The 144,179-nt window shown below is 40.3% G+C and overlaps 2 protein-coding genes across 12 annotated transcripts; both read left to right on the forward strand.

Moving 5' to 3' along the window:
• Positions 1–623: 623 nt before the first annotated feature.
• On the forward strand, positions 624–62,457 carry GAPVD1 (GTPase activating protein and VPS9 domains 1). Of its 11 annotated transcripts, none has more exons than XM_075184801.1 (27): positions 628–755; positions 15,761–15,972; positions 17,658–18,501; positions 19,651–19,737; positions 21,920–22,054; positions 24,249–24,435; positions 26,431–26,511; positions 29,731–29,882; positions 30,675–30,804; positions 31,573–31,725; positions 31,826–31,999; positions 37,569–37,709; positions 37,839–37,970; positions 38,073–38,192; positions 44,513–44,665; positions 48,167–48,528; positions 49,923–50,010; positions 51,334–51,411; positions 51,496–51,618; positions 52,121–52,250; positions 54,145–54,254; positions 55,207–55,366; positions 55,638–55,825; positions 56,548–56,761; positions 58,062–58,134; positions 59,027–59,224; positions 59,452–62,457. In XM_075184801.1, the coding sequence occupies exons 1-27, from the start codon at positions 651–653 to the stop codon at positions 59,590–59,592; spliced, it is 4,671 nt and encodes a 1,556-aa protein (XP_075040902.1). In that variant the 5' UTR covers positions 628–650; the 3' UTR covers positions 59,593–62,457. The 11 variants fall into 11 exon arrangements, with proteins under 11 accessions (XP_075040911.1, XP_075040902.1, XP_075040899.1 ...); XM_075184798.1 differs by having other exon boundaries at positions 630–755; positions 37,836–37,970; XM_075184802.1 differs by having other exon boundaries at positions 630–755; positions 31,600–31,725; positions 37,836–37,970.
• Positions 62,458–98,694: 36,237 nt separating this feature from the next.
• Positions 98,695–115,081, forward strand: LOC142101862 (carbonic anhydrase 2-like). Its single transcript, XM_075186295.1, has 9 exons — positions 98,695–98,735; positions 101,797–101,876; positions 102,821–102,850; positions 106,881–107,045; positions 107,817–107,968; positions 110,503–110,595; positions 111,256–111,319; positions 112,296–112,444; positions 114,922–115,081. The coding sequence occupies exons 1-9, from the start codon at positions 98,695–98,697 to the stop codon at positions 115,045–115,047; spliced, it is 900 nt and encodes a 299-aa protein (XP_075042396.1). The 3' UTR covers positions 115,048–115,081.
• The last annotated feature ends 29,098 nt before the right edge of the window (positions 115,082–144,179 follow it).

Below are 144,179 nucleotides of genomic sequence, written 5' to 3' on the forward strand. Positions count from 1 at the left end.
AGGTAGTGTGTGTGTAAATTGAGAGTGTGCTTTACGTAAATCATATTGGAGCTTGTTTTGTCCCGATTTTCCATATATAAATGTTAGGAGATCTGCATTGGTGAATTGAAAAGCCAAGCACAATGGAAGCTTACATGCACATTAATAAAGAGTGTGCGGTCACATGTAATACCTGGCTTTGATTGTTGTTATTTTAATGCCACTTTGTAACATAAAACCGTATGAAAGAATAAAATAAAAATAAGATGCTAAACATCTGCCACTAAGTCATAATATCATCGTGGTACATAACTGTAAACACATGAATACAGGATAGTACCCTTCTGGGTCAGCAAACTAGTATCATACCTCTTACTTGCTGCTATAAACGGTGATACAGTGCTTCTGAACACACATGTACTTACCATTTGCAATTTGCAAACCAACTGCTTCCGGGTCCTCACCAATCCTATCTAACAGGACTTCCTGCCATTCCTTTATTTCTACGCATGTGCATTTAACTAGCCCAGCGTTAGCACTGCGCATGCTCAGTGCCAGTCCCTGGGACAGTTCCCCGTATGTGTATCGGACGCTGCGCTCCTCCGTCGGCGAAGGGCGCGATGTGTTCTGCGGCGCCTAATCCCGCGCATGCGCGATTTCCCTTGCTGTTGATGCCTCCTAATCCCGCGCATGCGTGGAATTTTGTGTCTGAGAGGCTGAAGCCGAGAAGGAGCCCGGCAGCACCGGAGGGCGGAGAACGGGCCCGAGAGATCCGTGTGAGCAGCGCTGGGGGGCGGGTGGTGGGGCTGTTATAGACGTAGCGGTGCTTATTGCTAAGTGTTATTCTGCTGCGCGTCTGTAGGGTCGGAATGGATATGTTGCCGTGTCATATGTGGGCAGTAGTAAGTCCGGGTATAGTGCAGCTACACGTAAGACATGCAGGGCTGATGATCAGTGCGCTGACCTATGAGGGCAAGGGACAGTCCTTTTATCCCAATATTGTGATGGAGGACTCTGGAGATACATATACATATATATATATATATATATATATATATATATATATATATGTCCTGTCTCCACAGTTTCCTATGAGAGGATAGTGGTTATGCTTTACAAATCCTATATATATGAGGTGTATATGTCCTATCCCCACTGTGATGTATTCGGGCACTGGCTGTGTTTTCCTCAAGCTTTATTTATGAGCTATGGCTGGATGTGCTGTGAAAGGACGTTTGCAGTTCCTTAAGCTGGGTACACACTACACGGTTTCCATCCAATAATCGGCTCAATCATACGACCGCTCGTTCAAAAGTCTGGTCAGTGTGTGCAGTGTCACGATGGTTGAAAGTCTGCCCAAATGGACGATTGTCGCCTCATTTGGTTGGTCGTACCGTTTAATATTTTTGTTCCAATCTCGTTTCCGCTGTGTAGTGTGTATAAACTTCCAACCAATCCACAATAGTGAGTACGAAATTACAGTCATTGCTCACAACAACATGGCTGTAAAAAGTCGCTAAAGGGACTTCCGCTCTTCCCTTTATCTTCCTAAACAAGGCTAGTGTGTATGCAGTCCATGGACCGAGCGATCGGAACATCGATCGCTTGTAAAATCGCTCGGCATAAAAAGTTGGTGGTAAATTCTGTAGTGTGTACCCAGCTTTACTCATCCTGTATATATCAAGGCTAAATCTTTGTATGTAGTGTTTACATTATGTCCTGTGTGAAGACTTGGGCAGTTCTGTATTGTCAGTTCTGTATTATAGCACACTGACTATCCCTTTCCTGTCATGTCATGTATTTATCAGTATGATATATGGATATAGTATACGCTCTATATAAATGGACTTGCCATGGCACTGACAAAGCAGATAACTTGTCTAGTCAGATGTGTGGTCACTCACTATTTCTTCACTTCTTTATCACTTGACAGAGGACTCATTGTATGTACTAAAGTGTAACATAAATAAATGGGAAATTCTGAAATGAGCATACACTTGGTATTTCTTATTCTGTCTACGACTTGTGAATAAAACCACATTTTTTTAGAAGTATCTTATGAACATGCCAGTCGTGGGCCTTCAAAGTATAAGGTTCATTATGTCATGGAAGCTTCTAAATGAGACTACAGGGAGCAAGTCCTGTCATAGTATAGTGTTAGACTTCACATTTTTAACTTGTGTTTTATTATGTGTGGATGCTTGCTGATTCTACCATGTAGGTCAGCAATTGTTTGTACCAGCTATTGATGATGTACATAGTATTGAGCAGTTATGTGACCTTTTGAGTGAGCTTGATTAAGCTACTTTGTTAACTTATTGCATGCATTTGTAGTGTGTGAATTTATTGCTTCAAGTTATTGAAGTGGCATATATTTTGCAGAAATATGGCAGCGCTCAGTGAGCAAGATTAAGATAGTTTGTTAGAGTAAATAAAACTTTTCTACTGTTCAAGAAAAGCCAATCTGTTTGCATGTTACTCATTTGAATTGTCAACCTTTATCTGTGGATGCGTTATATAATGGGTTTAACTGTATCACATCATATGTTTTAATGGTTGATCAGCTGTAATTATTACTGGTGCAAAAAATTAAATCAATCTTTAGTGAAACAAAGTCGGGTATATAGCTCAGGTAAACGGTATTTGTTTTTGGTGCTTGGCTGCAAAATGTAGCGACAGGGGGGATAAATACTATTCAATGGTTTCTACCTTTTGTTCTGTGCTTTATTTAGTAATCAATTAAAGTAGCACAACTGTTTATACTGCTCCTGTACAATTAACATTAATACTGCTTTGTGTAAGGGACAAGAAGGTTGCATTTTACTTGTCAACTAAGGCACACCATTGTTCTCCTTGTTTATGATTGTGCAAAGATTTGCTGGCCCCATACAGTTGATCTTCATGCTTCCAGGATATACTGAGGCCTGTTAATGTGTTTGAGAGATGACCATACATAGACTGATTAATGCTAATCATCTGACCACATTTCCCAGCATGTCCTATCTATTTTTATTTCTCTTATCAGCATGTTGCTAGTTTTGGTGATACAAATTCTGCCAGATATCATTGAAAATACTGCATCAGTTGGCAACTTTATTCTGTATTTGATAACATATTTTAATCCTGTGTAAACCGCGTTGCAGAAAAATAATGTATACCTTTTAAACAAAAAACACACACTCTGAGATATAAGCCTCTGCAGTTTAGATGTTCTGGTTTAGACTTATGGAGAGCTTTTTCCCTAGCTAGGCTTCCAGCTCAGAATCTGGTAAGAATCCCCTAGATCGGTGATGGGCAACAAACAATTCTCCCAGCCTTCAACCCGACAATTCCTTACAGCTCTGTTTAAAAAGTAAAATATTTATTCCCCATCCCCTCCCACATCTGTAGGACAATATCTAATACAGGTCAGAATGCTCCGAATGAAGTCATTTAAACGTGATTGGCCCTGCCCCTGTGCATGAGTCGACCGATCACAGTGCATTGCTGCAAAGCAGGTCTGCCAAGCTGTCACTCTCTGCTGAGTTAGAATAGCACCTCCATCCTAACATGAAAATCTGCTGCAGAGGAGTAAGAACATACAGTGCATATATTTAATTGAATATAAATACACTGGTTATGAAATACATATTGTTCAATTATATGGAAGAACTTGTGCTGTTGGTTGTGTGGGAATGATGCAAATTTGCACTTGTAGATGATTGACATCTGTTTACCTTGAGTTACCTGGACATTTGGGATTAATGTAATATATGCACTGCTAGATAACTTTGGTTATTTATGTGGAGATGAATCCTTGTTTCTATAACTGTAATAAACGTATGGTTTTATCATACGGATTGCGCTATATTTGTGACATATTAACTCCTTTTAGTTTCAGTCCCCCGGCGCTCCCTCTGTTTTTGTTTTTATGCCTCCACGGCTCTAACTGGTTTTTACAACACATTCCAGCTTGATTGGATTAAAATCTGGGGAATTTGGAGGCCAAGTCAACACCTTGAACGCTTTGTCGTATCCAACAGGGAATATCATTGCCATGCAGGGGTGTACTTTATGTGCAACAATGTTTAAGTAGGTGGTACTTGTCAAAGTAACATTCACATGAATGTCAGGACCGACAATTTCCCAGCAAAACATTGCCCGGAGCATTTCACTGCCTCCACTGGCCTGCCTTTTTCCCATAGTGCATCCTGGTGCCATGTTTTCCCGGCTGACCACATGATGTAATAGAAAACGTGATTCATCAAACCAGGTCACCTTCTCCCATTGCTCCATGGTCCAGTTCTGGTGCTCACGTGCCCATTGTAGGCGCTTTCAGCGGTGAACAAGGGTCATCATGGGCACTCTGTGTGGTCTGCGTCTACCTGGCTCCATAGCAGCAAGCCGCGATGCCCTGTGTGTTCTGACACCTTTCTATCTTAGCCAGCATTTTTTTTCAGCAATTTGTGCTACAGTAGCTCTTCTGTGAGATTGGACCAGGCGGGCTCGACTTCCCTGCCCACGCACATCAATGAACCTTGGTCGTCCCTGACCCTGGTGCCGCTTCACTGGTTGGCCTTCATTGAACCACTTTTGGAAGGTACTAACCACTGCATACTGGGAACACCCCACAAGACCTGCCATTTTGTAGAGGATCTAGCTATCACAATTTGGCCCTTGTTGCTCAGAACCTTACCCTTGTCCATTTTTCCTGATCCCAACACATCAACTTCAAGAACTTGACTGTTCACTTGCTGCCTAATATATCCCACCCCTTGACAAGTGCCATTGTAACAAGGTAATCAATGTTATTCATTCCACCTGTCGGTGGTTTTATTATTGTGGCTGATCTGTCTGTATGTGTGTGTGTGTATATACTATATATTTTCTTTTATGAGGTTGCCATGTTAGGAGTTAGGTGTTTTTCCAACTAGTTGACTTGCTGTGAAAGTTGCTGTGTTGATTGTTGGATTCATACATAGAGACAGGGTCAGTGATGTTGCAGTGGTATAGTTGACTGTATAGTCAGCTTTTTAAGATGGGGAATTTCAGCTGTCTGTATTGGGGAGGTAACACTTTACTGTTTAACACAACTAGCAGTGGAACCTCAGGTTAACACAGAACAATGTGTTTTACCTCTCTGGTTGAAATCTGAAAACATCAACAGTCTGTAGTGGAGTAGGAAGCGAATGCTTTACTGTCAGAGGTGTGAATTGTCAGGTTATTCTATGGTTCATAACGGAAAACTTCATATTTGGGGTCTACTGGTCCTTTAAGCATTTACTTAACTGGTGCATTGTGTTAATCATAAGAAACCATGGTATTAAATTAGATGAATACAATCCAAGCAATTTGCTATTTATGACTTATTTGCTAGCGTCTTACATGGGCTAGGTTGCCTAATTATCTGCTTGGGATGCACTTTAGCTGTTGCTGTGTTTCATACACGTTTTGACTCTTGCTACTTAATTTGTTGTATGGATAAGGGAACAGCAGCAATTGTGAATCTCTTCATTTCAAGAATAAATCATTTTTTTATTTGACTACTAAAGCAACATAATGGTTGTACTCTCATGATAGGAGGTTTTTTATAGTGTTTTTTGATAGTATTACTGTTAAAAGACTTAGGGGTATATTTACTAAACTGCGAGTTTGAAAAAGTGGGGATGTTGCCTATAGCAGCCAATCAGATTCTAGCTGTCATTTTATAGAATGTACAAAATAAATGATGCCTAGAATCTGATTGGTTGCTATAGGCAACATCTCCACTTTTTCCAAACCCGCAGTTTAGTAAATATACCTCTTAGTGTTGCTTATGTCACCTGCTGCTGTGGATAAGCAGTGGTAACAATTATACATTAGCTTTCATGTTTTAAATAATGCTAAAAAACATCATATTTTTAATCCAAATAAAGTTGTTTTTAAATAAGAGAACCATATTTTGTAAAAAAAAATAAAATAATAATAAGATAGTACTTTTGTTTGTGCACTAAAAACCTCTGTTTTCTTTCTTGCTTTTTTTTTTTTTTTAAATGATTTAAACAGGTAAAAGTGGTAGCACCCTCCCCTGTAACTATTTACTAACATAGTAAATTGAAATAATAATAATAATCATTAAAAGGTAATATTATATTGAGCTCCGGGAGGTAAAAGAAACACTTTATTTTGTCTAATTAAATCTAGTGCAGTAGTATTCCCTTCTGTCTGTACAGCAGATATTATCACTAGTGACAGAGTAACTTTGATTGAAACAAGTATAGTTGTAGTTGGTATTTGCTCCTGATAACTTGCCAACACAAACATGCAAATTGCTTTTTTGACAAACTACCAATACCCTTGCTGTTTATATTTTGAAATTGCTTTTCATCTTCTGTTTTCACATGATTTACATCTTACACCGCCCCAGGCAAGATTCCCACACCACCAAAACCAAACATATCTAATAGTCGTATGTGGCTGTGAGGTCTTGCTGCTTTACCTCTACATCTACTGGGAATATCACGGCTCATTCCAAAAATGCACATTTGGTACATTGGAGTTCTGGGTATTAATATTTTATGGCTGATATCTGACTTTCTTCGCGTTTTGTGCATAATTAGGAGAACTTTGGATGAAAGAAAGGTTCTCTGTTGTTAAGCAGCAAGAAATTAGGAATCTTATGTGTTTTGTTACTGCTCTGGGGAATCTTATGTGTTTTGTTTGTTATGACCTAAATGTTTTAGCGAATATAGCAGCTTCCATCAAAGGCATACGTTTATTTTTATTAAAATTTAATAAGCTTTAAATTTAAAAAGAATCTTTCTCAAAATCAAATCAAAAAATGTTGATTGTGCAAATTCTTGATGAAAGCACAGTGCTATTGCAGAGTTCCTAGTATTTATACCAAATGACAGCTTTTCTCCAATTGATCAACAGTGCTAAGCAAAGCACACCCTTTCGTCCTATAACACGGTATAGTGTTGGTATGTGTGCGGGGTTTAGTGTGTCTGCACACAGTAGCACAGTTCCTGGAATTCCACTTCACGTCCTACACATTCTTATTACCTGAAATGATGTGTTCTACACATTCAGACTTATAACCAATCAAATGTTTTATTTTAGCATCATTTTACAATTGCATCCAGTCTCCCATACTTCATCATACCACATCATAGCTGTTCTAATGAGTCTTTGCGGGTCTAAAGTGCATAATTGTGTTAGAAAGGGGACTTTATGTGCTGAAGGGTACCGTGTTATATCAACGAGTTTCGTGCTGAATATTGTATTTAAAACACAAACCATTAAAATGGGCTACTCCATTTATTAACATATTATCCACTTTAATATGCACTACGATGGCTCATAACTGTTCACCATAAATACACTAAAACAGATACTGAAAGAGGAACAGTCACCAGGAAGGGGGCATGATGTTTTATGGTTGATAATGTTTACTAAAATAAGTCCTCATTCCCTGCCCCTCTAGTGGTTGGCACGGGACCACATTTGAGCAGCCCAGAATGCCATCTTGCTTCCTCCCCCTCTCATCCTGTCTTGACCACGAAGAGACAATGAAAGGGAAATAATCAGGTCTGATAGATTGTATCTTAGTATACAGTAATATGTTTTTGGTCGTGGCTAGTAGGTTAGGTATTGTAGTGTCTCAGTTAGTTATAAACCAAAACTAAGCTTGGATATTTGGGTGTGAGTGATGTGGGCGTGCCAAAATAATTTCCGGCTTTCTTTTTTATTTTCACCCTTGCAATTACGGTTATTGTATATCATGTTGTTCCTTATTGGATTTATGTAAGTCTCTGTACAGCACTGCATAATATGTTGGTGCTATATAAAGTTTAGTCGTTGCACTATATGCACATCAGACTTTACTAACATCATGTTGTGTAAAGAAAATAGAATAGTTGTCTTTACCATACATAATACAGCACGACAACAGTGGATTTAAAAACTCTTGCTACAGTAGATTTAGTTTATAGAATATTATTCTTGCATAGTGTTAGTAAGCATATTCATTTTCTGTGAGTTCCATATTTATCTAAAAAACAATGGGTGTCTCTTTAGATTGAAAATAAGAAAAGTCCTTCAAGTGACAAAGGATATATAGGTATACACAGTGGTTGAAATGGAAATATAGAAGTGACTATGGTAAATGTAAGTGAATGGAATTTGATGGTGTTAGAATGGTGGCAGTAGGAGAAGTAGTGGTATGGTATATCACTGTAGACGCCCCCACTTCCACCACTGGGTATATATTATAGAAGGTACAAGTATACCTTTTGTTAAAGACTTTTAAATGGAAAGGAGATTGTACAGGAACTATAATGATATGGAGAGACGTATTCAGAATCCTTTCAATTCCTTTTGTTGTATACAATATTGATGTTTATAATATAACAATCAAAATTGTATAACATTTATAAAAGCAACATTCAATTATTCACTCCCTCCTTAGACAAGACTGTGACCTTCTGTGTAACCTGTTGGTTCCCGGGTCCTGATCTGTATGTAAAAGTGAAACAGAGGGTCCAAATGGTGGTGTACTATTTCCACCAGTTTAAAAGTATTATCTGAGTTGCCAAAATCGCTTTTAAAAGCCATAAACGTTTTACGAACTGCATGTGTGTGTCCATCCTACATCTTTTAGAATGCCCATGAACTCTCGCATACAAACGAAAGATAAAAATACACTTCAAACTCTGCTTGCTAGAACATATTAGGATGATCAAGAAAAATGAGTATCTGCAGATTCTTCTGTGTAAAGACCGTATTGATGCTAAAGTTTTTAAAATGTCTTAAGTGGCTATGATGCATAGCAATTAAACTTGTCCAGCTGAGTTAGACTGAGGAAAAGCTCCAAATAAAACTATGTACTGGATCTGTTAACTTAAAAGCCTCCAAGGGAACTCTAATGGCTCATAGGAAAAGGCTACATCTGTATTAGCAGGTCCTTTATCGCATTACATTTTATGTTGTTGTTGTTCAGATTTTGGTCCACTTAATCCCTCTTGCTTTGTTCATGATTGTATAGCTTATTTGCTTATTTACTTTACAAGTAAAATATGATTTTATCATGGTTAATATTACTGGCTATAATGGTTATATGGACTTTAAGATATTGTTGTTTACACTTCACAGTGTGCAGTCTTTATTGAAGTAAATGGGATAGTGATTGTGGTGAGTCACCATACACCCTTCATGTTCCATAGACCTGAGACTTAAGACAGATCAAGGAAGCTATTTTTAAAGTTTATATTTGAAATGGTGGGAACAACATTTAAAGGTACTTCACCTTTTGTGTCTTTGTTTCACTTGTACCGTTGTGTTTGTTTAAAGGAAAATAAAGCTTTGAATAAAGGTTATTTTCTGCTGAATATTCAAGCCAATTGGTTTGTGTACAACTGCAGCATGTATTTTAACCTGTTTGGTGCCTGTTAGCTTAGAGTTTGGGTCGAATTGAATTCTGCAAGTGAAATAACAAAAGTGGTGTGTTTTGTTTTTTTTTTTATACCAGTAAACCAATTATTGCCCTGTTCTTACTGCTAGTGACCTGAAGGAAACTTGTGAACATAGGAATGTAAATAACAGTGTCGCCTAAAATAGCAGTGTATGAAAGCATAGTGCTTGGCAGAAGTCTTGTATAGGCGCTTTGCAGGGTGGGAGGTGTAAAGCATTTAACTTCTACTTCACTTGCCAGCATCCTAGTTAGTATCTTCCAGATCAGGGCTGTGTCTGTAAAACTGCTACACCTGTAACAACATGTTGCTGGGACACTCATTCTCTATATGCATAATTTTCTGGGACACTCGAAGGACTGAAATGATTAACACTTTGTTGTGTACTGTGCATTAGCAGCGTAACCTAGTAACAGATAGAGGAAGTTCTGTCCTTGGCTGTTCCATCTGCTATGAGAGAACACTGTGCATTTCATAGTGACGTAAGTATCGCTGGGACAACACTTCCTCTTGAAGCCTTGATTTTTATTTTTATTTTCTTAATTGAGCTTTAGATGTTTACTTTCATTATGATATTTAGTATGTATGTAAAGGAAGTCTACACAACTGTTTTGCAATATTGATTTGTCTTAACTTGATATGGTGTGCATATTATTTATTATAAAACAGTTCTGGAGTTTTCTGGCAGAAAAATTACTCAGTTTGTTTTTTTTTCTAGCCTATGTACATGTGATTGGAGATTTCAGGGGATTTGACACCTCGTTCCTTCTCTAGTCACTACAGTAGAAATTGGCAAGTAGCCAATAGTATAATCTTATTGTCAGGAACTCCAAAACTCTGCAGTCCCACACAGTATGTGTAACAAACAAAATACATAACGCCTATTATATATTAAAAAATAAATAAAAAAAAAAGTTTTCCATAAAACCAGAGCAAGTACATATGAAGATGTCTAAGAAGGTGCAGGCATGAAACAGGGTAGTGGGAGCCCTGCTAACAATCTAGACTATTGTTTGATTGTTGCAACAATATTATTGTTTTCTGCAAGACTGTTAACTCAGTGCTTCCGAGAAGCTGGTTGTTTTAAAGTGTAACTGTCATGCAGTATTGAAAAATCTAGTGTTAATAATGAAGTCAGGAAAAGGCTAATTTCAATGTACACTAATTAATGCACACACCAGAACTTTATTTAAATTTCAGTTATTGTTAAACTGTTTAGTCAATATTTAAATTTGCTGTTAAGTGTACAAGTTCCTGTGTCTCTGAGCTCATGTGATCATTCATACCCAATGTACTGAAAGCTGGAACCTTGATGTTGTTTCTTAAGACCGTGGTTATCATGTTCCAGCCAGTACCAGGGCAATTCGCAGTCTTATTATTTATAGCTGCCCAAGAAACGGGTAACTTCACACTGGCTTGTAAAAAGCTAAATCTAGAATTTCTACAGTTGTAAGACAGTAAATATAGAACTGTATGTTTTAGTTATGTGTTGTCTAATGTGCTATTGGTAAGTGACAACTACTCTTTAAATCTTGTTTTCGACCAGAAAGGAACAGAACAATGAATAAAAACAATAAATGTAAACAACCTGATCAACTGAATGATATAGATTTTAAGGAAGCAGGATGCCCGGGGACTCACAAGAGAGCAACCTTTTTGAGGCCTGGTTTATGAAAGATATATCATCCAAAACAGATTATTCAGTTTTTGGGTAGAGTTTAGTCATTAAACAAAACATTTGAATGAACCTAATTTTTTTTTTATTTTTTTTTAAAAAGGGGATAATGTGCCAGGGAATATATGTAACTTTGTTTTCTGTCACTGTTCACTAAAACCAGCTGGTACAAGCTGTTCTGAACATTGAACCTTTATTCTATGCATGTTTGCAGTTATACCATTATGGGAATTGTCATATTGTAACCTTGGCAGAGGCAAATTTATATATCCCCTCCCTAACGTTTCCAATGAGTAAATGTCTTACCTGACTGTGACATATACAAAACAGCCCTGCAAACATCGAAATGTCAACTACCAGTCAATAAATAGCGAGGTTTTAAGTCTTTCTGTGCAGCTGGTCACCCCCGACATGATCACGACACCTGAAAAGGATCCATGTAACTTTAAACTCAACTAAAACCACCTGTGAGTGGATGGGCTTACTCTTCCATCCTGCTGGGGAGGAAGGGGGACTGGATTACAGTTTTTATCTTAGGTTTTCTCTAACCATCAGTATTGACTCAGGATAGTAGATTCACCATAGGACAGCCAGGAGGTGGCTTTCAGTACTAGGTCTTAGCTGTATTAATATTCCCTTTTCTGTCCTGTGTACTTGCTTTGTACTAGAGTTTAATCCTGCTAATGCAACTCACAGGATTGACCACCACAAAAAAAAAATAAAAAAAATTCAACAAATCAAAACCCTTCTTTTAAAAAGCCATTTGACCTCTGTTTGTGTGCTGGTGGTATGTGGTGATGGTATGGAAAATAGATTGTAAGCTCTGGTGGAGCAGGTACTGCTGTGTCTAAATACAGTTATCTGATTGTTCAGAGTTGTTTACTCTTATAAAGAGAAAACATATAGTAGTCTCTCCATATATGTGAAAGTAGTATATGATATCCTTTTATATAACTAACACTGTATTTTATGCTGTGTATATATATCTCCACTTTGGTCGTGACACCTTAAAATGTACACTACATTATTACTGATATTTCCTTGTTACTTAAATGGAACTTAGAATGCAAAAGTCCTGCATTAGAAAGTAGCTAATGCAAGGCATTCTCATTGCCTCTGTAACAGTAAAAGGTCAATTGTAAATCTGCGGATGCATACATGTTTTGGCTGTACGTTGAAGGTTTGCTGACCGCACGCATCTTGCATCCATAACTCTTGGTGACCTTGATGGTTGTTAACCCAAGGCTGGACAAAGCATATTCTCACTCCTGTGATCACCCGCACTAGAAACTGAGCTGTTGGTAACAACCCCCTTTTTAGTGTATTTGCTGGGAACCATTAAACTGGTTACTGGTGTTTCGAGTTCCTTAGCACAATGTTATAATGTACTTTACTATTACAGCGGCCAAGCTTATTCCTGTGGGAAAGGCCATTCAGGACATCACCTGGTTAACACCAATAACCAATTTTAATGGTTTCTGACAAATGCAGTGGGAGAGCTTCAGTACTATAATGTTAGAGGCACAGGCTGCTATATAATGTATAATTAATACAATTATATTCTATTAAGTTTAATGCTATGTATGGAATTGCTGACTTTTAACTTCTGGCCTTGGAGTATATCATCCAGTCCTATGTTAATCTATGCAGTTGAAGCGGCTGCCGTTTTAATGTCTCAATGTTTGGTAGCGCAAAACGTCTTCATTTATGGAACCTTTTCCTGCCTTCACGTATGTGCTTGTATGTCACTGGCAAACTACATAGAAATGGATCAGGAGGAATGTTATATATTCAGGTAATGTGTCTGAAGGCTGCAGCATACAGGCTGGCAACCTCTGTTGGCTTTAAGCCTAAAGGCAATTTAAATGCTTTCTTCACAAAAATACATTAAATACATATACACCATTTTTTTCTCGCAGGATTTGAATACACATATTCAATAGTGTTAAAGGTCCTTGTGGACTCTGAATTTTACAGACCGGCTAAGGTTCATGAGAGGATGCGGTTGAGGTGGAAATGAGTAAAATAAAGTGTTAAGTTTCAGTTTCTGCATGGTAACCAGATTTAGGAACATGAAACAAGTCTATGTGCGTGTGAAGGTTGTCCTTTTACAGTTGTGTAACACAAATATTGGAATAACACATAAAGGAACATGTTAAAGGAAAGGAGGGGAGAGCATTAAACACACCAAAAAAATTTGACGGTATACTTCAGAGAGAACATTCTAACTGTTTATCTAAAGAAGATGTGACTGCAGTGGTGAGCAGTGCTATGAGGGAGGTAATATACAGAACTACAACTAATATTAGGCACCTATGTGAATTACATTGTGCTTTCTCAGAGGAGCTCCTAGAATAGTTTGTGTGCAAACCTAAGGATTATTGCATGCAACTTTTTGCTCCTTGGGCTAGTGTGCTCATATGATCACCTATGTGATCCCTATTCTCGCAGGAAATATGCACCATGAGTTAATTGGTAACAACGTGCAGATGTACATTAGCACACAGCGTTCAAACATTTCTGAACAGATTTGTGATTGGTTGCTATGGGTTACTGCAAATCTGAACTGTTATTATACAGCCCTCACTACGGACCTCATTTAGAGCAGCTCATAACAGAGGATATGTCATCATTCCCATCAATCACTTCCCTGTTAGAGCTTTATGGTCTAAGTTCTCTACCAGACAAATGCACGCACTCTTGCCAGAAGCCCAGTAACCTACCAGTGTATAAATCCAGCTAGATGATGCAATTTTCCACCTTTGTAAAACCAGGTTTTGCTACAGGGTGAGGGCAACTTTAAAATGTGCTGATAGATGTACTGCACAGAGCATGTCCCAGCGCAACTCAAACTCTAAATCAGTGTTGAAGCTGCACCGTATTTGTGTACTACATGCAAAATCGGGCAGCTTTTTTTTTTTTTCCCCTTATGCAAATATAAAATGTATTTCCACCCCTTGCATTGTCTCATGGTTTGCCAGGTGCAAATATGCACAATGGATTTGCTCCTAATTCTAAATGAGCCGCCAGAATAGTTAATAATAATGAATCGCCTTTATAGGGTGCCACATGAGGTCCGCAGTGCCGTACAGAGGGAAAACAACAAGACAGTACATGATATACAAATAACACTACAACTCTCAACACAGCTATTGGGGTGCAAGGGGTATAGTCAGTGCAGGCTGAAACCTCTGCCCATTAGCAAGGGTGCAACTAACAGGTTTAGAGCCACTGAAAGATGTGCAAAGACAATGGAGGAATGGAGTCAATGGGAGGAGGTCTACAGTGCAGCTGGTGATCCAAAGTTATAGGTAATGAGAACAGAAGGGAAGAGGGCCCTGCTCACTAGAGCTTACAATCTAAAGGGAAAGGGGCAGACAAATGGTTGACACATGGTGGTGAGAGTAGTTGTGAGGGTATAATGATTGTCTACCAATAGTATACTTTTATCTAGACTGAGAATAAGTAACAACATATAGGTCTATGCAAAATAACATTAAAAGGAAAAAATAAAGTTGGTCAAGGAGAGCCTGGGATAGAATTGATTAATAACGGAGCATTATCAATATATTTTTTAGAAATTTAGTTTTCAATGTAAATATTCTAAATACACTTTTTGAACACTAAATTACAGACAGGGTCCGTGTCCATAAACAACCACCCTCACTGCTCAACCCAAACACACACATGTAATATGTAGGCGTTTATTAGAACCAAAGATATTTAAGACCAGTGCTAGAGGTTTTCCAATCTTATAATCTCCTGCATGTTGATGCGCATTGCAGGAAACCTTATGTTGCCTGAAATCTAAGATATCTTTACTCCAGTCATGATTGGTGTAGGACCTTCTTCCTATTATGTTTGTGAATGTCACAAGATGCTTTTCCAAACTGGAGATATTTGTGACTTAGGGGTTGTGTTCCTTTAATTACACCCTTCCTGTGGAATTTGCAGAAATTGAACACAAATACAGTACTTATTTTGCTCTGCACAAAGTCGTCTTTGTCAGAGGATTGCACAATTTATGCTAAAACGCTTTATTTTCTTGGAAGATTTCTTCATGCTGTGAAGAAAGGGGGGGACTGCACATTGAAACTTTTGTGCTGGTCCGAAACTCCAGTGTTTGCCTTTTAATGTTAGTAAGCTGCAGGTTCTTTTATTTTTGTAGTTCTGTTAATGCAGCCTTTTGATCATGTGAAGACAGCCTTGCAATATTTACTGATATCTTCTTGCCATACACTGTTTAACATTTCAGCAATTTCTTTTTCTGTGACAAGCAAGCACCTGTTAAACTACATCGTTCACAATGCTTTACTTGCCAGCCTTAGTGATTATAGTTTCTAATGACATCTTTTCGCCGAATGCACAAGCTTGGAGCAGAAAGACAGTTCTTTCATTTATTGATATTCCATACAAGTGACATCAACAGAAACATCAAATGTCTATTTTTTTCTAGTTGGACAAATACAAGTACTTGTATACCTGGCACGTTGGGATATATTATTATATCAAAAGTTCCAAACTGATATTGCGAGCTTGCTCAGTCTTATATTATACCCCAAGTCTTTACCCACTGAGCCACATGTTTCCTTTGGAATTTATATCGGTACTTCGTTTCGTAGCTGGTAATGTTTATGCTGATGACTAATTGACTCTTGATCTTATAACTACATTATAGGTCCAGCGGTTCTCATCGTGTCCCAAAATGGTGAAGCCGGAAATCCACACCCTTGCCCGTCACCTCAAGCAGGAGCGTCTCTACGTTAACTCGGAAAAACAGCTCATCCAGAGGCTGAATGCTGATGTGTTAAAGACCGCAGAAAGGTTGTACCGTACGTCCTGGATTTCCAAACAGCAGAAAATAAATTTGGACAGACTAATTCTAACCAGGTACAACATCTCCAGTAAAAGATACTGTTATAAATTAGACTTTCTGATTCAAGAGGTCTGTCCGCCTGTGATAGTTAACTCGAAATATCAGTGTGGTGTGTTCTGTCTTTCCAATAATTTTCAATAACTGATGTTTCTTACGGGAATCATCATTTCAATCAGCAAATAACATTCAAGCAGTTCAAATCATGGGGGGAAAATAAATGTAAAATGCTCCCCAGGTGTTTGATTGCAAACAGTATCTTTTCTAACTCATGAGTGTAATCTTCCACGTGTCTCGTTCTGTCAATCATTTTTTTACCTAAAGTTGGATCACTAATTGTTTTGTACTCAGATGACATAGGCAGCTTACACAAAGTTTTGGAGTGTTATCTTTCTTTTACAAGTATTAGAGACAGAGGCACCAGGGTCATTACACAGTAATATATTCTTAGCTACTACATAAACCGTTGCTCAGTTATTTTATTAATGAAAGGCACTAAGGAAGTGAAAGCAATGCTTTTAGTAGCTATATGGGCTGAAGATTTATGTTGTTATCTTGGATATGTCTTAGTAATTGATACTTAATGATGAATAGGGATTGTCATGCCCTAAAGCCTGTAAGTGGCACATTATCTGAGCATTATTTGTTGGTGTGTCTTACATTACTGTGGACCTTTTCTGCATCGGTTGGGATGGGAGCTGAACCCGAGCGATATTTTTTGTCCATTGTCTTTTTCCGGGTAAATATGTACTACCAATGTGATACTTATTAGTAAAAGAATACACAGGCAACATGAGGTTACCAAGCTTATGGTATTAAGCCAAGGTTTTTGCAAATAATATTAACGTAAGTGATGAGAATTGGTGTTCCTACTGCCGTCTTACAACATTGCCCCATCCCTGCCAATCTCTGCTGTTTGTTGTTCACAACTTATGATAAACACTAGCAACAGTGTGTTTTCTGCTTTCTACAGGCGATTTCAGAAAGTCTTATTTCATGTATTGGTGCTTATTCCAGTAATTTGTAGTTCCCAGCATAATAGTTTTCTTTACGCAAAATTGTCTTTGAATTATGTTTCTGTTTAAAGCTAGAGTTTCCCACATCCGTATATGCGATATTAATAGGGGTTTCTTGCTTGGCAGCTCAGTTACACAGTTTGGAAGTTAGAATTGTGTTCAGTAAGGCTGGTGGTGTAGGTCACTGTAGGTCAAGAGTTTGTCGAATCGCATGATTTCACTAAATGCAGTAGTAAATCTGTTTGGTTCTTCATTGTATCCTTTGGTAATGTTAAGCTAGCAGTTTGCCATTTTTTTTTTTAATATGTTTGCTGTGTTGCACTGTTAAGGACATTTTATTTTTACCCTGCTAAAACAAATGTGTACATTATTCACATTTTCAAAGTGCTTATGTTGTATTCATGCATTTGTATTGGTTAAGTACAGAATCATCTAACCTAATGGAGAATGCATTGACTGTACTTATTGCACGTATCCTGATCACTGCTTGTTTTAGTTTTGATCTACAGACAGTTCGATAAGATGCAGTAAATACAGACCCACTTGTGCCTTATAGTGAACACTACTTTGAAGTTCTCCCTACAATGCTCTAGTGGTGAATGTCAAACTGTCAGTTAGTAAATATTCTTAGACAGAAAAAGTGTCATCTGCTGTAAACATTTACAGGTGTACTTATTTCTTCCCAGTGTTGAAGCATCTCCAGCGGAATGCTGTCAACATGCCAAAGTGCTGGAGGACACCCAGTTTGTGGACGGTTACAAACAGCTTGGATTTCAGGAGACTTCATATGGGGAGTTTCTTAATCGTCTTCGGGAAAACCCCCGACTAATTGCGTCTTGCCTTGTGGCTGGTGAAAAGCTCAACCAGGAAAATGCTCAGAGTGTCATTCACACGGTGTTTACCTCTCTATATGGAAACTGTATCATGCAAGAAGACGAGAGCTATTTGCTTCAGGTGTTACGCTACCTGATAGAGTTCGAGTTGAAGGAAAATGATAACCCTCGCAGGCTGCTTCGGCGAGGAACTTGTGCCTTTAGCATTATCTTCAAACTTTTCTCTGAGGGACTCTTCTCGGCCAAGCTCTTCCTCACCGCGACCCTACATGAGCCCATCATGCAGCTGCTGGTTGAAGATGAGGATCATCTGGAGACGGATCCAAGCAAGCTTATTGAGCGCTTCTCTTTAGCTCAGCAAGAAAAGTTATTTGGGGAGAAGGGCAGCGAGCGATTCAGGCAGAAGGTCCAGGAAATGGTAGAGTCAAATGAAGCTAAGCTGGTTACGCTTGTTAACAAATTTATTGGCTATTTAAAGCAGAATACCTACTGCTTTCCACACAGCCTGCGATGGATTGTATCCCAAATGTACAAAACTCTTTCCTGTGTGGAGGGCCTAGACGTTGGTGAAGTGAGGTCTATGTGCACTGACCTTCTGCTGACTTGTTTTATCTGCCCAGCAATAGTGAATCCAGAGCAGTATGGGATTATCTCAGATGCGCCCATCAATGAAGTGGCTCGGTTCAACCTCATGCAGGTAGGGAACATGTTTATGGTTGCACTTAGGTGTGTGGTGGGGGCTTGGTTGGGTCATACTGTTACATTAATATAGCCTGCTTCAGGTTAGAAGCTACTAAAAGGCAGGAATTGTTGCCATGAAGAAAATGTTCAACTTTGTTTGTAGAGATGCTTAGTGAAGGCAGCACATGTTCAGTCTGTGCACCACCTCTGGTACAGTTTGAGTTGTCCCACCAACATTAAGGCATTGTAGGGACCACTACTGTGGAAGAGGGGGGGGCAGCACTACCTAGGGAGGAGGGCTGTATGAAGGAGGATATCTATAATGAATTGACTCTGGTAATACGTCAAGCTGATTACAAAGGATGATGATTCACTAGGCTCATGTTTAATGAACATACAAAGACAATTGTCAGCATTTCTTATGGCTGATGACGATGATACAGTTAAAGGGAACATCAAGCATTGCCTTACCAGCCTGTCTGACATGAACACAAAACACCAATGTACTAATCTCTCATTTCATGGCCACAGCGGGTCTGTGAAATGTCTTAATGGACATTAGGTTTTATTATACACTTTTTTTTGAATTTGGAAGTAAAATCGTTATTGAATTCTGTGAAGTTTATGTTGCATACCTTAGGGCAGGTGCACACAGTGAATACTATGCTATATAGTAGGTCTGCAAAGAGAGGGAGTTCTCCTATATTTATTGAACAAATTTGGTGCATGGTACAACACAGACACAGACTCTTTAGTTTACAATAGAGTACCAGGGTTTGCTTTTTTTTTAACATATGTTATTGGAAACTTTTTCATAAAGGTGCAAACAATTTAATCCAGAATTATTTCATTTAATGCATTTGGAATACTTCTATTTTGATCAGTTTACAGAAATACAGTGGTGGGCTTCACCTGGTCTCTGAAATGGCAATTGCACAGTCCATAATCTGCGTGTTTTGTTTTTTTTGCCCAAACTGTGTAAAGATTTCTGCTAGTCAATGAATCCGTGCAGTTGTTGTTGTTTTGATATTGTCAAAGAAAGCCTTATTTGAAAGGGAGCCGGGATGTGATGGTTTTTGGCAGGAGCCAGTCTAGTCAATGAATACAGCTCTTTTTTAATGGAACAAACCAGGCATTCAGGTCCTTCTCTCTTACTGTGTATTAGGTTGGCCGCCTCTTGCAGCAGTTGGCGCTTACAGGATTCGAGGAAGCAGAGTCACGTAGCAGGAACAATCTCAGTAAATTTGACAAAGTAAGTGGTGTAGTGTATGCACAATGACTGTCGCAGGCACCTTATCTCTGCAGTATGTAGCACTGTCATTTAACATGAATAAAGGAGTTTGCTCCTCACTATTGCATCCTATTTGAAATCTTAGTGTACTACTTGATTAAAAAGTCCAATTTACTATATCTGAATTAAAAAGTCTTTTCAGAAATGTGATTGTCCAGGTTTAAAAATTAAGATTGCCCCATACTTGAACAGTTGTATCTCTATGTGAAGGTTTAACAACCATAATCAAGAGAAATCATTCAATCAAAAGCTAGTTTGTGAAATTATGTCTGATTAAAATTCTAAGTCTAAATTTTCAGACTTGTAATAACAAAGCCGTTATAATGGCAGAGATACTGGCTCTTCCTGTTAGTCAGGATGACAGCTTTTTTTTTTTTTTTTTTTTAACTAATATAAATTTTTATTGGTTGGTTGGCTTTCAGTGCTCATTAATATTGCAGCTTTGGGTCCCTTTTACGTTCTCAGTTTGTATTACCTAATGTCTTTTTCTAATTTACTGTTAAATCTGGGGTTTTTATTGTGAGTTACTGGCATATGATTATATTTATTTATAACTACTTTTTGATCTCACTTTTCTTTGTAAATTTAGTGACACATTACTTAATTTGAAAGATTAACCGCTTAGATTTTTTTTTTCTTTGTGGGATGTTGAACGAAATTATTTTCGAGTTAAACTTTTTACATTTTCTCTCCTTTTCAATACATTGAGCAGAAAAATGACACAAAAGAGTAAATATATACATATATTTGTGTATTATTATTATTTTATTTTTTTTTTAAAAAAGAAAGAAAATAATTGCATCATGCGCAGCTGCAAAAATAAGTTTAGAACATGACGTTACAGAAAACAAATTATACGATGTTGTCAAGTGCACATGGGTTGGGTATCTTTTTAACGATGACCGCAACTTGACAGTAGTATGCCCGACATGAACATTCTGAAGATGACATGCCCGACCGAAGTTTAATTGCGACTGTAAAAAATAATGACGTTTTCTAACAGCGACTGTGCGAGATCCCGGTAAATGATGTTGCAGTAAAACGTGACACCTACTATTACTGCTGTTAAAGGGTTTTACAAGAAAGTGCTGGCTGTACAATGTTTTTTACTTTTTTTACAAACACTTCTACATTGTACAGCCGGCGCTCTCTTGCATACCCATGTCATCTTCGGAATGTTCTAATCGGGCACACTACTGTCGGGGTTGTAGTCATCGTGATAGTGAGTGCCACCGCTGTGCATTCATGCAGCCTCTTGTAATGCTGTAGTATGATCCTACCTGTTAAATATACACTATGGGGGGAAATCAGCTAGTCGTAATGTTCCTCAGAACTTTAAAATTACTAAAAATATATAAGTAAAAGAGGAAAAGAAAAATGGGGTTAACGTCAAACTGGGAAAGGAATGGAGGAATAGTATGTAAGTGAGGCTAGAATCATTCTAAAAAGACTTGCGCATATTACATGTTTTGGGTAATAAAATGAACAGTATGCAAACATATGGAGACCAGCATTCATTTATGTACCTGGATTCAGAGGATTTTTTGAGTATGTTTAGAACATAACTTAAAACCAGATAGTGACTTCTGCTTATTTTTCCTTTTGATTGTTCCGTGGTTTAGTTTCTCCCCAGGATATCCTGGGTTAGTTTTATTGTATTACTGTCAATGCACAGTTTTCTAAAAGTATTATAAGTCAGGAAGACGGAACCTGGGATCTGACTCAAAAAGAGGAATAAGAAGTTCTGCAGGGTTCTAGGTCTCAGGGACTATGTTGCAGCATACAGTAGTGTAACTATTGCTATTCTCATCTCTAAGGATAATGTACAATCCCCAATAAGCTGGTTCCAGGTTGAGCACTAGTTGTAGAGATTTGCCCTGTTGCCTGTACATTTCATACCTGCTGATGATGGCACAATGAGCTGTGGGTGGGCATTTCTATAGAAAGTGCTCACCCCAAAGACAGTGATTTCAGGTAATATAGATACATTCTACTAGAGATTGTACCAAGCAAGCCATTACATATTAACAGCAGGTTCTATATAGCAAATAGTTGCAGTGTGTGTGCTAAATTTGCTTAGGAAAAATAATGACGGCGGTGCTGGTGTTTTAGTGTAGATTTATCTTTTCTTCTTTCTCCATAGGGCTGTGTCGCTGCCTTTCTGGATGTGGTTATCGGAGGCCGAGCAGTAGAAACTCCCCCGTTATCCTCTGTGAATCTGCTGGAAGGGTTAAGTCGCACTGTGGTGTACATGACTTACAGCCAGCTGGTCAATTTGGTATGTGTCCAAATGTTGTTCTGCAGCTATCTACAAGACAAGCTTTTATTTAGCAAGGAAATATGCTTACGTCAAAGTGTACACTTTCATCATGACCGTCTCTTTCAAAGTACGTGGGGAAAGTGTCAGACAGTTTCATTTTTTAGATAGGCCATTGTCATTTTAACATGCAATGCCAGGCGCGGCTGTGTAATATAATGTGCGTTATATTTTTATTTTGATATGAAGGTCCATTCATGCATGGTAACAGAGAATCATGAGCTAGCTAGGCATCGGCCAATCCTGCCGCTCTTCATGAGCACCAGGTTTTGTTTCCAGTTTGCCGTTCGGCATGCGCACCGAGCAGGAGGATTCGTTTCTAGTCTGCAGCTCTGCATGAGCACCGAGCAACAGGATCAGTTTCTAGTCTGCAGCTCTGCATGAGCACCGAGCAACAGGATCAGTTTCTAGTCTGCCGTTCTGCATGAGCACCGAGCAACAGGATCAGTTTCTAGTCTGCCGTTCTGCATGAGCACCGAGCAACAGGATCAGTTTCTAGTTTGCCGTTCTGCATGAGAACCGAGCAACAGGATCAGTTTCCAGTTTGCCGTTCGGCATGAGCACCGAGCAACAGGATCAGTTTCCAGTTTGCCGTTCTGCATGAGCACCGAGCAACAGGATCAGTTTCCAGTTTGCCGCTCTGCATTAGCACCGAGCAACAGGATCCGTTTCTAGTCTGCCGTTCTGCATGAGCACCGAGCAACAGGATCCGTTTCTAGTCTGCCGTTCTGCATGAGCACCGAGCAACAGGATCAGTTTCTAGTTTGCCGTTCTGCATGAGCACCGAGCAACAGGATCAGTTTCCAGTTTGCCGTTCGGCATGAGCACCGAGCAACAGGATCAGTTTCCAGTTTGCCGTTCTGCATGAGCACCGAGCAACAGGATCAGTTTCCAGTTTGCCGCTCTGCATTAGCACCGAGCAACAGGATCCGTTTCTAGTCTGCCGTTCTGCATGAGCACCGAGCAACAGGATCCGTTTCTAGTCTGCCGTTCTGCATGAGCACCGAGCAACAGGATCAGTTTCTAGTCTGCCGTTCTGCATGAGCACCGAGCAACAGGATCAGTTTCTAGTCTGCTGTTCTGCATGAGCACCGAGAGCCAGGATCAGTTTCCAGTTTGCCGTTCTGCATGAGCACCGAGCAACAGGATCAGTTTCCAGTTTGCCGCTCTGCATGAGCACCGAGCAACAGGATTAGTTTCCAGCTTGCAGCTCGTCATGAGCACCGAGCAACAGGATTAGTTTCCAGTTTTCAGCTTGTCATGAGCACCGAGCAACAGGATCAGTTTCCAGTTTGCCGCTCTGCATGAGCAACGAGCAACAGGATCCGGTTCCAGATTGGTGAAACACAAAGATGACCAAATTGGATGAGGTCGGTCTCTTGGCCGAGCAGCAATACTGAAACCTGTTGGGGCAGGAGAAGACACACGCGCACCAATATTGGTCATCTGTGATCATCTTGAATGCATTTACCTACATAACTGATTACTATTGGCATCACAGTTGCTTTTAGCCCTCATGTGCTGCAATATTGGGCTAATTGCCCAATATAGGTTATATCGCAAATGTGTCGTTGACATTACTTGACAAGCATGTTTATCAGCATATAATTGCACAAAATATTACCTGGTCTGTAGCCAAAATGACCATTGTATTATCGAAAGTGGGCCCAGCTTTTTCCAGCTTGCACCATGCACATAATACCAGCCTGCAGTGTATATATAGTGTATAGCTATGTTTCACTTATTCCGTTCCAACCTCACCTGTACTACACACTGGAAACACTGCATTTACGCTAAGCCACCTATGGGAATCGTATATAAAAGTCATTGTTATAAAATTTCCTGTTGCCAAAGCTACTCTTGTATTGGGAATTACATTATTGGAATTTTGGCAAACATGGAAGTTTGGTGCTAGCTGCAGTCTTGACTGTAACTGCTGGTATCTGCTGCTTTTGTTACTGGCTGCTGTCTGAGTAAGGTGGGACAGACTTGGGGTGTTTTGGTTGCACTTTTCAGGTGCCATTGTGGCCTTATTATTGGTATTTGTCCAAACCTGAAGTACATGTTCAAATATGGTTGCTCCTTTGTGACAGTAGTAAAATTTAATAAAATGAATTCAGTAGCAGTTTTAATGGCGATTGTGGTTGTCTTACAGCTGGGATTCCTGCGCAGTGTCATCTCTGGGGATCAGCTGCGTGAAGAGGACCGAATGGCTCTAGAAAACCTTCTGGCTACAGTGCCACAAAATAAGCCAGGCAAAAATAACCATGACAACACTTACAGCACCCCTCAGCTCTCCCCTGCTACCACACCGGCCTGCAAAAAGAACAGACTGCCCATAGGTGAGAGAGACGACATTACCGCAGTATAGCCATTTAACAATTGGTGTTTTATTAGTCCATGGGTCTGTGAAGGATAACACAAACACACCTGATACATCCAATTAATACCTAGTTTGTTGCATTTTACTGGGGCTAGGACTTAATATGTTGGGATTCATAAATTTGTTTTGATTCAGTCATTTCTAAGTGGAGCATTTTTGTTAAATCTTCTGTCATCTTGTTCCTATGGAGTGTGGACCAAACACAATTCACCCACAAATCAGAGGTTGGCTACATGCTTCAGGGTGGGCAGCTCATTGATGGATTGCTTAACTAAACTAGAACTCATTTGCAAGTGGTTGGCATAGTGTTAATCATGGCATCAGTGTAACAGTTATGCCATGCCAAATAACATTTTTTTAAGTGTATGCAACATTGTTTTTTTTTTTTAGTTTTTTTAATTGAAACTGAGCTTTTGTTTTGTAAAAATGTATTCAGTTCTGCTAAACAAGAAAAGTATGCCTCTGTATATATGTTATTGTATCTAATACTTTCATATCCTCTTTCTCGGGCTCTCATAGCTTAATATTTAGTATCGTTTATTTATAAGGTTCCACAAGGCTTCCGCAGCGCCATAAATAGGTGATTAGAACATACAACAACTTCAGGATTACATAAGTACATACAAATAAGAATAATGGGTACAAATAAGCAGAATAATAAATGCATGGATATTATTAACAGAACATATCGCATTTCATACAAAAACAAGACAGGGACAAGAGAAGAGAGCAAAGAGTGGTGGAACATGGGGTACAGCCAGGAGGTATTGGGTACAGGACTCTGCCCGTGAGAGCTTACATTCTAAAAGAGCGTAATAAGAGATAATAGGAGGAGAATATCTTATACTGTTCTCTCTGGCTCTGTCCCAACACATTTGTTAAACGTTGTTGACACAGATTCTGAGTTTGACATAACAAAGTACCATAACAAATAACAATTCTGGAACCTTACCGCAAATTAATAAAAAACAAAAATTATTGCATATTTAAAAAGTATTCCTAGATCACACCAGGTGGGAAAAGGATGGTGGACGAATTCCAAATATGTCTCTCTCTTCCTGTATTCTAATATATTGCAGTATAGTTTCAGTAACTATATGCTTCGAGGGATCAAGGAGTTATGAAAGCATTGTTTAGTAAGGGTGTCCTAAGATCTCATTATAGGATAGTATAGATTTATTTTATACAAATGAGCCTTGCACCCTGTAATATTACAAAATTATTCATCCTTTACTTTCTTTGATATGCTTTCTTTAAATTAAACTCTTATCTTTTCTCTGTGTGTGTAATACAAGATGTACTTTTTAAAACAAAGAAAGCGTGACTGTTTATCACATTGTTGAATTATTTAACCGCCCTCTGATAAGCGGTGCTAGTCTATACCCTGACTGCAAACACACCGACAACAAACATCCCGACATAAAGACAACAAATGTAAAGTCCCCGACAGTGTTGTAATTCAGTAAAGGTTGAAAAACAGACCTTCAAGAACTGCGACCAATGAACATCCCATGGGTGAAAAATGACGTTGCTTTAAAGAGCGGCACTGACTGTCACTCGTGATATGAAGGTAGTAATTTAAATAGGTACCGCTGGCACAATGTTTTTTTTTTTTACAAACCCTTATACATTGTGCAGGCGGTGCCTATTTAAATTACTACCTTCATATCACGAGTGACGGTCAGTGCCGCACTTTAAAGCGACGTCATTTTTCACCCATGGGATGTTCATTGGTCGCGGTTCTTGAAGGTCTGTTATTCAACGTGTCAGAATTACAACACTGTCGGGGACTTTACATTCGTTGTCTTTATGTCGGGATGTTTGTTGTCGGTAATAACACCGCTGATATGATCCTGATTTTTCTCCATTGAGGGGTATTATTGCCCGTGAAATGTTGAGTGAATAATCTAATGTCATTTTTTTCTTTATAACTGTGGGCTAACTAACTCCCCAGGGCAGCAGCTTGCAGCTATGACCGTCTGGGACACGTCTGCATCGAATCTCTCAGCTCATATAAACCTGGTGACCCCTTTTGGTGTGTAGCTGGGATGTATTTCTGTCGTGAGGAGAGGCTGGGCCATTATGGGGTGTGACTAAGCTTGGTAGAAAAGCCTTCATGGTCTAGTTGACTGCATAAACCATACCCAGATGCCAATTGGCTGCCAATGTGGGCATCCCCCTGCCATAGACGGCAGATGGTACTAATTGTGATACACTATCAGTAAGGCAGTGCTATGTGATCTGTTAATCAGTTTACTGATGTTGTGGCCATCTGCACAACAGTATTCAAGTTGATAAAACCATCTATAATATATATACTGACGATCATAACAAGTAATTGAAGATTCAAATGAGAGTTTTATTTCTTACAAAACTATGTATGAGGGAAATAAAACAAGTTGATGCACATTTCAGTAAAGCATGTAAGCCCTTTAGCCTGAAAAAATGTCCCTTGATATCCCGAGAGGCTGAGAACCTCCTTACCATACAGGAGCAATATTCTCCCCAGCAGCTATTTACTAGCCACCCGGCTCTTGGAGCCCAACAGAGTTCTGTTATAATATAATAAACCCCTGTTTCTCCAACTATAACAGGCACTATGTGAGCACTACAGCCAGCAGTGTGTGTTAGACCACTGACCACCAGTCTGACCAGTCCTGGCAGGTGTGGGCAACAACCTCCAACATTTTTTATTATTATTGAAAAGTATAATATCTGCATCCACCCGGCTGCTTCTTAATGCCACCCGGCTGTCAAAATTGTCTGGTGAGAACACTGAGGAGTCCATAACGAGTCCTTCAGTACAGCAGACACACTGTCAGTCCCATCTTCTGCTATAAAGAGCCATCAGAGACCAGCCAAATATGGGACCTCTGACTTCTACGTTTTACCCTAGGGGGTATTTTACGAAAGGAAGGAATTAACTTTGTGCATGGTTTATTTCAGAGACTACCACCATCTAAAACACTTTGTGGAGGCTAAAAGGAATATAGTGTATGAGCCTTCTCTGCTGTCAAATGACAAAGGTGTCTAATTTTCAAGGTCCATTCAATGTTTTGGACATCGAGAAGTGTCCAGCAAAATATCGGTCCCGTTCAGTTAGTGGGCAGGACTAAAGGGGTTGTATCATACCGAAATGAATATCCGCTTTTGTAGTGTTTGAACCTCTTAATTAAATGTTTTGTGCCTTTTCATCAACATGGTATCGTGTGTCTGGTCTATAATATAGATCACCCACTATGTTTCGCCTCCCCTATTCAGTGATAGGTGCTCGGTTCCTTTTTCCTGATCTGCCTTTCGGCGGTCTCATTAGCATGCTCCTTAGAACCGCCAGCTAGGCTAGGTCCATGTAAGCATTGAGTCATTCTTTGGTCATACAGTAGCTCTTCTTCCTCCTTCCATCACTTACCAGGAAGCCCACTCCTTCCTAAGGTTCATATTCCATGAGCAGTGAGTTTAGGATTTTGTAATTGGTGAAGGGATTAATAGACTCACTTTAATGTGAAAGAGGGGGAAGTATTGTGTGAGTAGCATGTGCTTTCTTCTCTAGGACTATGGCTGCTATTGAGGTTGCTCATAGGTAGAATTTGAAAGAAGTAGTGAGCAGGGGTTTATAAAAGGTCGAAGAGAAAGTCCGTGATAAAAATTACATACAGTCCAGACTCCATGGTGATGAAAAGGTGCATTTAAACAAACGGGGAAGAAAAACAAAACATTTTGGCCCCAGATTATCACATATGCTGTATATGAAAAGAGAGCAATGCATTGAAGGAACACCACCCTCTCCGCACTTGTATGGATGAACCAGACTACACCTAAGGGTGAATCTTTTACCAATATTCAAGTGCGATGCAAACTGGGTCTATTGAATGTTCGTTCAAAACCGACCACCATTAAATAGATGCCTCTGTCTTTCTCACAGAGCTATGTTCAAGCCTTAAGGGCGTGCTAGGCGGAAGGTGCGCCAAGTCGTAACGTACCACAGAGACTGACTTTATCCCCCCACACACTGTCATTTTCTTTGCTTCACCTAATTTAATTTTGGAGATTTTTCCTGGAGACTTTACAGTATAGGTGGCATGTTATTCTCAAGTTATGTTATCTTCCAAAAAATGTGTGGTTGATTCTCCTCTCATGCATTCCTTTGGGACATGCAGGACATTGTTTAGTGACCTTCCTCATAGTGCAAAGACATTTTACCTCAAAAGATGTACAAATGCCTTGTCCAGTTAGTGAAAGCAATTGGATGTCTCAATTTGTTTAAATAAGCTTGGTAGCTATCCAATAACTGCCTCTGTCACCACAGTTGCATCTGGGAGGTGATAGCTAGTTAATACAATACTGCAATAATATTTATAAATGCCGTGAAGACATGCCTGGCAAGCTTCGTTAACATCTGGTTTCTCTCGTCCTCTGCCCATAATCATGGCACCAGACACCAATGTTATTTACTCATCACGTGCATGTCTCCATTTAATGTATAATTTATGTATATATATGCAGGGCTGAACGTTTCAGTGACTCCGTTTTTATTTTATCCGTATGTCTGGTGTTGAAGTGGTTAACTAGCCTTTAGTATATATGCACACCCATATGTATTTTCATTGGATGGCTGTGGTTACAGTTCGTTATATTTTATTTCTTGCATTCATATCGCAACTTGTTTCACATGCTCCGTTCGCAACGTTCCAAATGGTATCTAAAGTGACCTACAGTCCGCTCTGATAAATTGATGGCAGGGTGCAGGCTTACACAGTTTTTAAAGCTGATCGCAAATTAAAGCTGCCTTAATAGCCAGGTTCTTTTTTATCATATATCAGCATGCAAATGTTACATTTTCACTTACATAATGAATTAGTGTTAAAAAACAAAAACAAATGCAACAATTGTTTTAACCCATTGAAGGTACAAAACAAAAGCATGTTTCGGCTGCTTTCATAATGGTAGATAAACTAAATAAAATCTTCCTTTGAGCAAAGCCACAGCTTGTATCTCGCTTAAGGATGCTCAGGAAGTATTTGTTGACTCAAAATATCACTTGAGTAGTGTTTTCCACACTTGTACTGCTGGTACTGTAAAGAATCCTGTCCTATGTGTAGGACTTTGAGAAGTGAACAGAGCGGACTGTTGCTGTAGTGTGTGTTTTGTATTGTGTGCAGTGAAGCTGTGCTCCTCATGCTTTCCACCACTCTTGTCGTCTTGCACAAGTAGCAGATAGAACTAATGCTCTTTTTCTTTCTTTGCCTGAAAACAGTCACGCGCAGTAGGAGCAAAACAAGCCTGCTGGATGCAGAACACGAGGGCTCGCCACAAGATGTCGTTGCTCAAGGGCAACCTGAAGAGGTTCTCGTAATTTCCCTGGGTACAGGGCCTCAACTTACCCCTGGCATGATGTCAGAGAATGAGGTAACTTCCAAACGCCTATTAGATTTTGTGCTCCATTTTTGTTTGCAAATTTCATTACATTCAACCATGAATTTCCAAATTATGCAAGATATTGTGATCTGATTTTTAAGCACTTGGTTGGAGACAAATTGCAGTTCTAACATCAGTTGACTTCATAACTCTGTTGCCTTTGAAATGTCAGCAGGCCATTCAGCCGGCCTGTCCTTTTTTTTTTTTTCCCAATCGCATTATGAAGCCTTTGGGACAAGTTTCTCTAGAGAGTTTTAAAACCAGCTAAATAGTCAGTTACACCCATATAGAAACATATCTGTAAGAAGGTGCAGATGGTAAACACACAGGGATTAGACTGTTATAAAAAGTGCATAATCCTGTCATTGCCACTACAAAGGGAGCTGTCATGTTGTCCAACTTTATTGTATATAATAAAGATTAGGGGACTAAGCAGCACTTATTGACCATTTCACTGCCACGGATGTAAGCGATAAATTCTTGCAGCACTGCTTTTTATTGGCCAAGGGATGTATCCTTTGTGTTGTGATCTATTGAAACTACCAGGTTTATGTGCGTTTACACACTGACCACGGCACCCCCACCATTCTGACTTTATTTCCCACTCTGGGTCTTCTGGTGCCAGGCTGCCACTTTCTGCGTTCAGTTACTGGTTGGCGTCTGAGCTGCACAGCCTCTTCCTAGTCAGTGGGTTTGTTGCATGTTGCATATATTTTACGTCCTGGGGGTGATCCCTGGTAAATCTTCTCCTAGGGCTAACGTATTGAGAATTTGGCTCTACAGGTCATGAACATGCAGCTGGTAGACAGCGGACAAACAGATGTACCCGTGGATGACACTAAGCTTCATGGGAAGCCTGACAAGACCCTGCGCTTCTCACTCTGCAGTGACAACCTAGAAGGCATCTCAGAAGGTGAATGTTTGGGTTTAGGACTGATAGATGTTGCAGGCATCCAGCTATTTATGCTCCACCTTTCTTTATGCCACAGGTCCTCTCACATTATCCAAACACTTCTGAACTTATAAAGTGACTACAATGGATGCTTCCATAGTTGGAAATTAGTTAGTGTCAGGCTCACTAGCAGACCGAAAGCTGCATTGTCTATGGCAGTGGTTCCCAAACTGTGTGCCATGGTGATCTCACAGGGGTGCCGCAGCCAGGGCCGGTGGTAAGCAAGGCGGGGGACTACTTGGTAATAATTTTGGCTTAGGGTTGCCTTGAATAAATTATTGGGGTGCCTCGAAGTGAGAAAGTTTGGGATCCACTGGTCTATGGCATTATGGTCTGGTTTAGCAGCAATATCCCTTGCATTTGTACTACTTTAAATGCATAACTTATTTTATGAAAGAGACATTATATTACCTTGTGTCATTTTCTTATACCATTAGAATTCTTTATACCCCAGCCAGGAATCCCAGCGCATATTGAGCATTCTATTTATTAGCAGTGTTCAGTAAAGTCTGACACTATCTTATTATGCCCTTACTTTATCCTGCTGACTACTTGCAAATATGTGTTCATACCAGTATCAGACCTCCTTGACGGCATGCAATTGAATGATTTGGTTTTTTAGCCCTTTTAGCATTGACAGACAATGTAAAAAAATAAATAAAAAACTCGCCTTTTTTTGAGAGAGTGAAAATTAAATGTTTTGTGATTTGGTTGGAAATGCCAATAAAGCAGAAGAGGAAAATCCGTGTTCAACAGGTCCCTCAAACCGATCCAATTCTGTTTCATCCCTGGATCTGGAAGGGGAGTCTGTGTCGGAGCTGGGAGCTGGGCCGTCTGGCAGCAATGGGGTGGAGGCACTACAGCTGTTGGAGCACGAACAAGGTAAGCGGAAGACCTGACAGTGTCTCTTGTGCTTTTTGTACTCTGTTAATAAAGTTTTTTTAGATATTGTTGGTTGAATCCTTGAACATTCCCACTGCAGCTACCACGCAAGACAATCTTGACGATAAGCTGCGCAAGTTTGAAATTCGGGATATGATGGGGTTGACGGACGATCGCGATATCTCTGAGACGGTTAGCGAGACATGGAGCACTGATGTTCTTGGCAGTGACTTTGACCCCAACATTGATGAAGACCGGCTACAAGAGATTGCAGGTGAGAGAGGATAATTGTAATGTCTGAGTACTGTCAAGTCTTCTGATGTCCATGGCTCTTACAACATGACTCCTTAAAATCCAGAACATTTTCCTGGAAGATTTGAAATGGATTTCCACCTTCAGACAACTGTAATTGATTACCTTGTATTGCCCCTCTCTGGTATGTTTTTTTGTTTTGTTTTCTAAACACATTCAGTTATTATTTTTAGCTTTTATAACCAACATTCAAAGTAATTAATTTGCATCGCCCTTGATTGCAACATAGCTGATACAATTACATCAACTGAGTAGTTTTGTGTCATGCAAAGTGACAGTGAAACAAATGGCTCTGCTTAGATGCTGTAAAGCTCTTTGAAGAACAGAAGAAAGAAAGATAAAGCAATATATTTTGATATGTTTCCAGAAGTCCTGTGTAAACCAATATTAAGTTGTTCAGTGTTCTCCCCAGAAAATGTTGCCAGCCGGGTGGCATTAAGTAGCCGGGTGGGGGCAGTTGTAATACTTTGCAATAATATTGAAAAATGTTTGAGGTTCTTGCCCACACCTGCCAGGTCTGGTCAGACTGGTGGTCAATGGTCACACACTGCTGGCTGTAGTGCTCACATAGTGCCTGCTCTAATAGGAGAAACAATGGTTTATTCTGTTATAATAGGACTCTGTTGGGCTCCAAGAGCCGGGTGACTAGTAAAAACAGCCGGGTGGAGCACCCGGGAAATAGTTGCTGGGGAGAACACTGTTGTTTAATGGTGGAAAACCCCATTTAAAGAATTTTAGCTCAGGTCTTCAAAACACATGGCAGGTCTGATTGTTTGTACTAAAACATATCAAACCGTCATCATTATACATTAACTACTGTAGATTTTACACAGGAAAACCTAATAAATCAGGAAAAACTACAGTATATTGGCTATAAGCTCCACCCATGTGACTTATTTGTTTTTTTTCTGTACATTAATGCATGTATCAGGAGTTTATGGTGACAAAATGCATTAAGATGAAGTCTTGTTGCTTGAGTTTAATATAAGGTCTTGGCACTTTGACCAGACAAGAAAGATGATCAATCACTGATGTCACAAAAGGAATTCTCGGCTAGGATTATATTACGTCACTGACATTGTGTACAGAATTCTGTATGTTGCTTGGAAGTGCTGAAGGCATTACTGCTTCTACTCTCTTTGGACCTGTGCATGACATTCATATTTTTTCTTGTGTGCTCTTTTGCTTTTGTGACTGACTAGCACACTCTAGTGGCACTTGTACATGATTACATTCACATACTATTTATTTGTTGTATAAAATGAAAGGCCAACCTAAAGGTTAGGCCAGGTAAGCAAAAACTTATTTCCGTTTCTTACTAATACAGGCAAATTGTGTCTACATGAGGCATATTTATCCAGACATTAATTCACTTTAGCAAAATATTTTAAGTACATTACTTATTTAACTTGAGAGTGCACATATGCTGTATGAGTGTACTTCTTAAAAACGGCTGTCTGGTTAAAAATTGGGCCCTCTGGAAACCAAGCCTTTTATTCTGTCTTAGTTTTGCAGGGTACGTAAACAAATCTGGTAACATTTAATAGGTTGCGGACTTTTCGGCATTATAAGAATGCACCATATGTGTCTTAACATTATAATGTTTTTTTTGTTTTGTTTCCAGTGTTTTTATTTTGCTCTTGATGTTACAAGCAGTAATGTGCTCGCTGCTATTGACAACTTGTATGCCCAGTTAGTTGAGAGCCTGCTGGTTTTTGTTCTGAAATGCTTACTCATGCCTGCTTCCCTAGGTTGTCAGGCTTGAGTTACCTAGACTCGTGTTGTCATATTTAAGTGCCAGTACATCAACAGTTACATACTGTCAGATTGTGGTAACTACATGACCACTCTTTCCATCAGTCCATATCAACACCTATTAAACTCCATGTTTAAACCAACCAAATGAACTGTCCAGATCATTGTCCACTTTAGAACGAACACTGATAGTTTGCTGCAGATGTTCTCTTACCACCTTGATATCAAGAATGTCTGTCTAGCTTTCATCATCATCAGCTATTTATATAGCGCCACTAATCCCGCAGCGCTGTACAGAGAACTCACTCACATCAGTCCCTTCCCCATTGGAGCTTACAGTCTAAATTCCCTAACATACACAGAGAGAGAGAGAGAGAGAGACAGACTAGGGTCAATTTGATAGCAGCCAATTAAACTAGACCTATGTTTTTAGAAGGCTTTAGTCCAATTCCTGAATGATGTTTTCTACTTCCTGAGCTCTATAGACAAGATCAACTTTCCACATTGCTTTTAAAACTAGGTTACGTGAATGTCTCTATATAGCTGGAAAAGCAATAGCCTGAACGATGGTATCGTTTAGGTACCCATGACATAACCAATGGCATAACCTAACTCTGACAGTTTGTACAGGGTATTCTTCGATAAACTTTACACAATTTGGCCACTGTGACAAGAAGGCCTCTGTTTTGCTCTAGATGCTTATTGCATATTTGGCCTTTGGAAAAAGATGGTAATTTATTGGAACCAGAATGCTCACCTTGATACCACAGCACAATGTACATGGTGGAAGTGATTTCTGATGAAAAAGTGAATCAGCGCTGCATCTTGACAATAGTGCCCGCATATAAACTTTTTTTAAATTGCTGCTCTAGACTGAGGGAACACAAACCAGACCACACAGAGAACTGTCAGAGAGAATTCATGTTGCCTTAAAAAGGTGCAGAGCTGAGCATTTGGTTAGAGCATTTCTTAAGGCCGGCATATTGGAGAGAGAGAGAGAGACACACACAATCTGAGTGTACTGAACCTTTGATTTATGATGGATTACAAGCAATCTCCTAATGTCAGATAGAACAAACTGACATTTGAGGTAGACATTGCTTTATTAAGGCAAGACATGGAAAAGGTCAGGGCTTTGTACTACAGTGCTAAAGAAGACTTTATCATACTTGGAGGAGACACAGTTCACCATCTCCAAAACATCCAGTGACTTTTCCAAAACACATCCTGCTGTATTGAATGAAAGCGAAGATCTTAAAAACAGTTTGAGGACTGGTAGCGCTGATAATGTCTTAAGTTTGCCTCTTTAGCCAAACTTAAGCAGAATAGAAATTGGTTTTATGAATTATAGAATGCATGAAACACATCTTGTTTGAACATTTAGTGGATTTCAGTGCTATAATAAAGGGTAGCAGAACTACAGACACTGACTATTTATCATTTTGGGAGATATTAACACTATGTAAATAGTGTTAAAATACTATGATTAGTGGATTACTGGAGATCAACTAATCCTAAACCACAACATTTGCTGTTGGTATGACTCGGAGGTACTTCCATCCTGACCAAAAAGATATACTCCTTTCATGCTGCCTCTTGTGGTTCTGTATCTAGATTACTAGATTAGATATGGCCTTTGAGTCTTGGCCATTACTGAAATGATTATCTTCAACAGAATGCCTGGAGGACTATGCAGCCACTTAACTTTGAATCCTTAAACTTTCCTACAGAAAAGAGACTGTGGATTGAATATGGAAACTAAACTCCAACTGATTTAAAGTTCCCCCATGTCTCAGAGTACCTTCAATAAGGTGCTGTAAATTGTGTTGACGCAGCTGACTATCATATTTGGGAAGCTTTCAGAGGTTGTGCCTGGGGAAATTCTTGAATTGTCGCCTACCACTGGTCAGGAGGAAAAAGAACGACAAAAGGAAGTGAAGGATAAAGGCTTATGTGTATCTGGCACTGAGGAAGTGCACAAAGAGCTATTGGAGGCAGAATGTCTACACACACTCTTAGTAAAGCAACACGCCAGCAACTATACTACACATGTCAACATCTTTTTGAACATGCTGCTAAAGTGGGGAAGCTATTAGTAGTGTTAACAAGGGACACACATTTGTCCATGGTTATCCCTGCTGTATATAATGTGTGACTTATTTGTAACAGGTCCCAGAGCTGTAAATGCCTGTTTTGCTCAGACTTGTACATAAAACTGGTCACCGTTTCCTATGAGGAAACGAAGATATATATATATATATATTAGTTTAAATCTACATATCTTCAATAAGTCTAGAAGGTGCTGAGATATTAGAGGCAGATATTACTGTATGTCCAAAAAAGAAGAGAGCAAGAGAAAATATGTATAGAGGGGCACTCAAAGGGTTAAATTATTGGATATAGACAGTCAAATTGAAAAAGATTCAGTAATGTATTACTTATATAGGTCACATTTGTGTTGACTTCATTAGATATTTCTGGATGGGTTTACCCAGTGCGGTCTACAATTCTCTAGCAGATATTACTGTACATGAAATCAAACAGGCTGCAACTGATGGATTACAGTGTGTGTGGATTGTATACAAATCTCTAACTTGGACACAATAATAATTATTAAGCTTCTTTAGGTTTATGGACTTATGGTCCCGAATTCCTTAAATAGATATAAACCCTGTAAAACCTGCTGAAAGCTAGAGTAAAAACAGGAGGTTGCGTTAGAAACCTTCCTCCTGGAGCGACATATGTACCAGGGTGCCCATTATCGCCTACTTTACGTGCGGTATCATTGAATCCCTAATTCAGCTAATACTCAATAATACACAGTGGGATTCAGGGCCTGATTCATTAAGGATCTTAACTTGAGAAACTTCTTATTTCAGTCTCCTGGACAAAACCATGTTACAATACAAGGGGTGCAAATTAGTTTTCTGTTTTGCACATAAGTTAAATACTGCCTGTTTTTTCATGTAGCACACAAATACTTGATAGCTTATTTGTACACTGAAATTTAAAGTTGATATTTGTGCGCTACATGAAAAAACAGTTAGTATTTAACTTATGTGCAAAACAGAATACTAATTTGCACCCCTTGCATTGTAACATGGTTTTGTCCAAGAGACTGAAATAAGAAGTTTCTCAAGTTAAGATCCTTAATGAATCGGGCCCTCAGTCTTTGTGAAATAGAAGAAGTTACCAGTGGCTTCGGATGACATACTAATATTTTTAGTGGATACTAAAAGGTCTATGCAAAATGTGCTTGGAATAGGGAATCGATTTGGTAATTATTCAGGATTCAAAATTAACCTGGACAGATTTCTCTGATTTCCAGAAGATGCTGCAGTACCACACAGCCCAATATTCTTGTGTTGGCTAATTTTGGCTAAACCATTCAAATACTTAGGTGTAACGATAGGATTAAATGCAGTTCATTGAATCTTTTGAAATCTTTAACATAAAATAATTTTTCTATCATTCATACTCTTTCTGCATTTTAATTAGGGGAATTGGTGGGTATTGACACCTGTAACTGATTTAATGCATTTGTCATATAAAAGGAATCGTGAAGTGCCGTTTATAAACTGGAAAAAAATGTCTTGCTCATGTATTTATGGTGTTTTATTTTGTTGTTGGACATGTTGTGGTCATAAGTACAAAAACTATATGTACGTTTTCTAATGACCATATTTGGAACATTCAAGGAAGATTGAAACTAGCCTGATGTCTCTCTGGTATGAAGTGGTGCTCATTGTATGTTGATCATGACAATCCCCTTGTAGGCGCCGCTGCAGAGAACATGTTGGGAAGCTTGCTCTGCCTTCCTGGCTCTGGCTCTTTACTGCTTGACCCCTGCACTGGATCCACCATATCGGAGACCACCAGTGAAGCTTGGAGTGTGGAGGTCCTTCCCAGTGACTCCGGTGAGTCTCGATGCTAAAGCACTGTTTGGTTCTCATGTGTAGAACACTGCAGTTTGGCCTCCTAAGGCACAGCAGACCATTAGAACAACAAAACCTCTTGATGATGCAGGGGTCCTTTCTCCTTAGAAGCACAAGACTTGAAGCAAGAGGAAAGGCTGCAGGAATTGGAAAGCTGTTCTGGGTTGGGGAGTACATCGGACGACACGGAGGTGAGAGAGGTTAGCTCCCGCCCCAGCACCCCAGGACTCAGTGTGGTGTCAGGTAAGATAAAGTTCTATCTTCATTTTCATGATCAACAAATCCCTTTGATTTAGAGTGTAATATTTCATCGGAGACCTTTTTCTGAACATCCTCTTTTTCCAGGAATTAGTGCAACTTCAGAGGACATCCCTAACAAGATTGAAGACTTGCGCTCGGAGTGTAGTTCTGACTTTGGTGGAAAGGATTCGGTAACAAGCCCTGAAGTGGAGGACTGTGTTCATAGTAAGTATCCTTGTTCAGGCATACATTCAGTATGTGTTGTGCTGTAGTCTTGTGAAGTAGAAGATATTCTAGAAGGTAGATGGAGTAAATTGAAGGGATGCAGATAGCTGGAATTGATGACAAAGCAAGCACATATATATAGTGTAGAATAACTATTAGTAATGGTATATAGTGTAGAATAACTATTAGTAATGGTATATAGTGTAGAATAACTATTAGTAATGGTGCAAGAACGAACAGTAATTAAAAGTGTATGCATATTTACAGTACCTAGAATTGAGGTGTAGAGGCCTTAACATCTGGTGGATCTTAAAGGGATTGTTTTATTTTGTTTCTTTTATTACTACATCACAATTTTTGTTTTATTAATATACATTGTAACATAGGTTATTTGTGTATTTGATTTTGTTTATTTAATGCATATTAGACTGGGCAACAGGGGAGGGTGTGCATATCGCATGCCATCAGTGAATGTTCTTCATTGGGTACCAGGAATGCTCTGTGTATTAGACTGGGCACCAGTAAAGGCTGTCAATTAGTCTGGGTACCAGGAATGCTCTGTGTATTAGACTGGGCACCAGTAAAGGCTGTCAATTAGTCTGGGTACCAGGAATGCTCTGTGTATTAGACTGGGCACCAGTAAAGGCTGTCTATTAGTCTGGGTACCAGGAATGCTCTGTGTATTAGACTGGGCACCAGTAAAGGCTGTCTATTAGTCTGGGTACCAGGAATGCTCTGTGTATTAGACTGGGCACCAGTAAAGACTGTCAATTAGTCTGGGTACCAGGAATGCTCTGTGTATTAGACTGGGCACCAGTAAAGGCTGTCAATTAGTCTGGGTACCAGGAATGCTCTGTGTATTAGACTGGGCACCAGTAAAGGCTGTCTATTAGTCTGGGTACCAGGAAGATACTGCATGTTCTCTGGATCTGTCCCTAAACTATTGCTGTTTGCAAAACTATGTGGGACTGGCTATTTCACGATTAGCTGCTTATTGATTGTTTGGCTGCTCTAATCAAGTTTAAGTGAAAGTAAACAGGTTGTATTTAAATGTTTTACAGTACCTGTGAAGTGAGGCTTCTCCAGGCTGCTAATGACATGCAAATGTAGGCAGAGGGATAAATGGCCAAAACAAGTTATCCTATGTAAAAATCCATAAATAAACATATCCCTAAATGGAAAGTTTAGCCCAAATAAGTGTGTGTGTATGTATAGCGCACACACACACACACGCACCACAATCTCGCAGTGAAATATGCGCACATGTTCAATTTATTTTATTTTTTTCTCAATCGGAAATGGGTAATGGTTTGAGAGGGTTATGCTGACGTACCAATCCGGCTGTTTAGTCACTAAACGGTGACATCGTTTTCCAATTTCACCATATAAGCAAGTTGCCAAATTGAGTCATTCCTGATCACGTGAGGCCCTAGTAGTGCAGTTAGAAGATGACTACTAATGGGCATTGTGAGTAGTCTGTCTGCATTTTCAAATGTGCCTGATGATAATGTTTGGCTTTGGTTGGATAATTATTTGGCAAATCACCTGCTTTGGAGTCACAGCAATATCTGAAAACTACACTGATTATCGCACTCTGTGTGGCCAGGTTAGGGTGTGATCTAGCTTAGTAAATAACAGGTTTTGGGTCTTTTATACGACAAAGATTGAAGGGAATTTGTATGTGTGTGTATATGTATGTATATATATGTGTGTATATATATATATGTGTGTGTATATATATATATGTGTGTGTATATATATATATATATATATATATATATATATATATATATATATATATATAATTTTATTTTATTTTTTTATAAAATTTCCTTCAGTTGTGCAGGTAGGAGATTCATAGTCACTGGCTTCAAAATTTGGTTATTTCCTGGTGGAGATAAGGAGTATGATATTGTGGTGGGATTTTACTATCCTATATAATGTATATATAAAATTTATTCTATATAATATGTTTCCCAGAACATAATGCATATCAGAAGCAACCGTTTACAATGAGGATTTTTCACTTGCCTGAAGTGAGATTCTCTCTGCTTGTTCTATTGAGCTGATGCAGCTGACTATTAAACAGGAGGACAAAGTGATTTTGGAGCTCAAAGCACAAATTAAGATTACACTACAGACATTGTTGCAGTTTAAATGGTTTTCTGACAAGTAATACGAGTATTTACGTTACTGCAACAGTTACAGTTCTGATTGTTTGTTTTAATTGGTCTCAAAAAGATTGCGCGTCCAATAGAAAGGTAAACCTAGCAGTCGCATCAGTCTGTGAGTATTAGGTCTTTGGATAATGATAGCTCTGATACAGCTGTGAGTTTTAGTGAGCCCACTGGTGACCATTTCAGACAGGAACAGATTAACGCAGTGTTTTTATACTGATCAATCGAGTGACGTTCTTCCAAAACATGGAGTCTGTACCGTTGGCCCAATATTTAGCCGTTTAAGTGGACAAGGAGAGGCAGGGCAAACACAACCCCCAATGGACATTGGACAGGACACTGTAAAATAAGTTGCGTTTAACATCTGAACAGTTCTATCATTAGCTTCCATTTTAATTTGTTTAATACTGTTACTTACTGTGTTGTGAGCTTCATTACACTTCAGGCATTTCTCAGATGTTTGTGGTGGATTGTTTTTTCTTTTTCCAGTGATGCAACTCTGAATGAATCATCTACTTGCAATCCTGTTAGTTGTGAACCATGGTGGGGTACATTATCAGGATAAGCATTTGACTTTTCCCTTGCAGTATTTGCAAATAGGTTCTGCAGTAGGAGTTGGTTCAAAACTGTTTTACCAAACTTTAAGTTAAAGCCTAAGTGAGATTTTTACCCAGGGAAGGGCCGTTGCTTGACTTTATGTACCTGTTCAAAGAGTGGTTGAATTGGGCCTACACTTACCAGCTGTCAAAGGGTTTATGAAAAAGCCAAAAAGTGATCTCTAGGTGTTCAGATAGAAAAGAAGCCCACTTTGTGGTAGTTGACCATCCAGTAAAATCCAGGTTTGGCCACTTACCCAAAGTACATAAAATTTTGGGCAGTGTGTTCTGTACGACACTTGTGTAATATATCTTGCCCATTACATCTTATGCACATTATTATGTATCATTATTGCTGTACTTGCATTTATGCTACTTGTACGTCCTGTATTTTCCCTTTGCTTGTTGGTCCTCCATGTCTTTGCAGTATGCTATATTTTCCTATTGTACAGCGCTGCAGAATTTTATGGAGCCATAAATAAACCATAATATTAATGATAATGCAAGTGCTAGAATTTATCTTGTAAAAACCCTTTGAATGTAGCATTGTATTTTCATGACATATAGCATTTACAAGGGATATATAGGTGTTTTCCTTTTAAGGAATATGATGTGTGAGATTACCATGGTTTCATTGTTGTATGAGATGTAGCTATTTTATTTACTTTTGATTTTTTTTTTCTTCCATTTTCCTATTCTTTCTGTTGTTTTTGGCAGTTACGGTTGGTATATACAGTATGAGTCTGTATGGAATTGAGGTATATATATTGAGTAAAGATTGGCTTTGTTGTGTACACATACATTCTATTTAGACATTATTAAGGTGATCGGTATCATAGAGTACATGTACTGAATTTTGGATGCTGTCCTACATTTCTATACGAGTGTGTGTTAATAGGGTGGCTCTATGACAAAGAGATTATGAGGTCAGGCTTTAAAGAGTGTTTACAGTTTTTGATCTAAGAAGTTCCCGTGTGCAGTTTCTTTCAGTGAGTTAATGGGGATATTTAATTGATTAATGAGCTATGTACTTAGACTTTTCCATACTGAAAGGGATTTGTCGAAAGTGAAGCCCGATTTTACCTATACAGAGCTCAGATTCTCATCAGTTAGGTGATGGGCTAGTGAAATTAGAGGGAGAAGAGGTCTTTGAGAAGATATTGGTCCAGATGTTCATCCATGAAATAACAATCTTTTGAGACAATAGGAATTCAAAACGGACTCTGTGGCCTTCTTCCTGTTTGTGGGGGGTTTATGTTTTGTTTTTTGTTTTCGTTTTTTTGTTTAGCTTTTCCTGTTTAGTGTGTAGTGTATTGCGGAGCCTCTGAATCAGATAGATGGTATCTTGTCTAATATTATGCACTCTTAGAATACCCTTCTTTATGCACCCTTAACTCTTACAACATAACCTGGTTGATCTCCATACCATGGCAAAATTAAATCTATTAGGCTCAAACATACTTATTTTCCCATGCAACATGGTTTCATTGATGTCTGTCCTGTGGAATAATATTGCTTATTTAGTTATGAATGCTAATAATATACACTGGTATGCAGCATTGTTGGTGTCTGGCACCTCCCTTCCTTTTTGTATTATGTTTTCTGCAGGTGTTAGAGCTTTGTGTTAATCACATTTAATAATGTTTAATTGTTAGCTGATGCAACCAGATTACAAGCAGATCATGTACTAGAACTGTACACAGAAGCTCCTAACATATTTATGGGGTCACAATAATAAAACGAAACTACACATATTTTGTGCAAATATTAGCTTTGTTACAGCTGATAACTAAAGATGGATTTTGTCCTTTAACGATTGTTGACTCTTTTCATTGCATAATTGTTATCTGCAATCCACACTAGCTCCCAAAAAGCTCTTGATAGGGGAACTCCTTTCTTTTTTTAAATATAAACAAATCTCAATCGATAATGAACATTGTCAGGGGATAATACTTAGGTATACATAGCAAGGATGTCTTAAATAGGGTTACTGTCTACCTGTGAAGATATATGTCAAAGATCAGGATGTAGGAGGATTAAATTTGAACGTTTTGGCATTAAAGAATAAACAAATTAAATCTGAGTTTCTGTGCAAGTTTTAAATTAAATTTGTGACATGTAACTGGATGGACTTACCTCGCCACCCAGTCTGTTCGGGGAAGAAGGCTGGAGGGATGTTCTTCCTGCACAGTTTATCTGGAGTTTTTCTCACTGTCGGTAACAGACTGTTATTGACCACTCCTACTGGTGTCACCTGCCACCAAACACTCACTGACTGCGAATGCCAACTGTGTAATAGTCGTAGGAGAATCTCGCTGCCACCGATAGGCTCCTTCGCCGCACCTTGAACCGTTTACTTCTAGGGTAGCGGGTATTGCTGCTACAGCGCTTATTTGCTGTGGGTGGTTGGTATCTCCTGACTGCTTGCCATGGATCAGGACTACTGGGTAGTGGACGTCAGGGAACGGATTAGTGTAAGCTCATATCTGTTGGTCACAGGATACAGTAGATAATAGGCGTTGGGCAGAATCTTCAAGCGGTGATGTTTGTTTGCTCAAGGGGTTCGTACAATTACCATTTCACACTAGTTGGAGGTACTAATGATCATCCAGAGGTACAGATGGTATAATACATTACATTGGCAAACAGAGCTCTTTATATACTGTTTCTGACATGGCTGTTGGCAGAGGGTAAACCAGTCCCCTTTCCTACCTGGCACCAGTCTGAGATATTACATTCAATCATTAACATCAGGATGTAATATGTTCTCTAACTTTTAAATGCAACTAAAACTTAACAAAATTTACATCAATCTGTGATTTCCTAAATTACTTGCTGTCAGGTTTCCTATCTCTCTTAGACAGTCTAACAACCACAAACCCCCTCCTGTGCATTCAGGCTAAAAGAGGTCTTGGTCACTCACAATTGAAAGGCCTAATTAGCATGGCATTTCCTTTCTTACAAAAGCACATTTCCTCCAACATCTGCCTACTGCATCAGAAATCAATACATTTCTAATGCAAACTTCAGTACATGTGCAGCGATATACATTGGTGCACTGTGCCACTAATTGAAATACATTTTATACAATAAGTTATTTAGAAGTGATCCAGCCACAGGAAACATAAGTACTTTACAATAGGAGCAGATCCCACAGATTTAGCAGTGTTGATTGTAGTAGGAGATCTGTGCTCTCCATAAAGTGAGGTTGCAGTAGAAGGGCAGTGGTGCTGTCTAATGCTTAACTTCTGCATCTCTGTATTTTATTCTGAGAGGGAAGCTGTAACTGGAAAATAATTCCTTTGTTTTAGAATTCTAATTCATATTACTTAATAAAGTTTTTTACCTAAGCTCCCAACAATATTTCTCCCTTAATGTTTTCCTGATTGCTTCAGTTTAAATGTAGTATGCATTGGCCATATTTCTGGATATGTTGGAACTTGCATGGGCCTTATAAGTATTGCTGTTTCCTCAATCATACTCTTGACTTTATGGAAAAATGCTCTACAAAATTGTTAAACTTATGTTGTTTTGTTTTTATTTTTAGTGTTTCAACAGAGACAGACTGCGGGCCCCATTCAAAAAAAGACATGTAATGTGCCTTGTTTATTTCCAGGCGTTCATCATATCACCTCTCCTCCCACCCAGACAGAGTCCCTGTTAGCCATGTTTGATCCCTTAGCTCCAGCATCTAGTGAAGGTAAATCTACACACATTTGTCCATGTGTAATAAGTAAATGATATTAAGGGGTGTTTACTTCCGTTTTAATACTACTCTAATAGAACATGGGTTAAAATTGTGTACATTAAAAACGTATTCAAAAGAAACAATGCTATACATCTCTACTTTACAAAACAAACTGTAAATCACATGCAAAAAACAAAAGCAAGCTTTGCAAGTAAAACAAATGTGTTCAAATGTAATGTGCCCAAAATCCAATACTATTACTTATGAGCAGAGAATGGAAAGGGGGGACATGATAGAAACCTTCAAATATATCAACGGTTTTAACACGTTACAGGAGGGAAACATTCATCAAAGGAAGAGACGTATTAGAACATGAGGACATGTACTGACACTGGGGGGGATGTAGGTTCAGAGGGAAAATTAATTATCAGAAAGGGTAGTGGATAAGTGGAATAGCCTCCCATCAGAGGTGGTAGTGGCTAATGCAGTAGAGCAATGTAAACATGCTTGGGATACACATAAGGATATCCTTACAAAGAATAAAGGATCAAATAGGATTTGAGGTTACCATATGTTAAAAAATGGACAGACTAGATGGGCCAAGTGATTCTTATCTGCCGTCAAATTCTATCTATCTATATTAATATTCATTGGCATACCCAGATCAAGATAATGTCATTGACTTAAAAGCACATTACATTTACCAAAGTAAGCATAGGGAAATGTTCATAGTGTCATTGTTTAATTCTGAGGATAAGAATAAGCTGCACTGACCATGCTTGTATAGTATGTTTCTCTATAAGAACAGATGGAGAATGAATGGTCTCCCCTGCCATATGACCAGAGGGATGTTGCGGCCAGTATAGGTCTACTACTACCATTAACCTTAGTGCTGCTGTTTCTCTGTGACAGTGTAATATGGTACAAACATATTAATCTTCCATTCAAGGCAGACAGCAGCTGCCTTTTCCACAGTTTCCGTCCTGGATGATGTCGCTAGTGGGTCTGTCTCATTAGAGGAGTGATCACTAGACAGCAATTGGTTAACCAGATTCATCCCAACCTGGGACAATGTCATTTTCTTTTTTTAATTTACATAAAACTGATTTACCCTATGCTTTCATTTTAAGGCCAAATTTATACAAGAGTGATATTTTCCTGATCCTTTTATGTACGTTTATTAATCTGTAGTAAAACTAAAATGTAGTTTTAAGACCAAAAAATAGTTTTAATGTTAGATTATTCTTAAACTTCTTTTGCCTTTTAAACTACCGTTTCTGCTTAAATACCAACAGTTTGACAGTTTCATTAGCTTGCAAGTTGCTTGGTAAACTAAAGCAAAACAAAAAATAAGTCCAACAAGTTACATGAAAAAATTAGACATTTTTATTCTGCAATATTTGAGAAGTTTGAGTTTGTGCAGTTACTGTAGCCCAATGTTTTGTATCTTTATTTTTTTTAATTAAATGTGTTGATCAACTGCTTGGACATAGAGGGTCTCCAGGCAGTTTTTTTTCAGGGAGTTGGCAGTGATATGGTGGAAAATGAGCGCTTCCTTGAGCAGTAAGGGTAAAATGGAGATCGAGGGATATAATGAGTGTTTTTTTTAAATCTATATGGACGTTGCGGCTGAGGTGCTAAATGAAGTAGGAAGAAATACAGTTATGTGGGAGGAGGTGGTGACTTTTGAGATCCCAGGAAGATGACGGTTTTGCTGCGGGTTTGAAAAAGTGGAGATGTTGCCTATAGCAACCAATCAGATTCTAGCTGTTATTTTGTACAATGTACTAAATAGGTTGCTATAGACAACATCTCCAATTTTTCAAACACGCAGTTTAGTAAATATACCCCCTAGAGTAGCACATCTGCTTTTATCCACTGAGCTAGCTGGGACACCATCATCTACCTGGCCTCACATCCCAGTAAAACCAAAAGCTTTTCATACGATAAGATAGACATATGCCCAGCTTACAATATTACATCATGAGATCTCAACATATTTTGCTTCAATGAGTTTTATTAACCCCATTGTTAAATAGGAAACAAATGTCATTTGCACCAGGAATGAGGCCAAAGTACGGCTGGCTCCTTTTTAGAGAGGACAAAGTCAAAGGTCCAAAAGGCAATATCCAATATTATAGAATTGCTCCCACTTATCCGAAGAAAGTTCAGGGAAAATGCAACTGAATCCTGGCATAGACATGAATTGCCAACAACAAACCAGATTTATAATAATACAATGATAATTTATAAGCAAACACAATGCTATCTCTTTTCATAGGTTACATGTGGCAAACTAAAATCATGTTTTAACAGTGATTCACAGATATTCACACCAGAATGAGCAAATAAGTGCAGGGAACCTGGAATAAAATACACATTACAAAGCATGCACTATGTCAATTTACAGAAACATTTCAAGTTTATTCAAGCAATGTGAGTGTTAATACTTTCTGCTGATTACTAGACCAAGACCATAATTCATTGTTTTAGCGGTGATTCCAACTGTAAGGTCGCCATTCTGGAGAAGACATGTGAGAGGGCAGTCTCCTTTCAGTTGAATTTGGGGCATTCAAATTTATCATATATATTATCCGGACTATATGCAGTTTGATAACTCTTCAAGTATTTTATATTATTCTCAAAACATGAGCTGTTGGGGAGGTTGAGGACTGGCGTTAAGAAACACTGCTCTAAGGGGTACCTGGTAAACATTTATTTGCATGTGGGGTACAGTATGGAGGATAACCTTTTGTGACTTATAGGATAGGTCTGTTTTTGGACAAGTCTTGCCTATCTAAGGCTCTTCCCCTGTCCCTGTGCTGCCATGAGCCAATTATGTAAGTTGTCGGTATAAGGAGAGGGAGTCTTCCATAGAAGTGCATCTATTGAGCTCTGTGGAAGGAACGTTGACAGACTACCTCTCCCTGCACTGACAGCTCACCACATGACCGGCTCGTGGCAGCAGTGGGCTTCAGTTAAATGGTTGCTGAGACCCTCCCTACTGCATGTGGTTGCTGGGAGTTAAAGGGAGGCATTGTCCAAATAATGAACATGTCCTTTAAGACCTGGTGGATGGGTTGTGTGTGCTATAGAATGTGATGATGTCAGTCAAGTTGTTTCAGGACTTTGAACATGAAAAGAGAATGAATTGGGTAAAGCTGATGATGAATATCTCAGTTTGATGCATCAGTCTGGTTAGTTATTTAAATTTTTACTCATTTCTCATATGAACACTATGGGGCGTATTCAATTGTGAGCGTTAACGCTGAAAAACGAGCGCTCTAAAAATGTTAATATTGCGCGCGAAAAGCGTTAATACGGTAGTTTACTCGCGGAATTTCAGCTCCCAGCTCAGGGAGCAGCGAGCTGAAATTCCGCGAGTAATTACCGTATTAATGCTAAGATTTTTCGAGCGCTCGTTAACGCTAACAATTGAATACGCCCCTATGAAGTGTATATAATGCAATTTTATCCAACACTGTAGAGTCTTAATTCACTGTTTTTTTTCAGTGGTGCGGCCTAAAGTACACTATGTTCGTCCCTCGCATCCGCCTCCTGATCCACCCATTCTGGAAGGAGCATTAGGAGGGAATGAGACCCGCCTGCCCACATTTGGCTCCCACATCTTTGTTCCCACGGACTCTGATGCCTATAGACAGAGGCACTCTTGCCCAGAGAGGTTGGTGCGCAGCCGCAGCTCTGATATCGCCACATCCCTAAGGCGGCCAATGAGTGATCCTGGCTGGGCACGAAGAGCAGGAACTGAAGAGAGAGAGCTGCCACCAAGCACCATGGCATTAGGAGCGTCTGCAGCTATCCACGCCTCGCATTCTTCATCCTCTTCTCCAAGCAAGGACTCCTCAAGGGGAGAGGTGTGTCTCCTGCATCACTTGAATCAAGTTTTATTTTTAAAGTGTACAGTATTTGTTTTCGAACCCAAGCAGAATGTAACTGATTTGTCTGAGGTTGGAGTAGGGGATGCCTGTTAAATATTCTAAAAACTCTAAAGATCCCCCTACCCTAATATTTCCATTAGGGTGTCAATTGCCTATTCTAGCCAATATCTGATCAGGAAAATATGCTTATTGATTGGTATAAAATGCTGTTGGACCTTGGATAAGGACTTCTCGCACTGTTAGACAAATGCCAACCACACTAGTGGTCCAGCGGGATTCGGCTCACTAAGAACCAAATCTGTCTGATTTGGTCTCATACCTGTGCCTTATTTGGCACAGATCTTGCCCGATAGAGATTAGGACAAGCAGACGGGTGGATTTGCCCATGTATAGAAATCATACTTCTTTCACTTTAACAGATGTAATGCACTTCATTGCATAATCCGTATTTACCATAACCAGTATTGGCTATGCCATGTTTTGGAAAGGGGCATTTCTTAAAAATATAACCCCACAGTATAGTTTAAATAGCAAAATAATATGCAGCTTAAGGTGCCAAATGTTTGTCATTAAAACAGTATATATTGTAGGTAGAACAGACTATGTGCCCTTCAGCAAAGCAGGAACGCTCCTCTAAATGAGCTTTATTTCACCCGTTCATTTAATTTGAACCGAAATTTGGTTATTTCATGTAGGTGGCTCAGTCATGCTTACCATAAGTCCTAAGCATGGATCGGCCACAATCTGTCAAAGTCCTTCCATTAGACAGTGTAGACCCCACAGACGTCACCATCTTGAATTCATATCTAGACATTTTCCCTTTAAAACCAGGTGTTTTTACAGAGAAGTTGGTATGGGCTGTCACCAAGCAGCATTTGCTCTGCAGTTTTGAATTTAATGACCCGCAGTGAGTTTGTGTGGTCGTCGGGAGTCCGTTCTGATGACTCCCACCCTTCTCCACCTCTAGATATCAGATAATAAAGCAAAGTGCTTCTGCCTTCCGTTGACGAGTGCAAATAGAGGTGGAGACAGGTAATTTCAGCACACAAATATAGGAAGAGGTCTTATCTGGAAAGACAACAGGAACAATGGTGGTTCTCTAAATGGGCTGTATTCTTTTTTTATTTTAGGAAATGCTTTCACAAAATGTGCAGACAATCTTTCTTGCATATCTTACAGAAATCTATTTCACTGGATTTTAAAATTCCTTTGAAAAAGTTTTAAAAATGAGTTGCGCATTTTTAATCTCCAATAGAGAATGTGAATTCTAAAAAAAAAAAAAAATTACTACATTTAATTTAACTTGATCCTGTTTTTGACTATAATGTAGCAGAGATGACATTTGTAGTAATTTTGATATTTCTGTTTAGCTAGAAGACAGGAAAGACAGCGATGATGAGCGCTCGGACCGTAACAGACCATGGTGGCGGAAACGGTTTGTGTCTGCAATGCCAAAAGGTAAAAACGCAGCGCTGTAGAACGCTACAGGCTTTCAGTACTGCAACTAACTTAAGTTGTCCTGTAGAACAGAAGCAGGCAGCTGTTGTAGAACAAAGTGTCGTCCCTGGCATGCTGGGACTTGTGGTTTTCAAACAGTTAGGGAACAACTGGTTACCCAAGTCTGCTCTAGAACTTGTAGATTTAAACTTTCTATTATTACTTGAATGCAGCTGTCAGTCCCAGACGCCAACAGATGTTAGAGGTGGGAGTGGTAGTAAACACAACTCCTGAAAATATTGGCCACGTTTTGTTTTTGGGTCCAGTCAGCCACACAGTTCTCACTGTTAGGGATCTCCACACCAGGCTGCCGTTAAGAGACGGTAATGGTATTTTATGTCTATGGATGACATTATATTTTCCATAAACGATAAATACTCGGACTTTACAGCCACTTGGTTTAGTTGGATGAGGTTTAAAGAAACAGAAGAATTTAAAACTTTTTGCAAAACCTGCTCTGTTAGATTGAAAGCTACATATTAGAAGACCCCAAGAGTTTCTCATAACTCCAAACTCCCCCCCCCCCCCCCCCCCCCCCTCTTTCCCACCTTCCTTTCCTCATGTCTTATCCCCTTTCTTTCTTTTTGTCCTTGTTCGGTACTTTTCCCCAAGTCATATGATATGTTTATGTGAATTTATTGGTAACAACAAAGGGGGCAAAAAAAAAAAAAAAAGAGAGGAGGATACATTGAGTTTTTATCATTCATGTCGACTCAGATGCCCATGATTAGACTTTCATTGCATGGATCTTCCATGGTTTTTTAACTTATTTCCAATGTATTTTGTAAGACCTTGTACATGATTGTGCAGTTCTGATCTGTCTTTTGCATCTTTTTGAATCCTCTTTGAAATAAATAAAGAATTTATAAAAAGAGACGGTAATGGTGGAGTGTACAAGGTGATGGGTGTCTAACTTGCAAGGGCTATACAAAGATGTACAACCCCTTTTTAAGGGATGTTATAGTTGATATAGCTTATATGTGAGATACTGGTAGCGCCTTAGTTTAGGCAGTAGTCCTCAGTTTTGTAGATCTCCTGATGGGAAGCATCGGTAGACTAACTGCAAGTCATTCCAAATTGATACCTTCACCTATGCTCCTCTGAGGAGATCTACAGAACTTTCTGTTGAGACCTGAGTACAGTGATGTAGACAAACTAGCCTAATTATGGGTATATCTTATTCCCTTACTGCTAAGCTACACAAGTGAGAAGTAAATGAACATATATCACCTGAATTCCTGTACTTTCTATTGTCCTTCATATTCTGTGTATTTCTCTTCCCAGCTCCTATTCCCTTCAGGAAGAAGGAAAAGCAGGACAAAGAGAAGGATGAACTTGGACCAGACAGGTTCTTGATGCCAGGTACAGGTCCAGTATCTGAATGCTGTCTAGTAAATGTCACCTGATCACATTAGCTCTGACCGTACGATGGTTTGGACCTTTCAGATGATGCAGCATCCAGACTGGGCTCTCATTCTCAGGCAGCGGAGGACATTCTTGATAAGTACCGGAATGCCATGAAGAGAACAAGTCCGGGCGATGGCACTGCTGGGTCTTACGAGGCAGCAGGTAAAAATAAGAACAAGCGTTTGATTCCTGAAAAGTCGCCGTCATCAGACATTTCTCACTTTTTTTTGTTTTAGGTCATGTTTTGAGAGATAGATAGTGATTTGTACACACTAAGCAACTTTTGCTTTAATTACTACATAACTAGCTTTAAGGAAATATTTACATGACCACCTTCAAGAAATCAGATTACTTTCATGGATCACCTGACTTTATTTACAGATTTGAACCTAAATATTTGAATTCCATTTTTGGAGAAAGGAAGAGGGTTTTTTTTAATAATTAATATTATTATTATTATTATTATTATTATTATTATTACTACTACTACTGTTTAGGAGAAATTGGCATCTCCATGTTTCCTGTGGTTTTTAGTTTATTTTTTTTGCCTTCCATTAAATTAAAACTGTTAGAATCTAGAGCATGTTACAGTTTATGAAACTGTATAGTTTCACCCTCACTACCTCTGTTCCTGTGTTGTAACCCTGACAATCCTGTGATGTAGATGTGGTTGGCGATGGAGAAAGTCTCCATGACTCTGCTAGGGATGAAGCGATGCAGAATATGACCTCTGATGACCTCCCAGATTCTGCCAGCCAGACGGCTCATCCGCAAGACTCTGCCTTCTCTTATAGGTATTTGTAAACCGGTTATGTTTCTTGTGTGCAGAAACGGAACTAAAAGTAATGGCAGTCAATGCTGCCTGATCACTTTTTCATTGACAACATTTAATTAAAGAAGATATACATAATTCTGCAATGGACTTTTTTTCTTTGTTGTCCGTTTTACATTTGTATATTCTTTGTTTAAATCTTAACATTATTCAGCTGTTCTTACTGAAGCTCAGTTGAACCATAACCACAAACTACCCAATTAGATAAAAATATATATGATAGCGCAAAACTCAGATCAGCACAATTATTTTAATAGTCACACAGAAAAATTCAATACAGATAAATATAAATACTTCAGTGTACACTGATATTGTATATGATAATAAATGGAGGCTGCACAACAGGTCAAATTAAATGACTCAGTGAAAGTCACGACATCACTTAATATCAAAAATAGTACCGCAGTGTGGAGCCCATCCAGGTTTGGAAAAACCACATGGGGTAAATTCAAAATAACAATAGCAACAGACTGGCTTGTAGATTGATTCACATCGCTATATGTATGTAGTCACTATACTCAAATTGTCATATAGAAGTTGGAAAGTCTGAGCCGGCATAAAGCACTGTATTTCAGTGAATTGAGCAGGTGATGCCAACCTATAGATGATGTCCTTTACTCTAGGTGTATCACAATATATAGTCCACCCTGGTTCCAAGAAACCGTATGAGGTGAATGAATGATGCTGACAGCATCTATCTAGCTTCCGAGTTGTTTCTCACAGCTGTATGCGTATAATCACTCTCCTTGAAGGTTCATATGGGAGTGTAGAAGTCTCAGCAGGCAGGGATTATTATGTTGTTGTATACAGGCATGTATTATCAACCTGAAAGCGGGCTCAATTTCCTCCGCTCTTAGATATAAATTCTCGTAGGTGAGCGCAAGTATCCTGGCTGACCTATAACAATTGGCTGTTTAAAAGAGGCAAAAGGTTTCAGACCTGTGTGTTAGATTCAGTATCCTCCGCTCACAGCATAGGTTTGAGCCTGTAGTCACTCTAATGGAGCCGGAAACAACAGTCCTACCCCGGGGTATATGGAGTAAGGAGTTTTCAAATCTCTGGATGTTCAGTGTACACTGAGTGATCTGCCTGACGCGTTTCTCGGCATGTAGCTGCCGTTTCATCAGAGGCAATAGTACTATTGACCTGTTGTGCAGCCTCCATTTATTATTATATACAATATCAGTCTACACTGAAGTATTTATATTTATCTGTATTGAATTTTTACCTGAATTTAGTTTTATCTACATTAGCAGGTCCAGATCCTGCTTGGATAGCAGCATCTTGGTCGGACATTTTAGGTTAATTAGCGCCCCTTATATGTGTGTTTGCTGTATTGAACTACCCAATTAGCCTGGTTTCCAAACACATAAATATCAGAGAAAATAGTAGGAAAAAATAACCAAAGGAACATTAAATAAGATTTGTGAACCATGTCTACAGCATTTTTGGATTTGTTCTTTTAATGCCACGTTTAATGATTTAAAATATTGGACTTAACTATTTGATATCATTTTTTTATTTTTTTTTCTTACATTTTCTAAGAAAGTTTATCTTGGAAATTACATACTTGGTTTTGAGGTTAACTTCAGTGATCCATCCCCCCATTTTTTCCTTTTTGTGCATTTATATAAGGTTTTTTATTTAAATTTTATCATAGTTAACTGTATAAATGTTTTTTAAAGCTTTTCTCTTTTTATTTATTTTTTGGGAATAGAACTGTTTCTCCTTTAGAAATTGTCAGTCAAAAGTAGCTTCATATCACAGGTTTTAACATTTTGTCTTAATCCATGTGAATTGAAATTGATAATTTTTGGAATCTGGTCTTTTCCCACCTTAAATTCTTATATTTACAGGGATGCAAAGAAGAAGTTGCGATTGGCACTGTGCTCTGCAGATTCAGTTGCGTTCCCAATGCTTTCCCACTCTACGCGGAACGGTCTGCCAGATCATAATGATCCCGAAGGTAAACCCCTAGAAAAAAAATTCTGTTGAGGGGAATAATGGTTTGCTCATACAGGTGTGTATGAGTTTCATCATGTTATGGTACCCCCCCTCCCCAAGAATGATCTTGAGACTAAATGACACTATTCAATATTTAATTGAACATAGCACTTAGACATTGGTGTTTTAAAAACTGAATCAAAATCCAACAATATGAACAAGCCCTCAGTGTTTCTGGTGTTGCGTATTAAACTGTGGTACAGTGCTATTAAAGTGACTATCTGCTCTTGGTGATCTCATATGTTGGGAGGGAGGGGGGATAGAGCATCTGACTCTTGCACATAAGTCATAGATGTATCTTATGAATGTAGTGTATGGTTGTTTCTCCACATCTGCAGGTTTGTTCTTGATTTTGAAAAGACTTCATGTTGGAAAATACTGCCCAGTTGCAAACTGTATTAATGTAAAGCAGGTTTAGGCTAAAACTATGAAGTTGGAGCTTTTCTCTTTTACCTGTATAAGCGAATGTATGGTAATCCATATGTATACATACACTGGGCAGCACAGTGGCCTAGTGGTTAGCACTTGTGCTTCGCGGCACTGGGGTCATGACTTCGATTCCCGACCATGGCCTTATCTGTGTGGAGTTTGTATGTTCTCCCTGTGTTTGCGTGGGTTTCCTCCGGGTGCTCCGGTTTCCTCCCACACTCCAAAAACATACTGGTGGGTTAATTGGCTGCTATCAAAAATTGACCCTAGTCTCTACCTCTCTGTCTGTATGTATATGTCTGTGTGTGTGTGTGTCTATATTAGGGAATTTAGACTGTAAGCTCCAATGGGGCAGGGACTGATGTGAGTGAGTTCTCTGTACAGCACTGTGGAATTAGTGGCGCTATATAAATTGATGATGATGAATCCAGTTGTAAAGTTACTTTAAATCTATTTTCTACTCATCCTTTTCATTGTCTTTGTAGAGAATGAGATTGTATGCTTTCTGAAAGTTCAGCTGGCTGAGGCCATCAATCTACAAGACAAGAACCTCATGGCTCAGATTCAGGAGACCATGCGCTGTGTGAGCCGCTTTGACAGTCGTACTTGTAGCAAGATCCTTGCATCCATAGCAGAGGATTACAGGTATGGGAGACTGGTTGGATCCCAGTAAACACATTCCACCCACTTGAAGCATGGCATCTCAGTTGGAAAGCGTTCCTTAGCAAAATTAAATCACAATTAGTTAAAAGGACCTTTAAATCTAAATTGCAAGTAGTCTTCTATAAAAGAGCTTTTACATTTTGATCTATGCATGCTTTGATTGCTATTCATATTGTATCAGTGTTGTGATTACTTGTCTTTATCATAAAACATGTTCCAAATGGATTTCATGATTTTCTGCTGATTATTGTAGGAAAAGATCCTCCTATATTGCATATTTAACAAGGTGTCGCCAAGGGTTACAAAGCACACAGGCTCACCTTGAACGATTACTGCAAAGAGTTCTGCGCGATAAAGAAGTTTCCACACGTTATTTCACCACGGTCTGTGTTCGGTTGCTGCTTGAGAGCAAAGAGAAGAAGATTCTGGAGTTCTTTCAAGGTGAGTTTGTTTATATGTGTTTAATATGTAATTTTGTGTTTTAATGTTGAATTTTGTGTTGCTGTCCCATAGGACGTCTTCATATTCATAGGACCCTGTTTTAGTTTCTAAAGCCTACATTGCAAATCAGTCATTGGGGTAAATACTGGAGATATTTGAGTCTTCATAGACTCTCATTTATTTTTTCATATCTGTCACGCTGTCTGAAGCACTTCATATTTCCAGCATTTTAAACAATTCACCAAAATAATTTTTCTTTTTATGCCTGTTTACATTTGGATTTCATGAGTTTTTACATATAAAAACACCAAAAGCTAAGAAAAATAAAGTAAAGGACAATTCAGAGCCTCGGGTCCCATAATGTTAGCCTGACATCACATTCCATGCTGTGCTGTATATTTGAAGGGTAGAGATTTCAGATTCTCCACAAGATGGCGCTCCTGCTTGGTACATGAGGTTCACAGTCTCTGTGTAGGTGAGCATTGGGGTTATAGGAAACTTCTAATAGTGTGCAAATCAAAGTGCTGCATGCCGTAAACACATAATACACAATTGGCTAAAAGAAGGTCTGTATTTATTTGTTGCAGTAAATACAATTAAGCCTCAGGACACCTGGTTATTATTTTTATAACTTGATCATGATGGAGTTAACAAGTAGACAGTAATGTTTGGCATAGCCAGATTTAACTAGGATTGCTATTTTATTTTCCCCCCCCCCTTAGATTTCCAGAAGTTGACGGCTGCTGATGACAAAACTGCGCAGGTAGAGGAGTTCTTGCAGTCCCTGTATGGCGCTATGGCCCAAGATGTGATTTGGCAAAATGCCAGTGAGGAGCAGCTTCAGGATGCCCAAATCGCAATTGAGCGAAGTGTGATGAACCGCATTTTTAAACTGGCCTTCTACCCCAATCAGGATGCAGACGTACTACGTGACCAGTGAGTTGGAGGGAAAAGGAGGCAGATAGGAGAAGTGAGTGACAGCTGGGAGGGCAGAAGGCTGTAAGGCAGGTCTGTCCAACCTGCGGCCTTCCAGGTGTTGTGAAACTACAAGCCCCCAGCATGCTTTGCCAGTAGATAAGCTGTTGATAGCTGGAAGGGCATGCTGGAACTTGTAGTTTCACAACATCTGGAGGGCCGCAGGTTGGACAGGCCTGCTGTAAGGCTTAGAGGTGGATAAAAAGTAAAAGACTTTTCAACTTAAAATGCAGGTTACAATATATAAAATAGATAGCTGTAACACAAATATATGTAAAAGTTTCAGAAGCTTTTCCAAAGTAAGAGAGAGAGGGCAATTGCAAAAAGGTTACATACATGTCTAGTATAGCTTTTTTTTCTTGAGGGTGTGTGAACATTTGTTAAGTGGTAATGCCAACTGTAAATTATTTTCCCAAACTAAAAACATTATGGTGGCCACTACAGCTCCTGGAACCTGAAATCATCTGCTGAAACCCCGAGCACTCTGGCTGCAATCTGGCAGATATGCCGGGGATAACTGACCTTTCGTAGCAACATATGTAACCATGAAAGCACACTGTGGACAGCACTGGTTGTTTCCATGATTACAGTCTCTGCTTAGAAAGGTTGGTTATTCACAGCACATCTGTCAAATTGCAGCAACAAAACTGATATCACTAGGCAGCTTCAGGCAGAAGTCCTGTTTCATATAGGGCAGCACGGTGGCTTAGTGGTTAGCACTTCTGCCTTACAGCACTGTGGTCATGAGTTCCTGACCATGGCCTTATCTGTGTGGAGTTTTATGTTCTAACCGTGTTTGCTTAGGTTTCCTCCCAAGTGATCCGGTTTCCTCCCACATACTAGTAGGTCCCAAAAACATACTAGTAGGTTAATTGAATGCTATTAAATTGACCCTAGTCTCTCTCTAGACTGTAAGCTCAAATGGTGGCAGGGACTGAGGAATTAGTGGCGCTATATAAATATCTGATGATGGTGATATATCAGGAGTTACAGAAAATTGCAAAACCATCACTTGTTGAGAAACAATAAGTTTTGGGTAGTGTTACCCTTTTTTAAGGTTTACTAGATTAATTTCAGTATCACATCAACTTGTATGTTAGGTTTAGTATTCCTTTTAAAAAGTGAGGAAAGGGATTGGAGGGTTCTTACATCATTTAGCCTTGTCTTGTCTTGTAAAGCCACATTAAGCACTTACATTGGCTATGTCTCTCTCTCTCTCTCTTTTTTTTTTTTTTTTTTTTTTTTCTTTCCACTCCAACAGAGTGTTGTATGAACACATCCAAAGATTGTCCAAAGTGGTGACAGCCAATCACAGAGCTCTCCAGATCCCCGAGGTCAGTACACAAAGCTAAGCCAAGTGCTGATAGCTAGTTTATTAGACATTGCATTTACAGGTGTCCTTGATTGCAGGATTATTTTAAGTTTGGATAACATTGTTTGCTGAATACTATTAATCTTTGAAAAGAATGACCCGGAGTGCTGCACACCTTTACTGTGTGAGTCAGAAGTTAATTGTAACAGCAGTTGCTAAAACATTCCAAAATAAACTATAAAATTGATCTGTGAATCCAGTCAAATACAATTTAATATAGTGATAAATGTAGAAAGCATTATCCAGTGGACCTGTCAGAGAATTCAATGGTTATAGGAAAGTCTATAATATGAGAGATATAATTAGAGAAGAATAAAAGGACAGAGGTTGAGGCACTGCTGGCTGTTTTTATAAGTATATGAGAAATAGATTGGGGAAGGAAAGAGTATGGTAGGAGATTAAGGTGGGAATTGAGGATTAAGTCATATTTACATGAATGGAGGAAGGGTAGGGAATATGATCTGTTTATTTTCCAACCATCCTCTTGGTTACCTGATGGTAAAGAGTAACCACTAAACAATGATTTTATTTATATGGGCAGATGAGGAAAGAAAATATTTTATTTATTTTATTGCAACTGTAATTTTGGCTAACCTGTGACACTCCAGGTATTTGCGAAACTACAAGTCCCAGCATGCTCTGCCAGCTTTCAGCTAGTTATCTACTGGCAAAGCATGCTGGGGCTTGTAGTTTCACAACACCTGGAGTGTCACAGGTTAGCCATCACTGCTCTATTACCTGTGTTACCTGTAGCAGGGGGAGGTAGGAAGGGGTAGATGTGCATTAGGTTATTCCAAGTACAGTAGTAGCATTAGAGTAAAAGCATGTCTACTTGTGCTTTGTTTTTCCATTAGGTTTACTTGAGGGAGGCTCCGTGGCCTTCTGCTCAGGCAGAGATCCGCACTATTAGTGCATACAAAACCCCCAGGGACAAAGTACAATGTATTCTGCGCATGTGTTCTACAATTATGAACCTTCTAAGTCTCGCCAACGAGTACTCCGTCCCAGGAGCTGACGATTTTGTCCCTGTACTGGTGTTTGTGCTTATTAAGGTAAGGGTCAAGAAAAATAACCTATGCCATACTGTTAAAAAAAAATAAATAGCTCATTCGACTTTCAGTGACCATCTTCACTCCTACTAAAGTTATAATTAATTTGTTCCCATTTAAAACGATCTCTCTGTTGTATTTTTCTGCTTGACAAGACGTCTTGTTGTTTATATATATATTTTTTTATTATTCATGACGTCGCTTTAAAACTTAATGTTTCACTTTTCCAGGCCAACCCACCCTTCCTCCTATCTACTGTGCAATACATCAATAATTTCTATTCAAACCGACTATCCGGAGAGGAGTCCTACTGGTGGATGCAGTTCACCGCAGCAGTGGAGTTTATAAAAACCATTGACGATCGCAAATAAAAGTCATCACGTTATTAAAACAGGAAGTGACTGACAGCAGTGACCTTTCTCCTTCTATCATAACTGTACAGAGGGGGAGGAGGTTGTTTAACTTTTCTGTTACCTGAGGGGCCTGAAGTACATTGTGGAGCACTGGGTTGCAGACCTCCTTCACTTAGAGTTAAAGGTGTTAACAGATGTTCCCTGTTTGAGAGGGGTGGAATAATTAAACATGTGCTTATATTCATTTTTTTAACACTCCTTCCCCTTCTAATGCTGCATCATTTTAAATGAACTCTACTAAACAGAAAATTACATTTTATTTGGCAAGCTTGTAATTTTTTTTTTGGTTTGATTTTGTTTAGGTTTAGAAATGCAAAAAAGGGACCACATTTCAGCATTTTTAGATTTAAAAAAAAAAAGGAAGTTAACACAAATCATCACAGGGTTTTCTTTGTAGTCTAATAAAATTAGCTCTAGGAATTAGTGGCGAAAAAAACACATCCCACTTTGCTGCCTGCAGGGGGGAGTGAAGTGTCTCGGTGCTCAATAATGGATGCTACTATGCTCATATTTTAAAGGGATGCGGTGTACACTCATGTTTTGCCAAAAATTATATAGAGAGAGGGTATGTGGGTTTTTTTTTTTGTTACAGCCACTTCCCTCCATAATCTTGCATTTATAAATCTGTCTCTCTTTTCCCCAAGTGGTGGCATATCTGTCTTCAGATCAACGATGCTTTATGTACTGGTCATCTACACGTGGAGGAAGCGGCCGTTTTGTGGTTTGGACCAGTAATCTTGAAGGTGTAGCCTAGCAATTAATTTAGAATCGGTGATATCACCGAGGAAAATATGAGTCCAGCCCACAAAATGACCATCTCCACTGGGTGTAAGGGACAGATACACTTTACATTTTTCAAAACAGTAGGAAACGCTGGATGACAGCTAGTTTACTGATCCCTTTCCAAGGACTTCTGCTCTGAAACAAATGGTCATAAGGTGTCCGTTTTTGGTTTGCTTTGTTACATTTAGATTTAGATCACATGGTCCAAAATATAAGTTGATAGATTGACATCTTGCAACTTGTGTACAATATGTATGTATGTGTATAATTACACAGTACATAGTTTTTTTGTATAACGACAGAGCTTAGGATGTATGACAGATGTACAATCTATAGCTAGCGGAGTACAAACTGGCTTTTGTAGTACTCCAGAAGAGGCTTTGGGGGGCCTCTCTGCTCTCTTCTGTAATACACTCTCTGTAGGAAACCTGTTCTGATAAATATTATCTTTTTACAAATATCTGAAGTTCTGACAGGTCCCCGAACTAGTTACATATTTACAGTACGTGTGCAAATTACTATAAATGCTGTCCCCTTGACAAGCTTGTGTTTTAGGTATAGTGGTCTTTTAACCCAGGGATAGGATTCACGTGGCTCTCTAGCTGTAGTTGGACTATAAAGTTATCACTCGCTGTTTTTCAAGCAGAAGTCAATATTTCAAGAATGAATTTAAGTTGCACTACTCAAAATTATGATTTTAATTATGCAAAATAATTTTTGGGGTGGATTTTCTTTTAAAAACGTATATATTTTCTGCTTTAACATACAATGACAACATTTCCTCATGACCAAGTGGAGTTAAGTTACAGCAGTTTAATCAAAAGTACTATAGTGTACTATCCTGTAGCTTACCATAAATATATCACTACTACCATCTGAAAGTATGACTGGCTGGCTTCTGACCTCACAAATTAGCTTTTATTAGCTAGATACTAGTCTATGAACACTTTTTGGGCAAGAATAACTTTATTTACAGTCCAGGATTCTTCTCCTATCCCTTACTTTTCTTCTTCCTTTTTTCCTACGCTAATTAGTAGGTATTGAATTTATTTATTTGGTTTGATACACTATATTTTTTTTTTCTTGAAAGTTTCCCACTCAACAGGCTGCAAGTATTTGTCTGATAAACAGTGCCTACTTCAGGTTAGTGACTTAATGCAGCAAATAATTATGGGTACAAATTTAGTTGTCAGCACAACAGTCACATAAGCCATTCAAATTATGGAACACTGCAATGCCACAGATTTTTAAGTGTGGCTGAAAATAATAAATCTATTTATATATTCTTGGTCTACTATATTCATGTTTTTTTCTTCAAGACTATTAAATGTGGAAACTGGAATCTAATTTATTGTGAACTTCATAGCACTATTGGTGAAAAGATTGCTGTCATATTGCTTTAAACAGGGCTCAAGCCCACCAAACTCGACACTGGAGTATTCCGCCAGGCCACACTCCAAACAATGTGAGGTGTGGGGTTTAATGGTTCCCAAAGTGGAGGCAGACTTTCAAATGTATCTTACCAGTTCCCCAGGAAGTAGTAATATTACTGAGGCATTGACCCTCATTGATGTTACTTGTACATTGATAAACTTTATTCTTTGTGCCTCATTAATGTTACCAGTGAGTTTTATAAGCTACATTCTCATAAATGTTGGCTAAGCTTACCCAATGGCTGACTCCACTGTGTGTGTGGTGGGATAGGGATACAATTTAAATACGTTCACCAAAATCCAGTGACCTTAGTGGGAATTTACAACTTCAGGTTTTAGCTATTCATAATATATTTCAGTCTTCTGTTGCGTTTATCTTAGGAAAACATAATTAGTGTTACAGAATAGTGTCCCTTGGGTTGTTAATTCCCCCCAGAATCCTTTGCAAGTAAGCCATTCTCGGAGAGCAAATCTTCAGCGGTTCCAGGGTCACTAAATACTGACATGAAGTCTATTTCCTAGCCATGCTTTGCTGTAAAATATATATCTTTTTAATTATTCATATGAAATAAAAACTGACAGGGATACATGGTGTCTTTATTTAAAATCCGTCTGATTTGTATTTTATTTTCTTAGATTTTCTGTCACACTTGAGAAGAGATATATATATATATATATATATATATATATATATATATATATATATATATATATATATATATATATTGTATTCATTCTCAATATGTTGGCATTGTAGAGTGATCTGTGTACAAATATGCCTTTCTTACAGATTTAGTAGACCTGTGAACATGTCTGCAGCCAATGAATGTTTCAGGTGTCGTTTACAGAAAAGAAATGTATTATACTAGTGCCAACTTAAGCCTTGTAAGCATGTCAATATTGATATATCCGATGTGCGCAGTGGAGCAACGCTACAGGACCTCAAGCACATCTATTTATCTCGCTGCCATTGCACTTTCTCACATAAGCAAATTCTTCCTAAAGCAAAAAACATAGTTTCTCCTTCAGTAGAGGGAGATATATATTAGGTTATATTTACTCCTAGAGAAGACACTGGATACAACAAGAGTGAACTTATCTAACTCTTGCATCTAATTTCCCACTTTCCTAATCCAGTGCCCTGCATTATTTAAATCTTAAGACCGCTTCAGCTGTCCATCAAACTGTAAAGCAACGTTCCATATTTAGAGCCAGAAATCATCAAAATTTTATATAGTCCGAGCATATTTCATAGCACTTTACAATTGGGAGCAAACACAGTAATTAAACCATACTGGGTAATACAGACAGATACAGGGGTAAGAGGGCCCTGCTCACAAGCTTACAATCTGTAGGACAATGGGAGTCTGATACATGAGGTTAGGTGCTACATTTTGCATATGTGTACAGCCAGACTGCTAAGATTTAAAACGTTTAGTGGGGTATGTTATCCAGTTACACAGCAGTGTTGCTCAAGGAAGGGTACGAGTTTGCAAATGAATTAATTCCTCTAGGAGATTGAGTGACATGAAGAGAGTGTATGGTGTAATTGCGACATGAAGCAAATACAGACTTCATAAAAGATTGACAAGCAACAATCCAGGCAAGTGTATATACCGATGCTGTATTCATTTGCAAAAATGACTACCACCAGTTGGTCAGTGGCTCAGAGGGTTGTTGTTTTGCTTGAACAGTGTAAAGGATGGTAATATGGTACTCTAGGGAGGTTAAGATGGTGGCTGAGGAATTTTATAAGCCAGGGAATGAGTTTCACAAAGTGGGTGTAGCCCAAAAAAGTCCTGTAACCAGAAATTGGAGCAGGTAATGGAAGTGAATTAAAGACGCAGATTTTGTGCAGAACAGAGGTGTTGAGGGGAGATATTTTGAGACAAGTGAGGAGATGCATGTTGGCGCAGTTTTACTGATGGCCTTGTATGTTAGTAGTAGTATTTTATATTGGTTTCGGTAAAAAACAGACACCCAATGTAGAGACTGACAGCGTATCTGTAGTGGATGAATGATTTTCAAAGATAATCAATGTAGCCGCTGCGTACAAAATAGTGTTTTTGCAGGATTATGTTCTCCAGGAACAACTTCCTGTTCGTAACAGCAGATCATCTGTGGTCAGTATGACTACAGATTCCTGTCCCTGCCACAACAGACTAAATTATGCACTATTCATTGATCCAGTTTTGCCAGGGGACACTGTATTTTGTGGCCTCAGGACTTCCTGCTGCTACACCAGGACAGCGCTCTTGGGATTTTTATTTCAATCTCTCCCAGATGCCTAAATGTGGGGGTTCCTTATGGCCTGTTTTTTAATCTAAAGCACCTCCATACGCTCTTTTGGGAAAGACTATTCAAGATGTGAAGATGTGGAATCGTTGAAGTCATGATTTCTGGCAGCCCTGGCTATCATAGAAACCTACCTGTCTTCATATCCTGCCATATGGGAGGATCACCAGTGTTTTGCTTTTTATTAACAGTTATGTTTTTCTATCTAGGGTCAGACTCGTTACAAGATCAAAGACAGTAGTCGGATGCTGCTAGGGGATCATGTCAAACAAATCTAGTGGATTTTTTGACTCTATAGTGATAGAACAGGGTTGATCATCAGCCAAAAAAAGTAAAAGTGGAATGGTTTAAGGTTTAGTTAAAGAACAGGAGGGCAGTGTGTTATAATAAGGTGGATTCTGCCCATAACTTTTTCCACTAGGCATTTGTCGGCTGAGGGGGCTGTCTTTTAGCACGGTAGCCATTTTAGGACCTGGGAGGGAGGTAAGATCCATGCAGATTATCCTCCTGGATTGAACAACTGTGCTCTCTCCTCTTCCCGTTTTTTGTGTCTGGGATGGGGAACCTCCAGGGCTGGAAAAGGTGGCACCGTAGCAAATGTTTTTGCTTGCTCTGGTTGTCATGCCGAATTGCCCTGTGTCCAGTCAAGGGTGCCCTGCCGACCAGCAAGGTGGACGCATAATCCAAAAGCTCTCTGGAATCACTTTGCCCACCCAGGGACCTCTGTGGTGGGAGCCTGTTTGCTTCTTTTTCGGGACCAGTAGTTTTGTTCCACCACAGATGCCTAGTTAAGAGGCATTGTCAGTCGGGGATACATAATAGATCTTAAGGCATCCTCTCCGGCATTTCTTTTCCACGGGTCTTCCAGGAAGCAGGGCCAAATGACTGGCTCTATGGAAGCCATTCAGTACCTTGTTTCAGCAGGGGTTGTAGTTCCCATACAGAAACAAAGCAAAGGGTTTTGTGGTTTACTCAAACCTCTTTCTGGTCCAGAAGCCAGATAGCACCTTCCGACTTATTCCGAACCTAAAATCCCTAAACGTGCAGTTGAGGTTGGACTGGTTGAAGATGTAGTCATTACAGTCCATCATCGGCAACAAGGAACGGGCTGAGTTCAAGGTGTCCATGGGTATCAAGGTCGTGTACCTTCATGTTCCAATCTGGTAGAGATATCAGTGCCTACTCAGACTTACTGTTTACATGCATCATTATCAGTTTCGGGTTTTAGAACTTAGTTTGTTGATGGTATAGGTCTCTGATCTTTCAATTTTCATTAGTAGAAAACTACCTCTTTGGTCTGAGGTCAAACTTTTTTTTTACAGGAAGTGAAGCATGTGCAGTCTCCCTCCAATGGCTTCATAGGATCTGAATTTGGTGCTGAATGCCTTGCAGCACCTTCCCTTTGAATTAATTACTTTGGTGGACTTAAAATTCCTTACCTGTTGGCCATCTCTGCTGCTAGGATCCTTTTGGAGCTAGAAACTTTGTCTTGTAGATCTCTGGTTCTCATTTTTCATGAGGACGGGGCGATGCTTAGGACCAAGCCTTTGTGTTAACCGTAGGTAGTCTGTAGGTTTCACCTGAATCAGAAGATTGTGATTCCAGCTTTGGACCAGGATAGGTTTGCAGAGGACGACCAGGCCTGGCGCTCCCATTAGGCAAGGTTAGGCACTTGCCTAGTGCGCCGGGCTCTGGAGGGCGCCACAGAATTCTGAAATACTTTAAAACTGTGCGGCGACCGCTGACCATACCTGTCACAGCCGCCGCACATCATTCCGATGGACGGGGAGGGGGGGTAGGAGGCTATTTTGTCACCACCGCCGCCTCTCTGCTCCGTCTCCTCCCCTCCACTTACTAGTGTCAGTGAGTGGAGGGGAGGAGACGGAGCAGAGGCGGCGGTGGTGAGACAAGGTAAGGAGAGACGGGGTGAGGAGGGAGGTGACTTTTGCGGGGGGGGGGGGTGGCGACTTTTGCGGGGGGGCTGCGCGCCGCTTTTTTAAAAATGCCTAGGGCGCCGTGGACCCTAGCACCGGCCCTGAGGACGACTGTTCTCTTTGTGTGGTTTGGTCACTGAGAACTTGTGGATAAGATTAGGGACGTGCACAGGATCGATGACCTATTAGTTCTTTATGACATTCATAAGAGTGGCTGGCCAGCTTCTAAACAGATCATTGCCCATTGGATTATTTTGGTAATTCATTAGGCTTACATTGGAGGCTGGATAGCCTGTCCTGGAAAATGTGAAGGTGTAATTCCACCAGGTCATTGTGTGCCTCTTGGGCAGCGTGTGATGCGGCCACCTGGTCTTTGGATGCAAATGTATTAAACCTGGTAGAATTTTATGAAGGCGTGCACCAAAGATGCCAGTTTTGGACGAAAGGTGCGTTCCTTCTTTTAGAGACGTCCCCGCTCTCTCCAATGTCACCTGTGGATGATTGAGAAAAAGGGATTTTTGTTCTTGTATTCAGTTCTTTTCTCTGAATACAATAGGGGGACATTAAAAAATGGAGCGTGTCCAGTGTCTTCCTTTCTGGATTTTGTTTTCTCACTTTTGTCCAACATTTCAGTGTACAATTTGAAAGTGCCAAGGCTCCAGCAAACATAATCTACACCCCACAGTCTCCAGTGACCCCCATTGGCTTGAGAGATACGGATTTAACGTAAATGCAAAAATCCCATTTTTAAGGGCAACCACCTGGAGGAAGATTAAAATGCAACTTAAGAAAGAACCTTCATTTTAATAGTCTCCAGTCTCCCTCATAATTCGGCCGTTCACACAACTGGATCTGACAGGGCACTATGAGCGTGATGGGACTGTGACCACACACACTGTCAGATGCAGTCATTTATCAGGAAATTATTATCTCTAAGAAGATGTTCAGGAATAATAATCAGCTGCTGACTAGAACAGTTGTGTTTTTGGCCCTATAAATGCGTTGATTTGTAGCCAGTTAGGTCAAAAGCATCCTCATTGGCTGTCCGAATCACAGGAGTCTATTTAGTTTGCCGCAACGTTCCATAGTCATGTCTGCACCCAATACCAGCAATTATGGTAATGAAAACCTTGCTGATTATTGCACTTCATAAGTGAAAATCTTTACCTGCAGTGAAATATAACTTTCCTATGGCACTCCTAGGTTAATGCTGCCTACATGCTCCCAGTATTCCACCAGAAAATTCTTAAACAAAGAATGAGCTGAATCTAATTAAATTATCTACTGGTGCATAAACCCAAAATGACACATATTCGATACAATCTACACTCAACTAAAGCAAAATTCAACACTATAAAATAAGCAAACAAAAAAGAAGTCTTTATACTATGTCCATTTCTAATCTCTTATAGAATTGTAGGTTGAAAAGCTCCACCGTACTGTGCAAATTTTCTTTCTGTTCACGTGGAGAAAAATCAGTGGCGGATCCAGGGGGGGCGATTGCCCCCCCCCCCCCTAGCAGGGGTTTGCTGCCGGCGGCTGCACAGTATGTGCAGGTCCGTTCAGCAGTCACAGTGTGCTGCCCGGCTGCTCTGATTGTGTTTTAAACACAATCAGAGCAGCGGGGCAGCACACTGTCATTGCCGAGCGGACCTGCACATACTGTGTTGCCGCCGGCAGCCTTAGTAGTCGGAAAGGGGGCGGGGCCTAAATCGCCCCCCTACATCGCCCCGGGTATAGCAATTTCCTAGATCCGCCCCTGAGAAAAATGCAATACAATAGTATGATACTGTATAGATCTTGAAAATACAAAAACACCCAGTGCTGACTTGTGAAACAGAGTGTATCTCTGAAAACTATAATGATACTCTTTACCACTTACCTTTGTGGATACACTCACATAATATCTTTTTTTTTTTTTTTTTTTTTTTTTTTTTTGTATTTCATTAAATCCAATATGCCAATCGATGAAATACTCCACAAAACTTTGTGGAATACTGTTCATTTTGTTATAACCTGAAGAATATAGGAACAAATCTAGTGCATTGGCTCCTATTTTATTAAATATGTATGTATAATAGTATAAAACTTAAATTAAAATCAATTAATTTTACCAATGATTAAAAACAAAAAAAAAAAAAAAAGTCTTCCTCAGCCGCAAACATTTTAGGAAGATCTACTTTCAGATCTGTGCTCTTCATCTGTCTTAACCATTGGCTGAAAAGATTGTGACTGCACACTCCCTAGAGATTTATACACTGGAGTGCAGAATTCAACGTCGTTCCATCTTTGAACAAGATTTATAGTCCAGTTTAAAAATTCAATGAAAGGATACGATGTGCTTTGAAACGATAATCGTTCATTGGAGCGTACACAGTAATGCAATATTGGGCCGAACGTCCTTTATCATTTGATTGGCCTGATAATCGGCTGAAAACACTGTAATGTACCCAGATGAGCAGGGATTTCATTAAACTGATATTTATTGGATGTTGTTTGTATAAATAAATCTCCATATCTTTACAAAAAAAAAATATTGTGATATGTCCTGATTTGTTAGATCCGTTTTGGTCTTATACAGATGTACCCAAATAGACAAAACTGGTTTATTTATGCAGTATCCTTGAATATGTTTATTTTTGTTTTCTTTGTGTGTAAATATTGGATTGGTGCCCTTGAACGTAAAGCCTTTGACCTTGACTATCCACATTTGGAGCATACATTACTGTGCACATCAGGACTTTCTCACAGGTACATGTTTGCTCACTGATCTTGATTCAGCGAAGAGTGTTACTAAGAATAATCAGTGTTCTTCTACAAATTTCTGAAGTGACCGCACCATTCCGAGACAGAATACATGCATATGTCCTCGTTAACCTGCTTTGTAGTGATTAGGCTAAAGCTAAAATAAGAACACTCTACTAAATAGATTCTAAAGCACAGTTAATGTATGGCTGAGAACACAAGCCAGGATATTTAGAACAGCAACATATGGATAGCGATAGGTTGTTTGAAGCAAGAGGGACTTTATTTTACTTTGTCAACATATATTTGGAATAAAAACAAAACCCTACACAAAAAGAGACACGTGTAAAGGTTATGTTCTAGAATCAACTTTCACCAGTCTCGGAGATGCTTCAACCTTTACCAGGAACAGATCTTCCATTGTAACTCTTACAACCTTGCAACAAGACAAAAAAAAGAAATACACAAATATAAGTGTGAAATGCATAAGCTTGTGTATTAGAAACTTACAATTTACACCTTGCCCCATATAACTATATGAACTTTGTAATATAGTTAGTAACAAATTAATACTTCCATTGTTAGAGTGGAAGCTAAATATATGTCTGTTTTTATTTTAATGTTTTTATTAATTTTATTCTTATTTTCATACCTATGTAGGCAATATGTTAAACACTATGGGGTATATTTACTAAACTGCATGTTTGATAAAGTGGAGATGTTGCCAATAGCAACCAGAGTCTAGCTTTCATTTATTTAGTACATTCTACAAAATAACTAGAATCTGATTGGTTGCTATAGGCAACATCTCCACTTTTTCAAACCCACATTTTAGTAAATATACCCCTAGCTCTACTTTTTATTCATGAACCTTAAACGGGGCAATAAGTCGTTTCCAATGGGATCAATTTTGTGCAGAGCTACAAACGTAACTGCTCTTAGTATCTATCACGAATGGAGTGGGCAAGGGGATTGTAGCGTTATCTAGCAGAAGGTATTAAGATCCATTGCTAACTTGCTACTCTTTTTTACTTTTCATTAGCATGATGATTGCGAATATATGTAATACTATTGTGTATAAAAATATTTTTGAGGTTGTACAGCAGTTTAATTTATTCAAAACATGCCACAGCAATAACACAGATTAGTGTCAGAATGGCATTAGCCCAAAGAGCTGAGGCTAAAAGTTTCATTGTTTTTTTGGAGGGGGCCTAATAATTTGATCAAAATATAGGACAATTGACAAATGTCTGTCCTAGATTGGCATATTATATAAAACCTTTGTTTGTATGTTTACTGTAGTGCAGTAACTGGCTAAGTAGTACATCAATTCTTGACATACAATAAGTCAAAACAAACCCTTTCAACGTAGGGTATGTTTAGTGAATCAAGGCTGCCCGTCGCTGGGGGTCTGCACTCCCCTAACAGAAACTGGAAAATGTATAAATATAATATGCGACAGCGCACAAGAGCCACTAAACAGAAATAGGCATAATTCTATTTGACTCAAAGATCCATGGATCGTTAAATTAACTGTATTTATTCACAGAATTAAATTAATTTAACATATAAACAAGAGCTCTTGTATAAAATCCTTAATAAAACAACAATATAAGCAATATGGCCAATTGCTGAACTTCTTAATTAATTGAGAAATGAACAGACAGTCCTTAGCAGGTCTCCTGCAACTACGCTTTCTGAACGACAAATCATGATCTTAAGAAACAAAATTTTGGCAGTAATGTTTGTAAAGTCACAACCTCAGTTCACAGCTGAATATACATGAGACTCCGCTAGTACTAGATAATAAGACACCGTGATCTGGCACGCTAGCAAAGTGCAGTTAGAGAAAGTTTTATTAGACCTTTATCCGTCGGGTTTTTCTGCGTTTGATGAGCCGCAACTTCTCTTACGTGCGCTTGTATAACTCACAGAATTAAGACTGGACCCAGCTGGTAGTGGTTGCAAGCGCCTAAGCTTTACAGCAGATCACAGCTTTTCCCAAACAGCTAAACTTCTTGGGTATTAGATTAGTAGTATAGAACAGCGCGTGGCTTCTCTGTGCACTCGTGAAATAAAATCCAAAGTGACAGCAGGCTCAGACGCCGGGAATCTTAGGGCTATATTTACTAAACTGCGGGTTTGAAAAAGTGGAGATGTTGCCTATAGCAACCAATCAGATTCTAGTTGTCATTTATTTTGTACATTCTACAAACCTGCAGTTTTTTAAAATATACCCTTTAGAGCCAAACTGCAGTTACTCCCGAATAGCAGCGCCTGCAGGTGATCATTGTAGCTGTCAAACGGAGATCATCAATTATGCAAGTTACTCTTGTAAATGTGTATTATATGTTTCCTTTTTGGCAATAATAAGTAAGTAAAAAGTGAATAGATTCAATAAAATTTGATGCAATACAAATAAAAGTTACACAGACTGATGTCTTTCATTGCTACTACAGAATGACCTTTATTCAAAATTGTGTATAATTTCTGTACATATTGATTCCAAATCAATGAAACCAAAGGAAAAAAATATGGTAAGCATGTACTTCCCACTCCCTATATGTAAAATAACCTTTAACAAAAAGAAAAGGTCGTTCCAGATGTAGAAAAACACTTCAAAAACCTGTATTACTGTTAAGGGAAACATGTGAAGAGAGTCTCACCTTTTCATGATCGGGATCAGGATAGTTGCAGATTTCCTTTGGAAATAGGGTTCTGATCAAAGCTTTCACTTTTACTGGGTATACATAAGTTGGGAAAGCTGCGCGTTCCAATCTGATCCCAGCGTTCCACTAGTGACACATGAGGCATTGTTAGTAATGATGTTCAGAAATCAATGATATACAGGGACAATATCACAAACAGGAAGATAATACTGTAATGTAATGTACTTTGTTTTCCATGGAAATCATTCCAGAAGTTTATAAAAAGCCACCCAGCCATTAAGTGGTTTGTCAGCATAGCTCCGTTTACTTGGAAAGACATTTATTTTTTGTCTTCCTACTTCATGGATAATGGAAATATATCTGTGTTTCACACTCAATCATAGCATTGCACTGGCCATGTAAAAGGCTCTGCTGACACTGTAGCTTGTCTTGAGCTATGTCAAAAGGACACAGATCAACATCTGCTTGCTGGGACGTTAATAATTCCATTTGCACTTGACCACAAAACATGCACTTTTGGTGACCTCTGAGAATGGGTTTGTGAAAAACTGCTCAAGTTTTTGTTTTGTTTTTCCCTTGTACCTTTTTACATCACTATGGCACTTTTACTGCACGTGCGTGAAAATTTCACTGGTTCAATGGCCATGAACATATTCACAGCATAATCTTCAAAGAATGGCAATTCAAATTTGAGGGACATGGTTACAAATAGCATTTTTTTTTAATACAATACTCAAATACTTTGAAATAATAAAAAATATTTTAAACATTCTTTTTAAGTTGAATAGCGATTACTACAGTGTTCGAATTTTGAATTTTGCTGGTCAACATCTAAAACTGTTACAATGTATCCAATTATGCTCAAACACATTCGAGCCAGATCACACATGTATGATAAAGCTCAAACTTGGTCGAACCTGTTCAACTATCTGGAGTTGGGCGCTAATTTTTTTTTTTTTATCAATCTAAAATTTGAGAAATGCCACCAAATTTTAAAAATTGTGTAAAGATTCAAAGAACGAGTTCAAGAAACAATTTGCAGTAGGTTTCAGCACCTCTACAGTCATGGCCAAAAGTTTTGAGAATGACACAAATATTGCTTTTCACAAACTTTGCTGCTTCAGTGGTTTTAGACCCTTTTTGTCAGATGTTGCTATGGTATACTGAAGTAAAATTACAAGCATTTAATAAGTGTCAAAGGCTTTTATTGCCAATTACATTAAGTTTACACAAAGAGTCAATATTTGCAGTGTTGACCCTTCTTTTTAATGACCTCTGCAATTCGCCCTGGCATGCTGTCAATCCACTTCTGGGCCACATACTGACTGATGGTCACCTATTCTTGCCTAATCAATGCTTGGAGTTTGTCAGAATATGTGGGTTTTTGTCTGTCCACCCACCTCTTTAGGATTGACCGCAAGTTCTCAATGATATTAAAGTCTGGGGAGTTTCCTGGCCCTGGACCCAAAAGTTCAATGTTTTGATCCCCGAGCCACTTAGTTATCACATTTGCCTTATAGCAAGGTGCTCCATCATACTTGAAAAAGTATTGTTCATCACCGAACTGTTCTTGGATGGTTGTGAAAAGTTGCTCTTGGAAGATGTTTTGGTACCATTCTTTATTCATGGCTGTGTTCTTAGAAAAAATTTGTGAGTGAGCCCACTCCCTTGGTTCAGAAGCAACCCCACACATGAATGGTCTCGGGATGCTTTACTATTGGCATGACACGCTCCCAGCTTCCGTGACTCTGGGTGTTTACTGTATGAGGTTACACACAATTCCAGCATTCAGTCTCTCTAAACCTATTACACAGGTTATAGATCTGCTGAATCGCCCCACAACAGCGATCTCACACCCCACACACTTCAGGTTTGCCACCACCTATCCCACACGGCTTCTGGCTACCCAGAGGTTAGCAAAATCCACACCAACAATCAAAGGGTTAACTCGTCACACCTAGGCTTGTTAATCAAATGTGTTAACAAATCACACATCGGCATTCAAAGGGTTAACTTTGTTGAGGGTTATTCTGCTTAACAGGCTAATGGATTCTTTAGAGTATCAAGGACGCCACTTATTAAATTATAGATTGAATATACAAAGGTACAAGGCTTTCAGATATAAAAAACAATTAAACAACTGACATAACATACACGAGCAAAACAGTTTAAAATAAAAGGGATTACATTCAAAGTATAATTTACATGAGTTGTATAATCTGTGCTATGGAAAATTGGCTTGGAAGATGGACAGCTTATCAATGTGGATTGATTTTCCCAAAATACTGACAACTTGTTGATAACTGGTCTCATCTTTTTAAAGACACTTCCACACCTGTCCCCACCTCCAGGGGTTGTGGTCTGTGGCACTTTTTTTTAATCACCATTTGCATGTTGCCTGATCTACTACCCATTTCTACTATGTGACCTAACTTTCTGTGGAGCGTCACACAGACCTAATTTTATTATTAATAGATCCCCTATGAATTTACCCATCTATTGATACCAAACAGGCCTAGCTACACGGTATCAGTTGAGCTTATACTCATTTTCTCAACTTCTTGGTGTAGCAGAATTCTTAATTTAACATATGAACTGCCCTTCATCATGCTATTGAGAAATATGTGGTTGATCACTACTTTTATTGATTTTAAGTGGCATATTTTAAAAACGGAATTATTTTTGTCTGTATAAAATACAGCCAGTCAGCACATGGCCTTCTTGAGCCAGACACAATGCTGAGCGGTTCCTACAAGTTTGTTCAGGTGTCAAAACTCCATCCCAGGCCAGGTTATAGCTCACCACAGGGGCCTTTGAAGCTGCTACAGGTGATACTGCTATCTTCTAATACTGGGATGTGCAGAGTCACCGGATGCACACACAGCAGACTCTCTGGCTTCACATTTTACACATTAGTAGCTCAACTCATCAAAGGATTCATTTAAAATACCATATTTACACTGCAGTTATGATTTAGGCCTTATTCTCCACAATTATGTGATGGGTTAACCCTTATAACTGTAAGTTCCTCTATGTTCATGACAATAGCACTTACCTTTCCTTCCCTGGACAAGCAGTTTTCCAGATACCTCAAACAATCTGAAAGGGGATTCATCAGAGAAAATGACAACCCCAGTCCTCAGCAGTCCAATCTCTGTACCTTTTGCAAAATATCAATCTGTCCCTGATGTTTTTCCTGGAGAGAAGTGGCTTCTTTGCTGTCTTTCTTGACACCAGGCCATCCTCCAAAAGTCTTCGCCCCACTGTGCGTGCAAATGCACTCACACCTGCCTGCTGCCATTCCTGAGCAAGCTCTGCACTGGTGAGAGTGTGCTCATTCACAATTTCGCCTAAGAACACAGCCATGAATAAAAAATGGTACCAAAACATTCTCCAAGAGCAACTTCTCCCAACACATCCAAGAACAGTTTGGTGATGAGCAATGCTTTTTCCAGCATTATGGAGCACCTTGTCGTGAGGCAAAGGTGATAACTAAGTGGCTCAGAGATCAAAACATTGAAATTTTAGGTTCATGGCCAGGAAACTCCCCAGACCTTAATCCCATTGGGAGCTTGTGGCCATTCCTCAAGAGGCGGGTGGACAAGCAAAAACCCACAAATTCTGACAAACTCCAAGCATTGATTAGCCAAGAATGGGCGGCCATCAGTCAGTATGTGGCCCAGAAGTTGATTGACAGCATGCCAGGGCGAATTGCAGAGGTCTTCAAAAAGAAGGGTCAACACTGCAAATATTAATTCTTTGCATAAACTTAATGCAATTGTCAATAAAAGCCTTTGACACTTATGAAATGCTTGCAATGTTACTTCAGTATGCCATAGCAACATCTGACAAAAGGTTTAAAAACACTGAAGAAGCAAAGTTTGTGAAAACCAATACTTGTGTCATTCTCAAAACTTTTGGCCATGACTGTAGTTTTGAATATATAAACGTATGATTCTGTGAAAATAGTTCCCACTCCTGTTTATTTTCTAAATTGTTGCACATGTTCTCCACATGTAATCAGAGCTTCATATAGATCCTTGTTAAAAAAAAATGATTGTGAGTAAACAAGGGAAATTAAGCTCTCTATTCTCCCAGTTCAACAAATAAGGGATCGATAGACCGAAGTATATTAAACAATAAGTCTTACAATATGTGCAAACCAAAATACATAAATGTGTCCGCATGAAGATACGTTTAAAGTACATTAAGACATGCTTTTAACGCAGAGGTGCTCAAACCCAGTCCTCAAAGGCCACCAACAGGTCATGGTTTCAGGATTTCTGTCTGTAGAAACAGGTGGGATAATTACTGACCCAATCAAATAAATTAACTCACATGTACATGATTAAAGAAATCCTGAAAACATGAACCGTTGGTAGCTATTGAGGACAGAGTTTGGGCATTTCTGCTTTAGTGTATCATCATCAACTATATATGTGTTTTTATATATATATATATATATATATATATATATATATATATATATATATATATATATAAACACTGCAAAGATCACAGCTGATTTTAATCAATATTTTTTTTTTGTGCTGGTACAATAGACACAACCTTATTATTTATTGAAAAATAAAAATATGACACTAGCTTTCAAATAAAATAAATAATATAGACACATTTATGTATGATAATAGAATTAAGATTCTCAGATGTGCTACATAGTGCATACCTTTTATTTCTTATCCTGACTGCAAAATAAAAATTACATAATAACCTTGCGAGCTATTGACTCTAATAGACCTTGTCAAAAAATATTTGCATAAATATCAAATGTATTCAAATATCTGGCAGCAAATATTCTGTCTACTTTGACTTATTTGTGTTCGTCTATACTCTGAGATGGAGGTTTTTTAAAGGATCGCTTAACATTGCATGTTCTAATTTAATACACTAAAAAAGTAATTTTACTACATATAGTTGCAGTGCTTTTTTGATGACTAAATAAAAGCTTTTCTTATCTGTGGAAAAAATAAAACACACACACAACAGCGGGTGATCACCTATTTAGCCTTGTACTTTTAATTAATCCATGGATATCAAGATCCGCTTGTATATGCTTGTTGCTCATAAAACATTAGCAAGTTGAGCTGTCTTGGTCAATGATGCTCCCGCTAAACTGTCTCAACAATCATCCCTCATTCTGAGGTCTCCTCTTGCAATCATGCTAACCATAATTGTAGGCATTATTATTATACATGACCCCAGAGGCGGAAATAGCAAGCTGTGGGCCCCGGTGCAGGGAGGCGGGGAGGATGGACCCGGTGCTGAAATGTTATTTGTGTAATTAACACACGGAATGCATGATGTCCCTCATTTGACAAGGTGTTCCCTTTTTTTGTCCACTACCTGTCTGTGTGAGTGTGAGTCTATAGTAGGAAATTTAGTCTGTAAGCTCCAATGGGGCAGGGACTGATGTGAACGAGTTCTCTGTACAGCGCTGCGGAATTGTTGGCGCTATATAAATAAATGATGATGAAAATAACACTAGAAATATGTCTAAAGCAGTCCTGGAAGGTATGAGACGCATCCGACAAGGTGTAGCTGGCTCCAGTTTGGACCATCGTTTTCTACTAACCCATGATAAGAATGATGCATGCATTCAGTTTACAAGGGTTATAGATAGGCTATGGTTAGCAGTTGTGTTGAAGCACAGTAAAATTGAGACTGGCGATGGGCCTGGCAGCCTGACTGCTTTGTAAACCGATTAATTTTTGCCATATTGTATATTTTACTAACACCCCCCCTTCCCCACCCCCCCCCACCCCCACCCCCACACACACACACTTTTTTTTTCTTTTTTTTTTACTTTTTATTTATAACAGCATATGAGAATAAATTATTTTTTGTAGCCAGCTCCTAACACCACACTAAAGTGAACACAAAGAACAGGCACCTAACAGCTATGTCAGGTGACTTAAATACCCAGGCACTGAAGAGGAACCAATGAGAGGCGAGTGGAGAGGTATTAAATAGAGGAACGGGTCTGCGCATGGCAAGGTGGCGCCCACCAGAGAGATCGCCCGTATGAAGCAGGTAAGTCCGACGGTACCCGCTTGTGGGTCCGGCGTGTGACACTGATAGTATATAAACACCATTAGGTGTAGGAAGTTACCATGGATTAAGTGATTGCAGAAGGAACATAATTGCAACTAACGTTACTGCAACCAATTATTACTTTTCCCAGATGTGGGTTGACTTCATTCAATAAATAAATCAACTTCAAAACAATAATGTTATCACACATATTATCTAGAGATCATTAGGCTTCACATACAGATCGGATAACATTCAGTGGAGAAAATTTGAAAGCATTTTTGAAAATCCAAGTGAAATAACAAAATCCAGAAGGCGTTTACTAGTTGTAGATTAGTGGTAGACCAAGACAGTAGAGGACCCCAGTGTCCCCAATCTTCTTTTTAGCGCACCTTTTGTGTTCTATGTCTAGCTACAATACTGATGACCAGTACACAATGCAATCCCAATGAACAGCATTACCAACTACAGGAGTACTGCGTGAGATACAGTAAAAGCAGACAATTAGAATTATCCAGCGCTGTCATAACATTGCTCTAGTTGCAGTTTCTTCAATAATAAACTCCAGCAGCCAACTAGAGTTAACAAAAGACTGCTTTGACATCAGTAAAATAAAAAAAAAAAACCACATATGTATAAGAGCTGAGTTAAAGGGTCCCTTTCGCTCGTCGGACCCAGCCATTCAGAGAAACCTGTTTTTGTGAAGAAACTTCTCTCCCCAATTTCTGCATTCTCCTGTCCTAATCTGGCAGTACCAAATCTTAATCATGCCCTAGCAACAGCCTTTTCTCAAAAGGCTCCAGCTACTCTTTCCTCTCGGCATCGATCACAATCTCAGTCATACTAAATAAGATCTGCCTTCAAAAACTCACCTGCAGTGTAGAGCATCTTTGGCGAAAGTCTTGTGTCTTTCATGAATTTCTCATATTTACTGCTACCTACCATATCTACCAAAATATTCTGGACACTACTGAAGAAATATACTTATGTTCTGTCCTTTCTGCTCAGGCTTCTAACCCCAAATGCCTCTTTAATACATTTTAATAGATTCTCAACCATCTTACACCAACCCCCTACCCGAGATCTTACTTCCTACTTCAAGGACAAGATTGACAAGATCCAGCATGAAATTATATCCCTTTCCCCGGTCAACTCCCTGCTCAGTTTCTTTCTTACACCCTCTTTAATTGCAGAAATGAATATTAAATCTCTACCCTCCGTTCCTCCCACTCTACTATCTGTGCACTCAACACTATCCTCTCACGTATCCGTTGATCACCGTCTCCTGTGTTCATCTCCGCCTTAACAAAGGACTGTAACCTCCACTAGCATGTTTCTATCATTATTCAAGCGTGCTGTCATTTCTCATGTTAAGAAAATAATTATAACCCAAACTTTCTTAAGATTAGATTATCCCTTCTCCCAACTTCCATGCCCTGCCTAGCATCTAGAGAGGCTTGTGTGCACTTTATTCATATTCTTTCCTTTTCTCACAGTACCCGTTGGGCTCTCTTCAAGCTTTTGTTGTCAACATTCCACAGAGATTGCACTAAAGTGGTCAATGTTGTGATCACTGCTAAATATGAAGGACATTACCCACTTCTACTTCTCCTGCACCACTCTGCTGCAGTGGACACAGTTCACCTCCACTCCATATCCTCTATTAGTTGGAGAACCACATTGCTTGGTCCCAGGCCCTCTGCTCTTCTTTAGATAACCCCCTCTCTTGGAAAACTAATAATCTTCTTTGGATTTAGTAGTTTTATTTAAAAGACATCCAAATTCCTTTTACCTCTCTGAATCTCTCACCATCCGTGTTGGCTGCATTACTGAATGTCTTTCTGCCATTTCATCTTAGGTGTCCTCTCGCCATCATAAACTCAATCTTTCAAAAACTGAGCTATTAATCTTTCAACAGAAGCTACTTACCTGACATCTCTATTTCTGTTGGCAACATGACAATAATCCAGACCATTCAAGATTACTGCCTAGGTGTCATCCTTGACTCAGAACTCTCCTTGTTCCCCACAGTCAATCTGTAGCCACAGCCTGTTAAATACATCTAATAAACATTTCCAGAATATGCATGTATCTCACACAAGAAACTGCACAAAATTTTAATCCATGCATTTAAATTTTCTGGCATTGACTATAGCAATTTCTTTTTTACTGACCTCCCCCTAACCAAACGTTCATACATACAATCTATTTTGAATGCAGCAGCTAGACTAAGCAGCAAGTACTGTCAACCAATGTAGGGACTGACAAAGTAGGAATAGTATGTCCTTCTACAGCTGCACTGCTGTCAGTCCCTACATCGGTTGCCTGTACATTACAAAAATCAATATAAGTCACTGATCTACAAAGACATTAACAAAACTGCTCCAACATATATCTCTTCACTCAAAATACCCCCAAATTAGACCCCTATCTGCTGCCCAAGATCTCTTATCCACATTTAGACTCTTAATTGCTCCCTGGTAAGGTTACAGGACTTTTTCTCATTTTGTGTCTCATCAAATTCCCAATCACCTTCTTAACCCTCCTAGGCTCTTCTACCTGGTTACCATCCTTCTACACAGTTCATGCAAAACCTACATTTATACTCTTTCTATGCCCAAAAAGTCTACCAACCCCCAAACCAACATTTTCCCTATTGTATACTGGCTGGACCAATATTCAAACCGTAGCACTTTGCCGTATATATGAAATTCAGATTTCCCTTTAGAATGCGATCTTGTGAGCAGGGCACTCGTACCTCTTTTTCTGTTTCTTAATACCTTGATTTATTACTATGTTTGTTCAAAATTATAATTGTAATGAAATGTTAATTAATAAATAATCCAATCATGAAAGTTGGTTGAGAGCAAATTACTGTATCGAGATTTTGCATTTCTTCGGGCACAATAGATTCATCATCATCTTCATCTATTTCTTTATATAGCGCCACTAATTCCGCAGAGCTGTACAGAGAACTCATTCACATCAGTCCCTGCCCCATTGGAGCTTACAGTCTAAATCCCCTAACATACACATATCGACCGAGAGAAACTAAAGGCAATTTAATAGCAGTCAATTAACCTACCAGTATGTTTTTGGAGTGTGGGAGGAAACCCACGCAAACACGGGGAGAACATACAAACTCCACACAGATAAGGCCATGGTCCGGAATCGAACTCATGACCCCAGTGCTGTGAGGCAGAAGTGCTAACCACTGAGCCACCATGCTGCATGTGATTGACAACACAAGCACTGGGTAGTTAAATATCCAGGTATACAATGATTGAACCTATCACAAGTACGCAGAAGGCTGAAAACATTTTACAATGTTATCTTTATTTTTATGATGACCTCACCTATAGAGTCCTTTTTCGGATCCGATATTATTACACTTTATATCACACTTTATAAATAGCAAAATAATAATAGCATGTCTCAACTTCACGCATTTTACTCTATAAATGACATCTATTCTTGTCATTAGTATTTCAGTATTTCTCTATCTGTACCTTGTGTTCTGTACAGTTTAACTTAAAACAACCTTGACAGTTTCTTCTGTTGGAAACATTCCCTTTATAAAATGATAAAATAACTATCGCAGGTGGCAGTGTTTCCAAACTAATATGGTGGCGGTGTGCAAAACGAGGAGGAGGTCTTTGAAATGTTACCTGTTAAATAATAGTGGTATAAACACACAACATATGAAGCAGAACTGCACAGCTTAGGTACTTCAGGGCCACTAACTGTGAGTATTCTGTTTCAACTATTATTTTGTTTGATGAGCTGGAGTTATATTAAAGTTTGTATAACACAAATGGCAGATAAAAACAATCAATATTTAATTAAACAATTTATTACTATCAACTTCATGTAAAAAGTTTAGATTATAACATAAATTCAATCATTAAATAAAAACATTATTGATATCAATGATTAGGAACTGTGAAAGATTAGGAAAACATTTATTTTGATACAATGTTTATTCACAGTTCCTAATCGTTGATATTAATAATGAGTTTTTATTCATAGATTGAATGTATTTTATAATCTAATTTTTTTTATGCTTCTTGCATGAAGTTTAGATGAATAAATCATTTAGTTAAATATTGATTGCAACCTTGTTTTTATCTGCCATTTGTTTTATACCAACTTAATATATTAATGTTTTCCTGTAAATTTAATATGTTAAAAACACACACCTGATTTTTCATGGGATTGCTATTTTAATCTAAATCTTAAGCCTATAATAATGGATTCTAGTATGTCCTACTTCCAGCCAATATTTTTGTGAATTGTAAAGACTGACAAATTGGGAAACACTACATAACTGCATTGGACGTAAGGACATTTCTCTAGGGAATTTGTGATGTAATGTAATCACATGTCAGAGATTTGATGCATTACCTACATGTGTAACTTGTTCATTATTTAGCACATGGGGTTATGTCTAATATCATATATCTAATTTAGATTGTAAACTCAAGCTTCTGTTTCATTTTTAATTATTGTATTGGTAATCACTGTATGTCTAAACTCCTGTCCCTTGTACAACACTATGAAATAAATTGTTGATATAGCAATACCAGTTAATACAATTAAGTATGAATTTAAAAAGAGTATCCCACCGACATATCCTTACTTAAGTTATAGCTCTATCCTGCTAGTAAGTAGCTGGGGTATTGCAGCAAATGATTGGTGCTGAGGCTGGTCAAATTGGTATCACTATAATATATATAGGATCATCACATTAGCAAATACCTAATCTTCTTGTAACTTTACCAGAAAGTACTATCTGACCAAAGCTAACCATGAGTGGTATCAGAATTAAAGGGGTGCCCACATCTATTTGCTGACCAGAAGAGGCTCAGTTCTGATGGGGAAATGTCTGATGTAAACTGGGAGATTTGTTGAGCTTAACCATTTTCTGATCACCCACATAACATCTACATTGGTGTGGTCCACCTATGGTTCTGACTTGCCTGGCGAGCAGCAATGACTACCAAACAAACTGACAATAATGGGAATGGACTGTCACTGACAGCACGAGGATCCAGCGATTGGGCAAGAAACAATTAATTTGGTTCCTACTCCCCTAATCGCAGAAACACAATGCTCAGTGCTTATCTATATATTAGATTCGGACTGCTGTAAAGTGTATGAGAATCTAGGCCATTCCGTGGTGACTTAGAACCATGCTCATTAAAACCATTCATTAAAAAAAAAAATATGATTCAAGATTAAGATCGATCACGTGACCAGAATCTGTTCTATCTCTGAGAGAATTAGTAAAAAAAAAAAAACTCAATAAAAATATGAACTTACTGTCATTTTAATATTAATATTCTATCATTCCAAGTGCAGATAGATCTATTGTATGAAGAAAATAGATCCTAAATTGTCTGATCCATTCCTGTTACTTTCACATTATGCTATAATTGCAGAATAATTAACTACCCATCATTGGCAGAGATCCATCAAAGGCTTAATAGGTTATATATGATGACCTCCTTCAACATTAGACAAATATATACACACTCCTAATCGTTAATAATAATCTGTGATACAATACAAGATATCCAGCTTAGTGATGCAACTGAAAAAGTAATTATAAACCATTCAAATCAAATTTAAAAGTTTCAATATTAGGTTCTGTAGTAGAATTGAAGATTTGGATATGAAAACAACTGTTCTATATGTTGTATTTTACTCCAGCGGTAACACATTTACCTCTTAACATTATTTATGTGCCCAAGTTAATGATCTTTACGTAGACTGATTGTAATCTATTATTTTGGTTGCTTTTATCTTCAAAAGCTTTAATGATTTGTTTTTGAAAAACCCTATTTGAGGAGCTATTTGTCTTTCACCTTCTTAGCTGTGCTTAGCGTATGTTTCCTAATACAAGGTCTAGAATGATTGCTATGAAAATGGAAGTAATTACATGAATCTACAGGCTCTTTATAAGTTGTAGTTTCAATTCTATTGCCAGGAAGATATCCAAAATATTGATAAACAACTTATGGTGATTGCGAATAAATTTCATGTAATACCCCGTTCGACCCGGTTCAAGGCTCAGTGTGAATGGGTACAGAGGCATCTACCCGGGAATTAGACCCGTGTCTTTTGGAGGGTTATTCCCAGATCCGACCCGGGTAGCCTCCAGTCTGAACGGTGAGACCCGGCTTTGTCAACCCGGGTCTGACAGAAACTTATTGTAAAGTTAAAAAAACAACAACATTATAATAAGAGCCAATCAAAGCTCCTCTTGTGATGTTGCCAGGGAGACCCAGGCAGACCCGTGTTCAGTGTGAACATGGCCTACCCGGGAAACTACCGGGGTGTCCTGCACTGTCACCCGGCAATAACCTGGGTTCATAAACCCGGGATATTGCCAGGACGGCAGTGTGGATGTGGTATAAGTCTTAGTATTAAGATGAGTAATAAAAGGTGAGTAGCAAAGTGTATGCGAATCTCAGTTATGACTTTCTCACTTTTTAGTGCATTTGAACCCTGCTCTTCCATTGTAAGACAACTTTTGATGTATGGAATTAATTTCAAAATCTGTATGAACATCAACTTTCCATTTTATTGCCATATGAAACCACAAAAAGAGCTGACTTGGATGCAGTGAGCTTATGGAAAGCAGTGGGGATCTGTACAGTAAAAAAATAGTATAGACCAGCGTTTCTCAACTCCAGTCCTCAGGACCCCATAGCAGTACATGTTTTCCATATCTCCTTGCTGGAGCACAGGTGTATTCATTACTGACTGATACATTGTAGCAGGTGGTATAATTATTTCACTGGTCACCTGGCAATCCTGCACTGTTAGTGGGTCATACAGTAAATATCCAATGGGATCTAGAAAATCCTGAGATAACAGTAAAGCTATTAGAACATGTATTATTGGCAGGACCATGCCCAAAACTGATATCTGTGGCTCTCTGGGTGTTTTGAAACTACAAATCCCAACTAACCCTGACAGCTATCTGCTGGCTATCTACTGGCAAAGCATGTTGGGACTTGTAGTTTAACACCTAGAGAGTCATAGGTTGGCCAGGCCTGATCTAGAATATACTGGCAGTTGTGCCCAAAAACAGACCATACATTGTCGTTACTATTAGATTCATGGAAGGGGGATTTAATTTATGAAGCGGAAATTGCTTTTAAACCTTGCATTTGTGTAATGAAGAGCTGAGACAGAATCTACCTAGCTCCCATGTTCTAGACCTTCTACGCTATATTTATTGCAAGACAATGTATTACCAAATTCTGGAGAATAGATGATTTATCAACATATATTAACAGATGAAAATTGTCTAAACTTGAAAGAAATTGGTCCTACTAGATATTGGAAGATCCACACAAAATATTTAATCCTGGCAGACTTCTATGACCACTAATCTCTTAAAGCTTTATTTAGGTGTATATACTGCTGCAATGAATGAAAACTGGCTGCTGTTGTGTACTTACATTTTTATATGGATGTCTTAAACGCTTTTGCCATGTGATCATGTATGGGACACAAGATTATAGTAATATTGGAGTTGATATCAGCATATACAGTGTATGATTTATATGTTTAAGAGCTGTAAGACTGCATCTAATGATTGAATTGTGTTATATAAGAAAAGAAAACATTAATAGAAATTATTATTATTTAAAAAACTCCAAACAGTGAGCTCTGGTGGATCATGGAGGCGAAGGCTCCAGTGGAGTTCAGATTTTCCCACTCTGGTAGTTGGAGGTTAGAGTCTATCTTAGTTGCATACAGTTGTTCAGAGTCATCACTATCAGTCGGCACTTACACCTGCTGTGTGTCTGGTCCGGGCAGCACAGTGTCCTAGTGGTTAGCATGTCTGCCTCACAGCACTGGGGTCATGAGTTCAATTCCCGACCATGGCCTTATCTGTGAGGAGTTTGTATGTTCTATAGAGAGCATTTTGTGCCTTTCAGTTGCACTTCGGTGGGAAAATGCATTTCTAAGCACACTTTGACGAATGCAATAAAAATATTCAAGCAAACAAAGTGATATATGTGGTATGTTGCAATGTTCCCTCACTCTCATTTTCAATTTAATACATAAATGAGGATAACACAAGCAGAGTTTTATCAGAATGACTGGAATGTTGTAATAAATGAGAAGGATGGTCTTAACAATTAGAATGATTTTGACCTTACATTTGAAACCAGAAAAAATGTGTGTCCATAATGTTCTTTATTTTGTGCAAACATGTCAATTTATCTGATATGCACATAAATCTATTAAATAGTGTATCTGTTCAGTGATTATTACATATCTATGAACCTTATTAACGCAATAAAGCTCACTGAAATCACACCTGGAGTCTAGATGCAAATAACCAATCAGAGAACCTTTCTCACGATCTAACCAATCGGAGAAAAGCCAAGACTAGGTTGGTTATTTGTAGACAGGCCACATCCCTATCATTCACATCCGGCCTCCACAAGAAACAGCTCACCATCATTTAATGTATTTTTTTTTTCCATCCATTTGGATTTAGGAGTATAATAAAATGGAGAATGAGGTATTGGAGTGTTTATTTTATATACAGGAGTTTTATATGTTTTATATGTTTTGTTTTTCACAGTAGTTCCCTATGTGGGACTACAGTTCCCAGAAACATTTCTGCAATCACCAGTATTCTCTGGCAATCACAGATATGCTGGCACTTGTTCTCCCAAGCAGGGTATGCTGTCAGGGCTTGCCGGGGTCAATAGTGTCACATATTAAAATGATATTTTCTAAATTTAAAAACTTATTACCCCAGCACCCACTAGCGAGAGGTGTTGGGAAGAGCCCCAGTGCTATCAGTCCAGGGCTGCTTATCCTAGTGGGGGCCTAGGGAATTCACCCCCCTGCTGAACAGTTTGGGACTGTGTCCCACTCTGACAGGGGGACCCCTCACTGTGGATTTCCCTGTCAGAGTGTGACCAACCCAGATTGTCATAGGCTGGTGCTGGTTCCAGTTTTGAATGGGGAACCCAATGCTATTACCACCCTCTCCATCAGTGGTACTTAGTTCCCTTTTGTGGGGGGTGGGTTTACATAAGAAGGAAAAAATATATTGACTGTTTCATTCATAATCATTCAATTGGTCAAAGCAAAAAAGGGTGTTAGCATCTCAGCCAATAATAGCGAAGAATAAGAGCTATAGCTCTGGTCACCCAGCAGTCTACCATTAGTGCTATCAGTATATAGAACATGAAATCCTGTGGGGTATAATGTAGGGTACTGGTTGTGTATTCCATGCGATATATGTATAGATTCCAATCTCTAGTTATAACAGAGGACAGTAAGGGTGCTTTTTATTTAGTTATTTATTTTATTATACATTAAAACACCAACCATGGAGAGGTTAGTAGCAGCAGTGCGTCAGAGCTCTAGAGTAGGGAGGACGTATAATCCGAGTTGAGGATTAGGTAGAGGTCAGTGGGGGGTCCACACCATAGTGGGTCGTCCACAGAATCCACACCACTCGAAAAGCAGAGGCTGTGCTATGAAAGGTAGACCTGGGTAGGGCATGTGGACATCTGTTATGGATACTATGAGTGAGTGTATTTCTTGCCAGCAAGTTCATATTTTTGGGCAGGACCACCATATGTGCAGCAGAATGTCTCGTTGACCGTAGGCCCGCCAGCAGAAACCAGAGGAGTGGGGGAGATGGATTTGATGCGGGTGAAGACCCAGCACCATCTGTAGAAGATCTTGTAGGCATTCTCTTCACTTGAACAGATATTGATCATTTAATTATGTTGAGTTTAATCTTAGACCACTCTTTTGGATCTAGTTTCTCACCCGTGCCTCTTTCCCAGGCAAGTCATGTGAGTCCTTGAGGGGCTGGTTAGAGTTGCACATATCTTGACACATGAGCATATCAAAATAAACACAAAAAAATGCACAATTTTTGCAGCATATAATTTATGCCTATGTTTTGGATGCAAATGTCCCAAACTCGAGATCACCCCCTGTGTCTCCTATTAACTGGACTAAGTCTCTTCTTGCTTCTCCTGATTCAAAAGTCCACTGTTTCCCTTAAATCTTCCTTGACAACTCTGTAAAATCTGGCCTCTAGATATTGTATTGGGAATTTTAGGCCAATACAATGTAATGGGCAGCATGGAGGTATAGTGGTTAGCACTTCTGCCTTACAGCACTGGGGTCATGAGTTCAATTCCCAACCATGGCCTTATCTGTGAGGAGTTTGTATGTTCTCCCCGTGTTTGCATGGGTTCCCCCGGGTGCTCCGGTTTCCTCCCACACTCCAAAAACATACTAGTAGGTTAATTAGCTGTTAACAAAATTGACCCTAGTGTGTGTGTGTGTGTGTGTGTGTGTTAGGTAATTTAGACTGTAAGCCCCAAATGGGCAGGAACTGATGTGGGTTCTCTGTACAGCGCTGCGGAATTAGTGGTGCTATATAAATAAATGGCGATGATGATGATAGGGAACAAATTATTGCAAATAATTTTCCACTTACTATGAAGCCAAGAAGCAGTTTCCACTTTCATATGGCAAATAAGTGATTCAGAGTGAGATTATGTGAGGGATAACAAATTCACGGGTATTTTATATTTTATGGTAAAAGTATGTAACATTCAAACATATTTCCCCCCAAAAGCCCATGACCAGACAACAAAGACCCCATGGGTCTCTCACCAGCTGTCCTCGCAGCAGTCTATATGCCTTTCTTCTTCGCAGTTTGTCGTCCTTCATCCTGGCTGCTACCTGCAGAACTGAGGCCATCCACTGCGGGACCCTAGTGATGATAAGCAAAGAGCACCACAATGAGCAACTTCATTAGTGAAAACCACTGAATTCCTTTACACCAGCTAGGACATAATAGCAACATTCTTATATTTTGGTTTCAAATACCACAAGATGCATTTTTAGCATTTCCTATACATTTTCAGTAGCAATGTTATTAAAAGTAATGTGTAATGCTGGAGAAACCGTGGGAACACTGGAACATGTATACATATCTGGTGGGAATGTCACTTCATTGCCCAGTTTTGGTTGATGGCCATCAACCTAATTCACCAAATACTGAAAATTCCCTCTCACTATTATCACCCCACCCACTATCCCATGCTCACCAAAAATCCTAACCTTTGACAACTTGACAAGTTCATATTGTTGTTGTCTGTGTAATGTTACAGTCTTGTTGTTACTGTGCAATGTTAAATTGATAATTTGCTGTTATTTCTTTCTCTGCTTGTCGATATCTATAAATAACAAGATTTAAAAATATTACTTGGAAGACATTTGTGCACGTCCAGCTCCAAATAGACTGGAGTAAAGGCTCTTGGTAATTGGAGGGAAGCTTGGTGAATACACCCCTTGTACAGATGGCATAAGCGGTGTATATAGACATTACCAGGTACTGTAAAAGGCAGAACGCTTGAAGAAGAACTCCTGTCAGATATAACATTTTAGTGTAACCCCTTCCTCTAACTAGCAGAGATGCCAAGGCCCGGACCTAGAATCCCTAATATTTTGGAAATCTTCACCTGTGGAGTTGGCTCAGTGGTCAATTCTTGTCTTTCATATTCAAACAATCCAACACCCTTTTGTGTTGATGGCCCTGATTGGATGACTGCCCAGATATCAACTTGGCTCTTTTGTCACAAAAAAAGTGCCTCCTCCCATAGGAGAACTGATGTTTGTACAGCTGGTGGGAGTGAGAATCCAAGTGTCTCGGACGCAGGACCCCTATGATTTTGCATGTTTGAGGAAAGGGTTTTTACACTTAAAGGCTACTTCTGGAAGCAGGCTTCCTGTAAAGATGTTGTCCAGATTTGGACAACTCTCTCCTACTAAAATCTGCTAAGTGTAGCAAATATGGGGCTTCTCCTATGTTACCTACTTGAGGATGGGATCTACCTGCAATTTGTCTCTATGGATAGATTGAATAGAACTGGATGTATTCCACCAATGCCGTCAGTAGTGAAGTGAGCCAGCTCCTAGTTAATGTAATGGAGATTATTTGCTATAAGAGCTGGGAGAGAGGGGTGTATTAAGGAGAAGGTTGTCTCAGTTTCTTGGACTATTGTATACACATAGAACATCTATTTTATCCTTTCCAGCTGTCAAATCCAATGACTGTCCAAGTAAGCCCGTGCAGAGGCAGAATGAGACATGTCCTAGGTCCTGATGCAAAATTATCAACATATTAAGATAATTTCCAGGGACACTGCTGCTGGGCAGGTGCATCTACATATGTCATATACAGCTTCGGCTCTCTAGTCTGAACTGCTTACACTAAAACTACATTATCAGGAAATGTTCACTAGACTTTATTATAATGTAACATTAGTTTATTTTAAATGCTCAGCTTTAGTAAACGTTAATTGTTAAAACTCATAGGGGGACATTCAATTCCCCGCATTGTTCTTTAGAACAATGTAGAGTGCGCATCATTACCGTTACTATGGTAATAGATGCGCATCATTACCGTTAGTATGGTAATAGATGCGCATTATTACCATTAGTATGGTAATTTTAACAGCGTAGCTGTATAGAGGAAAAGCATGTTGGTGTAAATGTAAGCCAGACTTGGGCGCGGCCACGTATACGCCTCTCAGGAGCTATATCTTGTGCTGCTGCTGGAGTGCTAGTTCACCGATCTTTGACTGTACACACTCTACAGATATCTGCCCACACTGCTGGTCCTGTGTGATTACACACTGCCACATTTGCCCGACATCGTTCCATCGTTGATCGTGATTTTTAGGAAGTTTACAAAACCAAATCAACAGATGCGAGGTGTTTTGGTACAATAAAACGTATAGGAACGTAAAACACTATTGCAATCTCTGAACAAACGGCTGTGAATCGTCTGATCTGCACAATAATGGCAGATCTGTTGCTGGCTATAGCAGTGTGCTGGGGGAAAAAATGTTGTGTGTATGTTCCTTGCAGGATAACCCCACCCTTTCAAGCACCTGTTATGGCCTATAAATTGATTTGAGCAGCTTCCACTTTTGTATTTGTCTGAGAGGCATGTTGGTGTCAGTAGCTGAGAGGGGGTACTGGCACTGAATTGCTGTTTGGGGGCTTCTGGGGTACCTCTTTGGTAAGTTGGCTCTCAATTTAAAAACACATATGTATGGCCCAAATATATGGGACTCTCATTGTTTAGAGTAGGACCATCCTATTAGCAAAAGCGCCTTGGCGTGGCAGGATGGCTTAAACATACATTTGCAAATGTGTGCAACAAAGACTTTTGCATTTTTATCTACAGTAGAAATGGCAGATCTGTTGCTGGCTTTAGCAGTGTGCTGGGGGAAAAAATGTTGTCTGCACAATAATTGCACAGGTGTGTACCCAGCAAAAGACGATTTTTTAATTGACCACAGTGCTTCATTTTGCTAGATAGATTGCTGAAGCATGTAAAACGTATACACATGGTGGACTTTGCACCAAAAAACATATCCATGTTTCTTGTAGTGCACTGATACTCAACAGCTGTGTCAGAATACATTGTGTGTCATTTTAACCATACTTGCCCACTCTCCTGGGAATGTCTGGGAGACCCCCAAATTCCGGTTAGGTCTCCCGGACTCCCGGGAGAGCAGGCAATTCTCCCACACCCTGCCCACTTCCCAGTGAAGTAGGCAGGTTGGGAGCCTCAGTGACATGATTCGTTGTCAATCACGTCATTTTGGCCCCGCGACAAAGTGACATTGTGACCCGCCCCTCCCGCCCTCCTAGAGGACAAAAACTAAATCTTGACATATATGATTTTAACTGGTTGGCTGTGCCACAAGAATACAGGTGTTATACAATAAATGTCATTAAAGGTTGGGTAGCAATGCTGTAGTGTATGATACAATCACCAAACAGCAGCAATTATTGATATATAGGATAATGCAATCCCTACTGCAAATTATACGGAGTTTAGGGGCAAAGGAGGAGTTTGGTGACCATTTAAAAGCACTGAAAGCCGAGTGATTTTATAAGAGGTCAGGAAATTTCAAGGTAACTTCCAATACCTGTAATAATGTACAGTAGGAGGTGCATTATACTTTATATTATACACATTTTCATAATGAACACTGAAGTGATGACTCACTGATTATAGCTGTTTATACAGATATTATTTGTAGGAGTTTATAGGTATGTTAACATTTGTGAATTTTATCTAATATACATTTTTCTAAACTATGCATTAACTGCTTTGAACAGTACATTCTATGTAAGAAAATCCCATGCACCACTGGCATAAGAAATATATACATTTAACAGATCTGATCTGCTCTGAGCTGCAGAATACCGTACTGGGCTCTATGGCTGCTGAACTCACCCAAATTTCTGGCACTCCTGGTAAATTCTCTCTTCCATCAGTCTCACTCTGTCTCTCAGTCAACTTCTTCTTCCTGTCCTCTGTGTGACCTCTTGACATCAAGTCACACAATATTTTCCCAAAACTGTTGACACTATCAATGCTCAGCACAACTTACAGCTAAGGAAAGCAACAAAGATCAACACAGAAAGCTCAAGTGCAGCAATGCAGAACTTCATCATCATCACCATTTATTTATATAGCGCCACTAATTCCGCAGCGCTGTACAGAGAACTCAGTCACATCAGTCCCTGCCCCATTGGAGCATACAGTCTAAATTCCCTGACACACACAGACACACACACACACACACACACACACACACACACACAGCACAGAACCTGAGAGTAGTTCCAACCAGTTTTAAATACACGCGGATCTCAATATATACGTTTCCATTTGAATCTGGGTGTACGTACGCTCTGCCTAAACATTACTTTCCTTCTGTAGACAGACAGAACAGACTGCAGGAAACACACAAGCATTTGTGCCATGTAAAGTCCTATCAGAATGTATGCAAAAAAAATAATTGTAAAAAAAAATAAACGATTCTTAATACTATAATCATTAATAAAATTATTTTTTAATTTTTGTAACAATAAATACATAATTCAGAATGTTCTTAATGCGCACTATACATACAATGTATTTTTACAGTCTATCTTAGTTGCATACAGTTGTTCAGAGTCATCACTATCAGTCGGCACTTACACCTGCTGTGTGTCTGGTCCAAATGATAGGTTAGAAACATAGTTGCCTACTCTCCCGGAATGTCGAAACCATTAATTTAGTAGCAGGGGCGGGGCCTATGACGCAATTCACACGTCATTGTGACTCCGCCTCCTCCTGTAAATGGCTATACCGGTGTGATGTCATTTAGGGGGCGTGGTCAATGACACAATTCCTTGAGCCCCCACACACCCACCTCCCCCCGATCTCTCGAACGCCAGCTTGTCCAAGTTGCCAAGTAGGGTTACTTTAGAGAAAGGACTTGAATTGGCCGCATCTGCGTAGGCACTCCCTTGGCATGCCTTTACTGTACATTGCCTACGTTCACCTGCCCCTTCCCTCCCCCGCTCTGCCCTTCATCATCATTTATTTATATAGCGCCACTAATTCCACAGCGCTGTACAGAGAACTCATTCACATCAGTCGCTGCCCCATTGGAACTTACAGTCTAAATTCCCTAATATATACACACTCACACAGACAGACAGAAAGGGAAACATTAGGGTCAATTTTTGATAGCAGCCAATTAACCTACCAGTATGTTTTTGAAGTGTGTGAGGAAACCGGAGCACACAGATATGGCCATGGTCGGAAATCGAACTCATGACCCCAGTGCTGTAAGGCAGAAGTGCTAACCACTAGGCCACTGTGCTGCCCATAGCCCTTCATGTTGTAGGCAGTTGTGTAATTTGCATTCAGACATGAATTGCATGCAACTGCATTCATTGGCCTAAGGTACATTTCTGAGCATGCGCAGAGCTATTTCACACAATATACGGCACGCAATGGGACTTACGTCCAATGAAGAATCAAGCCCTACATGTCTTAGAGGGACATTAACTCTATTTTTATTTTTGTATTGTTTAATGAAACTATAAAGGGATGAATGTATAAATCATTCTCATTCTATTCTACTTTAGCTATTTTGCTTGTTATCTCTTCCCGAGAATCTCTTCATCTTATTCCAGAACTCTCCTGGTATTCTATATGAGTAATATAATCTACTGGCAATACAATAGATTGGGGTGGGGTCTTGTGGGAAGGGATATGTAAGACATCATTGCAGATGAGGTAGGATGTATTTGGACCACGCTTGCCTACTCTTCCAGAACATCTCAGAGACTCACATAAAATTTCAGGAGTTCTCCAAACTCCCAGTAGAGTAGACCACCCTCCCGGATCTCACCTCTCCTTCTTGAAAAGAGGTCGGTGCCATGATAATGTGATCTGCGCTATCAGGCCTCACCTGTCTGGCCTTGATAACACGATGTGCACCATCATTGGCCCGGCCCTGGTGATGATGAGATTGAGTCACTGTGCAGGGGGCGGGGACATGTCGATGTGATTCGCACTGACACACCCCACGCAAATACCCGCTGGTTTAAAAAGTAAGCAAGTATGCGATGGGCAAACTAACTTCTTAACCCTCCTAAACTATTTTATCCGATTAACACCCCTCTGCACAGTTCACTGAAAACTTACATTTATTTTATTTCTGTGCCAAAACCAACATTACAGTCATGGCAAAACGTTTTGAGAATCACACAAGTATTAGTTTTTACAAAGTTTGCTGCTTCAGTGTTTTTAGACCTTATTGTCAGATGTTGCTATGTGTCACACGCCGGTCCCATAGCTAGGTACTAGCGTGTGACTTGCCCTTTAAAAAACTATGTTGGTGCTTGTCTTCTGCTTCAGAGTCTCTACCTTTTCATGGCTGTTTTATGTTATCCTAATTGGGACCTCCTTCCGAAGCTTATTGGTTCCTGAAGACTATTTCAACCTCCTGTGATCAGGGACTCATTGCCTGATCTTCATGTTACTCACACTGCCGTGGGTTCTGGCTGCACACCTGACTCTTTGACTTCTCCTGGATGTTATCGGTTGCCGAGATTGCTTGTCATCTCTCCTCTCATCGGATCCGCTGTATACCACCAGTTCATGGTCATCTACAAGCTGAAACTATCCATTGATTTCCATCTGCACACTGAATTGTCTCGTGAGTTGCCTATTACATCTGCGCTCATATTTGGCTCAACTACCTCTCTGCTCAAGCTGCCTATATTCTTTATTGAACTACAATCAAGTTATCTTGTCATCTGTGGTTCTATGTCTGGCACGGCTATATTACTACTCTGGTGATTATTAAGTTGCTGGACTGTTCTCAAGAATATAGTGCCGAGCTAGTAGCCAGTTCCGTTATTCAAGTTGTGTGCGTTATCAGCTGTATCTTGTTAGTAATGAACTCACGCCTCATGGTGAAGTTGGATTATCTGTGACTCCTAGGGCTAGATTTACTAAGCTGCGGGTTTGAAAAAGTGGGCATGTTGCCTATAGCAACCAATCAGATTCTAGCTGTCATTTTGTAGAAGGAACTAAATAAATGAAAGCTAGAATCTGATTGGTTGCTATAGGCAACATCCCCACTTTTACAAACCCGCAGCTTAGTAAATCTAGCCCCTAGTGTTACACACGGTTGGACTGTTATTTCCACGCTGTACTTCTAAGCAACATTCCATTGCATGTTTCCAGATTACCCAAGTTCTTGGACTGCATTAACATCTCCTGTTCCGCTGTTTGAACCATTACGTTACCTGTTAACCATCTGCTAAAGCAGTGGTTCCCAAACTTTTGCAGTTCGCGGCACCCTTAGAGTCTCCAAATTTTTTCAAGGCACCCCTCCAAAATAATTACTGAGCAGTCCTGTTTTAGAAGTAGTTGTGTCAAAAAATTGTAATAAGTATTTAGGTCACGACAAAAATACTTATTTAGTTGTATGCAAAAATGCCCCTCTGCATCCAGACACTCTGCATCCAGACACACTGCCCCCTCTGCATTCAGGCATGCTGTCCCCCTCCTCTGCCCTCTGTCACGCTGTCCCCCTCCTCTGCCCTCTGTCACGCTGTCCCCCTCCTCTGCCCTCTGTCACGCTGTCCCCCTCCTCTGCCCTCTGTCACGCTGTCCCCCTCCTCTGCCCTCTGTCACGCTGTACCCCCTCCTCTGCCCTCTGTCACGCTGTACCCCCTCCTCTGCTCCGCTGTCCCCCTCCTCTGCCCTCTGTCACGCTGTCCCCCCTCCTCTGCCCTCTGTCACGCTGTCCCCCCTCCTCTGCCCTCTGTCACGCTGTCCCCCTCCTCTGTCACGCTGTCCCCCTTCTCTGCCCTCTGTGACGCTACCACCTCTGCAGTCCTCTGTCACGCTGCCACCTCTGCAGCCCTCTGTCACGCTGCAGCCCCCTGTCACGCTGCCCCCTCTGCAGTCCTCTGTCATGCTGCCCCCTCTCCCCCTTGGCTGGCCCCACTGTCCCCCTTGGCTGGCCCCACTGTCCCCCTCTGCTGGCCCACTGTCCCCCTCTGCTGGCCCACTGTCCCCCTCTGCTGTCTGGCTGTCCCCCTCTGCTGTCTGGCTGTCCCCCTCTGCTGCCTGCTGTCTGACTGTCCCCCTCTGCTGTCTGGCTGTCCCCCTCTGCTGCCCGCTGTCTGGCTGTCTCCCTCCGCTGTCATGATCCTTTTCATTTTGCCCCGCGCCAGCCATAAAAAAAAAAGGGAACACAGAAACTTACCAATCCGCACGGCGCCGGGACCCAGCAGCCTCCTCTCTCCCACAGCTGTCACTGAATATCGACGTCAGTGACAAGCTGCTGCGGGAGAGAGGAGGCTGCTGGGTCCCGGCGCCGCGCGGATTGGTAAGTTTCTGTGTTCTCTTTTTTTTTCTATGTCTGGCTCGCGGCACCCCAGTGACAGCGCCGCGGCACCCCTGGGAGCCGCGGCGCACACTTTGGGAACCGCCGTGCTAAAGTGAATCATATTCCATCTTTATCAGCCAAGTCTATCTGCTATTCATATTGGACTTTTAGCTGTGATTCTCCTTTATTGCTGTGTGTGGTGTGAAGGTTTCAAGTGTTCTATATTACCATCTCAGCGTTGAACTGTTACTGCCTATCATCATGCCGTTGATAATGGTTACCATCTGAAGTACTTCCGTGATTGTATTGTTTTATGAACTGCTGTGTACTCAGCCCAGCTGAGTTTTATATATACATCTGTTATCTACTGTTGCTGCATCATCAAATTAATATACTTAATTGCAGCACTATATCATCGTCTGTGTATTCTTCCTTTGTGCTGCTCCCAAGTTGAACTATCAACCCCAGCGGGTTCTGTCTCCACCATCCTCTGCTTTTATCATCCTGGTAGAGGTTGGGGATCCATAAATATCCATAGCTGTGACACTATGCTATACTGAAGTAAAATTACAAGCATTTCATAAGTGTCAAAGGCTTTTATTGACAATTACAGTAAGTTTATGCAAAGAGTCAATATTTGCAGTGCTGACCCTTCTTTTTGAAGACTTCTGCAATTCGCCCTGACATGCTGCCAATCAACTTCTGGGCCACATACTGACTGATGGCCGCCCATTCTTGCCTAATCAATGCTTGGAGTTTGTCAGAATTTGTGAGTTTTTGTTTGTCCACCTGCCTCTTGAGAATTGACCACAAGTTCTTAATGGGATTAAGGTCTGGGGAGTTTCCTGGCCATGGACCTAAAATTTTGAAGTTTTGATCCCCGAGTCACTTAGTTATCACTTTTGCCATATGGAAAGGTGCTCCATCATGCTGGAAAAGGCATTGTTCATCACCAAACTGTTCTTGGATGGTTGGGAGAAGATGCTCTTGGAGGATGTTTTGGTACCATCATTTATTCATGCCTGTGTTCTTAGGCAAAATTGTGAGTGAGCCCACTCCCTTGGCTGAGAAGCAACCCCACACATGAATGGTCTCAGGATGCTTTACTGTTGGCATGACACAGGACTGATAGTAGCGCTCAACTTTCCTTCTCCGGACAAGCATTTTTCTAGATGCCCCAAACAATCCGAAAGGGGATTCATCAGAAAAAATTACTTTACCCCATTCCTCAGCAGTCCTATCCCTGTACCTTTTGTAGAATATTAGTCTGTCCCTGATGTTTTTCCTGGAGAGAAGTGGCTTCTTTGCTGGCCTTCTTGACACTAGGCCATCCTCCAAAAGTCTTCACATCACTGTGCATGCAGATGCACTCGCACCTGCTTGCTGCCATTCCTGAGCAACCTCTGCACTGGCATTGCCCCAATCCTGCAGCTGAATCAACTTTAGGAGACGGTCGTGGCTGGACGTTATTGGGAGCCTTGAAGCCTTCTTCATAGCTATTGAACCTCTCTCCTTGAAGTTCTTGATGATCCAATTAATGGTTAATTTAGATGCAATCTTACTAGCAGCATATCCATGCCTGTGAAGCCCTTTTTGTGCAAACCAATTATGACTGCATGCGTTTCCTTGCAGATAGCCATGGTTAACAGAGGAAGAACAATGATTTCAAGCACCACCCTCCTTTTAAAGCTTCCAGTCTGTTAGTCTAACTCAATCAGCATGACAGAATGATCTCCAGCCTTGTCCTCGTCAACACTCTCACCTGTGTTAACGAGAGAATCACTGACCTGATGTCAATTGCTCGTTTTGTGGCAGGGCTGAAATGCAGTGGAAATGTTGTTTTGGGGATAAAGTTCATTGTCATGGCAAAGAGAGACTTGCAATTCATCTGATCACTCTTCATGACATTCTGGAGTATATGCAAATTGTTATCATAAAAACTGAGGCAGCAGACTTTGTGAAAAATAATATTTGTGTCATTCTCAAAACTTTTGGCCATGACTGTACTGTGTGGCTAAATCATATAGCCCCAACTAAGCACTTTTTCCCAATTTCATTTTGGCTAGACTAATATGTGGCCCTTAGTTTCATGTATCTAACTCCTATTTTCCAATAGATTGTAAGCTTGAGAGCAGGGACCTTTTACCAATGGCTGTTTCTTAATACCCAATCTTGTTTTGTTACTGTGTTTTTTTCCCAATCGTATAGCATACATACTTAACTTTCATCCTGTCTTTTGAGCATAGATCTATGAAATAATTGGGTGTTACTTGAAGATGCCATTTGTGCCATAACGTTGGAGACCCCAGCCCACTTAGTGTCAACTGAGGTGGATGTGGCTTGATGGACAATAATTATTAATTAGTTGTGAGGGATGGAAGTGGGCATGTTTGAGTATCTGAGTGACCTGTGTTGGTATGTGTGGCATGTGGTTACATTTCATGGCAAATGGAGGCCTAAGAATATGAGTGCAGAAATCATTTGGGGCTATTTTATTGCACTTTAAAGGAGAGAGGGAGAAAGAACGGTGCAGGGTAGGAGAGAGTAGGCCATACCGTCCAACTTTATGTAGCTGGCATCCGGGAGATCCTGGAGAGGGGGTGTAGTGGGAGTGCGTAATTTGTCACAAGGGGTGGGTCCAAAATGATGCGCTTCCCCATGAATCGCATCATTTTGACACTCGAAAGGCAAGATGCAGGAGACTTGCCTGCTCTCCCAGGAGTCCGGGAGACCTACCTGGAATTCGGGAGTCTCCCGGACGTTCCGGGGGAGTAGGCAAGTATGGAGTACGCATGTCTGTGTGACTAAATGTATAATTTCAATTTGTTGCTGAGATTTAGGATAATGCGCTTTAGAGAAAATGTGGTCTTAGGCAGAAATCATGGCGGGACCCCAAATTCTGATTGTTGACCATGTGTCATTGTCAGATCTATCTATCTAATTTGTTTAACTATGCTCCTTCTCAGCTGCCCTGCCGAAAATGTTTTGTCAAATTGTGGTATTAAGTGTGATTTTTTTTTTTTTTTTTTTTTTTTTTAATTTATTTTTTATTTCAGCTATATGCAGCCTTAAATTGTATTTATGGATATGCATTGTTTCCATTATTTATTGTGTATAAATGTTGTTTTTCTTTCTTTTCTTTATTCTTCTCTGTACAAGGATTTTCTGTATTCCTGTAATACCATTATTAGGTTTCTGTGTACTCTTTGCCTTTGATGTATAAGTCATGTTTGTGTGTCTTTACTTTCATTTGTTTGCTGCAATAAAAAAAAAGTAAAAAAAATACTCTTATCACCACTAAAGAGGACCTATTGATGCACGATGGTCATTCATTGTTCCGGGGTACACACAACTGTGATATCGGGACAATCAGTCGTTTGACGTCTGCTTGGCCCAACAATTGGCTGAAAACACTGTAGTGTGTACCCAGCCTAATACCGCTTTCATACTGCCGCCCCGGCAATATCCCGGGTTTTTCAAGCCGGGTTTTTGCCGGGGTTCGGAGCGTCCCAGCTCAGAAACACCATTCATACTGCACCTTGGACCCGGGAATTTCCCGGGTTGACCCCATTCATACTGCACAAGTCTGTGCCCTGGCAATTTGTGGGAGTCATCACCAGAGCAGTTTTCATTGGCTGAAAAATGGTGATGTCATTGAAAGGTGACTGTTTTTTTTTTTTTTTTCTTCCACGGGCTCCCACCGATGACATCATCCTCCAGAGACAGGCAGACAGCCTATCAGCTTGTTTTCTGTGCAACCCGGGTTGAAAAACCCGGGTTGCACCATTCATATACCCCATTCATACTGCACCAAAATCCTGGGTTTTTGCCGGGGCGAGCTCAAACGACCCGGGTCTTGGTGCAGTATGAATGGTACAAGTCAAAAATCCCGGGTCTAAAAACCCGGGTCTTCAACCCAGGATTTATCGAGGGGTAATTCCCGGGTCGGACCCGGGTTACCTGCACTATGAATGGTGCAACCCGAGTTTTTCAACCCGGGTTGCACAGAAAACAAGCTGATTGGCTGTCTGCCTGTCTCTGGAGGATGATGTCATCGATGGGAGCCCGTGGAAGATTCGAGAAGGAGTTTAGGAGAAATGGTGGATGGTGGAGTGCAGATCAAGCTGAAGCAGAGTTTGTTGGAGAAACTCCGATTGAGAATCTTTATGCGTCAAAAAACCAGTCACCTTTCAATGACATCACCATTTTTCAGCCAATGAAAACTGCTTTGGTGATGACTCCCACAAATTGCCAGGGCACAGACTTGTGCAGTATGAATGGGGTCAACCCGGGAAATTCCCGGGTCCGAGGTGCAGTATGAATGGTGTTTCTGAGCTGGGACGCTCCGAGCCCCGGCAAAAACCCGGCTTGAAAAACCCGGGATATTGCCGGGGCGGCAGTATGAAAGCGGTATAACATAGATGTAAAGTGTCTCAGTCACATGATTTTGTTTTAGTGTTAATATGCTTGGTTGGTCCTAATCTGGTGTCTGTGGACACCGGGAGACAGAGCAGATGCAAACAGAGTATCTCCATGATTGCCCTTTTCTTTACTTAACTAATCAGCATTTGTGACTGTACAGCAGAGTGCAGGGCCTGATTACGGGTTCAGGTCGTCCTAGTCTAATATGCTCGTAGCGCCCCTTCGCTTCCACGCCAGACTAAAACGGCAGGTAAAACTGAACACGTCTTTCATTTTAAATAGGACTTCCTTCACCCCCTACCAGCACCAATGTTTATGTTTCTGTGTTTTCGAAACTCAGCTCCACTTTCCTTTTTAAAAGGGTCACAACAGTCTTTGTCACTGACTGTGAGCGCTACTGTGGGTGAAGATGTGGCAGGGGCAGTCACGCCGACTCACTTATCCTCAAGTGCCTGCCCACGAATGACCCTGTCTTCAGCCTTTACCATGGGAATAAGTCCAGATTAAAACATTTTTATTTCATGTTTCCTATTTACTTTGAAGAACCCTATTCTCTTATATTATAAAATTCATTTCAGTTTATACCTCTCACTGTTTTGATCCCCCAAAAAACTTGCCCTCTCTACCAAAAGCTGCTTGTCCTCGGCTGCAGCCTAGTCAAGCTTTACAATTCTGTATGCCCACTTGCAATTTTTACTGAATATATGGCCGTTCTGTCTCCCCTCGGTGTTTTCCACAAAGTCCCTATTTCTACCATGTGAATGAATGGGTGAAATCCCCTTTTTTGGAGCTGCTTGTTCTATTGACTTAAATTGGCACAGGAGGGGGAGTCTGTAGCGTTCATAAGACTATCAGCTCTTGGAATCAGTTAATGGGATGGTGGGGGAAGGCCCCTTCCAATTTATATATTTATTTATTTAGTTTGGGGCAGGGAGATAGAGGGGGTGTTGCCCAAAATGGGAATTTTCCATTTAAGTAACTAGATCCTCAAAGGCAAATTCAACCCTGCAGATCATTCTTGAACTAAATATCTGTAATTTGTTGTATTTCACAGTGTGGAAGATCAGATTTTGGAGATGCTCAAACTTGTGCTTATCTGTGTCCTATACCTTACAGTGTGCTGCGATGGAGCAGGCAAGTATTTGTGTGTTTTACGTTTGTGTGTTATGCGTTGCGCTGTTTACATTTATTTTACACTTTTTTTTTATTTCTACAAACCACTCGGCTGTTCTATGCTTACACGACGGCATTATAACTGTGTCGACATTGTGACTGTCGACATTATGGTGTAGACATTTTTACTGTAGACATTTTGACAGTCGACATTTCAGCTACATCCCTTCTGCAAGGGGGTAGTAGGTTACTTTAAAATTTTAGGTATTGCACTGTCCTTGCAAAGAGACATTTACCGGGTCCAAAATATAATTGTGCATAGAATAGGGAATGCATTTGCAATAGACACCCATCAGTATATAAATAAGATCTCCCTATCATAAAATATTGGACAGATGTTTCATGATCTAAAAAAAAATAACAGAAGCTTATATAATATTTATAGCATAGGCTGACTATAGAAGCCAGATATTCCCCCACATTCTAATTTAATGTTCCTGTTTAGCAAGTATAATACACTGCCGAAATCTCCGTAACAGAAATTTCCACATATATTTTAGCATGCTCCACAACTGGTGCAAAATCCTTCCACCAAGACTGATGTGCTACCCGTTGCACTCTGATTGAAGATGCGTTGGACTCTTTTATAATGTTCTAATGCCATTATTTTGTAATACATTTAATACATTTATTAGATTTACCCAAAGTGGGAGCAGACACATATTTTCTGGATGAATAGGGTCTTGGGACAGATTGATGTCTGGGAGATATATATAAATTTGCAACTTTCTCCACTATTAGAAAACGCCTACAAAGGAGGGACAGTAAGCAATCATACCTGACCACAGAGTAGAGCAAAGTAATCAATTGAAGGAAAGGTGGAAGTGTGTTGTCATTGCTAGCACAATCTACTGATCATAGAAATAACTTGTCTATATTCTTTTTTTTTTGTTGTTTTTTTACAGTGCACTGGTGCTATGAAGAACAAGAGTGTGGTACGTGAAATTTTCTGTAAATTTAAAATACTACACAAATGCTTTCATGGAGAAACTAGCCCATAGGCAAACCGAGCGGGAAGGAGGGGGGGGGGGTTCCTAGTGTCTGGAAACCACCCTCCAAACCTGGGGCACTGTATAATTGAGGTGGCTGGACCCTGCCCCTGCTTCACACAGCTCTGCTTGAAAAGGGAGAGCTGCACCTAACAGTAGTGCACGCAGCATTGCCCATGTATATTATGGGGAAAGGAAGAGTTGGAAAGCAGTCAAGCGCTGTCTAAAATTATAGCTACGCCCCCATGCATGCTGGTCACGCCCAGTGGCAGCGTGGTGTGGAAACCCCCCTCTACAAACCCTGCGTTTGCCCCTGAAACCAATATATAAAACTGGGATATGAATCTCTGCATGCCAGAACTTTATTTCATGATGGCATGCTTAACACATAACTTATTGCCAGCTCTGTTCATTATTGTGTTGCACTGATAAACTACAGGGTGGTCTAGTCACGTGGGTGTTTTAAAGCTCTGATTTATTATACAGATTTAGCAAGAGTTAAAGGTATATCTGGAGCGTCACGCTGCCATCCCTGCAATGTGCTGGGATACTTTAATGAAAAGCATCTTGTAAAGTGTGTTTCGCAAAGTGTTAAGTCTAATTAACCTTATTTACATGCACTACCCTTTCTCAACCACCAGGGTGCTAATGAGCACTATTAGATTGGAGACAAGCCCCAGGCTGGACTTCTAGGGCCTGATTCATTAAGGATCTTAACTAGAAAAACTTCTTATTTCAGTCTCCCTGACAAAACCATGTTACAATGCAAGGGGTGCAAATTAGTATTCTGTTTTGCACATAAGTTAACTACTGACTGTTTTTTCATGTAGCACACAAATACTTGATAGCTTATTTGTACACTGAAATTTAAAGTTGATATTTGTGTGCTACATGAAAAAACAGTTAGTAGTTAACTTATGTGCAAAACAGAATACTAATTTGCACCCCTTGCATTGTAACATGGTTTTGTCAGGGAGACGGAAATAAGAAGTTTTTCAAGTTAAGATCCTTAATGAATCAGGCCCCTAGATTGGTTATCACTATTAACAGGGAAACTTGCAACATGTGGTCCCGATGTCACAGCGGGAACCAGATCCAGCCTGATTACCACAAGGCAGCTGCCTATATGGTAAAGGGGGGCTATACAAAGTGGGTGGGCTTCCCTAAATGGACTCTTTATATAAAAACAGGAGAACCCGCGCCCACCTTTTTATGAACTGCATATCTCCAAAAATATCCATTCTCATTTTAGAATCTATATTGAAATCAACATGTATTATAGACAAACTTTATATACTCTTCCCATAAAGTCAAAGTTATCTGAACATGACAATTTCCTATTTTTTTCTGGTTTAAGATAACACAACAAACATAGGGGCAAATTCAATTAGCCGCGAAGTGCCTCACGGATGTTCTGGAGACTCTTGGGGGCGGGGATTTTGACAGAAATCTTTGCTCATTTTTCCTTGCCATGAGCAAAGATTTGTACTGTAATTGCCGGCAATGTGCACAGCGCCATGTACTTGCGCCACTTCGCCGGCAACTGAATTCCCCTCATAAAGGTGCAATAATAGAAAAAAATGACAAACTGTGCAGGATGAGCTTCTAAAGCAGGAAGGTGTGGGAAGGGTTGGGGAAAAAGGGAAGGGTGTGTATATCTACACTTATTTTAGTTCAATATTTTTTTCTGTAATAGGATGATGTAATGGTGTTATATCGTTCAACTAACACAATTGAGGAAAGCTTATTAAATTCCTAAGGCTCTAATACAAAGAGCAGAAGGTGGATATGTTCAAATTATACTCTCCTCACTAAGATCTTTAGGATAACTCTATAGTTTCTTGTTACTGTGTCAATAAGGTGGTAGAAATCTAATTTATATAAATCATATAATTTGTAGATTCATTATATTAAGGCTAGTAGATCCTAGAATGTCAATACTAGAATATCAATTCTGTAAGCCAGTTTAGAGATGGCAATGTAATATCTTCCATTGCTGTGTAGAAATCTAATCTGTCAAACCAATCTTTTATAGATACCGAGTAATTAATTTTATTTTGCCTGGAATAACAGCTTTCGCAGCGTTATTTCAGGAGGGATTTTTTTATTTAGAGATTAGATTCTGAATATTTTCTCTTATTATATGCCTACAGCTTGTTTATCTCTCCAGGAAGTACATGGTAGACTTAGTAGGCCTGGAAACATTTTACTAAGTAACTGGGACACCTGTTCCACCATGTAAAGAGTTAGTATTGTGTTCCTATAACCATTACACCTTGTTAGAAGGCATGGGTACATCAAAATATATATGTCCATTGTAATTATTCTACTAATCTTCCCAAGTCTAAGCTCTAGGTCCTTTTTGGTGGAGCAGTCAAATTTTATTTCTGGCGGGCAAAAGTATTGTGTCCGGCATGAAAAAGGCATAGGTATGGTGGATCGTGGTTGTAGTTGGTAGTGGTGAAACATGCCCTATGTTTTTTATTTTGTAGTAGGGTTTTCATTTTTGTGGTCACAATAGCACTGCATTAAGGGTTTATACTTAATTTTATGACAGCAGAGCAGGAATGACATCAGTTCCTCGCAAGCTGAACAGTACAGTAAACACTAGGTGCATTTATATAAAGACTTGAACAAGCTTTAGGGGTATATTTACTAAACTGCGTGTTTGGAAAAGTGGATATGTTGCCTATAGCAACCAATCAAATTAGATTTTTTTCCTTTATTTAATACATTCTACAAAATGACAGCTAGAATCTGATTGGTTGCTATAGGCAACATCTCCACTTTTTCAAACCCGCAGTTTAGTAAATATACCCCTTGTAGTTAAAAAGTCCAAACTTATACACTTTTGTCTGTCCCAGGACTAGGCCAGGCAACCTTTGTCAAGCTAAAAAATATTTATAGTGAATTTAGGGTGTCCTGTCATGGTGAGGCCTAATGTAAATAGTTCATGTAAACAATGCTCCCAGCAGTGTGGTCGTCCTGCTCAGAGATGTTCAAAGTCATGGTGCATGATAACTCAGGGCCGCCATCAGGGGGGTACTGTTGTACCAGGCCTGGGCTCACCAGGGGGCCCGGTACAACAGCTTAGCACAGACTTACCTGGGGCCCGCCGCTGGTCTCCGCTATTTTGTCTTCAGCCTGGCTGTCACCGTGATAGCCAGGCTGAAGACAGAATAGTGGAGACCAGCAGCGGGCCCCAGGTAAGTATGTGTTGCTCATAGGGGGGGCGCTCATGGGGGGGGGGGGCGCTCATGGGCGGGCCCGTTTTTTTTTTTTTTTTTTTTTTTTTTCTTCTGAAGGCGGCCCTGTGATAACTTAATCGTCAACCTAAGAGATTTGTCATCACTTAAGTGGCTTTAACGCACTGGTATATAGCCAAAATCATTGTCATATAATACCCCTTTCACACTGCCACCCCGGCAATATCCTGGGTATATGAACCCAGGATATACAGTGCCTCCCACCTTGCCAAATACCCGGGTAGACCATGTCCACACTGAACACGGGTCTGCCTGGGTCTCCATGGCAACATCACAAGTGAAACTCTGTCTCTTTTCGTGATTTTTTTTTTTTTTTACTTTTTAATTGGTGTCGGTGAGATCCGGATTGAAAAACCCGGGTCTCACCGTTCACACTAGCATCTACCCAGTACGGACCCGGAAATAACCCAGCAAAAGACCTGGGTTCAATTCCCGGGTCATCCGACGTGGGTAGATGTGGGGACCCCCTTTCGTACCAAGTTTAGACCCAGGTTGTCGGGACTCACCTCGGCAGTAACCTGGGTCTTTTAGGCAGTGTTAAGGGGTATTCTGTGACTGCAATTACTAGTATTCGAAACAAACTGCAGGTTGTTTGCACTAGTTGCTGAATTATAATTGCTATTCATTTATATATTATAATGCTTCTATTGTGAATGTTTGGAAAACAAATTTCCATCTCATTGAATGTACATATGTCTTGTGTTTATTAGAACCCTCTACCTGGCAGATAAATTTTCCATATTGTGGCCTGTATTCTCAGTCACCCATCAATATTAGAACATCACAAACTCAATATAACTCTGCTTTGGGCACTCTCCGAATCACTGGTACAACAGGATCTTCCACAGCTGTTGTCACTAATAATGGGCACACAGGTAAGGTTATCATTTTTAATTTAATTCAGATATTCATTTATAGCTGAGGTCCTTGGACTACATGCATTTAGGCACCTGCAAAGTAACAATATTTAAAGTATTGCAAACTCTCCAACTTTATCACTGGCTGTAACTTTTTGCAGGTAAATCTGTTAAAGGCACATTGTAGTCAATGGATTATACTTTTATACCTCATGGAAGCAGTATATGGCAGCTGTCATTCATGTGAGTAAAAGGTATCTCTGACCAAAAGTTATGTTTTCTAATGAAAATAATTATGCCGGTACTGCAACTTACTGACGTAACTCATGAGACTTTAAACCGGATTTCTGCTTGAAGTCACTTGTATAAACCTCTGTCACTTTTGCATATGGCAAATGATTGGGAGCAACTTATTAGCAATATCTGAAACCATGGGACTGCACTGGGGAAGGAGATTTCACGACTTGTCAAATGGCAGCAGCAGTGTGTTTCTGAGGCTTAAAGTGGAGATTTCTGGCAGAAATCGAATAAAGTATCAGGAGGTATTCAAATAAGTTATAGTACACAACATAACTATTTTTAATTAGTCACCATCGTTGATGAGTGGAGCCAAACTTTATTTGTGCCATCCAGAGAAATATTTGTTATTTCTATGTCTTGATTAGTCATTGTCACTTACCCCCATCTTACAGAGATTGCCAATACTGCCCAAAATTATACTTGTGCTATGTTCTACCAAATTGTAAAGTGTGTTTGATTTAGATCACAGTCTTCTCTCTGTCCCTGCAGTTGAGGTGACCTTGAGTTCAGTGTATACTCTGAGCAGTAAAGGACTGAGTGATGTCTATCAGCTGGCTGGTTTTCACTTCCATTTTGGCAAGGCAGGGGATGCTAGTCAAGGGTCAGAGCATCGCATCAATGGTAGAGCCTACCCACTAGAGGTGAGTGACAATCACTTAACACCATCATCACCCTCACCATTTATTTATATAGCGCCACTAATTCCGCAGCGCTGTACAGAGAACTCGTTCACATCAGTCCCTGCCCCATTGGAGCTTACAGTCTGAATTTACACACACACACACACACACACACACACACACACACAGGGCTAGATTTTCTAAGCTGCGGGTTTGAAAAATTGGGGATGTTGCCTATAGCAACCAATCAGATTCTAGCTGGCATTTTGTAGAAAGTACTAAATAAATGACAGCTAGAATCTGATTGGTTGCTATAGGCAACATCCCCACTTTTTCAAACCCGCAGTTTAGTAAATATACCCCATAGAAGGAGACTAGGGTCAATTTGATAGCAGCCAATTAACCTACCAGTATGTCTTTGTGGTGTGGGAGGAAATCGGAGCACCCGGAGGAAAATCCACACAAACACGGGAAGAACATACAAACTCCACACAGATAAGGCCATGGTCGGGAATCGAACTCATGACCCCAGTGCTGTCAGGCAGAAGAGCGAACCACTTAGCCACTGTGCTGCCCATACAAGAAATAATACAGCCATACTTATCAATATTCTAATAGCAAGCAGAAAATGATGGGTGTGACCAAGGCAAGGCAAAGACAGATATTGCTCAGGACTGTATGGATTACAGTTCGCTTTATCTTCAGTATACATTTCATATTGTTACAACACCAGTGTTAAAGACAACATATTGCTCCCATTTGATCTATCTGTTTGTTCACATGTAGTCGGTAAACAGGATATACACACATGGATGACATGAAATGTCTAAAATAACTTTGCTCTCGTTCAATGACTATACAGCTTTGAAGTGTAACAGTATATTTCTGTACCTGCAAGTATATTATGATTTAACGATATGTATGAATAGAAGTTAGAAATTATTCTGAAAAATTTGAATAAAGAATTTCTGACTATACATATAAACTATACAGTAATAAACTCTGGAAATTTAATTGATATTATAATTCTAGGTTAAAACGGGATTTCTGTAATAGTATTGCCCATTGTTTGCAGAAGCAATGACAATTAACTCAGTAGAAGTGATATATGGTACATTCTTGCTAACTGGAGATCATATGTTGTGTGGCGCTCAACGGGCTAAATGTGTTTAACAATGAGTTAGCGATTGTGTTAAAATTTGCACAGAGCTATAATATACCCTTACCTACAAAGCCCTCAACAACAACACCCCTTCAAACATTTCAAATCTCATATCAAAATACTTTCCCTCCCGTCATCTTAGATCTGCCTACAAGACTTCTCCTGTGCTGCTCCCCACTTATGGAATTCCCTACCACGGCCAATGAGACTTTCAAATGTTTAGACGTTCTCTAAAAACCTTATCTCTGGAACAGCTGAGAGGGTGTATTAGTGTGAATAGTATCAATCTCCACAACACATGTTCCTCTTGTTTCAGCTGTGCCTCTTACACTTAGAATGTAGCTCTCTAATGAGCAGGGTCCTCCATACCCTTTGTTTTCATGTTTGCATTTATTTTGTCTGTTCTTGTTTGTCCTTGTTTCATGCATGCCCTTGTTTTATGTATGTCTTGTTTTCCCTACTGTATGGCGTTGTGGAGCACTGCATCGCCTCTCAAATCTACAATAATAATAATACACATAATAAAAAACAAGCACAAATCATAGTGTAGCAGATATGAAAAAATATTTTCTTTATAAATGTGATTTGACAAGTGTAAATATTTATTTGTGCCAGAAATAATATTTACTTCAGCATATTAAACTACTCCTTATGGTCTCAAACTGTTGAAAATGTTAAATTTGCCAGTTCTTCTTTGAGAAACTAAGGAGTCTCTAAGTAAGTCTTTGGGACAAATGCGTAGGCTAATATTTGGGACTTTCAGGGGAGGACTGGCAAATTTTAGCCTGGGGGTCAAGACTTCACTCAGCATCCTGTTAGGAACATTTTAAAGGGGAAAAACCACAGATGGCCCAGTGACATAGCCCAAGGTTTCCCACTATGGGACTGGCCGGGTGGCGGATGACCTCCTGCCCCCCAAACCAGAGTGCCACTGGGGACGTTTATCTGCTCGAAGGCTGCATTCTCTCGTGGGACTGTTCTCCTGGTCATAGACTTTGTGTGGATATCATCTATTAAATATTGCAGATAAGCTTCATGTGTTTTTATTAAATGTACAAGTAATGTATAAACGTACCTTTTATTTGGAATCTCTACATTTGTGCAGTTTGTACATCTCTATGTTAGGAAAGTGTTTACATATATGTATGTTAGAGGATGTGTGTGTCACAAGGAGCTAGGAGTTATGTACCAGACAGGAAGTTGCTCCTTTGCAAAGTCTCTTCTGTCTGGCCTGTGAGATGAACGATGGAGTCCTAGGGAAAATGAGTGTATTAAGCATTCCTGGGACCCCCCTGGAGAGGTTGGGAAGGTGATTGTTTCCCATTAGCCGGGAATGCAGTTTTAAAAGTACATTTTGTGATAAGTAATTATTGTAATTTTTTTCCTCTCACAGATTCACTTTGTGTTTTACAATACAAAATATGCAACTTTAGCAGACGCTAAAGCGCAACAGGATGGCCTGGCTGTGATCGGTCAACTTTTTGAAGTAAGGACTATTACTGCTTTGTAGAATTTATTACTGGAAATAGAAAAAAATGTGAAATCTTTAAAAATTCCAGGCCAGGTCCTTTGTAAAATTAGCCGTTCGCCCAAAGGAATGCTTTCCATGTGGAATATTACTAAAATTGTTTTATATTGTATGAATACAGCAACTGATACATGTACAGTCTCTCCAGTCTATTCTGAAGGTATCTCTATACTTACGTTCCCCAGTCAAGGGGCCTGATTCATCAAACTACGCATACTGAGTGCAATGTGCGTTTATTTGAAAGCGTATGTAAAATCGTCTCTGCGCTCTCCCGAATTCATCAAGAAACGAATCTCAAGAAACGTACGCTGATGAATTCGGGTGTAGGTCTCCGGTGTTCTACTACACACGACACTGCAGGGTACGACACTGCAGGGTATGTCCAATGCCTATGTTGATTATAAATTCGCCAAAGAATTTTTTTTTTTTAAAGAATTACGTCATCGGTTAATAATAAAGGTAATAATGATAAGACAGTAAAATAAAAAAATCTTTTTTTTATAAAAAAAATTTCCCCATGAAATACATTTATAGTAAGTAATAAGTTATTATATTGTATGTGTGTAGTCAATAATAACTTATTATATTAGTGTTTTTGTGTGTATTTTTTGTTTGTAGATTGGGGCAAGAAATGAAATCCTCAGTGGCCTAATCAATCTTCTTCCCCAAGTTGCCTATAGCGGTAAGTTGGTTTTAAATCACTTTCAAGTCCTATAGAAATAATTGTTTTTGGCTCAGTCAATCAGGTACTCCAGGTAATCCAATACTTTACTGAATTTTAGTAATACATTAAAGAGTAGAGAAATTAGTGGCAAAATCAGGGCCAGCAGTACGGACTGCAACCCCCCCACCCCCCCAAACCAAGGGGGAATTTCCTAGTGCCCGAAAGCCCCCTCCAAGGGGAACTGTATAATTGAGGTGGCTGGACCCTGCTCCTGCTTCACACAGCTTTGCTTGAAAAGTGAGAGCTTAGTGCACGCAGCAGCATTGCCCATGTATATTATGGAGTTAGGAAGAGTTGGAGAGCAGCCAAGCACGTCTAAAATTATAGCAACGCCCCCATGCATGCTGGTCACACCCACTGGTGGCGTGGTGTGGAAATCCCCCTCTACAAATATTGCGTTTGCCCCTGCCCCCCTCCATCAGGTGCTGCACCCCTTCCCCTTCTCTTGTTAGTTCTGGATTGTCCAATATGCCTCTGGTAAGCCAGTCAGCCTGTGATTGGACCAAAGCAAATCGCCTTAGATTCTCTAAGACGGGGAGTTGTTAAAACTAAAAAAGTTAAAAAGGGAGGTGTGATGATAAGGAGCAGGATGGGCATTAAAATAGAGAGAGATTAGAGAGAGTGTGGAACAGACAAGTGTTTCGGGTGTTACCTCCAAACCACCCATGATATGCCCATTTACCTGAGGCCACATACCTTTAGGCAATGTCCATTTGACAGCTGGAAAGTGAAAACGTCCCGTAAAAATCAGGGCTGCTGGTAAATCCGACATGTTCAGTAAACATATCGTGGTGGGGTTATAGTATGCATACTTAGGCTTCGATTAATTGGCCCCTATGACTACTTTAAATAGCATCATCTAATATTCATGCTGTGGGCAGGGTTCCTCTGTTTATTGGTTTAGTTAATTATTATTCTGTGTTCTATTTTTCAGGGCAGAGCGTATCATTTACCGTGGGCAATATTTTGTCTCTGAATTTGGGGAGCTATTATAGGTACCAAGGCTCCCTCACAACCCCACCATGCTCAGAAAATGTATCCTGGCACGTAATAAGCTCCATTCAGCAGCTTGACTGGTCACAGGTAATACCATTCACAAGAAAAACTACATTTGTGTTCTCTTTCGTCACTTCCTTCTCAACTTTTAAGTCTCTGTAAGGAAATTAAGTTGAAGGCATTAAAACTGAAAGAAAAACATTTGGATTAAGTTTTTGGTTTGGACCCATAAATGAGACCCCATCTCTTATAACCATGATCCTATTTTAGCAAAAGTACCGATGCCTAGAAATGAATACATTATTTTTTAATAATGCATAACCACCGGTCATATTTTTATGTAAATCATATAAATACTAAAACTTGAAGTCAGTTAAAAGGGCTAAAGGGTGGAACTGCAGAGTATAAGGTATACATACTTCTTCCAAAAATGTGGTTTGCAATACCAGTTCATACTACTCTAGTCAATAGTGTTCACCCCAACATTTTAGGGTTAAAGCATTTATCCTCCCACTATAGACTACTACAAAACCTATATATTAGGGGGTTAGTTGCCATAGAAAAATGGTCACGAAAGCCTGAGTGCTTTTATGAGTTCAGAACTGAACCATGTTCATAATACTAATCTCAGTTTTACATTTACTATTTTATATTACGACTCATGAGTGAAATTATAATGTAATCTGTAATTGATTGTCATAAACAGTGCTTTTTCAATTTAAAATCTTGGGCTTATTTAATAACATAGTGTGAAGAGCAATAATGTACTAAAAACAGTGGCGGAAGTGGGGTGTATACAGTGGTATGTCATACCGCCCCTTCTCCTACTGCCTTCATTGTAACACGATCACGTTCTGTTCACTAACATTCCCATTACATATTTCATACCACCACTTCTAAATTTCCACTTCAACCATTGGCTACTAACATAGCAACCAATCAGCTTTTAGCAGTTAGTGTTGTCAGCCAAACAGAATCTGACCTCTGACTGTTGCATTAACAGGTGATCACTGATCAGTAGTTGAGAGAGAGAGAATGGAATCGCAGTGCAGGAACTAATGTAAATGTACTGGACAGGTAGGTTTGGAGACTATACAGAGAAGGATTATGATGTATGAAAAGAGCATTACAGATTTAGTAACCAAGGAATCTCAGCAAGAGAATAGTGACACAGAAAGGTTTCTGGAGCGGGAAATCTGGGTAATCAGTCAGGCTGTGGTCGAATGAAAACACTAGACACAACATAAACAAGACTGAGCCAATGATGGGGAAAGGAAAAGAATTGTCAACCAAGCAACTTCTGGAGAACTGAGTTCACAGTCTGTGTGCTCAGGGGACTAGTTTAGCTGCTTTTCCTTGGGGACTGTCTTTCAAGTACCTGTGGATACATTAAGGTCCCAAGACTTGAAATTGCACGAGGAACATTGGAACTACAGAAGGGCAAACCGAGACGGACAGGACAGAGAAACAGGGAAGGGAACAACAAAATCGGGAAGGATTTTCCTCCCTGGAGAGCAGTGTTGGATGGGAGAGTCAATGGAAGAAAAACACGGTGTCCTTAGGGTTTCAGTACTAGTTTACTTTTCCCTCTTGTCTAAAAAGAGAAGTGGTCCATGGTTCCAGCTCAATGTTCCTTGGTTATAGTTGTTTTCCAAGGATCACGCCTAGGTCCAGTTACCTGGTGTCCATTTGTGTGGTTGAATTTCTGCTGTTTGTAGAAGGTGATCCAATGATAACCTGTAAATTTAAAAAACTTTATTGTGTATGGGTTACTTTAAGTTCCTTTGTGGGCTATGCTGGTTATGCTGTTGTTGCTGTGGATGGTGATGGAACCCTTGTTAGATTAAACCTTTGTTGCTTTCTCTTTTGATGGTTCTGGTTTAGAGTTAGTAAAGTTAGTGGAAGTTCCACAGATCTAGTTTGTTGTTTAGTCTACTAGAGCTCAGTGCCTTTAGTCTCAGGATCCATCTGGTTTTAAGTCTTGGTAGGAGGTTCAGCATGTGACCTTTTCTTCTTGGTTCTTCCTGTGTGTGAATTCTCATGACATTGATGGCCCTTATATGGTTGTTGTGAAAACATCTAAAGTGTTTGACCAGGTTCTGTTCTGTGCAAGTTTATTCTTCTGCATATTCATGAGTTCTAGTGTCTTTGTTTTAAGTGGTCTAGGTAGAGACATGTTAAATCTTGGGACAAGGAGGATAGGATACATAGACAAAGATGGAAGACAGAAGGTACAAGACCACAGACTGAGACAGGGATGCAGGAAGCTCAAATCCAAAGACACAAAACAGGGATCGACACAGGGATTGGCCAAAACATTCTTCAACAACCTCCAGTGTATCCAAATGCCTTATATACTACTGGAGGTTGCTGGGAACTCATTACACCTGGGCTCTTTATGGCAGATAATATTTGAGAGACAATACACACAACAGGAGAGAAATATACCACAGCACCTGCTCCAATACCCTACAGGCATTGCTTTTTACTCTGATTTTAAAAAAAGCCCCATAACATTTTAGTATTAATATTAACAGCTTCCTTTTCTTACTTTATTCCCATAGTATCTCACAATCGTCTCGTCACTGTACTTTACGGCAAAAGATGATGCAGATCAAGTCCAGATGACAGACAACTTTAGACCAGTCCAGCCACTTAATGTGAGGAAAGTGTACAAACACACATCATAACCTGGATTTATTTTTGTGTTGGAAGCTTCTAAAATGTGACTTAAATGACTATAATAAAAACATCCTCTCTGACCTCAGCATTCAAAAACAATGATTTGTGTATGTTTTAAATTTTGATTCATTACTACTTTAGTAAGAGCAATACAAACACCTATTAACCTTTGTACAACACCCTTTAGTTAAGAAAAAATCCACCTTGCTGCATTGTGCGTGAGCCATAAAAACATGGCTGAATTTAAGTGTTGCACTTGGGGCTCCTTATGCCAGAACAGGTGTGCTCAGGGTGGGGATGCACAAGTGGGGTACAATAGGGGTATGCACATGTAAGTGTAGCACATCTGTTATGTCTGTATTATCACTACCAATAAATATTGTCCGATGCGATTAATGTGGTTCCAGCGCACAAAGATATTTACTAGCAAAATGTAGCAGTATTAAAGCACACTATGATTAAGTATAAAAAGTATAACCGAATACATTACGCAAGCGCCATTGGACCCAGGTACAGCTTCAGTCTTGAAGTCTGCAGTCAAAGAGACCTGTTCCAGTAACAGGGAAAAATTTATATTCAATTTGGTTAACAAAAAACAGTGATGATGTCACAATGTATACAAAGATAAACTAAGGTCTTTCTTCTTTGGTCTAGGGCAGGGGTCGGCAACCGCCGGCACGCATGCCAGACGTGGCACGCTGACCACTTTTATCTGGCACGCCGGTGCTGAAGTTGTTTCAATAAAGCAGCTGATGACGGCCGAAACGGAGGTTGTGGCTAAAGGTGCTGAGCAAAGGGGGGGGGCCGCAAGTGTGATTAAAGCATGTGGGCAGAGGGGACATATGTGAGCAAAGCTGCTGGGCAAGGGGGCATGTGTGAATAATGCATTTTTCTGTAAGAGGGTGACCTGGTGCTTTTCACTTGCTAGACATGCCCCCAATGATGCATTGCCATGCCACCAATTGTACGAACACTTGCAATGTTGTGCCATCGCTTTTTTTACCATGCTCAACTATAAGGGGGGCCCCATGAAGTTGCTGTACTGGGGCCATGCATTTCTCTAGGCAGCCCTATATCTATCTATCCTATCTATCCTATCTATCTATACACACACACACAAGTTAACCCGTGGCGCTGCAGCTTGAGCACTCTGTCACCCGGTAGTTTTTTCCACACACACTAACACAGCATGTGTGTTCATGAGGTAAAATTACCTCACGAAAATGAGTTTGAGCCCTCAACTCGTAAATTTAGCCTTTACTACCCCTCCCACGGGGGGAAGGGGGGGATGATGGAAGTTAACTGACTTCACTACTATCATTTTTTTGTCAAATAATGTCAGTATACCAAATTCCAGGTCAATTGGATGAGCCCTTTCTGAGAAAATAGTTTTTTCCACACACACACACACTAACACACGCCGCTAGGCTTTTATATATTAGATTAGAAGATAATGCTAAGAATTTAGTAGGTCAGTGTAGTATATAACTCCGCCCAGCAGGTGGCGCTGAAGCTTGAGCACTCTGTCACCCGGTAGTTTTTTCCACACACACTAACACACGCCGCTAGGCTTTTATATATTAGAGATTATATATATATATATCTATATCTCTAATATATAAAAGCCTAGCGGCGTGTGTTAGTGTGTGTGGAAAAAACTACCGGGTGACAGAGTGCTCAAGCTGCAGCGCCACGGGTTAACTTGTGTGTGTGTGTATGTGTGTATATATATATATATATGTGTGTGTATATATATATATGTGTGTGTATGTGTGTGTGTATATATATATATATATATATATATATATATATATATATATAATATATACTGTATGTATATCTAATATATAAGCGCCTATATATACACTAAACTGGCACACCTGGGCTTGACTAGATTTTAGCCGGCATTCTGATAGAAAAAGGTTAGCAACCCCTGGTCTAGGGTTTATGATGTTCCAGTAGAATGCTGGTCATAGGTCAATTCAAACGATACTTCTTCAAAAGGTGGGGGCAATTCGCTATAACAGCTGTGTAAGTGTCTTGCCTTGGGAACCGCCTAAATCCAGTTAAAACCAACCTATTAACATGTGCTGCATACAGTATTATAGAGTATCAATCTTATAATAATCATAACTAGGGTTCGCAGTGTGCGATAGCTTAGCCGCTGATTTCATCTGGTGAAATGAGGAATAATATAAGACCAAACACCATACATTTTTTAGGACCTGAACCATAAATACCTTAAAAGTAAATTTATCTTTGTATAAATAACCTTTAAATCCTACTAATAAAATGATGTGAGTTGGAACTTTACTAAAAGTGAACTATTTACACATGTACGTGTGAATGTAAGTGTTTATGCTGTGTTTGCGATTGCATAATTAACCCTTTTACGCCGTAGCGTACCAGTTGCAACCACATGGAAAAACCATTGCAATCATTATTTAATAATTGAAACAACTTTATCCAATTATTCAACTTCCACACATCCCCAAGTTAGACTTGGCCGCATCTTCGGATATGTCGTATATATTTCTGCTCCTAACAGTGGCCTGATTCATTAAGGAAAGTTAAGTAAAAAAAAATTGAGTAAGTGCTCTCGTGGACAAAACCATGTTACAATGCAAGGGGTGAAAACTAGTTTTCTATTTTGCACATAGGTTAAATACTGGCTGTTTTTTCATGTAGCACACAAATACTTGATAGCTTATTTGTACACTGACATTTAAAGTTGATATTTCTGTGCTACATGAAAAAAACTGACAGTATTTAACTTAGGTGCAAAATAGAAAACTAATTTGCGCCCCTTGCATTGTAACATGGTTTTGTCCAGGAGACTACTTACTCATTTTTTTACTTAACTTTCCTTAATGAATCAAGCCCAGTATCAGCATGTATATTCAGTGTTTAAAAAAAAAAAAAAAAAAAAAAAAAAAGTTCATTGTGCTCTCCCATAAAATAGGTAGCTAGTGTTTTTGACTGATCTGGTTTCTGCTAAATGTGTATGGCAAAAAAGCAACAACCATCCCCATGATATGCCAGGCTTGGCTGGTCATACTATAACAGAGAGACCTGCAGGCAGGAGGTCCCCTTATCATAATGTGAAACCAGACTCAGCAAGGGGCAGAATTCAGTAGAGAAATCTGACCTCCAAAAAACATTTGCCCCCTCTACAAGGAGACCTGTTATCATATAGTTGGTTTTTTTTTGTAGTCCGTTTGGACTTCTTCAGAAAAGATTGCCTATGAATTTAAAAGAGTCTAATAAAGAGGTAAAAAAGAACATTTAAAAATCGATTTGTGTGTTTTTCCTCCCGTTATGAACTATTGTGGAACTAAATGTTCCAGCAGGATCTGGCTTCTAGGGCTTGCTGGGAAATGTACTTCCACAATAGTACTTGGGCAGCACAGTGGCTTAGTGATTAGCACATCTGCCTCACAGCGCTGGGGTCATGAGTTCAATTCCTGACCATGGCCTTATCTGTGTGGAGTTTGTATGTTCTTCCAGTGTTTGCGTGGGTTTCTTCCAGGTGCTCCGGTTTCCTCCCACACTCCAAAAACATACTGGTAGGTTAATTGTCAGCTAACAAATTGATCCTAGTATGTGTATGTGTGTGTGTTAGGAAATTTAGACTGTAAGCTCCAATGGAGCAGGGACTGATGTGAGAGAGTTCTCTGTACAGCGCTGTGGAAATAGTGGCGCTATATAAATTGATGATGATGATAGTACTTAATTATTACAGATATTGTGATAATCATAGCAACAGAGTTTCATTTACAAATTAGTACAAATGATAGAGAATACTAATAAGATCTATAGAAGATAGGAAAACAAAAGACTTGAAACTAGGTAAGAAAATATGAGAGAACTCTTTTTATGGTTGACAGGGCTTGAGTCACCCTACCCCTCAATTACACCCCATCCCTCTCTGATCAACTCTTATGCATGTAAAGGTGGCAAATGACAGATGGAGCCATTTCACTGCAGTATCTGGCAGTGCATGTCGGGCGTGACGTCATCACGCCCGCCCGACATCCATTGCGGAGCGCGACGGAGGAGGAGACCAGGGAGGGAGCCGGATCGCCAGCTGACAGCGCGGTAAGTATTTTCTTCTTTTCTTGCAGGGTTTTTTTTTTTCCTGCCTCCGGAGGGCCCCCCTGGGCTGCAGGGCCCATATATATAATCATTTTATTTTTTTGTATATATAGGGGCCCTGGTGCACTACTGTGCCCGGGGGCCCAAGAGGTTCTTAAGAGGGCCCTGATTCAAGGACCAGCTGAGCACTGACCGTGCACTGTATATGCCTCCACCGTGAATATATAGCTGTCAGCTCCTATTCAGCACCCAGCATCAACCTCAGTGACTTTGAACATTATATGCTCAACTAACAGCATAAATATTTACTGGCAACAAATTCACCTCTGTTGATCGAAATGAGCAATATTGGAATAACGAATTCATTATAAATGATGATATTAATTATCCCTCAATGTTATTATAGAATGTGCTGTACTATGCCGCTATGCTAACAAACACTGAGTTCGATTACAGTTCATCACTTGATTATTTTATGTAATTAATACTTCTGTATGTCGCTATGGTGACCGTGTATTTGTTACTTGTATCGCGGAAACCCTTGAACTCTTGACCAGGACTATGATAAGTTACAAATGTTTCAACTTGGCGTCATGAGACTGTTTTGTACTGTTTAAATACAGGAAGGATTGATTGATATTTAGTCCTTTTATATTCAGACATTAAGTTACTTTTCTTTATTTTATGACACCGATATTCAAATATCACAGTGGTGATATGGTGTTATTGTTGGTGCTATGTGGTGTTATTATTGTATTATCATTGTTTGAAAACAGAAAGGATGTAATAACCATTAGTCTGTGCTTGGAAATAGTAATTGATGTTATGATAATAAAATCCTAATTAAGTTTCAATAGTGCGTAACAACACAACTACAAATGTTACTGACACAGTTTTGCTCTAGGGGCATTACATTAACTTATAATGGTTGAATTTTCCGGCCATAGTGGATAACTGCCCACCCCTTTGGCAGCAATAGACTATTAACAAATAGAAGGGTCAGCGCTATCTCTCTCCTGTATCTTATAGCTATGGTTAATGTAAGATCTGAGAGAGTTAACTAGTAATTTGGTAGAGTCCAGCTAAAGGTCGAAATAGATAACTGACAATTCTCGATGGAACTGAGATCTTAGAGAGAGCCTGAATATAGACAGCAGACAACAACAGAGGAAACAGAGACAAAGGGCTAGATTTACTAAGCTGCGGGTTTGAAAAAGTGGGGATGTTGCTTATAGCAACCAATCAGATTCTAGCTGTCATTTTGTAGAAAGCACTAAATAAATGAAAGCTAGAATCTGATTGGTTGCTATAGGCAACATCTCCACTTTTTCAAACCCCCAGCTTAGTAAATCTAGCCCAAAGTGTTTTCCAAGGTAACAAGCTTGTGAGTGGCTATTATTGTGTCATTGAAATACTCAGAGAGTATTTCAGGAATGGGAGTGGATGTGGATAGATGGAAAAGTAGCAGCTATCTTTCATCTACAGTGTATTTAGTTTGAAATGCAGATGAGACATCCATTACTCAATGGCAGAAGAACAATGTGTGATCCTAATGAACACACAGGGGCATATTCAATTAGCTTTTTGATTCGCGGTAACGCGCGTTGCCGCGAAAAGTGCGCGTTCTTGCGGGTATTACGGTACCGCATTAACGCGGATTTTCGTTCGCAACCCTATGGGCTGCGAACGAAAATCCACGTTATTGCGGTACCGTGTATTACGTTTCGCGGCTGTTCCGGCGCGTTACCGCGAATCTAAAAGCTAATTGAATATGCCCCACAGTGTTAGGCATGGGCTAGACACCTGGTTTTGGGTATCATTTGCATACAATTGATAATGTAACCCATTGGACAATTTTAGTTTAACTGAGTGGTGGCAACATCTCCACTTCTCCAAACCTTCAGTTTGATAAATTTACCCCTGGAGCAGGGTTTCCTAAACCCAGTCCTCAGGGCTCCCCAACAGTGCAGGTTTTCTGGATCCCATGTGACATAATTAGGACCACCTGTGGATCTGTTACAATGTGTCAGTCAGTAATGAATACACCTGTGCTCCAGCAAGGAGATATGGAAAACCTGCACTGCTGGGGAGCCCTGAGGACTGGGTTTGGGAAACCCTGCCCTGGAGTCTAACAAACCTTCTGGTAATCACCAGTGATTCCCGCGTGTGTGATAGCTGGCACAAGCAGGCAGGATGGTGAAGAAATGTCATCAAAAACAAGACTTTAGTCAAACAAGTCGCGTGAAAAGGCAGGGAGCACACAAGAAGGATGGTCTAATTAGCCGAGGTGTGAAACACAGGGAATCCCAATAGCATATAACAGAATGCTGGAGCGATATGAAGCATATAGTCTGGCACTGAGAAGTGCTCAGTGCGTTCTTTTAATAGAAGCGCCAGTTTGAGTATAAACAAAAAAATCTTGAGGACTGAAAATAGTAATTAGTTTGCTAGTGGGAACGTCTGAAATAAAAATGGGACATTGAAGTGCAACTATATTCTGTTTGTATTAAAAATATTACCGTTCATTTTCATTAGATGTTTTCACTATTAAAATTGTGAAGCATGTGAGCTTACAGACGTTTAAAGACTAGTGATGGTAAAGCAAACATTTATAATGAACATTCTATCTGTTTATAATATTTTTTGAATGTGTCTCTTACATATGTCTCTACGTAAACTGTATACATATGTATGAATACCACTGCAAATATATCCTAATTCTCCTTCATCTTTAAATTCCTGAACATAATCAATCTCTCCCTCTCCGGTTAGTAACATTAATTTAAGTTCCAGGAGACCAGGTCAGAATGCATCTGAGAGAAGAAGGGTGGGAAGTTTTCATGTTAGAGGAGATCATAACAGGAGGTGAGGAAGACTCCTAGGTATTTGATTTTCCTGGTCTGCCACTTGAAGCTAAGAGTTGTCCGGATGAGTTTGGCTTCCCGAGAGGGAAGGTGGAGCAGCACGGCCTCCGATTTCGTATAGTTTATTTTGTAGTAGGAGAGGGCTCCATCAGCCTGGAGAACATCATAGAGGTTAGGGAGGGAGATCATTGGTTGGGAGAGGGAAAGCAGGACATCAACCTTGGAATTGATGTAACCCACCTGCACGCCCTGGGTGCTGGGGTTAGATCTAATTTGAGAGGCCAGGGGTGGCCAAGGCGAATATGACTGCAGATAGGGGGCAACACTACCTTGTACCGTTTTGAATGGATATCAGATTTGAGGGGGTGCCATTGACAGGTGCTTTGACTGAAGGGTTAGTGTATAGTGCCTGGACGCCAGTGAGGAAGTCACCAGTGAAGCCAAAGTCCTCAAGAGCGGCTCTCATGAAACCCCAGGAGATCCTATCAAACGCTTTTTCAGCATCTAGAGAGAGCATAATGGACGGGGATCTGCTGGAGTTTGCGATGTGGATAATGTTAATGGCTCGTCTGGTGTTGTCCCTCGCCTGGCACCCCGGGATAAGCCCCAACTGGTCATAGTGGATCAAGGAGGGGAGGAATTTGTTTAGGCGGTTCGCCAGGATGTTAGCGTATCTTTTCAGATCCAAATTGAGGAGAAAGATGGACTTGTAGCTTGCGCAATGTGGAATGGATCATTTCCATCTTTGGGGATCTATAATTCTGGCTTCCAACATTGTGGGTAGAAAGGGATCTCATAAAAGAATGCCAATATAAAGGGAGGGCAGGTGAGGGGCTAGCAAGCCCAAAAATTTCTAATATGCGGCCGTAAAACCATTGGGGCAAGGGGAATTGCCTTTTTTTTGTCCTTTGATAGTTTGTTGGATTTCTTCTATCAAAATGTATTCACTGAGATGCTTGAAGGACTGGTGGGAGGGTTTTAGAAGTCTGGATTTAGCAAGAAATTCAGAGATCAACGTAGCATTGGACCATTGTGTGCGGGAGGTGAGGGGGGGGGGGTCTGAAGATTGTAGAGCGCGGTGTAGTATTGTTGGAATGCTTCCCTGATGGCAGTGGGATCATGAAGGAGCTGATTGTGGGAATCACAAATTGAAATAACCTTCTCATAAAAGGTATGCTGGAGCCATTTAAGGTGCTTGCCATGCCTAGAGCTGGACTCGGACATAGCTGCCTGCGCTTGAGTTTGGCACGCCCTTATTGTAAATTGATTATGGCAAAATGCCCCTTCCCCACCCTGTTCAATCCCCGAAATTGTAGGCTGTAGTAAGCGTCCTTTGTGCTAGGAGATGGAGCGGACAGGACAAGCGCAAAGTGATTTTGAATACAATACGCTAAAAATCGGCAGATATGTTCCTTGATAAATCATGCCCAAGGGTTCAGTACTCTGTATTATGTACAAAATACTAAGTGTATACTTTTTCATTTATTAAAGCAATAATTAAATATTCATACCAGCAGAACCAGGAACATTAAAAAGATAGTTATGTGCATAACATATGTTATCTTGTTTCAATCCTGAATACGATATCAAAGCTTTTCTATAAACAAATAGTTATCAGATAAAATAGAAAGGAGTGGTTAAAAACAATAACGAAGCAATCATTCTGAAATCTGTGTACTTTATTCGTCCAGGGAGAAGTTGCCCATAGCAACCAATCATATTCTAGTTATCACTTATCTATTACATTCTACAAAATGACAGCTAGAATCTAATTGGTTGCTATAGGCAACATCTCCGCATTTTCTAACCTGCAGCTTTATAAATTTACCCCCTGGACTCTTCTGTCAGGTCTCCTCCCCCCGCTGGCGGGTCTCCCGGCGTCCAATGGCGGCCGCCATCCTAGAGTCAGGTCTTTTATCATTTTATCTATTCAACCATTGGCTAATTACTTGGCACTTCCCCTCATTCTCCAAACAATTTAAGGCATGTGTTGGAATATTTGCTCCTCTGATTCCTGGTATCCTGTATCTGTGTCTATTCATCAGGTCCTGGTATTCAGCTCCCTGGTATCCTGTATTCGTGCCTATTCTTCCATTCATTCCTATTGTACTGATCCTGGTATCCATTACTACTTGCATCTCTGCTTACCCTGGTGTCCTGGTATCAAGTATCCGTTCCTATTCAGCAGATCCTGGTATCCTGTTCTGTCTGCTTCTCAGCTTATCCTGGTAACCAGCTATCCAGTATCTGTTCCTATCCTGGTCAGTCCTTGTCGGCGATACCATCTTCTCCTGTCGGGTAGGGTACATAACTGCGACAGTGAAAACATTGACACTTAACCTGCCAACATGAAAATATCAGCAGGCTAAATGGCGACACTTTCATTATGCTGTTAGTGTGATTGGTGATATGCACAATGCCGACATTAAAAGACCAATGTCGGTGGTTCCACCAGCTATACCCCATACCCGACGGCATTGGTCCTTTAATGACAGCATTCTGATTGGTGACATTGTGCATGTCTCCAATCACACTATAGACATTGTCAACCTGTCAGCATGATGGATGTGTTAGCATTTAGCTTGCCAACATTTTTTCATGTCGGCAGGTTAAGTGCTGACATTTCCACTGTCGCAGGTATGACTGCCACCGCTCCTGTCAGTTTTGCCTGGTACCTCCCCAGAGGACCGTGACCTGCGGTGTAAAGCAGTGAATCCCAAACTTCCTTGCGGGGGACCCTGACTAAAACCTTCCTCTCATTATGCTCCGTGCCTCTGTGGTAGGTGGAGTCAATCCAAGCAGACTGCAAAGAGTCCAAACCGCCCCTGTGAATTCTGTGACATAATACTGCTTTATCTAAATGTTAACAAGATAAATATTCAATTTTAATGTACAAACAAAATAATAAAATAATGACAAGCCAAGCGAGCAAAGTGCCAGCCCGTACCTCTGCCTTCCTATGTCCGGCCTTTGTGGTCTTTCCACAAATACAGGCCTGCAAAGAACTGAGCTTACTCTTCCACCCGCCCATCCAACTTTCCTACAGGTGCCCGTTTCTGTTTATTGGAAGCCTACATCATTTCTAGACTAATCAAAATAATACACATTGCTTTCATGAACAGTAGTTACTAGAGATGCTCACTGACCCCCATGAACTGGTTTTGGTTTTGGCAAAACCACCCTCGTGTGTTTTGGTTTTGGATTTTTTAGAAAAAATCCTAAAATATGCTAAAATCACATAATTTTGCTCATTTTTTGTTCCTACATTCTTATTAACCTCTATAACACTAATTTCAAGTCATTTGCAGTCAATTTTGACCACCTCACAGATCACAATATTATTTTCATACACTTTAGGACAAATACTGCAGCGACCTGGCTGGATGGTAAGTGACAGAGCAATGACACAAACACACAGCAGTTCATAGCACGTCTAGGAGACATTGGCACGCAGCAGTGGCAGAAAATAAAAAAGGGGTTCCGCCGTTATGTTGGATCTTAAAAAGGAATTCAAAACCGAGATTCGAGGTCCGATGACGTAACAATGACGTTTTACCTCGTTTTCGATTTCGAGGGTGCGCAAAAGTACCGAGCCGACTCGGATCCCCTAAGTTCGGGTATGTTCAGTTCTCGAGGAACCGAGCCTGAGCATCTCTAGTAGTTACCAAAAGATATTCTCAATGTCCTCTGTTTCGCATGCATGGGAAATAATAGTTGTGTTATACTGACCTCTGGTGGACATCTAGTGGAATGCTAACTTCAAAATTTGAACACAAATGTTTACATCCCCATAGTTAATGTATTTCATAGGCTAATGAAGGGAAAGGTTGGATACAGTTCTGAAATTCCCATTGTAGACAAAAGTTACTGATATAAAATTCAGATATAAGAAAAAGTGTTGCACTGTCATTTCTAGCACGGCACAAGTACTATAGCTGCCTTTTTTTGCAATGTAATGCACTTTCTTTCCTTTGCAGAGCAGGAGGCATCTTTAGTGCTTACTATATATGGTGCAGTTATAGAATGAGAGGCAATATGGTGGTCTTTCAGATTATTACACAAGAAAAAGTTTCCCTCCTATCAGGGCCGGACTGGGACTAAAAATCAGCCCTGGCATTGAAAGTACACAGGCCCACTTGAGTTCCGGGCGGAAAGAAACCATGTCCCGCCAAAAAGGGAGTGGCCACATTGCATTGTGGGTGTGGCCAACATGGGGCATTGATACATACATTATAATAATACATTACATTTACCATGCCCTCCCAGCCACATCACACCATCCTCCCAGGCACATTATGACACCCCCAGCCCACTGTACTTATCTATGCTTCTGGTGCTGCTGACATCCATTAGTGTGGGAACTTCCTGTAGAGTGAGCAGGGAAGCTGTTTGTCTCACGAGATTACCAAATTTTGTGATACTTAGAGCTCCTCAGCTTGCTCTTCAGTCTGTGTCCTATCCAGGGACTGAGAGCAGCTATCAGTTCCCTTCCCCTAACCAGAGGTGGATTAACGCTCGGGGCGCCCGGGGTATTTAAGACATCAGGGCCCCTATTATGTAACATGGTTATCATTTTAGACAAATACACAGGCACTACTGTTAGAAGCACCCAGCTCTGCCTTCACAAGCAGTACGTTGTGAAGCTGGACATACCTCATACTTACCTACTTTCTGTATTCTGATTCCGGGAGATGGGCGTTACTGGAGGGCGGGAGGGGGCGGGGCAAGACAAACCACGTCATTTTAGCCCCGCCCCCGCGACGGGAATGACGTTTTGTTGCGGGGGGCGGGGCCAAAATGCCGCGATTCTGGCTGAATCGGGTCATTTAGCGGTGGATGCAGCGGGATGCGGGAGATTTGCCAGCTCTCCCAGGAGTCCGGGAGATTGACCCGAATTTCGGGAGTCTCCTGGACATTCCGGGAGAGTTGGCAAGTATGACATACTTCCCAACTGTCCTTGCAGTCGGACCAATTCCTGACTAAGTGAGACAATCACCCAAATTCAGGACTGCCCCATCAGATTCAGGACAGTTGGCAGATTGTCCTGCTCTCTCCTACCTGTCTTGGTCCCTTTCACCGCTTGTAGCCGCTGGTTTCTTTAGCTCAGTTCATTCTTGTCTTGATTCTAGAATATTGGATGTTCTATTTTGAAAAAAAGAGATTTAGAAAACTCCAACCAGCCCTGGGGCTAGATTTACTAAGCTGCGGGTTTGAAAAAGTGGAGATGTTGCCTATAGCAACCAATCAAGTTCTAGCTTTTATTTTGTAGAAGGTACTAAATGAAAGCTAGAATCAGATTGGTTGCTATAGGCAACAACCCCACTTTTTCAAACCCGCAGCTTAGTAAATCTAGCCCCTGGTGTTAAAACAATAGCACTCACGTTTTATATTTAGGCCTCCCTCCAGTGCCCACAATAATAATATTCACATTTAATAAGTAGACCTACTTCCCTCCAACCAGCCCCAACATTAAATTAACTGTATTCCCATTTAATCAAAACATATTTCCCTCCCTCCAAACAGTCCCAGCAATAAATTAAATAGCATTAAAGTTTAATAAATATAGCCATTTTCCACAACCATCCCCGCAATAAATAATTCATATTCACATTTAATAAATAGCCCTCCTCCCCAAAATCAGCCCCATATTCAACTGATAGCCCTAAACCACCCCAGCATTAAATTAAAGGTTCCTTCACCTCACCTTAAATAATTAGCCCCCACCTACACTCCAACATTAAATAGCCCACCTCCCACACTATATTAAGATCCTCCCTTCCCTCACATATTATATTAAAATACTGTGCGCACACACACAAGCGCTACATTTAAAGTATGCACACTATAAGCCACACAGACACACTATTAGCCACACAGACACACTATACTATTAGCCACACAGACACACTATACTATTAGCCACACAGACACACTATTAGCCACACAGACACTCTAATAGCCACACAGACACACTATTAGCCACACAGACACTCTAATAGCCACACAGACACAATATTAGCCACACAGACACTCTAATAGCCACACAGACACACTATTAGCCACACAGACACTCTAATAGCCACACAGACACAATATTAGCCACACAGACACACTACTATTAGCCACACAGACACACTATCAGACACACTAATAGCCACACAGACACACTATACTGTTAGCCACACAAACACATTATTAGCCACAGACACACTATTACACACACACACAGACACTTACCTCCTTCCTGCGTGCTGGTCAGCGAACGGAGAGTCCGTGACTGCCGCCTATGCAAGTAATCACCTGGGACGGCACCTGTCACGTGGTGCCGTCCCAGGTGATTACTTGTATAGGCGGCAGTCACGGACTCTCCGTCCGCCAAGCAGAGCACAGAGTGGTGGTGCTCGGCAGGCATGCGGACCAGCCCATCTGACCATGGCCTGTCGGGCGCCGTCCCCGCTGTTCTTCCACTCGGCGGGGACGGACGCCTGTCTCTGCCGCTCAGCCCGGACTGTTGCTGGGCAACAGGAGAGCTGCGCCCCCCAGTCCTGTCGGGCGCATGCGCTTTAATCGGCACTCTGTGTGCCTGAATCTGCTCCACCAATCCTTGCCTACCTGCCTCTATTTAAACCTGGCTCTGGCGCCATTAGGGTGCCAGTGTAACAGGTTATTGCCTCTAGCTCCCAAGTGTTTTGTTCCTCTGTTGTGATCCGGGTTCCTTGACCATTCTTCGGATTCTGCCTTCCTGTTGTGACCCGGCTTGCTGACCATCCTCCTTTCTGTGTGCCCCACTGTGTTCCTGCGACCTTGGCTAGTTTGACGATTCTCCTGGATTCTCCCTTTGTACCACGCATACCGATTGGCTTGACCCGGACCGTCTGACCCTTCTTTCACTACACCGGCAACTGACTAATAGGACCACGACCTGCGTACTCTGTGCAGCGAAGTCCAAACCTCCTTGCAGGGGTCCCTGGTGAAAACCAGGGGTACGTTAGACTCCGCACCTATTAGCTCAGCAGCGCTAATACCGGTTAGTGTTCCTCTCTATTCGGGCCTGACATGGCCCCTTCTGGCATTTGCCAGAAGTGCCAGATGGCCAGTCCGGCCCTGCCTCCTATCATAAGTCATTTCTTATTTTGTGGTTTAGTCTAAGTCAGCAATAGGTAATCTGATACACTTCAATGGCTGCATGAGTCCTCCTGAAACATTTTTATAATTCTAGGTGCTGCATGGGGGCTGCCCCCAAGCTATACTGCCCGGGTACAAAAATGACTGACTATCAGGAGCGGTAGAAATCAGTGCATTTGAGGATTTAGCATCCAGATTTAGGTGGGACAAAGCTGATTTGAGTCCCCTCAACAGGGGCAAACGCAGGATTTGTAGAGGGGGGTTTCCACACCACGCCGCCAGTGGGCGTGACCAGCATGCATGGGGGCGTGGCTATAATTTTAGACAGTGCTTGGCTGCTCTCCAACTCTTCCTATCCCCATAATATACATGATCGATGCTGCGTGCACTAGAGTTAGCTGTAACAGATACTGGATTACTAATCTTGATTAGCGCTGGCTTACCTGAGGTGCGGAGTCTAACGATCTCCCCGGTGTTCACCAAGAACCGCCGCAAGGCGGGGTGGGCTTCGCTGCCAGGAGTCGCAGGTCGCGGTCCTCAGGTTCGCCCCAAGATGTAGTGCAGCGGAGTGGAGTGGAAGATGCGGAGTCAATCAAGCCGGGTCGGTACACAGGAATGGAGGCAGGAAGAATCAGGAGGCAACTCGGAGTCACTCAAGCCAGGGTCGGTACACGGGTCACAAGAGTAGAGGGATAGTCAGCAAGCCGGATCGGTACACAGGGGTTGGAGAGCCAGGATAGTCTAACAAGCAGAGATCAGAACACAGGAAGACACAGGAGACTGGAAGACACAACAATCCACGAAGCACAGGAGCCAGGAACAGGTAAGTTGTAACATGTTGCTCTGACAAGACTGCAGTGTCCAGGTGAGCTTAATATAGTCTGTGGATAGTAAAAGCCGCCTCCCAGTCACGATCATGTGACCACCCAAACCAGGAAATGCTGCTGTACACAGAGACAGGAAAATCAGCAGCATGAAAGCAAGTAAGTTTGTGACATTAGCTCTCCCTTTTCAAGCAGCGCTTGGTGAAGCGGGAGCAGGGCCACCTCAATTATACAGTGCCCCAGGCTTGAAGGGGGGTTTCCAGGCACTAGGAAGCCCCCCTCCCCTCGGTTTGCCCATGCTCAAATCACTACCGTTCCACCTATATCGAGATGCTAAATTCTAAATTGCACTGCTATCACTCCTATGAAAATGCCCTGGACACTGTCAAAATATATACTTCCAATCTTTCACCTCAACTCAGGTAACTAACCCAAAATATTTTTTTAATACATTTAAATTTGTTCTCAATGCTCCCACATCAACCCATCTGATCACCATCACTGGCCAAGATCTTGGTTCCTACTTCAAGGACTAGATTGACAAGAAATGGTATCCTTTTGCCCAAACAAACTGCTCAATTTCTTTCTCACGACCCCTGGCACCTTCTCTTCTTTTGATCCCACAAATGAGTATATATTCTCTTCTCTTTCCTCTCTACCACGTGTCCACTCGACCCTTTCCCATCAGAACATCAGTCCATTGCTGTCTCCAGTGCTCATTGCAACCTTTCTCTTTCCACTGGTAACTTTCATGGAATTATCGAAGTAAGTGTTATGGCTGACGGCAAGTGTCATAAACTTGTAGAACAGGTCACAGAGGTCTTCGTCTATAGCAGCTGCCTTTCCCGTAGAGCTGAACGTGCTCACAGGTACTTGGATGCCCCCAGGTCTTAAGCTCAAAGTAGTACAACTTTATAACCCTACCACAGCGCAGGCGAGGGCCAGGTGGAAGAATAGCAAAGTCCAAACAGTCCGAGGTCAAGGGGTACAGCGGGCAGCGATGGTGTAGTCCAGGCAAAAGGTCAGGGCTGGCGGCAAACAACAAATCCAGGTAACAGGCAGAGATCAAGGTCACAGGCAACACAGCAGAGTCCAGTACACAGTCAAAGGTCATACACGGCAAGATCAATCCAAAGGCAGAGAAGGGGAACTGAGCAGGGAGCAGGTAAGTATGCACAGAGCAGGAACTATAACCGGCAGTGAGGCCCAGTCAAATAGAATCATGCGAGAGCTCCCCCTGGAGTTGGAGGATGTCCCTACACCCTCCACAGAGATAACAGTGCATTGAAACTAATGCACGTGATCGGCTGCTACCTCACGCCAGGATGCGGCGTACCGCCGCGGCTCGTAACAGTAAGCTGCTATTTTGCAGCTTACCATCCCATCTCCCATCTTCCATACCCCTCTGAGCTCCTTGAGAGTCTTTCCTATACTTTTGCATTGGAATATTTTAGTTTTTTTGCATGTTTACAATTTGGGTTGCCATGGTGACGCTTGTTAGCCCTTTATGATGATGTTGCTCTGCATTGTTTAGTCATTGGCAGTTTTGATCTAGTGGAAGTGTTATTCCCTTGCAATGCATGCTGGGATGGCACAGCAAACAGTCAGCTCACTTCACATTGCAGCAGGTGTAAGGTATGTTAATTAGGCTGTGCACTATATGTATTGAGTATGTCAGGCTCACATGATGTGGAAAGTATTATACTGAAATGTTGGAATGGATTAAACACACCCTTTTGATACAAACTACAATTTGTTTTAAATCCATGAGTATCGCCTAACCTGGAATATATATATATATATATATATATATATATATATATATATATATATATATATATATATATATATATAGATATGATGAAACTCCTCCACAGTGATTTGTATACAGCAAGAAACAATCCAGAGGGGTACTGCAAACTCAGAATAAAGGAAATACCATAGTGCAGTATGTTTAGACCAGACATAGCAAAGGACAAATAACCAGGAACATAAAAAAATTAAGATATTTAATATATAAAAGACAATAAAATATATAGAGCACAATAATATACAGCTTAATATACAGCTTATCTGGAAACCACAGAATCTCCTTCAGATGATCCGAAGATGTAAGCTTTTCGTCCACGAAAGTAATGGATACTCCAAGCAGAGGAGGAAACAAAGAGTTGCCAAGTAATCCGCTTAACGCGTTTCGTCTTAGAGACTTTATCTACGGGACAGGGACACTTGTTGCTAAGATCCCCACCGCTAGGGCCCAATACAACATGTTCGATAGCCTTAAATTTCAAACAATTCGGATCTGTCTAGATACATACATTTTAATATACACCATAGTTATGTATGTATTGAGATATTTCTGTTTTGGAATCATCCGCTGATCGTCATGTTAATGGTACCGGAAGTGATGTTACAGATTGTCTGTTGGCCAGAAGTATTGCAGTTCATCAGGGCGGAACTATACTCGGCTGTGTGTGGTTTCCTGATTGGATATCAACTCCTATACTTATTATATAAACTCGGAACATCATGTGAGTTCATACCCCTTTTGATAAAGTCTCTAAGACGAAACGCGTTAAGGGAAGGAATTACTAGACTACATAGGCGGTAACCTAATTTTCAAGATTTAGGGGTGCCTAAAACACTGAACAACTGACAAAATATTTTTATTTTCCCTGCAGCGCCTGTGCTCTAAGTGCTGGCTGCCCAATTATTTAAATTAATAATAATTATAATGTCTTTACTATATACTGAGTGATCTGGGTTATGTACAGTAATACAGATTTTAAATTGTTAGCTATGAATGTGATGTCTATTTTAAATAGGGATGTTCACTGACCCCCATATTTTGGTTTTGGATCTATATTAACTTCGTGTTTTGGTTTTGGTTTTGGCAAAACCGCCCTCACATGTTTGGGTTTTGGTTCTGGATCTGTATTTGTTTGCAAAAATTGCAACAATATGCTAAAATCACATAATTTGGCTTTCATTTTGTTCATACATTATTATTAACCTTAATAACAGTCATTTAAAATAATTTTTGACCACCTCATAATATTATTTTCACCCAGTTTAGGCCAAAGACTGCAGCGAGCTGGCTGGTTAATAAGCGACAGAGCAACGGCACAAACACATGGCAGTTTATAGCACATCTAGGAAACATTGCCACACAGCAGTGTCAGGAAAGAAAAGTGGTGCAAGATGGAATTGTCCTTGGGCCCTCCCATCCACCCACCTCTTTCTCACGACCCCTGGCACCTTCTCTTCTTTTGATCCCACAAATGAGTATATATTCTCTTCTCTTTCCTCTCTACCACGTGTCCACTCGACCCTTTCCCATCAGAACATCAGTCCATTGCTGTCTCCAGTGCTCATTGCAACCTTTCTCTTTCCACTGGTAACTTTCATGGAATTATCGAAGTAAGTGTTAGAGCTTATGTTGGATATTAAAAAGGACATGTACAGATTAACAAACCAAGCACTTCAGCAAAAAGGACTGCTACTTTTGTGGCTGAAGGACTTGGTTTGTTTGGCACTGGAGAGAAAAAAAACGATGGTACCCCTCCTGTTTCTGTGTGAGAAATGGCACTGAGCAATGGCACAAGAGACTGGAGAGTGACAAAAACGATGGTACTCCTCCTGTTTCTGTGTGAGCAATGGCACTGGAGAGTGATAAGAACACTGCTACCCCTCCTGTTTCTGTGTGAGCAATGGCACTGGAGACTGGAGAGTGACAAGAGCACTGCTACCCCTCCTGTTTCTGGTTGAGCAATAGCGCCGAATTTCCTGGGGAGGGAGGTAATTAGGGATATCAAAACCCGAGAGATCTGATGATGCAACAATGATGCTTTGCCTTGATGCGGGAAAGTAGCAAGCCGAGCGAGCTTGGTACTCGGATTTGCGATGTTCGGGGGCTTGGTTTTTAAACAACTGAGACTGCACGTCTCTAATTTTAAACTATTGTATAAGGTGTTCTAATAGCACATACTGTTATAAGTACAAATGTGTTTGCTTGAATTTCCTAAACAGCACTAGCAACTTGCTACAGCATTGTGACCTACATGCAGTGGCCACTTTATTAGGTACACCTTTCTAGTACTGGGTAGGAGCCCCATTTGCCACCAAAACAGCCTAAATTCTTTGTGACATGGAGTGAACAAGGTACTGGAAAGATTCCTTAGAGATCATGATCTATGTTGACATGATAGCACCACACAGTTGCTGTAGATGTCATCTTCACATTCATGCTGCAAATCTCCAATTCCACCACATCCCAAATGTGCTCTGATGGATTGAGATCTGGTGGCTGTGGAGGCCATTGGAGAAAACTGAGCACATTGTCATGATTGTGGAACCAGCTTTAGATGATGTGTGCTTTGTTATATGGCATGTTATCCTGCTGGACATATCCATTACACTGTGGCTAATGGACTGCGCATGGTCAGCAATAAGTAGGCGGTTTAAACAATGCTATAATTGGTTTTAAAGGGACTAATGTGTGCCAAGAAAACTTTCCACATCCCATTACAACAACACCATTAGCCTGGACCGTTAAAACAAGGCAAGATTAATTCATGGATTCATTGCTTAAATTATGACCCTACCATCTACATTTCGCAGCAGAAATCGAGATTGGTCAGACCAGGTGGTGGTAGTCAATACCCTGAGTACAAAAACACAGACAACATACACACCGACATAAAGACAGCGAATGTAAACTCCCTGACATTTTTGTAATTGTGATACGTAGAGGAACAGACCTTCAAGAACTGTTTCACAATTACAACACTGTCGGGGAGTTTACATTCGCTGTCTTTATGTCTGTGTTTTCATCATCGTTATTAGGTGCAACACCCAGACCAGGCAACGTTTTTTTCCAATCTTCAACTTGCCAGTTTTGGTGTTCCTCTGACAGGAGTGGAACCAGGAGTGGTCTTTGCTTTTGTAACCCATAATCTTCAAGTTTCAAAGTGCTGTGTTTTCAAAGATGATCTGCATATCACTGTTGTAACCCATGCTTATTTGAGTTTCTGTCACCTTCCTGTCAGCTTGAACCAATCTGGTCAAAGACATAACTGCCACTCAATGGATGTTTTATGTTTTGCGAACCATTTTATGTAAACCCTAGAGAGTCTTGTGCATGAAAATCCAAGGAGAACAGCAGTTTCTGAGAAACTCAAACCATCCCATCTGGTACCAACAGTCATTCCATGGTCAAAGTCACTTACATCACATTTCGTCCCCATTCTGGTGGTTGGGTTGAACAACAGCTGAACCTCTTGACCATGTCTACATGCTTTTATGCAAGGAGTTACTGTCACATGATTGGCTGTTGAGATATTTGCATTAACAAGCAGATGTACAGGTATACCTAATAAAATGGCCGCTGAGTGTATTTTTTTCTTTCATATTGCTATGGAAAATTTAGAAGCACTGGAAGATTGACAGCGGATGAGACCCCAGCAAGAATGATCATCTGGTGGTCAAGCTTCTTGTAGCAGAAAGGACTTGCCAGACTTACAGTCATTTTAATGCTTACTCTGGGAATTAAATGCTGCTGAGTTACTGCTCACATAACTAATGCATGTATACCACTGACTGGTGTGTTGCCTATGTGACAGTACTGGGACCATCTGTTGTTGCTGTGACTCTGCCAGCCATTGAAGGTTGCATAGGCCCCACCTACCAAGTGTGGCTAGGGCTAAAGGTCCTGTCTATGGGAGGCCACTTTCAGAATTTGTTATTGTAGAATTGATGTAAGTCAATATAACATGCCTTTTCTACACTTTCACATGTGTGTATTAATTAGAGATGGGCGGGTCCGGTTCTCCGAGAACCGAACCCACCCGAACTTTGGGTATCCGAGTACCGAGCTGAGCAGCTCGGTACTCTCCCGCCCATTCCGAATCCAAATCGAGGCCGAACGTCATTGTGACGTCGTCGGATCTCGGGGCTCGGTTCTCGCGATACTTCAACTTTATAAATACACGCCTCCACAGCAATCCATCGCCATTAGACAGAGGGAGAGCAGGGTGTAGTCATAGGCTAATTAGAGCAGGGACAGAGAATACAATATTGTTCTTGCAATTGCTCTAACCAAAATCGCTAGTGCAGAGAGGAGGATAGAGGTTTATTATTTTTTCTTCATATTTGGCACTCCCCAGCGCTTTTGGGGTGTCCCCCATAATTGTGCATAAATATTTCTGGCTGTCAAAAGTCATATCTGTCAGCAGTATCTACTAAATAATTTTTAGCACTCCTCAGTGCTTTTGGGGTGTCCTCCCTAATTGTGCATTAATATTTCTGGCTGTCAAAAGTCATATCTGTCAGCAGTATCTACTAAATAATTTTTAGCACTCCTCAGTGCTTTTGGGGTGTCCTCCCTAATTGTGCATTAATATTTCTGGCTGTCAAAAGTCATATCTGTCAGCAGTATCTACTAAATAATTTTTAGCACTCCTCAGTGCTTTTGGGGTGTCCTCCCTAATTGTGCATTAATATTTCTGGCTGTCAAAAGTCATAACTGTCAGCAGTATCTACTAAATAATTTTTAGCACTCCCCAGTGGTTTGCGCTCAGAATGGATTCAAAGCAGTCCACATATGATCTGAATGAGCAACCAGGTTCTGTCACCAGTCCTGATGTTAGTGTTCCCAGTACGTCATCTGGCCAAGGCGATGTCAAACAACAGAGTATTTTCAAATTAGTGCAAAAAACAAAAAACAAAAAAAAAATTTACTGTATTGAAGCGAAAAAGAAGTGTAACTGAGCAAAAGTTAAGTGACGATAAAAAAAAAATTGCAAGCATGCCATTCTACACACGCAGTGGCAAAGAGAGAATGAGGCCTTCACCTTTGGCTATTAGTGGCAGATCCCAAAAAGTTACCCAGCCTACAATTGGTGCACAACTACTGTTACGCGTCAAAGCCGAGCTGCAAGATAACAGTGAGGCATTACAGGAGAATATTTGCTCTGATTCACAAATGACAACAATCCCTATGGAGAGTCCATCCAACAGTGGGGTGTCTAATCGTGAGCATTCTGCTGATGTGTGCCTTAATAGCCCGAGTGTAGCCGGTGATACCCAAATTGAGGATGCCACTTTGGAATTAGAAGAGGATGAGGGGGAGATTTGTGTAGGCGACGAGGGCGCTAATGAGGATGTTGATGAGGATGAGGTTGTTTGTGTAAGTCCTGCACCAGTGGCAGCAGTTCTGGCACGTGACAAGAAAAAGGCCATTGTCATGCCTGGGCATAAAACAAAAAAATCCACTTCTTATGTGTGGAATTATTTCTACCCAAATCCAGACAACAATTGTATAGCCATTTGTAGTGTATGTGAAGCCACAGTCAGTCGAGGGAGGGACCTTAACCATCTTGGAACCTCGTCTATGTTACGCCATTTAACGAGAGTTCATGGCAAAGTGTTGGGAAAAGCTGAAAGTTCTTCCCAAAAGAATACAAGCACTCCCTCATCAGCTAAGACCCTCCGCTCACCGACATACCGACGGCTACAAAATACACCCACCACACCATCCTCATCAATATCCTCAGTAGCGCTCGGAGTTAGCCCGGCATCCCACTTAAGGCTGGATGACTCCGGCACTATTATTGATTCCTCTGAAGAAAGCGTTAGTCCTGCTGCTGCTGTTGCTGCTGCTGGGGGTGAATCGTCATCCCAGAGGCAGGTTAATAAAATGAGCAGTCCTACATTTCAGCAATTAACTGTGAAACAATCATTTGCGAGGGGAAGCAAATATGACAGCAGTCACCCAGTCGCCAAGCGAATCACAGACGCCATGGCTGCAATGTTAGTGTTAGATCTGCGTCCAATCTCCACAATAAACGCAGCTGGTTTTTCACAGTTAATTGAGGTTTTGTGTCCGCGTTACAGAATTCCATCGCGACACCATTTCTCCCGTAAAGCTATTCCACAACTATACCAAAAAGTGTGTAAAAATGTAGAGATTGCGCTGAAAAATGCCATTCTGCCCACTGTTCACTTAACCACAGATATGTGGACAAGTGGAAGTGGCCAAACCAAAGACTATATGACTGTGACAGCCCACTGGGTTGGTCATTCACCTTCACCAGCAGGAACAGCAGCAGCATGTACACCACTACGTAACATTTGTCACAGGCAGGCCACTCTTTGTATCACCGGCTTCACTAACAGGCATACGGCTGACAATTTGTTACGCAAACTGAGAGATGTGATTGATGCATGGCTTATACCACTCGGACTCTCCCCAGGGTATGTCATTTCAGATAACGCCAACAATATAGTGCGAGCATTACAGCTGGGTGATTTCCAACATATTCCCTGTTTTGCTCACACCATCAACTTGGTGGTGCAGAGCTTCCTACGAAATAACCGTGAGGTGCAGGAGATGCTTTCGGTGGCCCGTAAAATTTCAGGCCATTTCAGGCATTCAGCCACAGCATGTAGGAGATTACAGCAGCTCCAAGAGCAGTTTAACTTGCCCTGCCACCAACTTAAGCAAGAGGTGGTAACTCGGTGGAATTCCACCCTGTACATGCTTCAGAGGATGGAGGAACAGCGCAAAGCCATCCAAGCATATTGCACAAGTCATGACATTGGCAAAGGAGGGGGGATGTATTTCACTCTTGCACAGTGGGGAATCCTTTCAGTGCTGTGCAAGGTGCTGAAACCATTTGAAGTTGTGACATGTGAGGTCAGTGCAGACTCTGCTAGTTTGAGCCAAGTCATTCCTTTAATTAGACTATTGGAAAAGCAGCTTGAGAAAATGAAGGAGGAGCTGAAAGCAAGCAATTCAGCAAAGTATGTTGGCCTTGTCGATCAAGTACTTAATTCGCTTCACAATGATCCTCGAGTTATTAAGATCTTGAACTCGGATCAGTACGTTTTGGCCACTGTGCTTGATCCAAGGTTTAAAACCTACATTGAGTCTTTACTTGTAAATGAGCGAGATGTGAACTTTTGCAAGGAGCTATTGCTCAGCAAGTTGGCCGCTGAACTGGGCCTCGGCTTGACGACGTGTCCTCCTTCACTTTCTCAAGCTGTTGCTCGTAAAAAATTAAATTTCCAAAAAAGAAGCAGGGAAGACACAGGGGGCATACCAGAACAATTTAACATCTGGGCTGGTTTGAAGGATTTTTCAAAAAAATGTGTCACTTTGCCCATAACTCCATCCAATATGAGTATAAACATGCAAAGGATGGTGGAGGATTACTTTCAAGAGGTAGTTGATATGGAAATGTCAGACAGTCCCTTTCCTTACTGGGAAGAAAAGCAGGCCATTTGGAAACCCATGTACAAACTTGCTTTGCAATACCTAAGCTGCCCACCCTCCAGTGTGTACTCTGAACGAGTGTTCAGCACAGCAGGGAACTTAGTCAGTGATCGCCGTAGAAGGTTACTTCCCAAAAATGTGGAGAAAATGATGTTTATAAAAATGAACTACATCTTCCACGAGGAAGGCCTTCACCATCCAAGACATCCAAGCACTGACTGTTCTCTAATGGCGGATTCAAGCGGCGATGAATTGATAGTCTGTGATGATGACGTACACACTGATGAGGGTGAGGATTAAGCTGAAGATGATGCCGATAACATCTTTTTAAAACTTTCTATGTAAGTGTAGGGTGCAATCTACCCCCAAAGAGGAAAGGGACTTGTGGCATTTCCATATCACATACCATCTTGAAAGGCTGCTGTTAGGGCAATTTATCCTTAAGGGTAGGGTGTCATAGACAGAGTGACCCTAAACTGGCTTTGTCCATTTTTCATAATATTGTACAGTCTATAATGGCTGAATTTTTGGGTATTTTATACAAGTGGAGGGGGGCCTAGAGAGACAGAAACCAAACTGGCTTTTTCCATGTCAATTAATATTGTACAGTCTATAATGGCTGAATTTTTTGGTATTTTATACAAGTGGAGGGGGGCCTAGAGAGACAGAGTGACCCCAAACTGTCTTTCTCCATGTCAATTAATATTGTACAGTCTATAATGGCTGAATTTTTTAGTATTTTATACAAGTGGAGGGGGGCCTAGAGAGACAGAAACCAAACTGTCTTTCTCCATGTCAATTAATATTGTACAGTCTATAATGGCTGAATTTTTTGGTATTTTATACAAGTGGAGGGGGCCTTGAGAGACAGAAACCAAACTGGCTTTTTCCATTTCTTTACATATTTAACTATAAGTGTAGGGTGTAATATACATTCAAAGACGATGGCTGCATTGCCAATATGCATAGATGGAGAGGAAGACAATCTGTTTTGTGTGTAGAATATAGGGATGTGCACCGGCGACTTTTGAGGTCTCGTGTTTTGTGTTTTGGATCCGGATTTTCGTTATTTTTGAGGTTCGGATTTGTCTCGCAAAACACTTGACGAAAGGTCTCGGTTCGGATTTAAGGTATTGGATTCGGATTTTTTTTGAAAAAAACATAAAAAGTTTAAAAATCAAGTTTTTGGGCTTATTTTCACTCCTAGGCTATTATTAACCTCAATAACATTCAATAACAAGCATTTCCACTAATTTACAGTGTATTCTGAACACCTCACAATATAGTTATTAGTCCAAAACGTTGCAACAAGGTATCTTTCTGGACTGCGTAGAGGAGTGGGTCACCACAATATATATTAAAAACCCTGAACTTTTATGATTCGCACCAATAATTGTACCTGGACTGCGTAGAGGAGTGGGTCACCACAATATCTTAAAAACCCTGAACTTTTATGATTCGCACCAATAATTGTACCTGGACTGCGTAGAGGAGTGGGTCACCACAATATCTATTAAAAACCCTGAACTTTTATGATTCGCACCAATAAATGTACCTGGACTGCGTAGAGGAGTGGGTCACCACAATATATATTAAAAACCCTGAACTTTTATGATTCGCACCAATAAATGTACCTGGACTGCGTAGAGGAGTGGGTCACCACAATATCTATTAAAAACCCTGAACTTTTATGATTCGCACCAATAAATGTACCTGGACTGCGTAGAGGAGTGGGTCACCACAATATATATTAAAAACCCTGAACTTTTATGATTCGCACCAATAAATGTACCTGGACTGCGTAGAGGAGTGGGTCACCACAATATATATTAAAAACCCTGAACTTTTATGATTCGCACCAATAAATGTACCTGGACTGCGTAGAGGAGTGGGTCACCACAATATATATTAAAAACCCTGAACTTTTATGATTCGCACCAATAAATGTATCTGGACTGCGTAGAGGAGTGGGCACTGGGCACCACAATAAAATATATAAAAAACCTTCAACAGATCTGCATTACACTACACATACGGCTGCTCCTCCATCCTCTCCATCATATACATGTTGGAGTTTTAGCGTGTGACAACCTCTTGTTTTTGATAATGTCAGTGCATTTGGAATATTTTTCAATTTGCCCCACACCACTGAATGTACTTTATCTATGATACGCAATACGCATCTATCTATCTTGACTGCGTAGTGTGGTGGCCCCGGTACACAATTTGGTACCGAGGCCACAATATAATTTAAAAACCCTCCACGTGTCGGAATTGCACCAAACAAGTATCTGGACTGCATAGTGGGGTGGCCCCGGTACCCAATTTGATACCGGGGCCACAATACCTCCTCCAAACATGCTCCAGACAATTCGTCATTGACAGACCCCAGACAGACAGGGTCGTAGTGTTATTGTTTGACTTTGTAAACCCAAAAAAATGTCCCTGTTGCACATAGTCGTGCAATGAAGACTGACTTTTTCATTTAAAGGCACGATCTTTAAAGTGTAGTGTTTGTAAGTCTAAGTCATATTATACTTTTGGTAAAATTGGTTTTTTTTGTTCCTCTTTATGGTAATTAATTAGTAATAGAATTAAAGTAGGAAATAGAATTAAATAGAATTAAAGTAGGAAATAGAGTGGTATAGAGTTGTAGTGTGGTATAGATAGAGTGGTCCACACAATATAATAATAAAACCCTCAACTGGTCTGAATTCCACCAAACAAGTATCTTGACTGCGTAGTGTGGTGGCCCCGGTACACAATTTGGTACCGAGGCCACAATATAATTTAAAAACCCTCCACGTGTCGGAATTCCACCAAACAAGTATCTGGACTGCATAGTGGGGTGGCCCCGGTACCCAATTTGGTACCGGGGACACAATACCTCCATCAACCCTCTAAATCCCACTCCACTGATGGCGGACACCGGGCGCACGTCTAACACCAACATTGCAGTTACAGCCGCAGTTATACGCTTTGCAATAGGGTGACTACTATCGTATTTGGTGGTCATGGCAAACGACTGTTGGACGGTCAATTGTTTGGTGAAAGACTTAGCGGTCTTACGACTTCCCCTCTGGGAAGATGACCGACTAACAGCAGCAACAGCAGCAGTGGCAGTAGTAGGCGTACCGCTGCAGGATTCCTCGGATAAATCCCGTATTGAGGAGGACTCAGTCTGGCTGCTGACTTGGGCTGCAGGACTGAATCTGATGGAGATTGTGGAGGAAGTTGACGAGGAGGGTGTTGCTGGTGTGTATCCAACTGGACCACGGGATTTAGGTGTCCCTGTACCGATGAGGGTCCTAGCCCCAGTTCCTGAACTAACCACTGAACTATGAAGGTTATTCAGGTGACGTATAAGGGAGGATGTTCCTAGGTGGGCAAGATCCTTACCCCTGCTTATTTGAGCTTTACATAAGCTACATATTGCCATACATTGGTTGTCTGGATTTGGATAAAAATAACTCCAGACCGAAGAGGTGCATTTTTTGGTCTTCTGACCAGGCATGACGATGGGCTTTTTCATCCCATGGACATCAGCTGTTTCCCCCCCTGGTGCCTCATTTACAATAACCACATCACCATCCTCATCATCAAGTTCCTCCACAGCGCCAGCTACATCATCAATAGCCTCCTCCCGAGCCACCTCTTCCCGTACAGTGATGGGAAGGTCAGGCTTGACAACCACCAACACCCTTGGACTCGCCTTGGGGATTTGTGATAATTTCTCTTTAGAAGGCAGAGTTGTTTGCTGTTTTGTTGCTGACAGCATAACTCTCTTCAATTTTTTGTAGGGGGGGGAGGAGGAGGAGGGCTAAGATCCGTGGGTGAAGCTGAACCACTAGTCATGAACACGGGCCAGGGCCTAAGCCGTTCCTTGCCACTCCGTGTCGTAAATGGCATATTGGCAACTTTACGTTTCTCCTCAGATGATTTTAAGTTTCTCTTTTTGCTACTTTTTCTTAACTTGGGCTTTTTGGATTTTACATGCCCGGTACTACGAGATTGGGCATCGGGCTTGGAAGACGACGTTGATGGCATTTCATCGTCTATGTCATGACTAGTGGCAGCAGCTTCAGCATTAGGAGGAAGTGGGTCTTGATCTTTCCCTACTTTATCCTCCAAATTTTTGGTCTCCATTATATGTAGCACAAGATACTGCAGAATGTGTGAACTTGGTAATATTGCAGTACCAATGGACTTATAATGCTGGATTGGTTTTGCAAATTTGGTTATAATTATTATATATATTTTTTTTTTTTTAAATTTTTTATTTTTTTTTACTTTTTTTTTATTTTTTACAAACTTGGGAATAATGGGGAAATAACTATGCCCTTAGAAGCACAGAGCACAGGACACAGCACCACTGGACTGAACAGGACACGGCACAGGACCCAGCAGCACTACGGAACTCAGCAGGACAGAGCACAGGACACAGCACCACTGGACTGATACTGCAGAATGTGTAAACTTTGTAATATTGCAGTACCACTGGACTTTTACTGCTGAATGTGTGAACTTGGTAATATTGCAGTACCAATGGACTTATAATGCTGGATTGGTTTTGCAAATTTGGTTATAATTATTATATATATTTTTTTTTTTTTAAATTTTTTATTTTTTTTTACTTTTTTTTTATTTTTTACAAACTTGGGAATAATGGGGAAATAACTATGCCCTTAGAAGCACAGAGCACAGGACACAGCACCACTGGACTGAACAGGACACGGCACAGGACCCAGCAGCACTACGGAACTCAGCAGGACAGAGCACAGGACACAGCACCACTGGACTGATACTGCAGAATGTGTAAACTTTGTAATATTGCAGTACCACTGGACTTTTACTGCTGAATGTGTGAACTTGGTAATATTGCAGTACCAATGGACTTATAATGCTGGATTGGTTTTGCAAATTTGGTTATAATTATTATATATTTTTTTTTTTTTTTA

The sequence above is a fragment of the Mixophyes fleayi genome, chromosome 9, assembly GCF_038048845.1.
Source record: "Mixophyes fleayi isolate aMixFle1 chromosome 9, aMixFle1.hap1, whole genome shotgun sequence".
Taxonomy (NCBI): Eukaryota; Metazoa; Chordata; class Amphibia; order Anura; family Limnodynastidae; genus Mixophyes; species Mixophyes fleayi.

Bases quoted from the DNA above. Each gene is read 5' to 3' on its own strand.
- LOC142101862 (XM_075186295.1), top strand. From the start codon at position 98,695: ATGGAAGTGGGCATGTTTGAGTATCTGAGTGACCTGTGTTG. The intron at 107,969-110,502 runs GTGAGTGACAAT...TTCCTCTCACAG, and splicing joins GTAGAGCCTACCCACTAGAG to ATTCACTTTGTGTTTTACAA. The intron at 110,596-111,255 runs GTAAGGACTATT...TTTTGTTTGTAG, and splicing joins TGATCGGTCAACTTTTTGAA to ATTGGGGCAAGAAATGAAAT.
- GAPVD1 (XM_075184798.1), top strand. From the start codon at position 651: ATGCCTCCTAATCCCGCGCATGCGTGGAATTTTGTGTCTGAGAGGCTG. The intron at 48,529-49,922 runs GTGTGTCTCCTG...ATTTCTGTTTAG, and splicing joins AGGACTCCTCAAGGGGAGAG to CTAGAAGACAGGAAAGACAG. The intron at 58,135-59,026 runs GTCAGTACACAA...TTTTTCCATTAG, and splicing joins GAGCTCTCCAGATCCCCGAG to GTTTACTTGAGGGAGGCTCC.